General features: G+C 42.5%; 14 protein-coding genes and 1 long non-coding RNA gene across 25 annotated transcripts in view; 7 read left to right on the top strand and 8 right to left on the bottom strand.

Annotated features, from left to right (window-relative positions):
* Positions 1-16,584, bottom strand: part of dnr1 (defense repressor 1) — a 24,983-nt gene extending 8,399 nt beyond the window's left edge. The window contains exon 1 of the mRNA XM_002050035.4: positions 15,837-16,584. Coding sequence (XP_002050071.2) covers positions 15,837-15,923 — 87 coding nt within the window. The 5' untranslated portion in view covers positions 15,924-16,584. The remainder of the gene's footprint in view (positions 1-15,836) is intronic.
* A 4,736-nt stretch (positions 16,585-21,320) lies between these two features.
* On the bottom strand, positions 21,321-22,525 carry LOC6627042 (malate dehydrogenase, mitochondrial). Its single transcript, XM_002050036.4, has one exon. The coding sequence runs from the start codon at positions 22,460-22,462 to the stop codon at positions 21,422-21,424; it is 1,041 nt and encodes a 346-aa protein (XP_002050072.2). The 5' UTR covers positions 22,463-22,525; the 3' UTR covers positions 21,321-21,421.
* A 511-nt stretch (positions 22,526-23,036) lies between these two features.
* Positions 23,037-24,912, bottom strand: LOC6627043 (uncharacterized). The gene has a single exon (XM_002050037.4). It carries the CDS (start codon positions 24,807-24,809, stop codon positions 23,667-23,669), a length of 1,143 nt encoding a protein of 380 aa, XP_002050073.1. The 5' UTR covers positions 24,810-24,912; the 3' UTR covers positions 23,037-23,666.
* Positions 24,913-25,828: 916 nt separating this feature from the next.
* On the top strand, positions 25,829-27,201 carry LOC6627044 (uncharacterized). The gene is made up of 2 exons (XM_002050038.4): positions 25,829-25,980; positions 26,650-27,201. Exons 1-2 carry the CDS (start codon positions 25,969-25,971, stop codon positions 26,989-26,991), a joined length of 354 nt encoding a protein of 117 aa, XP_002050074.2. The 5' UTR covers positions 25,829-25,968; the 3' UTR covers positions 26,992-27,201.
* A 504-nt stretch (positions 27,202-27,705) lies between these two features.
* Positions 27,706-33,976, bottom strand: LOC6627045 (serine-rich adhesin for platelets). Its single transcript, XM_002050039.4, has 7 exons — positions 33,574-33,976; positions 30,858-33,325; positions 29,876-30,297; positions 29,536-29,814; positions 28,955-29,372; positions 28,680-28,828; positions 27,706-28,587 (listed from the first exon to the last, which is right to left on the bottom strand). Exons 1-7 carry the CDS (start codon positions 33,857-33,859, stop codon positions 28,458-28,460), a joined length of 4,152 nt encoding a protein of 1,383 aa, XP_002050075.2. The 5' UTR covers positions 33,860-33,976; the 3' UTR covers positions 27,706-28,457.
* Positions 33,977-34,433: 457 nt separating this feature from the next.
* Positions 34,434-35,966, top strand: RpS16 (ribosomal protein S16). Its single transcript, XM_002050040.4, has 5 exons — positions 34,434-34,555; positions 34,632-34,673; positions 34,853-34,984; positions 35,156-35,270; positions 35,711-35,966. Exons 1-5 carry the CDS (start codon positions 34,544-34,546, stop codon positions 35,854-35,856), a joined length of 447 nt encoding a protein of 148 aa, XP_002050076.1. The 5' UTR covers positions 34,434-34,543; the 3' UTR covers positions 35,857-35,966.
* Positions 35,967-36,507: 541 nt separating this feature from the next.
* Positions 36,508-40,717, top strand: SMC2 (structural maintenance of chromosomes 2). The gene is made up of 8 exons (XM_002050041.4): positions 36,508-36,793; positions 36,852-37,163; positions 37,227-37,956; positions 38,019-38,446; positions 38,499-38,645; positions 38,785-38,907; positions 38,966-39,159; positions 39,230-40,717. Exons 1-8 carry the CDS (start codon positions 36,626-36,628, stop codon positions 40,659-40,661), a joined length of 3,534 nt encoding a protein of 1,177 aa, XP_002050077.1. The 5' UTR covers positions 36,508-36,625; the 3' UTR covers positions 40,662-40,717.
* Positions 40,718-41,300: 583 nt separating this feature from the next.
* On the top strand, positions 41,301-44,157 carry LOC6626940 (putative uncharacterized protein DDB_G0291608). The gene is made up of 3 exons (XM_002050042.4): positions 41,301-41,513; positions 42,200-42,355; positions 42,411-44,157. Exons 1-3 carry the CDS (start codon positions 41,511-41,513, stop codon positions 43,719-43,721), a joined length of 1,470 nt encoding a protein of 489 aa, XP_002050078.3. The 5' UTR covers positions 41,301-41,510; the 3' UTR covers positions 43,722-44,157.
* Positions 44,158-45,087: 930 nt separating this feature from the next.
* On the top strand, positions 45,088-48,396 carry NaPi-T (Na[+]-dependent inorganic phosphate cotransporter). The gene is made up of 7 exons (XM_002050043.4): positions 45,088-45,324; positions 45,659-45,936; positions 46,436-46,681; positions 46,859-47,314; positions 47,377-47,509; positions 47,564-47,805; positions 47,873-48,396. The coding sequence occupies exons 1-7, from the start codon at positions 45,318-45,320 to the stop codon at positions 48,122-48,124; spliced, it is 1,614 nt and encodes a 537-aa protein (XP_002050079.1). The 5' UTR covers positions 45,088-45,317; the 3' UTR covers positions 48,125-48,396.
* Positions 48,397-59,863: 11,467 nt separating this feature from the next.
* LOC6626942 (uncharacterized) lies at positions 59,864-67,799 on the bottom strand. 3 transcript variants are annotated; one of them, XM_015173799.3, is made up of 4 exons: positions 67,647-67,797; positions 60,768-61,300; positions 60,415-60,700; positions 60,142-60,349 (listed from the first exon to the last, which is right to left on the bottom strand). In XM_015173799.3, exons 2-4 carry the CDS (start codon positions 61,197-61,199, stop codon positions 60,291-60,293), a joined length of 777 nt encoding a protein of 258 aa, XP_015029285.1. In that variant the 5' UTR covers positions 61,200-61,300; positions 67,647-67,797; the 3' UTR covers positions 60,142-60,290. The 3 variants fall into 3 exon arrangements, with proteins under 3 accessions (XP_032292172.1, XP_002050080.3, XP_015029285.1); XM_032436281.2 differs by having other exon boundaries at positions 59,864-60,700; positions 67,647-67,799; XM_002050044.4 differs by lacking the exon at positions 67,647-67,797 and having other exon boundaries at positions 59,864-60,700; positions 60,768-61,049.
* Positions 67,800-78,726: 10,927 nt separating this feature from the next.
* Positions 78,727-80,913, top strand: Pgm2b (Phosphoglucomutase 2b). Its single transcript, XM_002050046.4, has 2 exons — positions 78,727-79,712; positions 79,901-80,913. The coding sequence occupies exons 1-2, from the start codon at positions 78,794-78,796 to the stop codon at positions 80,845-80,847; spliced, it is 1,866 nt and encodes a 621-aa protein (XP_002050082.1). The 5' UTR covers positions 78,727-78,793; the 3' UTR covers positions 80,848-80,913.
* Positions 80,914-85,677: 4,764 nt separating this feature from the next.
* Positions 85,678-87,226, bottom strand: LOC138911387 (uncharacterized). The gene is made up of 2 exons (XR_011416953.1): positions 87,134-87,226; positions 85,678-87,060 (listed from the first exon to the last, which is right to left on the bottom strand). It is a non-coding gene; the product is annotated as an uncharacterized lncRNA (long non-coding RNA).
* A 1,195-nt stretch (positions 87,227-88,421) lies between these two features.
* On the bottom strand, positions 88,422-90,345 carry hui (hase und igel). Its single transcript, XM_015173797.3, has 4 exons — positions 90,202-90,345; positions 90,039-90,129; positions 88,831-89,074; positions 88,422-88,762 (listed from the first exon to the last, which is right to left on the bottom strand). The coding sequence occupies exons 2-4, from the start codon at positions 90,097-90,099 to the stop codon at positions 88,513-88,515; spliced, it is 555 nt and encodes a 184-aa protein (XP_015029283.1). The 5' UTR covers positions 90,100-90,129; positions 90,202-90,345; the 3' UTR covers positions 88,422-88,512.
* A 12,735-nt stretch (positions 90,346-103,080) lies between these two features.
* Positions 103,081-134,011, top strand: kn (EBF transcription factor knot). 8 transcript variants are annotated; one of them, XM_032436270.2, is made up of 12 exons: positions 103,081-103,983; positions 108,323-108,540; positions 108,601-108,656; positions 116,087-116,160; positions 118,368-118,436; positions 129,075-129,156; positions 129,300-129,417; positions 129,677-129,958; positions 130,034-130,181; positions 130,240-130,532; positions 131,075-131,608; positions 132,362-134,011. In XM_032436270.2, the coding sequence occupies exons 1-11, from the start codon at positions 103,808-103,810 to the stop codon at positions 131,209-131,211; spliced, it is 1,653 nt and encodes a 550-aa protein (XP_032292161.1). In that variant the 5' UTR covers positions 103,081-103,807; the 3' UTR covers positions 131,212-131,608; positions 132,362-134,011. The 8 variants fall into 8 exon arrangements, with proteins under 8 accessions (XP_032292161.1, XP_032292163.1, XP_032292160.1 ...); XM_032436272.2 differs by having other exon boundaries at positions 129,300-129,480; XM_032436267.2 differs by having other exon boundaries at positions 103,082-103,983; positions 129,300-129,480; positions 130,037-130,181; positions 132,362-134,010.
* Positions 134,012-134,796: 785 nt separating this feature from the next.
* Positions 134,797-137,035, bottom strand: BEAF-32 (Boundary element-associated factor of 32kD). Of its 2 annotated transcripts, none has more exons than XM_002050049.4 (2): positions 136,697-137,035; positions 134,797-135,703 (listed from the first exon to the last, which is right to left on the bottom strand). In XM_002050049.4, exons 1-2 carry the CDS (start codon positions 136,932-136,934, stop codon positions 135,150-135,152), a joined length of 792 nt encoding a protein of 263 aa, XP_002050085.2. In that variant the 5' UTR covers positions 136,935-137,035; the 3' UTR covers positions 134,797-135,149. The 2 variants fall into 2 exon arrangements, with proteins under 2 accessions (XP_002050085.2, XP_015029282.1); XM_015173796.3 differs by lacking the exon at positions 136,697-137,035 and adding an exon at positions 135,908-136,291.
* Between the last annotated feature and the right edge of the window lie 4,399 nt (positions 137,036-141,434).

Here is a 141,434-nt window from a genome sequence, read left to right as displayed (position 1 = left end):
TGCTTGACACGTTGGCGGTTCAACATTGTTCAACTCTCTCGGCGCCTTATAAAATGAAAATAAAATAAATAAATACACAGCAAAAAGGCAAAACGAGCGGCAGACACAGCCGCTGAAAAGACCCCCATAGATGGTTAGAATTGCTGTTGTTGTTGCTGCTGCTAACTGAGCACGCGCTCGTCGAGTGATCACCAAAGATGACGATGATTACGCCGCAAAGGGGGGTGTGGGGGGGGGGCGCAGCTTGCGCTAATAGAAAAGGGGAAGCCGCTTGACAGCGACTGCAACTTGGCAATGAGAGCGTAGGCCAAAGAGAGGGCGGCGAGCGCGGCTAGCAAACAGGTTCAATGCATTCAGTTTGATTAGCGGCAGGGAACGGGTTCGTGCGGCTGGGCGCTTGGGTACTTGGGGGCCCTGGCGCAAGAGTTCTGGCCAATAAATTGCACTTAATTGCGAATGTACCGATGCACGGTAAACTTACGTGTCTGGCCAAATCACGTGCTGAGCGTGTGCCCCCCCTCCCCTCCGCAAATGATAACCATTCTAATTGAGGCAATCATTAAGTGATCTACATATGTAGACAGACATCTAGAGTTGCATAAGCTCTTCGAAATTATCATAAACGAATGTCAGAGAAGGTTGCAAGCCTGTGAAACTAGATAGAATGAAGGCATGCCATATCCGAAAATATATATGTACATACATACAGACATATCAAGGTTGCATATGCCAATGGAAAATCATCTTTGAAGGAAATCAGTAGAGGTTTTTTATTCCCTGTAAAAATGTCATATGTATGTATGACACATGCACGTACATACATGTGTCATGTAAGTCTGATTAGACGCTTATTAATTGGAGTCTCTGACCCAAATGACTTTAGTTTATTTTAAGCAAACTCAGCGCATTTTGTTGTTAGGCATACATTTCAAATTAATCAGCATAAAATACTTAATAAATTGTTGCAAGCTCAATATACAGTGCATTTTATATGTATGTGCGTATGTACGATCTATGTACATATGTATGTACATAATATCTTCTCAGCAACAGAATCCAATTTCACTTTCGATTAGTTTAAAGTGCCCTGTTAATTCTCATATTCTGTTGTTGTATTTCAACATTTGCTTATCGCGCACTGTAACATGCCCTTTCTCACTCCTCCTTGCACATTTTGATTGCTGTCTAGCATTTGGATTTGTATTCGCCTTACTACTTCCCCTTACCCCCCCCCCCCCCCCCCCCCCCCCACCATTCTGCCATTCTGCTGGGCGTCTCTCTGCGTTTTCGTCACTGTTGAAAATAGCTCAAGTTTTGTTGCCATTGCTGCTGTCCGCGTGCGGCTTGTTCTCTTCTTGCATTTGCCTGCATTTTATTGACGTGTACGTGTGTGCGTAAGCATGCGTTCATATGCATGTGTGTGCACGACCGACTGACCATTGGACTTTGAACATTGCACATAAATTTTATTGCAAAATGAGACTGCAGAGCAGCAACAACAACTATAACAGCAATACAACAAATACAAATACAAATGCATGACTAAAAGGTAAAACTGTAGAAATACAGAACATTTCAAATTAAAACAAGCAAGAGGTTCTAGTCGGGAGCTCCCGACTAGGGAATACCCTGAACCCTCTTCCTCCAACATCAAATGCATATGTCAAGTTTGGAGACTCTAGCTCGGCTATTGATGCTGATCAATATCAATATATATATACTTTATGGGGTCGGAGATGCCTCCTTCTGCCTTATACCCATTTTGAATGGGTTCAGGGTATACAAAAAAATCCCGCCCAGCTGCGATTTATGGCATAATTGAGAAGCTGCCCGCGCTTGCATTGACATTGATGGATTTTAATGAACGGAACGGCAGCGGGCATCGGGTGGGTGAGTGTGACAAAGGGCACGCACAGGTGTGTCTGTCAGTTTTCGATGTCCTGTTGTAGACCATGTCCCTGGTCCAAGGTCTGCCTGCGCGTATTTGTTAACTTAATTGAGTTTCGGTGAAAGCTTCGTATTGGCAGCGGCTGCAGCGGCTGCAGCGCAGCTTTGATTTCACTCGCAAGCTCTGCCTCGGTTTATTGGAGCAGCAGGAGCGGCAGCAGAAGCTGTTAAGTGTCGTCAGCACCTTTTTCATTTTTTTTCTGTTTTGTGGGCAATTACGTACAAAAAGATACCGTTACACTATGGCTGCAGTTACCGTTGCTGTGGCCCCAATTCACAGCATGCGCCCAGCGGGCAGCTGCTTCACTCCTGACGCACCCGTGCGCCTCGCCTCGCCTCGCCTCGCCAAGCTGACTGCGCTGCACATTTTAAAGCAGGCGTAATGAACATGTAAAACTCGGCCCGGCTGGCTACGTGACTCTGTGCACAGCGGCGCAGGCGACTGTGGCAGCGGCACAGCAAAATGATGCTCGCCAAAACAACGGCCACAGCAACAGCAGGCGACAGAGTTTAAATACGCAAAATTCTTTGCCCATTGCAGGGCCCATAATTTTGTGTATGCGTCATTTTCTGTGGCGAAATTGCGGAAAAGCCAACTCCATAAAAGACAAGCAGAGGTCCTGAGCGTGCGAGAGCGACGTTGAGTGAGTAAGTGAGTGTAAGTGCGAGTGTAAATTTGAGTGCGTCGGCACGTGTGCGTGTGTGTGTGTGTGTGTGCAAAGCAAACAACTTTACAGCAACAAATTGCAGGCCTTACAAAAGAAGCAACAACAACAAGAAGAAGAGCAGAAACATGAAAGCGCATTAAATTATTACGCCCCACATAAGAGCCAATGAGTGGGAACGAGACAGCTGATAGAAATAAAGCGCTGACAGTGCATTTCGTAAGGAGCACTCACTAATTAGCATGTCGCATTCTCAATTGCCAGAACGTGACGCGAGATTGGCCAACTTTCGGTCATTTCATGTGAACTTTGTCAGCCGCTGAACTTTAGCTGAACTTTGGCCCAGCTGTATGCGAAGGAGGGAGCAATGAATCGGCATGCTTGTTAAATTTAAATGCGTCAATTCATTTTGCAAATACATTATACATTATAGCTGCTGATTATTATAATTAGCAAATATTTTTAATTATTAAAAATTTAAATTAATCAAATATTTACTAAACTGATACGAAACAAGGCAAACTTCTTTTTGAAAAATCATATTTCTTTAATGTGAACTAGTTCGCTCAAAACAAAAGTATATTGCCGTTAAATGAACTTGTTCTGCCGTTACAAATGTGAAGTCTTGCCAGAGTTTTTTGTTGCATAACTGTGGTAATGTTTGTTGCTGAAAATCACATCACATTTTGGCCATGATAAATTACATTTTGGTCTGCCTAAACGAAATGCGCAAAACTTTGCAAATGTACCAAACAAATACGTAAATACATATGTATGTGAGCATGTATTTCATCTGTGTGTGTGTGTGTGTGTGTGTGGAAAAACTTTGCCGCAAATGGAGGACTATTCAGTGCACACATATTCCAGTTCTACGGGCCTTACATTCTAAAATGCATGCACACATTTCGTACGGATGGATGATGTGTGCTGTGCACCGAGGCGGATGGATATAGTCAGTGTGACTTGTAAATCAGAGGTCAGGGTCTTGAGGCGGCGTCTCCAAGCCAAATGAAAACGAAATGCGACTTGCGCTCCTTGATGGGGCCAAGTGTAAAGATGCCCCAAAAGCGGCAAACGGCTTTTCTTCCTAGTTGCAATGGCTGCCAACGTTTTTAGTGCATTTTTGTCATAGCCAAGATGCATAATACGATTATATTAAGCTGCACTTTGCCAAAGCATGCAAAATGTACTAAAAACAGCTAAGAAACTAGCCCAGTGGGGCATAGTCGACAGTAAGATACCCAGCAATGCGAACTTCTTACGGAAGTGAACTCTAATTATCAACATTTAACATCTATGTTGCTTGAAAAACGTTTACGAATAAGACGCAAAAGGGAACATACAAATGCATGGGTAATAGTCGACCGTGGGATACCCAGCAATGTAAATTGCTCACGGGACTGAACTCTAGTTCTAGTTCTAGTTTGAAAAACGTTTACGAATGAGCCGCAAAGAGGAACTAAGAAATGCATTGGGTTCCTGTGAGCCACATTGATTTTTAGCTTTAGCTCACGAGGTATTTCGACACGAATGTAGGGGGAATATGTGAAGCCTTGGAGGCGGCTCTGCTTTTTGGCTGATGGCGCGCTTCCAAATTGTTGTCACACTCAAAATTGCAGATAAAATGCTGACGACAAATGCAAATCGTTTTAGCGCCAGCGACCAGGACTCATTTCCAATTTGGCAAAGTAGTACAAAGCACTTATGCCTGGTCGAGAGAGGCGAAGTGAACAGTAATACAAGCCCATAACCGAAAATATTGGCGTTAAAAAAAATAAACGCCCACAGCTGGCCAAGTGGGAGGCAACAATACATATGCATAGGAAATATTTATATGGGCATATCTGTTGTCCTGCAGCGCAGTAGCTGCTGATGATTTATCCTGCTGCCGCTGCTGCTGCTGCAGCCTCTTGACCATGGCCAGCGCACTTGTTTACCCATAAATTCAGTTGGCAGTGCGGCACACAAGACAATCTTTTTTGGCTCCACACCAGCAATACACTCGAATGTATTTCAATTAAGTTATCAAATACACACACGAGCACACGAGCACACAGATACACTTGTTGTCTTTGTATTTGTAGCTGTATCTGCAAGGTGAATTTGTATTTAGTATCTGCTGGATTTGGCCGCCTGTTGCCAGGTGCTTGGCCAGGTGCCTTGCCGTCTGCCTTCTATTGATTTTCTGCCGTTTTTTTTTTTTTTTTTTATAGTACCGCCAGCGTCTGTGTGGCACCTAAACCTAAAAGTCGCACAGCAATTCATGTTTGCACCTGATCATTTTGAGTTTGATATGCAAACAGCGCCAGGCTGTAATAATACATCGTTAAATCCAAATCCCTGCCCGATAGCACGAATTGGATGGGCCCAACTTGTGGCTCGGTCTTTTGCGTTTCGTGCACGGCCCTCATTATTCCAGTTGTAATTGTGCGCGACCTTGTTCCCCATTGGTTAACATTGACGACAAGCCGTATCGGAATCGCGCGTGTCACGCCTTCGCATGCCGTGACCTCCGAACCCACGGTCTGCCCCTGCCCAACAGTTTGGCCTGTCTATCCGTCACTCGCATGCTGCAGGCCATTCAAATGACTTGGTCATCGCAGTTAATGATGCCTGAACGCCAAAGTCAACACAATTTGCTCGACCAAGTGGGCGCTACCCCTCCACGAACACCGACCCCCCTGTCAAGCATATGCCAAATGGACATTTTCACTTCGATTAAAATGCGGAAATTTGCAATTTAGCAGTGAAACAAGAGGGGAAACAGGCGGGCAACCGACGATTAGACGTTAAAGAACAATTTGGCGCAGTTTTTAGGAAATCGTAAGCTTCATTTAAAATTTTGTTAAAAATCCTTTTTTTTTCACATTCTATCAATAAATTCAATTTGAATGGAATTCTAATAATGTTAGTATAGTTGCCATATATCTAACTGAAAGATTTTTCTAAATTATAAGATGGAAAAATGTATCTCAGTTTTCTGTCACTTTAAGTTCGTCTTATCCAAGCCCCAAAGGAGGTGCGTGTCATCAATTTAAATTCTCATATCGAAAATCTCTAAGCTTGTTACCATCTAGAAATGTGAGATCCATTTGCCTGCCCTACTCGTCGTGTATATCTTTGCTCCGACTTTGTTTACTCGACCTCATAAACTTTTTGTTTGCCAAAACTGAACACGACTCGTTTGTGGCTCATTGAGATTGTTCCCAACAAATGGATTTGTCTCGAATCGAAGCCAAGTTTGGCACAAGCTCTGAGCAATCTAACGTTCCAAAGTCCTCCAAATTGTACTTTGGCTGGTTGCGTTCGTAAATCAACAAAACGGAAATGTAAATATTTACAAGTTAATAAATAATGCACGGAGAGTATCAGGTTCGCACTTGAAACTATGTAGCTTATTATATGGATTTACAATAGTCAATTTGTTTTTTTTTCTTTTTATTATTCTTTGTTTTTTTTTGTAATTTGCATTCCCATATAATAAATAGCCTTTTGCTTGTTGCGATTATTTCCTTGAAATCTCGCTCAAAAGGTCACGTTTTTTGTTTTTTTTTTTTTGCTGAATGACACTTTTGTCCCTTTTGTGCGAGTCGCAAGGTTTTTAATTAATTATTTACAGCATTTAATTAATTTCGCTTGCAGGTCGACACAGATCCCTTAAAGAGGGCCAATTAAATGGGCATTAGCTGCATTTGTTGTTGTTGTTGTCGCATAGAAAACAATGCAAATATTTTCCAAATGCCGCAAGCGTTTTTCCTCTTCATTATTTTTCCTAGTGGGCTTAAGAAAATACAAATAATTGGATTCCAGTTTAATTAACATTTCTGTGTCGCCCAGCAAGGCGCTGGCCTGACCTTGAAAATCGAGAATTTGCTTTATTCTCCCCCCTCTCTCTCTCTCTCTATATATATATATAGTCTATTTGTATAATCCATTGGATGCTTTTACTTAAAGCCAGTTAGGAGCTGAGCCTTTTGTATTCAACGACCAACCCCGGCGGACTTCAGCTAAAATTGCTTTCTTATCGCGGGGGGCCCATCGGCATTTCCGCTGCCTTGTTTGTTTTTGTATTACCGATTTTCAGCAAAACTATATGTATATATGCATGCATACGGCGCAAGGAAAAGCTGAAAACCACATGAAAAACAATAAAAGCCACGGTATAAAGCGAAACAAAGGCGAAACGCTGCCATTAGAGACACATCAAAATGGCACTCACGGCGACAGGGTGGCAAGGGGAGCAGGGAATCTGGAGTGGAGCAGAGGATCTGGAGTGGTGCAGCAGGGTGTCAAGGTGCGGGATTGTGAAGTGTGTGTGTGGCACGGGCTGGCGGCATGCTGCAGGTGCTGGCTGTTGCTTTCGTTTCGGAATTCTGTATTCGACAACAATAACAAGGCATTGAATGCATTGCCATTGTTGTGGTTGTCGTTTGCGGTTTTTGGCTTCATTTTCACGCAATTTATTGTTTTCGACGGCCAAAGCGATTCCCAACCACCCAACCACCCAACCGCCCAGCTAAACCACCCAGTTAGCCGCCCAACCCACAAGCTAAGCCGCAGCACAATTTCTGTGCACATTTTTTTAAAGCAGGCGCCTTGTTTTTTTTTTTATTGTTTATTATTGTTCTAAGCGATGTTTGCCCGTTCAAAGGGTGTCCAAAGGATGTGGCGGGGAGGGGGAAGGGAGGGGAGGTCTGGCTGTGTTTCCGCTGCAGCTTTGTTGCTGGTGTTGCGCCCCGTCAGGTTTCTATGGCTTTGCCGTTTCCTCTTTGCCAGCTGCAGCGCCAGCAAAAGCAGTTCAAGGATATTACGAGCACGAGCCAGCCAGGAACAATGGCCACGGATATATATGGGCACAACTACGAATAATACTCGTAGCTCTCTCCTCACCTAGCCTAAATGTTATTATCATTTGCAGCAGCAGCAGCAGCTACATACATTGATTCCCCTATTGATGCCGGCTTGGTTCGTCCAGGTTCTGGTCATCATCATAAAAGTATTACAACCCAAGTGCCAGCCGCCAGCCAGTCGAGCTGGACAGTGGTACGAGAGTGTGTTAAGTCAGTATTTGATTTTGGCTTCAACTGTTTTCAAATGTGTTGCAACATTTCATTGGAGGCCTGTGGCTTGGCCCAGTGTGGCATAGTTGCACAGCGTGCGGTAATTGCATTAAGTGTCGGCTTAAAAGCCTGCACAGACCCCCGAGCAAGGCTCAGCCAGTACAAGCCAAAGCTGCCTTGGACTGCGGGAGGCCATCGTCATCGCATTGTCGTTGGATTAGCGGTGCTGTTAAGATCGCATTGTCGTTGTCCGTTGGCATTGTCGCCCGCACAGTCATGGCTAATTAGCCGGGGAATGGCCGCCAGCTTGACCAACCCAGCCGCACCCACTCATCCGACCCCTGCCTCTCACTTGGCTTCGTTGCTTGGCTTTAACAATTAATCGATACAAAGCGCGCTTTTGAGTCTCGCACGTCACGTGCGCCGACTTTATTACAGCGCGCAAAAAGCTGGCAGGCAACCTGCTAACCTCCCAACCACCCACAGCTGCGACTGCGGCACGCGAATATACTTAATTTCCTTTTGATTGGACGCAGCCGGCGGCGCCTACTCACGGCGATTCCGCCAGATACATTTGGCGGGCGCATCGCCAAAGCCAGCACCAGGCTGTAAACATAAATTGCGCAGCCTTGGCAAGGACACGCACTAAACATGGGTGCGGCAGGGCATTTGGCTACAGGGCAGGCAGGCGGGCAGGCGGGAAGGGGGACAGGTGCACGCACAAACCAGCTACTGTCGCCAGGCGCTGCCAGAGTTGCCGCTGCTTGCGAAATGGAGTCCAAGCATATTTGAATTTAATTTAATTTTTTTCTGAATATTGTCAGGCAGAGAATTTTGGCAATTGATTGCATTCGAACGAGTTCAGGAAATACTTGCAACTCATTTCCATATACAAATCGACCGAGTTACATGACAACCCTGGCCAACCCTATTTGAGGGTCCTTGTGAATATGCTAGATTAATCGAATTTAATTTAATTTTTGGCTGTATATTGGATATTTGGGCAATTGGTTGCATTCGAACCAAAGAACTTTGCATGTTCCGGAAATACTCAGAACTCATTTCCATATACAAATCGATTGAGCTACATGACAACCCTGGCGCCACAATGCGTCGCTCTGTCTGTCCCTCTGTCCGTCTGTCCGTCTGTCCGTCTGCCTGTCTGTCGCCCAGTTAAAGCCCAGTTGGTCGCTTTACATTTGGGGCTAGCAAATGGGAGTTTTGGGTCGCTCCGCATGACCCACAAAGCTGCAGTTGATAGACGACTCTGCTGCAATGAAAGCGACAGCTCTGTGCAAGTGCATGTTGATAGAGACGAAGGATGTAGGCGCTTGCGGCATGTTGGCCAGTTGTTGCAATTAATTTTGAAATTGGCCAACGTCAATGAGGAAGACAATAAATGCAGCTCCGCCCGTTGTTGCACTGCGCGTGCAGATTAAATTGTTTGGAAAATTCAATTCGATTCGGCAGGCAAATAATATAGCAAAAGGAAGCTAAATTATTGAAATATCTTGTCGAATATTTTTTTTTTTTTTTTTTGGGTCAGCCTGCTCGGAAATCTACATATCATATGCACATAAATAAAATGCATATCTGTGGGCATATTCGATTAGGCTTGGGCAAATGCAAAAATGGAATTTGTTGTGCTCTGATTGCAGCAATCAATGCAAATCTACTGGCCAATACTCGCAGTGCGTTAGCCAACTGGATTTCGAATGTTCGCATGCTAATTAAATCGCACAACACAATGTTTCAACACAAACAACAACAACAACAACAATTGAACAATCGCAAGAACAGCAACAACAACAAACAAATTGCCAGCAAATGAATTTAAGCATAACAAATTTTATGGCTGCTAAAACTTGAAGTGCAAATTGTTAAATAAAATGTATATATTGTTTAATTATATGTATATATATACAATATTTGTTTTTTTGGTTCCCCTACTATTGCGCAGTTCGAAGTTGGGTGCGGAAAAAATGGTAGCAAGCCGTACAAAATGTGTATCAAGTAAATACTCTATATTATACATGCACATGAATATATATATATATTTGGATATATATATATATTTGTATATGTGTGCGTGCGTACACATGGGAGCCGTCATCAGCGTGTGTTTAAAATTTATGGCAAAAACTTGTTGGGAATATTTCTTGTTCTTTTTATTTGTCTTATTTATTTGTTATTTTCGTTATGGAGCTTACCCGCAGAAAAACATAACAAATATCACAGCCTAAATAAAGTAAAACCGCTTGAAAATTTAAATAAATAATATAGTATGTTGATCTTATGATCCTGGAGGATGGCATACTTGAAATTCGCTTGGATATTATATCTATAAAGAGCTCATAAGCAACTATCTATGGAGTCGCAATTTAGAAAAGTATCTGACAGCTATCATGGGCAAGAATTTGACTGTGCAAATAGAATCTTATAAATATGATGTTTGCTTAAATTGTTAACAACACTCGACGGCAGTTCAACTGCAAGGCGAAATGTCAACAATAACACCAGAAAGCCAAAGAGACAGCCAGCCATAGATACATATAACTACACAGCCAGAAACAGATACAGATACAAATACGGAGACAGAGACAGAGACAGATACAGATACGAATGCATATGTGAGCACACAGTTTGTCAAAGATACATATGAATATACACACTTGTATAGGTAAATCTCGTTTGGCGTTTTTTGCGTTTTAGATTTTTTTGTGTCTGGAGCTTGGCACAATAACAATAACACCTACAGACCCGACAGCAAAAGAAGCAAAAAAAAAAACCAGCACTAAGAGAAGGCGGGCAAAAAGAAATGTGTGATAAAGGCCAGAACAGAGTGCTACAGTTGAGCGTGCGAGACTAGCAGATACTCCTTGAATAACTTCTGTGCCTCAATTCCAAGCTATAAGAAATATTCTTGGACTACGCGTTATGATTAAGGTAGCTTTTCTCAAAATGAGATCGATTTTTAATATTAGATATAGCATACGAGAAAGTTATAGTTAACGGGTTTATGCGCACGAGCATGGCTGGGGTCGAGGGTCAAGGCTCGGTCAAGGCACACAATCATCATACCCCTGCTGTACACCGTTTTAATGGGTATGGCATTTTGTATAAACTGCAAATATCGAGTCACAAATTGAGTCGCTGAACAAAGTTTTAAGCTCCTGCAATGAGCATTACGAAAAGTTGTTCAGGAATTGATCAAGCGTTTGGGGCCAAGGCCAATTGTCAGCTGTAAACTAACTAAGCCAGCAGAGCATTAAAATTAATTAACAAATAAGTAAGGCAAAAAAAAAAAAATAGAAAAAATAAAATAACAATAAATGGTGACATCTGCTGCACATTGTGCAAAAAGGCAGCCGAGCCGAATTGCGTCTCACAAAATTCATGCAAAGAAATTATTTACGATTATTTATCATTTACGCTTTGATTGCTTCGATATCTTTGCCTTTATCTGTTCTATTTCGTTGTATTCGTGATCGTCCCGGTTCGGTTCTGCTTCTGACATAAGACATTTCAGGTTTGCTTATCAGAGAGCGAGCGATAAATACGGAGGCCAACGATACTCAATGCTTGTTGTGCTAATGATTTATCAGCGTTTGCTTGTTTTGTTCTGGTTTTTATTTTTAATCATACATAAATAAATACACACGCACACACACACACACACCAGCTAGTTCATAGAACTTGTGTATCCATCAGATACAGATACAGATACGCTCTCCTTGGCAGCCATGTGCCAAGCAAAAAAAGTAGGCGTGATGGGCGCCTCCTTCTTTTGATGGCTGTCAAGCAAATTGGCCAGCGGCAGCTGCTGCACTTGACCCGCTTGCCGGGCCACTTGAGATGCCTCATCAGCTCTGGGATTTTGTCGTCGACGCCTTTGCCTTTCAATTGTTGCCACGCACTTGAGCCTGCCTCCTGCGCACATACCTCAGCCATATGCTCCTCGCATCCTTGATCTATGCAGCTGCAACCCGCCCACGGCTAACAGCGCCGGGCACAAATATAATTACACCCAACAAGTTCAATTTGGAGCACAGTGTGCGCTGTCAACTTGCTCTGGCAATCTGATATGGCCTCAGTCAATAGAATACCATGGATGCAATTGATGATTGATGTCAGCTAAATGAGTGCGAGTCTAGATACAATGGTATGAAAGGTGAATCAGTATTCCACCAGCTGTTATAATTCCCTTGGAATCAGCGTGAAATATAGGCACTCGTGTGTTTATTCCTGGAGAAGATCTAATTTAAATGCAGACTGTTTCACTCTCACATGGATGAATCATAGAAACTGTGTTTCGCGCCATTCGTTAACTTGATTTATGTGTGTTTAGGCCGTGAGTCGTGCAAGTCGATTGATTAATCATAATTCTCTCGAGGTACTCGAGTGACGGCAAATGTGCAGCGTCATGGCAATATTTGTGGACTTTGCGCCCTGCAGTCATGGATGCAGTTCGATTTCGATGGCAGTTGCAGCACATTTTACTCGGTACTCGGAATAAGTAGCCACTCGAAACCGCGAAATGTAATTGCCTGCAGTACAGTGGGCACACGCTAAGCCATCCGATACGTTTCTCAATCGAAGTGAGTAATTACAAGAACTGTGCTTATTGATTTGGCAAGCGCTCTTTCATATCTAATATCAATTGTTGACTTTGTGCTGGCGCCTTGCAGCAGGCTCCACTGTGGCAACAAGTAACAGGTAATTAGCAAACTCATTAACAAGCTGCGAAAACTGTTGCTGGATGTCGCCCATGGTGCAGGTCGAGCCAACACATCATCCACACCCGACCATCATGTTGCAGTTCGTCTGGCACGAAACGGAACTCTGCCCCTCCCCTACCGCCCCCGCCGGCTAACTTTGAATGCAGTTGAATTGAATCGCCGTAACGAACATTTTTGTAATTTGCCTTTGACATGCAAGCGGGACTACACAGAACTTTTGCCATTCTAAGGCAAGCTTACGTGTAATTCAAATGTGTGCCCGCCTTCCAAGCCCCGCCCGTCGCACTCGGGTTCAATACCCACCAGCGATAAGCGCAGCCGTTTTTTAAATTATGCAATTCAAAAGCCGATGCACAGTTAAGCCAACCAGCCAACCAGCCACCCCTGCCACCTTCCACACGTTGCCATGGGATTGCCGCTTATCTGGCCGGTGCACAGTTCATTTGCACCAGCTGCTCCTAATCTTGATCGGCTCAAGCCTCGTTTCGAGGACAGAAGGCTGATTGCCCGATAGCCAGACTGCCGCGCACGACGAGCTTGACAAATGCCCAAAACACCCGGCCAAATTCCAGTTAGCCAGCAAATTGCAATTGACATTGGCAGCGAGAAGCTAAAGAGAAGTTGGCAAGTGTAGCTACTTGCACTCTGGCCCTGGCCACGAATCTGCAGCAGGCGACGGAATCTGCACAGCATTTACAGCATAAACAATTTCAGTCAGAGTTCATGTTTAAAAATAATTAAAATATTATTGTGCTGTCTAGAAACACAACAACTGTTAAAGTGCCTGTCAAAATTTGACAGTCTTTCTTGCATTCATTAGGAAACGGAATATATCTGCACAATTTAGTTAAGTTTTAATCTAAATAAACTCTGTGATTTGTGATTTGATACAAATATTGTGACTGTCCATTTTGCGGGCAAAATGAACTTTGGGCCATGTTCAGGTGCAGTTGCAATTAGCACGGGAATCACACATGTCTGCAATTTTATTACGTCTTAATTGCTTATGGAATCACGTAGTGCACCACGCCCCCCGGCCGCCTCTGGTCTGACACAACACTTGAGAACGGAAGTTAATTGGCTGTGAAGTGCTTTGCAGATATATTTTAAATGCGCTTTAATTTCGCAATTGGCTGGAAATTAATTAAAAAACGACTTGCGTAATTCAATTAACTGGCTTTCATAGCCTGCACAGCCTGGGAAAGGGGGGGGGGGGCAGTTAATGACTTCATCGTTTGACATCGTCATAAATCTACGCCGGACACTCGCTGATTATCAGTATTACAAGAGCGTTGTCATAGCTGATAAGCCGTGACTAAAAGCCAAAAGCCAAAATCAAAGTCAAATTCGCTTTGATAAGAAGGCAAATCGAGTAAATCATAAGCGCTTCGATTAAATATTAACTGTTTTAATGCGGCAAATCGTCTTTGTGACAAAGACAAATTCACAGCAAGTGAATACTGAATAAGTTATAAATCAATCGCGTGAATAATCATCATGAATAAACCAGAACGCAACTCGACAGATTTCAATTTAAATTAACATTGAAGTATAAAAACTTTGCATCTGCTCGATTATCTGACGAAATGTTTGATGCAAAATTGCATCAGGCAGAAGATGCACAGATTTATATTTTTAGGGCTTTCTTTCGAAATTTAGCTTACACATGCAAAGACCTAAAAAGTTTTCTACTTGAAGCCAATTTAGTTTAGGGCAAAAAGAATTTTTGAAACTGATTCAAGTCCAATTTTTTAGCCTATGCATTTTAAGATAAGAAGATGAGTTAATAAATTTATTTATTTTCTTTGACTATCGGAATTATACCCTAAGTTTTTTTTCATTTTTTTTTTTGAATAAGTGTCCAACTGCGTTTTGTAAGCGCTTTTCGCGCTAGTTTTGGATGTTGATGGCTCAGATACGCGATAAGATATGGCAAGAGTGCCATTAGGTGGGCAAAAACAATACAAACTTAACGAAAATATTTACCATGGCTTTCAACCTGCTGGCGATAAGAAACTTGGCAACGCGATGGACGAGTCGGGCAAGCCGAAGGAGTCGAGCATTGGTAGTACACATATTTACACAGCCATTTGCTGATACGCACACAGCCATACGGGCCTATACATATGTGTGTACAAATGGAGTATGTATTATAGTCTTTTGATAAGTTGCGTCTCTGATTAGATTGCACACAAACGACGAAGAAACTGGCTGAACTGAAGCCTATTTGGGGCTGGGCCAACGCAAATACGGCAAAAGACTTAATTAGGCTAACAAACAACTCGAATTGCCGAATTGGGCCGTAATCTGAACCAAAGTCAAGCGGCTAAATGAGGCACAAGACGTTAGCCGAAGGGGTGTAGCCAGTGGTGCGGGTGGCTGTTGCTGGAGGAGGAGGGCGCGTTACCAACTGCAGGGCGTAACAGAAGCAGCGAATCTCAAGTGTTTGCTTGGGCTGTTTTCAAGTAGGCGCCGCGCACTTGGACATTGAACTGTCGTAAAAACCCATATGGCATATGAAACATATATATGTGCATATATCTGCCATATAATATACGCTTCGGTGTAAGTATGACCATATATGGTGTGCCCCCAGCTGGACTTGGCTCCCTGTACTACGTACTGCTGTGACCTTGTTTTTCCACGCATTTCAACTCATTTTTTTTTTCTACTCTTGGTTCTTGGGGCTCGGCTCTCGCTTCTCGCTTCTCGATTCTTGATTCTCGATTCTGCCGTGTCTTCTGCGCAGTGAAATAAATAGTCGGCACGCCCTCGAACCCAGGCAGCAGATGATAAGCAAACTTCGCAAGCGAACCGCTCAAGACCCCATACGACTCCATGCGGGGGGTACGAGGCCTCTCAAGGGCATCTCGCTCGGCATTTTGAAGCGAATATAACAAACACGTAAACAACAAATTAAGCTGAGCACTGATAAGTACAAAAAAAATGACACACTGATAAGAAACATTTGAAACATGAATAATCAAAATAGTTTCCACAATGCAAAATGTCAATTGCACTTGGCAGAAATAGAAAAGGCAAAACTTAATATTAAATAGTTTTCAAATAGTTATTGTAACTGAATGGGCAGAGCGGGAATAAACTATCGTAAAGCTACAACGAGGCACAAATAGGGGCATAGAAAATAATAAAAAAAATAAAAGGGGTTCTCCTTGGGTTAAGCATAAAATCGGGCATTTTCTCAAATATGGAAAAAATGTTATTTAAAAATACGCGTAAACAATCAATTAGCTATGCTTAATAGCACATTTGTTTTCAGCTGGGTTCAATGTCTGTGTTTTATTTTTGAGTTTTAGCTATTTTTCGATCTGCAATTCAAATTGTGCCACTTGCTTTTTGCCGTTTGCCGTTTGCCGTTTGCTGTTTACGCGTATTTCGCGCAAAGTCCAAAGACTTGTGCTCACCTTTTCGAGGCATTCTTGGCCGATGGCTTTGGGATCCAATTCGACCGCCTGTCGGATGCCGTTCGGCAGGTCCACAATGCACCACATGTTAAAGGCTGTTTCTGATTTGATTTCCTCGACTCCTTGGTTCAATCAAAACAAAGAAACCCAACAAACAGAAAGTAAAAGCTGTTTGTGGCTTTTCTTGTTGTTGTTGTATTTGTTGTTTTTTCTTTTATGTTTTTGTAATTCTTGCTTTTTTCTCTGCTTCTGCTGCTGCTGCTTTGCTTTTGAGCTGCTTCCGCGTTACGAAAACACGAAAACCAATTCCAAGTCCGTAAACGTACAAGGCGTCAGCTGCGCTGCTGGCGTTGGCGTCGCAGTTGCTGTCGCTGTCGCTGCCCGAGCTACAGGTTGCGTTTAGCCTGGCTTTAGTTTGGTTTTGCGTGGGCTTTCAGCTTCTGTTCTATTGCAGTTCTTTTTTTTTTATGGTGCGTACTTAATTTGCTTAAGTGATTTAAAACTTTGGTTATTTGTAGACATTTTAGCGGCACCGCACGCCGTTTTTTTTCTTTCACTTTTGTTACAGATATTCGCTTCCCTGTCGAAATATGTTTAAGTATATATATATATATATATTAGCTTTGTTTGTTGCTGCTATTTTTGTTAAACACGATTTTTGGCAGACGCCGTTGCCGTTGACGTCGATTTCAATGCAGAGCTAACTGCTGATTTCCGTCCGTTCAACGCAAAGTTCCCGATACAATTGAATTCTAGTTGGAGGCGAAGCCAAGGCAAAGAGCATTTAAGAGGCAAGCAGCGCTGTTAACTTAACAGACTGCTGTTGCTGTTATGCTCAAATGAAATGCCAACAGTCTGGCCACTGCTACGCTTCAATTCGCACCTTCTATCTCCTCTCTTTGCATGCTCTCAGCTGTTAGATGGGCTAACAGAGCTCTCGCAATTAACACTGCTGCGCTCTCGCGCTCTCTCTGCTGTTGTTGCGCTCAGCTGCGGGGGAGTGGCAGCTGTTGACTATGCCGTTCCATTCATTTGCCAGGCACAGCTGTTGCTGTTGTACACAGCTTCTCTTTTGTTATCAGATTTTCCACTCCATTGCATCTGCACCGACAGACTAAGCATGCAGGTAAACTGTTCAACAGTTGAATTAACAATCAGTTGTTGCGTTGTTTCTCTCCCAAATGAATGCAGGCCACGCATGTGCAACGCAGCTGCTTCTGTTCACAATGCCATTAAGGATTTTTGTTGAACGTATCTTTGTCTGCTTCCGACCTGCACAATGTAGAAAAAGATACGAACTTCGTCCTTCTCACAAAATGGTTCTAAATACTTTGCTTAGAAATGAAAGAAAACTGCATTCACAGAAAAATATTCAGTATTGGGCTTTAGCAATTTTTGTGCCCGGTTGAAACAAAATTTGGAAACTCTGAATAATTTGCAACTTTCAGATAATCACAGAAAATGTGATAAGGAAAGATCTTTGTTGATAGTTTTTCAAATAAAGTACAGAATAATATATACAATTCATGCAAAAGGTAAAAAACAATGATTCGCTTATAAATTGGACGATTAACAAGATCTGTTAGTCAAAACATATCGGAATTTTAATCTTATTTATTTTCGATTCAAATTCCAAATAATGTTTCAACCTAAAGAGCTTCGATTCAGCCTTAAGATTCCTTTGTCTGGAAATCGATTTTGTAATCTATTGAAATAATGAGCACAATTGTGCGTTGGCACACTTTCAGATGTCCATTAAATCAATACTCCAATTAATATTGATAGCGCTGTCTATTGAGCGGAATTGCTTTGGTTCCGATGAAACTGGCTTTACTTCAATATTCAAATGGATCCAGTTGATAAGTAGAGCAAGTATATAGAATTTATTGATTGGGGACTTAACAGGCGGTATAATGAACAGCTGTCGTAATCGTTGAGCGTGTTACACTTGTCGGTTGACATACTTCCAAGCTGTCAATTCTTTTCATATTGCTCTTTTTAAGACCTTCGATGCTTAAAACAATGTCCGAAGCGTGTGTGACAGGTGTCTTGCGGCGGGGGGGGACTGTAACATGTAAATATGGTAAATTTCGCCGTGGCACAGTTTATTACAATCTCGTCTTATCGTTGCATTCGCAAGAAATGACCTTGGGTACCGAGGAGGTGCATTCAACGGCTATTGGGGGTTTTCAAAATCAATGCAAATCAATTATTAACGGTGCCGAAGCCCGAGCCGAAGCTTTCGAAAAGCTTTTCTCAAATATCGCTGGTTTGTGCATAAATGAGTAAAAGCTCGAACCACTTAAGTTGGCTTTATGAAAACTTTATCAACTTTTAACTTTTAACAATATTAAAATAAAAAAAAATCTGTTTATAAGCTAAATTTTTGTGAATTCCTTCATATAAGACTTCTGCACTTTATTTTGTCGGTAAGGCCGATATAACAAGAATGTTATTAACAATAATATACAACAAATAATGATAATTATAAGATTAAGAATAAGACCCCAATTGAAAATATATATCTTTTATCGACTGATTCATCTGTCTGATATGACAAGCGGGCTTGGGCAGTTATCTTTAAGATATATCATACCTTATCATCTTAAAATATAGTTGGCCAATGTCGATGTCTAATTATTAGTGATATCTTTAGCAAGCCGGCTTTGCAGTCATCTGACAATACTGAAGGTTGTAAATTCGAGTTTAGATAAAACAAATCTTGTAAATCTCCGAGTCTTTCAACCGATTCTACCTATAATGTTACATAATTTATTAGTGCGATCTTGAAAAGATTTGCTTCATATATAAATAGCATAGCTTAACTAGTAAATGCCAATTTACGAACCTGTGCTAAGTTTCATGACATTGGCCTTAAGACTAAGAATATAGATAACCAAGAAGCAGGCAGATGGGTTGACAGATATGTCTTTTGGAGAGCGAAAAGCCAGACGGATGGAGCATTGTTTGAAGAGCGAAAAGCCAGGCTAGAAATTTTGCATCACATTCAAATGTTTGGGCGTGCTAATATTGTATTTGGCTATATCGACTCGGCTGTTGGTATTGATTATATATCTACCTTGTGGGATCGAAGACTTCTTTTTCTATGAAACAAAATAAACAATAATGTGAAAAATCTAAATTTTAATTCGTCAAAGTGTTGACAAAATTGTGCTAATTTATGTGTTGGGTGCAAAGAAGGCATCGGACTCTATCAAGTAAATAAAAAGAAATTCTTGATCTAAGTCAACTCTCCCGTCTGCTCACATGTCTGTCTGTGTGAAAGCATCGATAAGAGCAATTGCGCTCTGGTATATACATATACCTATATAGGTACATACTCGCTTGATTGTCAATATAAATTAAAGAGAGATGGGTATCTGCCTGTCATTGCCAAAAGTTTATTACCCAATTTCCCTAAACATCGAATAGTATTCAATGTTATTTGTTTTTCATCATATTGACCTCGGGCAATGCGGCTGTTGTGTTTGAAGAATCTGTTAGAAAAATCATGAACCTTAAGTGCAGACACATTAACACTTGATTATATGATTTATATTCTTCTTATCAACATACGTGGGCGAATTTCGAAACGCAAAAAGCATTTGCAGACATCGCCGTATCAAGTTTGCCGATCTGAATTGCGGATCTCAAGTGCCAGAACTTTGGACACGCAACCGAATACATTCTGTAAGTAAACGATTTGTGAATGGCTTTTGATATGCGGCAAATCCAGCGAAATGTCGCATCTATTGGATAAACTTTTGTAAGCAGCTGTTGTGGTTAGACTTTTGCAACGATTGGATCAGAAGACATTTCGTCTGATGAAATTACTCATGCGAGGTAGACAAACAACAGCATCGACCCTGTTCAACTCGGGCATGTGATAAGGAGAGCCGGAGTAAACATTATACATATAGACATATTTATAACCCCAGACGCGCCATAATAATAACACTCTAAAAATAATTAACTGTTTCCGTATCTCAAGCTAGGTTGGCAACAATCCGATCGAACATTAAGCATAGTGCGACCAAGACCCCCAACATCTGTTCCAGCTGCCGGATCGGTAACCAATCACGACTGCGACTGGGCTCTCCTGACCCAACCCAATCAGTATTTGGAAAAATATGGGCAAAGATGACGTGTCCGTGGAGACCTAAACGCGTGTATCTGAGTGTTAATCGGCCGCTCAAGGTTCATTGTCAAGGGGGGCCAATGCATTGTTATTTTTATTGATACGGCCATAAATGTTATTTTTTTTTTTTGTTTATTCATCGACTTAATCAGCAATTGGGCATATGCCGTCCCTCAAAGGGCTGCTTCTTATGATTTCTCAATTTGATATACTTAACAGCCAGTCTCCGATCAAAACAACTCTGTGTACTCATAAAGTCTAGCATGATATGATTCAAAGGTTGCGACGCTTCAGGTGGTACACCTGCTAGCCTATGAGGCATACAAGGCCTTATCATCTGGTTTGTATTTTCGAGAATTCCGACAGGCTCAAGCCATATCGACTAGGCCAAGCAGCTGCTTGTGCTACAGATAAACTATGACAAAATGATTATTTATAACGCTGCTTCTTGAGACTCATTTTCAACGAGCTCTAATTAAATCTCGGAAATATCTATATGGAAAATATCTTCATAAAAGGTAAAGTGGGCTATCAAATTAATAGGCAAACCAGTTCTCCAGTTCTCAAACTCCCAGCACATGGATACATTTTTATAAGAATACTTGAACTGTTTTTAAGCCAAACGCTTAATTATCCTATAACAGAACAGCTTTGATTAAATTAGAGTTTTCAATTAGCAATTGCTTAATAAATATGCTTCTATTTTTAGATAACTAGAAATAATTATAGCTGAATATTATATATGGCAACTGTTCGATATGTTTCTGATCCAAGCACAACTCAAGCAATATCTTACAAATCAGGATACGAATGTCAAACAAGCTTGCATAAAACAGACGAATTACAGGGTATGTCAACAGTGATGTCATAAGACATTTAAAACAACTCTTAAAATAAATGTTATTAGTTTTATCAAATCAAGCTTACGTTTTAGATAATAGTAAGATATACGAAACTAAAACATTGCGATTTGAAAATGTTGTCAAGGCATTTCTTAATCTACAAACTTAAAATAATCTTGAATTATATTTATTATTACTATCTATTAACCAGTTCATCAAGAGAACGAATCACTCATTCTAGCCCGCGTGCATATTCAGTTGAGCTTAAGCTCGCATATATACTTGGAATGAAGTATGGGTGATTCCAGCTCGATGATTAACTTATCAGTAATAGGTAGTGCACACAATACTTTGTTTGTTTGTCCTAGGCAGTATTGAAAGTGGGTCTTCAAATATAGACATGGGTACATATATATATATAAATATATATATAGCATATATTAATATATGAAATATGTGTGTGTGTGTGTGTGTGTGTGTGCAACTATATAAATAAATGCGAAAGACCTTAAACGGCCGAAGCCGTAGATAATAATAATCTGGCTTTGGTTTATTCAAGCTTTATCAACATACTTTCTGTGTAATTTGGAGTTGATTAGCAGAACTTAGCACTCAGCATACTTGATACCATCTTCTATATCCTTAATAAGTTGTTTGATCAGCAATTTTAGAGCGTCTTCCTCACACCCATCCAACTCTGGAACGCCCAGATTCTCTTTGATGCCCTTCGGACCCAGCAGCAGGGGCGAGGCAAAGTACTCGGCCTCGGAGACATCCGATGCCACATAGGCACACTCGATGACATTCTCCTCATTGTTCATGGCACGCAGAATCGAGTTAACGAAATTCGCTGCCGCATAGGCCATCGAGAGGGTGGCAGAACCCTTGCCCGCCTTGGCCTTGACCACCTCGGTGCCGGCCTCCTGAATGCGGGTCAACATTTTCGTCCGCTGCTCGCTATTGACTTTGTATTCCGGTTGGCACTGCGAGAAGACGGGCAGTATGGTTATGCCAGCATGGCCGCCGATTACTGGAATTTTGACCTCCTGCGGATTAACGCCCAACGCTTCGCCAATGAAGGTCTGGGCACGCACCACGTCCAGCGAAGTGACGCCGAACAAGCGATTCGGATCGAAGGCGTCCTCCTGCTTGAGCACCTCGGCGGCAATGGGTATAACGGTGTTCAACGGATTCGTAATGAAGGCCATCATTGCGGCCGGACAAGCTTTGCTGACTGCTTTTGCCACATCCACTGCAACGCTGCCGTTGGCGCTCAGGAGATCACTGCGATTCATCCCTGGCTTGCGAGGCAGTCCGGCAGGCACAACGACAATTGCCGCATTCTCCAGAGCGCAAGCCAGCTCTTCCTTTCCCGTAAAGGACTTTACAGTGGTCGATGTGGATATGTGCGACAGATCGGCAGCTATGCCCTTTGTGTCGACAAGATCTTGTATCGCCAGCTCCGAAATCTGTGGATTCTGCTTTAGCAGCAAGCTAAGTGGCTGTCCAATGCCGCCGGCAGCTCCCACAACGGCCACCTTTATGCCTCGCGAGAAGCAATGGTTCCAGGAATTACATTTCGATTGGGCCCATCGGCTGATGTACGTTAACTGAGGAATTTGTTTGATCATTTTATTTGAAAGCATAGCAAATTATATATTTTGCTAAAATGTCGACTGCATAAAACTATTTCCAAAATACTACTGACTTCGACTTTCTATATAACAACTGAGGAAACTGTTTAAAATGCAAGGCTTACTATTTAAACAAAACAAAAAAAAGAAGACTGCGTGATTGACTGATTGACAAGCTAAGAATGAACTGAAAAGGTATAAGCTTGGCCGTACAAGGCCGGGTAATACGCACTCTTAACATATCTGCTCTTAGACATACTGAAATTTGAAAACTATTTGAGCAGAGTTGCAGATGAAATCGTTGAAGCACGTTTTCATTGTGGTTTTATGGAAGAAGTCTAAAACTTTGTCCAAAAAAGTTGCTTTCATAATCATACAGATTCTTAATACCTATCCTAAAATATAGATTTAAAATCAATTCAACATTAGGCCAGTTCACGTTGTAATTCTCAACTGGTTCGGGTGAAGATTGCGAATATTGCTGAAAAGAATAGTTTAGCTTCAACCGTGAACCATTTATTTAAACTATTTTATATATATCACTAATTAATCAATTTGGCTGCCAATTGGTGTTGTGACCGAAGCATTTGCTTTGCAACAATGAAATTACATTTATTCGAATCATTTTACATGGAAAATTATTATTTGAATCTATTACGTGATTGAGTTCGTCTTGTGACGCATTTTTCTTCGGGGAATTTGCCATTTCGCTGATTATTAAAAAAGAAAAACATGTTAAATTAAAAGTTTTTAAATGAACTGAATTAATTGAGTTGTGCAATAAATTGCGGGGATTCCCACGTTGAAATCATTTAACCAAAGCGTGCATCCTACAGCAAAATTTTCCAAATCGATATTCAAAATAATTATTTTGAGCAGTTGCCGCAAAATACGCATAGCAGAATAAATGAATGGTTGGTTCGGTTGGAGCGGTTGGCATTGCATCGTGGAGGCCGACGGGCACGGATTCCCCCAGATGATGATGCCAGCATTGTAATCAGTTGGCGCCTATGCAATCACTTATCAGCAGCGGCAGCATGATGTTTCACCAATTGACTGCGACGACCCCAGACACAGCATACTGTTTGACTAGTTGCACATATGTATATGTATGTGCGTGCGTGTGTGTGTGTGTGTGTGTGTGTGTGTGTGTTTTACATTTAATGAATGAGGAACTGCGTCAAGATGTCGTTTGTAGATTAGCGTAAATTGTTTCCTAGTTGCTCTGAGCATATTTCGCCGAGTCTTCGACTTTGCAATCGGGCTCCTTGATCGGCTCCTGGTCAGGCTTGGCGGCATCGATTATCTTTGCTGCGTAGCTTATGCCCCGTTCAATGTTCTGACGCAGCTCGGGCAGCAACTTTTGGAGGGCCGCCTCCTCGTCGGCATTCAGGCTGGGCAGACCCAGATTCTTTTTGATGCCGTTGGGGCCCAGCTCCAGCGGCGTGGCCAAGAATGCCAGTTCCGTGGCATCGGATGCCACGTAGGCGCATTCGATTACACCCGGCTCGTCGTTCAGGCCACGCAGCAAGGCGTTGACGAAGTAGGCGGCGGCATAGGCCATCGAGAGAGTGGCGGAGCCCTTGCCTGCCTTGGCATTAAGCACCTCGGTGCCGGCCTCCTGTATGCGCTCCGTCAGCCGCTTTACGTCCTCATCCTCGCCGGTGAATTTGGGCGAGCACTGCGAGAAGATCGGCAGTATGGTTTTGCCTGCATGGCCGCCGATGACCGGAATTTCAACCGTGGCCGGATCAATGTTCATGTAGTCCGCAATGAAGGTTTTGGCACGCACCACGTCCAGGCTTGTGACGCCGAACAGGCGGTTCGGATCAAAGACACCTTTGGCCTTAAGAAATTCCGCGGCAATGGGCACTATGGTGTTTATCGGGTTCGTGATGAAGGCCAGCAGCGCCTCGGGGCAAGCCATGCCCACGGCACAGGACACAGCCATTGCCACGCCGGAGTTGGCGTCCTCCAGCTGATCCCGCGTCATGCCCGGCTGGCGTGGCAGCCCGGCTGGCACCACGACCACATGCGAATCGTGCAGCGAATCGATCAGCTCCTGCTGTTTGACACCATCGAAAAAGTCCACCTGCGTCGAGGTGCAGATGTGCGACAGATCAGCGGCCACGCCCTTTATGTCGCCCACATCATGCAGCGTGAGTTCATCAATCAGCGGATTTTGCTTGAGCAGCATGGACAGCGGCTGCCCAATGCCGCCACCCGCGCCCACCACCGTCACCTTGTAGTTGCGCACGCCAAGCCCATTCCAGGACCAGTTGCCTTTCCTCTGGACGACTGCAGAGCTGTTCTGTGCCTTGAGCATCACCTTTAAGCACGTGCAGGCGCATCCCAGCATCTTGTATTTATTTTGGCTATTAGAATTTTACCTTTTACCTCTAAGAAATTTTATGATTATGGAACAATTAACAATTTCTTTTAGCTAAAAAATGAAAACTCCTGCCAAATCTGTCATGTGTAATTAAGTATGAAGCACCCAATGGAAACTCTGTCAACTAACTGAAGTCAACTCTAATTGAAATACCCTGTAAATACCCTTGCTAAACGATGAATATACTACAATATTTAATCTAGTAATATAATTGCCCTGTTCAGCTCACAAGAATTCTTAGAAATATCTATTTTCATTTAAAAGGAAACTTCAACAATATTAAAAGTATTTATTTTCTAAAATAGAATTTCATTCATTATACCCCAAATCATTTATAATTGGGTAAAAAGGGGTATAATGATTTTTCCCCAATATTTGTAACAGGCAAATACCTTGAAGCAGGATTACGAATTCATTTTCAATAATTATCGAAAGTTATAAAAACTAAAGTGTAGGCTATCGCATATTAAAAATATCTACTTTTTGGATACCGCTTCCATTCTTCCAAATTGAAACAAATTAGTTTTAAAAGTAGAGCCTGAAAATTCTTGAGGATCGGAGCATAAGATCCGATGCTATGCAATAGTACATAACTTTGTGTGTAGGAGAAATAAAGAATGTTTGTAAAGGTTGAGCTATTTTTTTACTTTTAAGTTAAAGCTTACTCATTTATATATAAATCTAAATAATAATGTAAATCATTGGAATATTGAAGCAGAGGGTGTGTCGTAGTCGAACAACTGCTCGATTTGGGTAAATCAGAATTTTTGGTCATTCGCTTTGACTGTAATCGAGAGAGTCAACAGTCGTACCTTAATCGCAACATGAAAACGCGATCTATGGAACCGACCAATGCTCGATGTCGATGCTCCCGATCGAAGCCGAGACCGTAGCCGAAGCACTGCGTCAAGGCGTCGTGGGTGCGATCGATGTTTGGTGGTATAAAACGTTCGGCGCTGTCAATGGCAACTTCCAGTTGCGGCCGGCTCTGCCATCAATTCGCATAGTAATTATATTACAAAAAAAAAAAAAAAACAAAAATTAATAAGCACAGATCAACAGTCAACGTCCTGCTACACGTTCACTAATCACGCATTAGAGCATTTAGTTTTAACACGCCAACAGAATGTTTCCAGAAGTGAGTATATATAACGAGTCGAAACGGATGCCAACGACTGCGCCATACTCTATCGCGTGTTCACAGTGTAATCACAGTCGGAAATCAGATTCTTGCTAAGACTCTAAGACCCCAAGACTGTGACCTTTGAACATATCGCTCAGAACAAAGACTCTTAAACTGCCGTAGACAGAGATTGTGGCCAGCGGCTAATATTCGAAATATAAACAAACAATATACCCCATTTTGCTAGCAATAAAGGAAAAATATGGAAGTTCCAAAAATGTCTATAAACAATCAAAGATCGGTTCTACAAGCTGATAAACATATATAAACTATATTAAAAAACTAAAATAAACATAAATACATTAAATTTAACCTAACCCTAAAAAGTGTTAAAGCGAAATCCAATCAGAGATTCCAGATCCAAGTCTTAAATAATAAATTATGTGAGCTTGGTTGGGTTTTGATGTTAATGGAGATGTTTGATATTAATTGTCGAACTAACCAGAACCGGACAGAAGCGCCTGACCCCATGTACATTTCATTAATCCCACCCGCAAATCGTAAATAGCGTCATGCACAGAATTTCTAACCGTGTCACATGATCGGTCGCCGCGTTCAGCTGACTTTTCCCTTAATTTTATTTGCCGGCTAATGGATAATCAAGTGGTTGTCTCTGATTTTCAGAAATTCAACCATAAGTGGCAGCTTCTGCTGCTGACGACGCTGTTGCTGGTCGCGTGCCTCTCGATCTGCGTCGAGGGGCGACCGTCGCCGGACGCTGACGTTGGGCAGGGAGCTGCGGCACAGCTGCTGGTGGACCCCAGCGAATATCCCGGCAATCTGCCGCCGGAGACCATTCTGAAGGTGCAGCAGTGCGAAAAGGACCAGACAACCATGGAGCTGTGCATGCGCTGCGCCAAGGTAACCAAATCGGAGATCATCTATCCGATGTGCTGCAACAACGACGATAGCGTCAAGGACTGGTGCCACGACTATGTGTATTATGGCGACGACGAGGGCTACTAGCTGCTGGCGAGGATGGCCCCAAACGAGGTCGTTGTCTCTTAGGATACTTACTTGCTGAAATCCAATAAAATTCCTTGTATCCTGCAAACACTGCGGGTCTATTGGCTGTGATATTTAAGGCAATATTAATGTTTATACTTACACAAACCTACTTATAACTAGAAATAAATAACATTTGCGCTTTGAGCTGCATAAGAATACGAAAAATAATCCACTGCATTCTAGTCATCAGCTGAGCAACGAAGGCCAAAGTTCAATCTTCCTATTGTATCTTAAAGATACACAAAACAACTCGGGCTAATATTTCCTTACACACATGAGGAACATAGTATTTGCTGAGCCTGCTGAAAATATCTTGGAAAACAGAAAGAGTTTCCCTCACACAAACCAAATCCTTACTATAGCATCTATGTGATATAGCGGCCCGATCCGGATTTATACAGTTTCATGACAATGTAGAGAAAGAAACATGTTTGAAAAGCTGACACGATACTGATCGAGAATATATATACTTTATGGGATCGACAATGTCTACTTCGGTAGGTTACACATTTCATGGTAAGCCTAAAATACCCTTTAATTGATTGGCACAGGTTTTGTCTCGTGCTAGCTCTTGCGTGCTCTGACTTGAGTGAATCCAACTCGTAATAAAATACACTTGAGAAAATTTTGTTTTTGTTTTTTAAATTTATTTTTGTAAACTTCTTTTGTGTTTAATATATATTTTTCGAAAACTTTATAATAATTACAAATGTAAGTATTCTTTAAATGAATATTCAATTCGAATTGAATCGGTTTAAGTTGATTGAGTTGCCTTTTAAAATAATTGTAGAAAACGCATAAATAAAAACTATTATATATGTATATCGATTGGGCAAAACATATAGAAACCCGTTTTAGCTTAACGACAACTACTATATTACAGTTCATGCTGTTGCGGATTTAATATGGCAATCAATTTTTGGAGCAAATGAAATATGCACAATCCGTTCGAACGGCTTTTTAAACGGCCGGCCCGACTTGATCGAACTTGCACTAGTTTACAACACCACGTGATTTGTAACTGTACGATATAAATGTATGTAACAAAAACAATGTTTCAACAAGAAACTATATACATATTTTTTTTTTAGTCACTCGATCGATCGAACTGACGCTCGATCTGCGAACTCGAACTCGAACTCGAACTCGATCTTCTAGCTTCTTTGTTCATTTCAATCAAACAATTATTCAGTCTTTTTTGTTTGATACTTTTTTGTTGTTGTTGTTGTTAGTTGTTGTTTTTGTTTTGTTGTTGTTGTTGTAGTAGTTGTTGTGGTAGTTGTTGTTGTTGTTGTTGTTGTTGTCTCTCGTTGACTGAAAGCAACATTTAAATATAAAGTCGCGTGAAGAGTTCAACTTACCAGAATTCAAGCACGCTATTTTAGAATGTTATTGGGTTATTTAGTTTTTATACAAAAATGTTATCACTGCCTTAACGCGCTGGCAGCGACGGCAGACTTGGCTGCACGATTTAAATGCAGATAGGAACAGTCGGAGTCTTCGCAGCGACCCATCAGCTCAAAGGGGCACACGGTGGCATTGACATTCGGCTGGCTGCAATTAGTACAACAGGCAAACAAATGCATTTGGATGGCGGCAACTGCACGTAGATTCATACACACACACACACACACACACACACACACCTGTTGTAGTTGCGGGACAACGGGGTGCGGTACGCGCCAAGCAGCGACTTCTTAACGGGCGGATCGCACAGCTGCCGCATAAAGCTGACGGTGTAGGGCGGCGCCTTTTGGACTTCAGTGGCATCCGGTGCTAGATTCCGTGGCGTGATCTGCAAGTAAACTCAACCAGTTTGTTAGTACGGGTTAGCACAGTTAGCGGGGTACAATCAGCGGTAGATGAGACATGTTCTTAGAATTAGTTGGTAGCTATTGGAGAATATCATAAATCCACGCACATCAAATTCCAGCTGTGTCTTTACAGTCCCTGCCTCTTCTCCTGCAACTGCTACAGATACCGCTTCTTCTGCTGCTGCTGCTGCTGAGGTATTGCATTCACTTGGCTGTTCCTGTGGCTGTTGCTCTGTCTCCAACTCCGGCTCGATGCTCTGTCTTCCATCAGCAGACGGTTGGCTATTACCGTTGCTAGAGGAAATGGACTGCTCGCTCGGCTCCCGACTAGTTTCATGCTTCGGTTCAGGTACTGACTGTGGCTCTGGGTCTGCTTTTGACTTGGACTGCATTAGTTCCTTACGTGCAGACACATCGGCCTGCACCAAAACATCCTCATATTTGAGAATCGAATTATAGGAACGTATCTCTTTGGTTAGCTCCGTGGACTTGCGCGATATTTCCGCCTTAGCCGGATCCAGCAACCTGCAAAAAACACCAGCTATAGTATAACTGCAATGTATGTGAATGCCGCGTCCATTTTGGCACATTCCGGCGCTTCCACGATAATTGTTGGCCCCTTTGCGTTGTGGTCCACAGCAACCTGCTACCGCTGTTGCTGCTATAGTTGTTGTTGTTGTTGTAGTACCTGTAGTCAGCGCCCTGAAGGCCATTGCCCAGATCCAGAGCAGCGTTTTGAAGTTTGTTGCGCTTCTGCTTGAGCGATATGATAATCTCATGGCTGGCCTGTATCTCAGACTGTATGCGCGCCAGCTTCGACTCCTCCAACTTGACCGCCTGCTTAACGGCCTGCATCTCGGCATAGAGGTCCTTCAAGCGGTGCGAGTAACGTAGCCGTGCGATCTTTGACTTTTTTGCCTCCTCCACCATATGCAGCGACTTGTCCAGATTGGCTATCATGCTGCCCCTGTCATGAGGCACAGAATATTAGAAATTTTACAGTGTCCCGTCTGTATATGCATAAATACCCGATTTTGAGAAATGAACTCTCGAATGCTTTGAGTCGACTCTCCTTCGATGGCTGCGTCGACTTGACTGCTGCCGTTGACGTGCTTGGAATATCGCTAGCAGTGTTTGTGTCCGTAGCAGTAGCAACTGGATCATTAGGAGCTGCTGCTTGCTTTGCACCTTTGGGCCCTGCCCTGACTGTCACTTTCTTGAGAGCTTTGCTGCCTGCTGTGGTCGTTTTTGTCTTGGCTGCCAAAGCGGCACCTACCGAAATCTCTTGTTTGCCGACTGTGGCTGCGGCTGGAGCCTCTTTTGCAGCAGCTGTCGTTTGTATGTTGATCGTCCTCACTCCAACGCCCACTTTCTTCTTCTCCAGCAGCTGCATGCGCTCGATCAGACGCAGGTATTCCCTTTGCGATGCTACCGGCAAGTGTCGCACAGCCTGGCCAGATGTTAAAGTGTAATTAGTCTACCATCGAATTCTAATTTGTATTACTATAAATAAGCTCCACACTCATGGCTACTTAACCAATTCAAACTACTTCAAACCTAGCCTGCAATTCCAACAATCAGTCGACTCTTTAGTTATTAGGCAACATGATTGTGGGAAAACCAGGTGCGGGGAAAGATCTAGTCGGAAGTTATTTCAGCTTTTTGATGGTGTCAAAAATGTGATAAGAAAGTTCGGGAAGAGTATTTGATTTACCGAATCGAATCAATTACAAAATTAAAAATAATACAGACATCCTTTGCATAGGAAAAAACTAGACTAATTTTATATATTAAATAGCTAGGTGAAGGGTTCAGGGTATCTCCCAGTCGAGAGCACTTTTCTTTTGCTCCCAAAAAAGTTTCTAAAATATATGATAATGGCCATAGAATTCTACCCCCTGCCAAGTTATGGGAATATAGGATTTCAAAGTTCGAATCTAATCTGCGTTTAAATAGACAAGTTGTTCTCCAAGGAGTCAAGCGCAAACAGAGGAGAATTCGATTACATACCACTGGCGTTGGCTTGGCCTTTTGTGGAGTCACAGCAGGTTTTTCAGCGGCCTTGGGCGGTTGGTCGGAAGACTTTTCCATCTTTGGCGCTGGTTTCGTGCTGTCCGCTGGTAAAACTGTGGGCACCTTGGAGCGCGCCTGCTTCAGGAAATCGTCCAGTTTCTTCTCAAAATACTCGTTTATGACCGTGCGCCGCAAATTGGGATTGCTGGACGATGCTGAATCCAGGATCTCGGAGTTGGGCGTATTGGAGCGAGTCGTCGAATTGCTGGCACTGTCCATTGCCTGGCTAAAGGGACTTGCGTTGTCGGCATAGCTTGCGTAGCTGTTGTAGGCGTAACAGCTTCTCAGCTCCAGCTCATCGTCGCTGCCAGCCGAGGACTCGGCCAGGGCGATGACCAGCTTGTTCACTTTGATGCTAGACGGATCGAGTGTGGTTATCAGTCTTGTTGAGCTGTTGCCGTTCTGGCTGTGAAGCGGAGCCACTGACTCCTTGACCAGGAGCGTCGTTGGACGCTTTGCAGCCGTTGCTAGTTCCGCCAGCTTTGAAATCTTGCGCTTGGGCGCTGTCTTCTTGTTGATTACCTTGTTGGGCTTGACGATTTTGATGATGTTCGTCGAGGTCGACGCGACGTTGGGTGTCGGCGCAGCTGAAACTTCCACTGGTATTTGTGGCGGAGGGACAGGCAGAGGCACGGGCGAGGGCACGGGCAAGGACAAGGGCACGGTCACTGTCACAGGCAGAGGCAAAGGCACGGGCACCATCACAGGCAGGGACAAGGGCAACGGCACAGGCACAGATTCCGACATAGACAGAGGCGCAGATGGTGGTTGAGGCAACGCTGCTACATGCTGCAGATTGACTTCCGTTTGTTGAGCTGGCTCCAATGGCACATCATGTTGTGTTTCATTCGACGGAACGACTTCATTGGACTGCAATGAAGACGCCTGAAAGCGACGCACTGCATTTTTAAGGATCTCTGGACTTTCGTGCATCATTTTTTCGGGACTGTTCTTTTTCCTGGACGCGATGCTGGACAGCAACAACTGGCGCAACTCCTCCGGATCATCAGAGTCATGAGCAACTTTTTCGTTCTCAACAGAAGGTGGTAACGGCACCTTGGCAACCTTAGAATCCTTAGCATCCGCTGCTGGTTTAAGTTTGGACAGCAGCATGGCACGCAACGCGCCCGCCTCGTCGTCGCTGGACTCAGGTTGGAAGGGGCGCGAAGTCTGTGTCTGCGTTTGTGAGTTATCCATGGAAATGGACTGAATGTCGCTGAGGGAGCCCTGTTGGGAGTGCCGCTCACTCAAGTGCAGCGCGTCCCTGGCATCATCATCATCCAGCTGCACGTGTGGAATGTGAAATGAAGGCGGCGGCGGCGGAGCCTCGTCATCTTCGTCGTCTAAGACATCCTCCTTACGCTGATCCTGCTGCAGCTCCTCGTCGTCGTCGTCAATTACAATGGGCATCGAAACCGGCGGCAGGGAGTTGGGCATAAAGCAGCGCCAGCTGCCGCCGCTGTTAACCGTCGACTGCCAGGGATGTGGCCACTGTTGTATGTCCTCGTCACTGTCAGTCTGGGCCAGTTCCATGTCGACGGGCTCCTCGATACGCGTCGGCGGCGGACTGTATGCAGTGCGCTCCGGCGATGCAGCTGGACTAATCTCCATAAGGTCATCGATATCGTCGCACTCATTGCTGACCGTAGGCTGATGCACACGGCTTATCATATCTGTCGGAGAATAGGCGCGCTCCGCGTCTCGCTTCTTGCGCGCTATATGTTTTTTTAATATTGCCGATTTAAGGGCAATGAGACGCAGCTTTAGCTCCGGTAGATCTTCAGCCTGCCCAAGCTGCTGCTGCTGCTGCTGTTGTTGCTGTTCCTCAACCTCTTCCCTCACGGTGCGATGCTGACTGTAGCCCTCAAACGAGTGCGGCGGCAGCTGATCCTGCGTTTTAATCGGATTATCTGCTTGGTTTCGACCTGGACTGGGTGACTTGCGCATGCGGTACTGAAGTCGCTCCCTGAGACTGTACTTGGGCTTGATATCGTAGTTGCTATCACGTGCCAGCGCCATGCGCAGCTTGTTGCGGCTCAGCTTCAGCTCTTCATCGTTCTCGTTCTCCACATTCATATCGTACTCGCAGACTTCATCGTCCGTCACGCTGTCCAGTGAATCCAGCAAAATGGTAGCCTGCTGATGGTGATGGTGATTGCTGTGGTGCTCGTGACGTCGCTTTTTGCGAGCGTGTGCCTGCTGTGCGTGTGCGCGGTTCGCGAAAGGATTGCGCCTATACAACGGACCATGTCTGCGATTTTCGTTTCTTTTCATCCTATGCTTGCGATATTTCTTTGGCGGGTCATACTCCTCCTCCGACAGGCTGGACACATCCGAGAGTACACTGGTTGGCGAGAAGTACTGATATGGCGCCAATCTCTCTATACCCTGCGGCCTTTGATAACCTGAAACGAATGCAGAAGGGCATTCAGCCCAATGAGTTTACCCTTTACAAATTGTGAGCAATGCGAAATAAGGAAGACGAAGCCTTCTCCTGGTGCACATCCGCATATATAATATACACATAAGAAAACTTCCACACACATGCAGAACACTTCTCTTGCTATTCATTAGACAAGGTCACATTACACAAACACACACAGCAATAGAACGTGTTGCTTCACTTTTGAGTTCAATATTGGAGAGTGCTTACTGTATTGATTGGCCAGATTGGCGGAGAGCATGTCCATTTTTTCGATATCCTTGCTCTTGTCCTCCAGCTGCTGTATGCGGGCACGTAATTTGAACTCCTCATCCTCCGATGATATGATCATTTCGAACTCATCGACTATTTCGCCCTCCTCGCGGTCTTCCTCGGCGCCATTTCCATTATCGACCATTTCGGGCTCTGGCACTTGCGAGGTCTGCGCGGACTTCATTGCGCTGCAGCCATTTAATTGTTGATCTGTTGTAAAGCTCTGCATTGTGCAGACGACCATTTTTAAAAGTCTAACAAATGTTTCTTATTTGTGCAAATTCAACACTTTTAATGAAAAAAAAAAAAAAAGAACAAAGTACGTGTGTATGTACTTTCCGTAGTGAAGAGGAAGAGCGAAATGCCAAAACAGAGATGTTATTTAATTCAGCTGTTAGTTAACATTCAGTTAACACTTTGTTTACAGAGATAAGATAAAACATCTTGTAAAAATTATGTTGATAATGTTGTGAATTAAAACATAAGCTTAAAGGCAGTATTAAAGTTACGCAATGTTGGTAAAAGAATTTGCGAGTAACTAACACATTGAATTTAAATGGGTCAGCAGTAATTTTAATCTGGAGAAATATCGATGGGTATTACATATCGTTAAAGTTTGAACCGATACGCCCGATATTATTGCTTAATCAGCAAAATATGATGTTAGAAACATCATATCCACTTCTTTTTATTAATAAAATCAATTTCAAATGCACGAAGAGATCAATTCTGTTTCTAAAAAATGTTAACCTTGTTGAATTAAAAATAAAATATCGATATTAAATTAATATAGCTTAGAGCTGTCTCCGTTTGACAGTGTTGCACAAGTAAGAAACGCCCTCTAGATGTCATAATCTGAACTAAAAAAAATTCAGTTCAGTGTCGAATACCGCACTTCCGCTCTTTTCTACCCAACTCGCGGAGCAAAATGCAGCAAAAGGTATTTGTGGTTGTGAAAATTGTGCGAAATGTGCCCAACTAACGACAAAAATGTTGCAATCATTTACTTTTTTTAGCGCAGAGAACCCGTGCAGGCCGTTCAAGTCTTCGGACGCAAGGTGTGTGTAAAAATGCCAATTTAAAACATTAAATTCATTGCACGTGTGCCAAAAAAGCAGAGACCAACAGAAGCCGACGCTCGTCCGCGCGACGTTGCTGAGGTTATGTTTGTGTGATGATTATTTTCAAAATATGTATGTAAATTGAGATACTAACAAATTGTGGCATTCTGTTGCAGAAAACCGCCACTGCTGTCGCTTACTGCAAGCGTGGCAGCGGCCTCCTCAAGGTGAACGGACGCCCCCTGGACCAGATTGAGCCCAAAGTGCTGCAGTACAAACTGCAGGAGCCGCTCCTGTTGCTCGGCAAGGTTGGTTCCGGTTGCTTGATGTGTTTTTTGATATGATTCACAATGATGATACAAATTATCCCGAACTTGAAGACCAATGAGAATACACTTTTGCCTGATTGCTTTAATAGCCAATGCCTTCTTTGGACGCTTAAGCAAATCCAAATAATTCGAATATTGTCTATCTTGCAGGAAAAGTTCGCCGGTGTTGACATCCGCGTGCGCGTCAGCGGTGGTGGTCATGTCGCCCAGATCTACGCCATCCGCCAGGCAATTTCCAAGGCCCTAGTTGCCTTCTACCAGAAATGTGAGTATTCCAAGCCGTTGAACAGGGCATGGGAATGGCAGTACCAATGTGTATGCCCCTCAATAGGTTTTTGCTTAAAAGAATTGCCTCTTTCATGCAAATAATTCAATGAGGGCTAGAGAAACCACCATTATGAGCATATACCAACCAAGCTGGAAGCGCTTTACAAGCACAGATTGGGTGATGCGGCAAAAACATTAGATAAACTTATTAGCAGCACCTTCTACCAGATATTCGCTGGATCCTCTACCATGTCCAGTGAAAGACAAGTGCAAGGGAGAGCAAGTGCATGTGGCAATCAAAGCGAGTGATTTGTGCAATTAAAGTTGCCATTGCTATTTGAGGCTACATCGACATTCCCCGTAGATGAATCCGTTTTGCATTTATGTTTAAAATCAACCCACTAATTATGTTGTTTTCGTTGTATGTATTCATTGCAGACGTCGATGAGGCCTCCAAGAAGGAGATCAAAGACATTCTGGTCCAGTACGACAGAACCCTCCTGGTTGGCGATCCACGTCGCTGCGAGCCCAAGAAGTTTGGTGGTCCCGGTGCCCGTGCTCGTTACCAGAAGTCGTACCGTTAAGCTTTCTGCTGATTTTCAATTTGGATTAGATATTTTGTACAACTTGAAAATATTTGCGCGTTTTCTCTTCAATTCGAGGAGCATGTGAATAAACGGAATAATTAACTTAATGTGCCACAAACGAGTAATTATTTGGGCCTGAATTAAATAAAAACATGTTCATAGGTTTGATAAAACAAAATAAGAGCAAACCAATCTAAAGATAAAATAGATGGGCAAAGTCGAAAAGTCGGTTACTTTACGGTTTGATTTTATTTACAGAAAAATGGTAAATGTAAATAATTAGTTAATAATTCATTTCAAATAGTCAAACGTATTTGTATGTCTCATAATTTTGGATCCTTATGGATTTATCAACCCAATTTTCAAGGAGTATCGTTGCTGCACAACTCCCGAAAATTTAGCTGCCACCGTTTAATCGGTAACTTTTAATTTATATTTTTTAATAAAATACACAAGAAAGATGCGTTTCTTTACCGGAAATGGATTCCTGCGAAAAGAAAACTACATTTACTTTACGAAAATAATGTTTTGTGATCAAAGCGAAGAATTGCCCCAATATGAACGTTAATCGAAATAAAAATCAGAGTGTTATCGATAACACGCCAGTAACGACAATTCGTACATATTATATCGATAGCATTTGTGCATTTGTCATCTCTAGCGTCGGCAGCGCAATTCAGAAAAAGCGGCGGCACAAGCGCCCTTTAATTTTGTATGTGAATCAGAGAGTTAGAAAAAAGCCAACTTATATTGTAGAATCTGCAAAATGTATGTAAAAAAGTTGGTGCTTGATGGATTCAAGTCCTATGGAAGGCGCACTGAAATCGAAGGCTTCGATCGAGAGTTTACGGCCATCACAGGTCTAAACGGTTCGGGCAAATCAAACATTCTAGACTCGATATGTTTTGTGCTTGGCATCAGTAATTTGCAAAATGTAAGTCAGTTCGGGCTATTAATAGTTAATTTTAAAATGCAATATTTCTGTGTTACAGGTGCGTGCGTCTGCGCTGCAGGATTTGGTGTACAAAAACGGGCAGGCCGGCATAACAAAGGCAACGGTCACAATTGTATTCGACAATACGAATGCGCAGCAGTGCCCGCCAGGATATGAAAAGTGTCGCGAGATCTCCGTGACGCGTCAAGTTGTTGTCGGTGGCAAGAACAAGTTCCTCATCAATGGAAAGCTGGTGCAGAACAAGAAAGTTCAGGACTTTTTCTGCTCGATGCAGTTGAACGTCAACAATCCGAATTTTCTAATTATGCAGGGCAAAATTCAGCAAGTGCTAAACATGAAGCCCAAGGAGGTAAATAAATATACCAATTAAACATTAATAAGGTTCGTTAACACACACTTTTGGTATTTGAAGGTGTTGTCAATGGTTGAGGAAGCGGCCGGCACAAGCTTGTACAAGACGAAACGCGACGCGACCAAGACGTTGATTGAAAAGAAGGAGGGCAAGGTGCGGGAAACCTCTGCCCTACTGGAGGAGGAAGTGCTGCCGAAACTGGACAAGCTGCGTAAGGAGCGCACCGCGTACCAGGAGTACCAGAAAACATGTCGCGACATTGAGTTCCTCACGCACATACACATTTCGGCCAGATATCTGAAACTACGTGACGCTCTGCAGTCAGTAGAGGCCAGCGAGCAAAAGATAGAGAGCCGCATTGCCAATTGCCGCGAAACTCACGCCAATAACCTGGAGGAAGTTGAGCGCATTGAAGTTACGGTCAAGGAAATACAACATAAGATAGACGCTGAAATGGGTGGCAGTCTTAAGTCCCTTGAGGCCGAACTTGCTGCCAAGCGTGCCGCCGAGGCCACGGCGTCAGGCAGTCTAAAGGCTGCACAGGGCACAATTGAGCAGGATGAAAAGAAAATACGTATGGCCAGTAAAAATATCTTGGACGATGAACGCGCGCTGCTCAAGAAACAGGAAGCCATGTCAAAGGTTCAGGGCGCGTTTCAGAGCCTGAAAGACGCCGACGCAACGGACGCTAAAGCCTATGAGGATGCACAGCGGAAGTTTGAGGCCGTATCGCAGGGTCTGTCTACCAACGAGGATGGACAAGCCTGCACACTGCAGGAGCAGCTAATCGGTGAGTTGCCAAGCAATCCAATTTGGTAAGATTAGTTGGTTTATTTTCGGCTTTATTCACAGCTGCCAAGCAGCAACTGAGCGAGGCACAGACTACGATTAAAACCTCGGAAATGGAACTGCGCCACACGCGCAGCTTGCTTAATCAAAAGCAGGGCGAGACGCAGACCAACGATGCAGCCTACATCAAGGACAAGCGGCTGCACGACCAGCTCGAGGCTGAAATCAAGAACTTGGAGCATCAGCTGCAGGGCCTCAACTACGAGGGCGGACAGTTCGAGCAGCTAAAGGAACGCAGGCAACAATTGCACAACCAGGTGCGCGAACATAAGCGCGAACTTGACCGGCGCAGCGGTTCCCGCTTCGAGCTTCAGTACCATGATCCAGAGCCGAATTTTGAGCGGCACAAAGTGCGCGGAATGGTGGGAAAGCTGTTCAAGGTGTCTGATATGCAAAACTCAATGGCCCTCATGATGGCAGCTGGCGGTCACGTAAGTGCCCAATTACTTGGCTTAATACTTTTATGCTAACCCATATTTACAGTTGTACAGCTTTGTAACGGACGATGATGTGACGAGCAAGAAGATCCTTCAGAAAGGAAATTTGCAGCGACGTGTCACAATGATACCCATCAACAAGATCAAATCCTACCCTCTGAGTCAAAAAGTTGTCGACTACGCCAAGTCTACCGTAAGCTCATCTTAAGATAACTGATTGCATTAGATAGTCAGCCTTACTTATCGTACTTTTTTATTGTACTAAATATTTAATGGACCATGTTTCAATCAATTTTAGTACACATTTAACTAATCATGTAATCTACTTGTAGTACGGCGCGGACAATGTGGAATCTGCCTTGTCGCTGATTGAATACGACCGATACTTTGACCCGGTTATGAAGTTTGTGTTTGGCGGAACGCTGATCTGCAAAGATTTGGATGTTGCCAAAGGGGTAAGCACAATCGAATGCCACGTAGTAAACATTAACTGATTATTCTTCCTTCCACTAGCTAAGCGCAGATAGAAACATTGGAGGCCGCTGTGTAACGCTAGAAGGCGACGTGGTAGATTCAAATGGTACCTTGTCCGGTGGCTCAGCACCCAAAGGCGCGAATATACTTGAAGAACTGAACTGCATTAGGAGTTTGGAGAAGGAAGTAAAGCAAAAGATGAATGAGCTAACCCAGGTGGAGCAAGAATTAACGTTAGTATTGGGTGTTCAAAGAAAATTAAACTGTGATTATTAAGTCAACTCTTGTTTCTCCTATATATAGTGCTATCGAGAATGTAGCGCACAGCCACAATAAGCTAAAGGAGGCACTTGACCTGCGCCAGCATGAGCTGTCCATGTGCAAGAGCCGTTTGGCGCATACAACTTTCCAGCAGAACCAGGAGGAAATCGAAGAAATGAAGCAGAAGGTGCAAAGCTTAGAACAGCAAAACGCAGAGGCGCGTGAAAAACAAAAGAGCTCACAGGCCAAAGTAAAGGACGTTGAGGCAAAGTTATCCGATGCGAAGGGCTATCGAGAGCGCGAGCTTAAGGCGGTCAGCAACGAAATGAAGGTAGCCAAGCAGAGAGCTGAAAAGTCTCGCGCTAACTGGAAAAAGCGTGAGCAGGAGTTTGAGACGCTTCAGCTGGAAATCACAGAGCTGCAGAAGAGCATTGACACCGCCAAGCAACAGCACCAAGAGATGGTGGACAATCTTGAAAGGTACAAGGCTGAGCTTGATGCTCTGCAAAAAAATAGCTCGACTGCGGCCACGGATGTCGCCGAGCTAGAGAGAGAAATTAAGAGGCAAAAGGAAAATCTAAACACGCAAAATAAGGAAATGCGTACGCTTTTGGGCAAAAAGGATAAACTGCTGAAGCAAAATCAGGAGCTTGAACTGGAGGTGAAGAAGAAGGAAAACGAAAAGAACAAAATAAGTGGAGAGGCAAAAGATGCTAAGAAACGCATGGATGCCCTGGAGATTAAATACCCCTGGATACCAGAGGAGAAAAACTGCTTTGGCATGAAGAACACGCGCTATGACTACAGCAAAGAGGATCCCGTTGAGGCCGGCAACAAACTGGTGAAAATGCAGGAAAAGAAGGAGAAAATGGAACGCACGCTCAATATGAATGCAATGCAGACACTGGAACGCGAGGAGGAGAACTATAATGAGACGGTGCGCCGACGTCAAATTGTTGCATTGGACAAGGAGAAAATCAAGAAGATTATTGTTAAAATGGACGAGGAGGAGCAGGACCAGGTAAAACGTGCCTGGGAGGCGGTAACTGAAAACTTTAGCAGCATATTCAGCACACTGCTGCCAGGCGCCCAAGCTCTACTCAATCCTGTCAAGACAAACGGCATACTTAGTGGCCTCGAGATTAAGGTCGGCTTCAATGGTGTCTTCAAGGAAAGTCTGGGAGAGTTGTCTGGCGGTCAAAAGTCACTGGTAGCTCTATCCCTGGTGCTAGCCATGCTGAAGTTCTCGCCGGCTCCGCTCTATATCCTCGACGAGGTGGACGCTGCGTTGGATATGTCTCACACTCAAAATATTGGCAGCATGCTGAAGCAGCACTTCAGAGACTCACAGTTTCTGATCGTCTCCCTTAAAGATGGCCTCTTCAATCACGCCAATGTGCTGTTCCGTACGCAATTCTTGGAAGGCGTCTCCACCATTACGCGAACTGTTGGCCGATCAGTTGCGAAGCGTTAAATATGTCCACATAGTTATTAGGCTTTTCGAATAAAATCATTTACACAAATCTTTAAGACTTCAAACTATTTTATTGTAAACCGTTTTTCGCACAAAATAGCATTTCATTTTATCCATGTTCTCTAATTAGAGGAAAAGAGTTGAAAAGTTCATATTTCGTCATTTGTATAAAATAAATGTAGGTATAGAATATTTTACTGTGAGTTTTTATTTAAATTTATAAAAAGTGGTGGAAGTTTAACACAAGTTTAACAGAATAAAATATGTTTATTTTTAATTTTAACATTGTATTTTAAGTATCTATGGTTATTTATTAATACAAATGTTGCGTACAGGGTAAACATTTTTTTTTTTTGTATTTTTTAACATTTCTCTACACTTGTGATATATTGAATGTTAGGTTATGTGAAACTGTGTCCGCTCTTAAGCTGATCTTAACAGAACAGTTATGTTATCTGTATCTTAACAGAGAAGCAGTAAATTTCCAATAGGGCTGGTTGGCTGGCCCAAACGTCAAACTGACGTTTGGTCACAGCGACAAAGAGAACGACACTGACAGTCGCTGGCTGTAGGTTGCATGCGCACTGGAGAGACAGAGACAGAACGTTGGTGAGACCGTCGACGAGACGAACGCACCGCGCAAACCCACACAGGCACACACACAGATAGCAACAATACGCACACACACTCAGGCAAGCGAGCAGAGCAGCGACTACGACAATGTTGGAGGAGTGCAGCTGTGAAAAATTAAACAAAAGTGCTAAATTTGATTATTAAATACTCAGCGGCAGCGGAAACAAAACATTCAACATTTCCAACCAACGCAGATTCTTGAAAAAGCTCGTCAACATGGTAAGAAGACACCGAGCAATACTTGCGCTGGATTCACAATCAAAATCTCAATCAAATCGCTTGTCTCTGTGCACAGTATCCAGTGTTTGTGTGCGCGTGTGTGCGTGTGTGTGTGTGTGTCAGTGTGCGTCTGTGGTACAAAATTCTATAAATTGTATATGTTGCCAGACAGGTGGGGGTCACCGTCGGGACCCTCGTAACGATTCCCTTGCTAAGTCTTTTATATTTTATTTGTTTAATATCAATTATTCTACGGAACAAGCACAACTGATTATTGCCAGTAACCAGCTTTAATTTGGTTGTTCCCACCATGGCAAAAGCCTGGTGCCGGCTCTAATGACCTTATCTCGCCCAAGCGGAGGGCATCCACAACCAGGAACTGCAACAAATGCAATTTATTGTTTTTGTAATTTAAACTTTAATAATTGACAATAACTTGACTTGATTACTAGGGCCATATTTGCATATTGTTTCAAATTAGTTTCAATCAAGAATTGCATTTTAGAAGTTATCGTTACTGCTGTCATTTGCCAGAGTTGCCATATAGCACCAAATAACAACCGTTTTTTTTTTGTTATAATATGAATGTTCCTGTAAAATCTATCAGAATATGTGGAGTTACTTTCTCAATGGAGTAGTGCTCTATTTCGTTCCGAATCTCATGAGGGTCTACATTTTTCTTTAAGGATCGAGTCACAAAACCGCAGAAGAAAATGCTAATAACATTGCTGCGCGAGACGAAATACATGGAAGGCAAGAAGGAAAAGGAATGGTATTGGGAGAAGATTCAAGCGGCGCTTAACACTATCGGGCCCAAAAAGACCATCATTCAGTGGAAAAAGGTGCGTATCTCTGGTGGGAAAAGTTAGAACGTTTCACTATTCAAATCTCTTGCAGTGCTGGCGCGACATGCGCCTGACGACGAGAAAGAAACTGGCCGAGCTGAAGCGCTGTCAACTGTCTGGCGGGTCGCCACCACCAGGCATTGAGTTGAACCAGGAGGATAACGATATCATTGACATTGTGGGCACTGAGTACTTTTACGAGGAAATGAACGGCGAGCTTAAGCCGGAAAACTTTATGACCGGCTTTGACTACGTGCCGGAGCACTTTTGCGATGCCATACTGACGGCTGCTGCGGGCCAGCAGCAGCAGCACATGCAACACCCAAAGGATCCACAATCCCACAGTGGCCAGCAGCCGCAGGATCATCACACCAATGATGGGGAGACAAACGATGCGCCAGGCTCCTCGAACGGTGGATCGTACCAGGGTCAGAACGTGAGTCAGCTGCAGTCGCACAACGGTGGCGGCGGAGAGCATGGTAATGGCAATAGCACGCAGCCGCATCCCGGCATGCCGCAGCATCCTGCCTTTCATGGTGGTCTGCATCCGCATCTGCTACGACGTCAACATACAAACGCGGCGCTGCAGCGGGAGACGCCGTTCGAGGAGAAGCTTTTGCAGTTCATGCAGGATGCGTTTCCTAAAAAGAGCAAAAAGCGCAAGCAGCGCGATCCGGACAAGCTTTTTCTGCTATCGCTCTATGAGGAGATCAAACGGGTGCCGGAGGAAATACGCCTGGACGTGAAATCGGAGCTGATGCAAATCTTAAAGAAATACCAGAAGAAGTCACCAGTTAAGGCGGAGAAATCCTCAGCTTCGACGTCCTCAGCCGCCAAACAGAGCAGCAACAGCAGCAGCAGCTCCGCCTCGGCTCATCTCTCGCATAGCATGTATCAGCTGCAGAAGAAATATGAGAAGGGCGAAAAGGAGGCGTCGCCGCAATCACAGGGGGATCCGGTGCCACTGCATGCACCGCAACAGCTACCACTGTTCCAGCTGCACAAAAAGTACGAAGAGACCGCCGAAAAGGTGCATCAACAGCAAAGCGAACAGCGCAAGCTTGAGGCTGCCCACCAGCAGCAGCATGCCGCCCATCAGCAGCCGCCACCGCCGCCCAATGAGCAGCATTTGCATCATCCGCAAATGGCGCATAATATAATGTTTCCGCTGGCGCAGCTGCGCAACGAGCAGCCGCCGGGGCAGCATCATTCGCACAATCCACATCAGCAGCAACAGCAGCATCCCCACCAGCAACAGCAGCAGGCACAACAGCATCATCCGCCAACGATCTTTGGCACCGCTGCTAGTGCAGCCGCCATGAGCGCTGACCGCCCAGCGATGTCGTACGAGAACGTTGGGTGAATGTTGAGCCGTCTGTGGGAAGCCACTTGTGGAGCGCGCCCTTCGACGGTGTCCCCCACGACGGCAGACGCGCACAACTGTTAGCAACAACAAGCAACTAGCAACTGTTAGCCAACCGGCCCAGCTCGACGACAGGGTCTGGTCGGGGTCTCTCTTACGCCCGCCACATAAATGCCGGAACTGTGTGCAAAATTGTTTCAAACACTAGGTTTTACTCGTACTTCTAATCCTTACGCTAGCTTACTATGTAGCCATGAAATGATCTTCATGTAAATGCCATTGGGCTCGATCCCAATGGCTTATCATCAATAATTGTGTATATACATAAGAATATATACATACATATTAGAATTACATATTGAAATTGTGACTTTATTTTCAATTACAACAAATGAATTTAATATATGTATACAAAATGCGAATTCACCAACTTAAATTGTGTATTAACCACTTAATTTTAATTACTTATATGGAATTACTCAATTATACAATTTTAATACCTTGTAGCTTATAAAACTGTTCATCGAGTCCGATCTGTTGGTGATTAACCTGTAAGAGCTAGATAGCCGCATTTTCCACATCTGTTAGTTTTCCAATCCCCCAAGCTTATTTTATTAAAGTTCGACAAACAAGTTAATATTTCCCAATCCAAACGATCTTTAAGATCGTGAAAGTTCGGAAAACTCTTTTGTTTTCAACCCGTCTGCTTGCAGTTCATTTTCGAAACTGTTTGTGAACATTCATTAGAGAACTTCTATAACTAATTGTCTTTATAAAATCTAAAGTCGAGTGATGATATATTTTAGAGTATATATATTAAGTGGTATAATATGATATGATATTTCATCTGTTATCATTTAGAAATATTCGATTCGATGAGAATGATAAAACTATAAGATCTTAGGAGTAGGAGTAGTTGGAAATGAGCCAAATCTAGAAAGGCAAAACGATTTATTTTTAGGCGTACGTAATATAATTTAGAAGTAGACTTCTACTATTGAGGCTGTTTTTTAAAATGTTTCCTCATTTGTTGCAGTCATACTCTGTTCTTGTGATTTTGTTAACACTTCTTCGGCCTGAAAGTACTTCAAAAATACTAACTGATTGTTTACTTTCCATCGAACCACACACAACTTCTGTCTAAAGATAAGATTATGTTTGGATATGTGAATAAGCCGAGCTATAAAAGATTTGTCAAAAAGACACCCAGAATTGTTAGTCCGAGAATTTATCTGCGCTCTTCGGCACACGAGCGCACGATTATGGCATCGCGTATCTCTGGCTCATGCAATAAACGAGATTACGATCGTGATTAGCAGAGCTCGGAGCTGTGGCATATGGCAGCGAGATGTGCACTTATCAGTTGCGTGGGATGTGTGGATGGATGTGCGGGTGGCCGTCTCTTCGAGCTATCTATGAGGCGACAACTGTTGGCAGTTTAGTCCGATCGCGGGCCACAGTGAGAGTCAACGTGAGGACACCTGGGCGAACGGATGTCCGACAGAAAATTCACTTGACGCGTTTATCAAGCGATCTCGGCAGGACCTCGAAAGTTATTTTTGTTGAGTGAAATTATCAATAAATATAGCTAACAAAATGGCAGGTACGACAAATCTTAAAGCCAAGTGTAAAGGTTTCCTTGATCAAGTTCAGCGTTAAACCAAAGACAAAGCATGTGCATGGGTTTTGGGATCTGGTTCAAGATCCAACTGCCTCTAACCACAAATTGCCTTCGCCGATTGCAAATGCAGGTTTCGGTTCACATTTCATGTGTTGTCGAAACAACTTGCGGCAGTCTAGAGTATAAAGTTATGTCAAGGGGCTAATCCAAAAGCATGAGCATAGGCATTAATCAGCCACATTTTCTTGGCCCTATGAAAGGCGCCTCTTTGTCCTCATCCCAATTGATAAATGATAATCTGTTTGATTACTTTCAGTCGAGGCGCGCACTGTGCTCTGGTATATGACTTTCATAGGATTCATTGTCAACTATATGCTACGAATCAATCTGAACATCACCATTGTGGACATGATTGCCGGCGTCGATGGACCAACCCCTGCGCTGACCTCCAACCTAAACAACATGTCGACGACGCTGCTCGGCAATGCCAGCAAGTCGGACCTGGCTTCCGCCTCAGTTGTGGAATCCATTCAGAACACCAGCGCACGCACTCAGCGATATTCGTGGGAGCGTCAGTTTCTTGATTGGGCAAATGTGAGTACGAGCCGAGCAGCTGTGGGTGAATGGGGCTGGTTGCATGATGCATAAGTGACTCATGCGGCACATGCATGATTTATTTGGGGGATTGATATGATTAACTTGGGTTTTTATGGGATTCATGCTATTATATAATTTCAAATTGTAAAAGAAGAGCTATCTGCTTCACGTTGGAGCATTTACATATTATAGAAGTTTAGAGCTCGTAATTGCTCAATTTTGACAAACTATCCCGAAGAGAATTTAATTATTTTTTCTCGTGATTTAAATTTAAATTAAGCTCGCTTAAAGAATTTAGATTTGGAACGATCAGCTATATGATTAATCATGACGATAGCCTTAAAACCAAAAGACAAATCTACTAGGAAGCAGACTTAGCTAAACATACTCGGTTTTAGACTCTGATTAATTTGACTACTTGACTTTATGATTAGACGGGTCTCTCCTCTTGAATAATTCTATCTACAAAAGTTGTAACAGACTCACCTACTGGTAGATTGAATACGAAAAGGATGGATTCCACTGGAACGAAAAAGAGCAAAGCAACCTGTTGGGCTCGTTCTTCTGGGTGCATTGGGTTCTACAACTGCCCGGCGGCATTTTGGCACGTAAATATGGAACGAAGCTGGTCTTTGGACTGTCGAATGGCATTGGGGTATTCTTGTGCTTTCTGATACCGATTGTCTCCTACTGGAGTTACGGCGCACTACTTTGGCTGCGAGTGTTCCAGGGATTCGTAACTGTGAGTATTCGCCTTATTTGAATTGTGCTTGGTAAAATGGGAATTTGAATAATTGAATTTGAATAATAAATAATAATAAAATCAATACAATTATTATATGGATGCAAAGTAGTTTGCTTTATATTTTGATGATCGAATTTGAGACTAATTCAATTAATTTTTTATGCACTCTTCCAGGGTTTGGCTTGGCCCTCCATGCATGTGATGACCGCCAAGTGGATTCCGCCAAATGAGCGCAGCAAATTCGTGAGCGCCTATTTGGGTAGCTCTGTGGGCGTGGCGCTTTTCTATCCGATATTTGGCTATATCATCGCTTGGACCTCCTGGGAATGGGTGTACTATATTTGCGGCGTTTTCGGAATGCTGTGGTTCATTGCATGGCAATTCCTGGTCTATGACAGTCCCGCCCAGCATCCACGAATCGCGCAATCCGAGCAGCGCTACATTGAGAAGTCGCTGGGTGCTTCGGTGCAGAGCAGCTCGCCGGGACCGACGCCCTGGCGGCAGATTGCCACCTCGAGACCGGTCTGGATGAATGTGGTGGCCCAATGGGGTGGCATCTGGGGTCTGTTCACGCTGATGACACATGGACCGACCTATTTCCGGCTGATCCATCACTGGAACATACGCGCAGTAGGCAGCCTGGCCAAATTGGGATTTCGCTTTTGGTAATCTATTTTATGATTATTTTGCAGACCGGCTTCCTGTCTGGTATGCCACATCTGATGCGCATGATATTTGCCTACGTATTCTCCATGTTTGCCGACTACTTGCTGCGCACGGATCGTCTGAGTCGCACCAATGTTCGCAAGCTGGCGACGGGAGTTTGTAAGTAAGTCGATGCAATTTGTGGCCTAAGCTGAATGTTTCTTTTGCTTGCAGGCTGCGGCGTGAAGGGTCTCGTGGTGCTGGCGCTAGCCTACTTTGGCTATAATGCAACAGCTGCCATTGTCCTGGTGGCCGTGGCCACAATGTTTCACGGCGCAGTCTCCTCCGGCCCGCTGGCCTCGATGGTGGATTTGTCGCCCAACTACGCGGGCATAGTGCTCGGCGTCAGTGGCATGATCGGCGGCATGCCGGGCTTTATATCGCCCTTCATCGTGGGCATATTAACCCAGGGCAATGTAAGTGACGCCTCATTATGCTCTCCATTAGACACATATATGAATCCTTTTGTTCTGTGTGTTGCAGCAAACAATTGACGCCTGGAAGAATGTGTTCATGCTGACTGCGGCCATGCTGATCGGCAGCGGCGTCGTATACGTCCTGTTCTCGGAGTCCACGCTGCAGCCCTGGAACAGTGGCTGCCATGCGCTGCCCGATGCCGGGCTCAAGGAACTGCAGACGTTCGAGGAGCAGCTGCCCTTGCAGGCCACTGCAGAAGACGATGCCAATGCGAAGGCTGCGCTCGCAGTCAAGACCAGCAAGGCGCCTGATAAATGATAAGCGCCTGCGTGTCACTTTTATTGGCATAAGTCCATTTTAGTTATAGCCCCCATTGTGTGACAAACGGCCAAAGGCAAAGCAAAGTTATCAGAACTCATTTCTATTTGCACACATATCTTCTGACGGTTAGTGCTAAATTTAAATCAAATATAAATAACATGCATACAGTCTGCTGTCTGCAGCACTCCATAAATTTATTCGCAAACAGCCGCACAACCATTCCATAAACCGGCGAGTGTGTTTTTGGCAAATAAAATGTGGGAACTGAATATACACAAAAGGCTTTAACCGCAACATAGTTTATCTTCGCATATAAAGAGCCGTGCACGCAATATTGGGGAAGCTGCGAATTTGTTTGGCGAATTCGTATACTTGACATCACAGGTGCAAAGATAAGCTAAAATAAATATTTTGATGTGGCCGCTCAGACAGATAAGCGCCCCTATTTACCTTATATGATATATGCATACCATATTGTTATGTTAAAATGAGCCAATCGACAATTGAGAAACAAGTATGTTTTAATTGCCAAAAGAAATTTTCTTTTGAGACAACAAAACAGTAAGAGAGCTCTGATGGGAAGTTACCAAAAGATAGATATCACTTACTATTCGCTGCCTATTTTCCGATCTCTTTTAAATCTTAAGCACATAAATCTGGCATTCAAAATGAATCCCCGAAAACTGGTTTGCCCGGACTAATTGACTTCAATTCTAATACTAATAAGTAGTTTATATTCCACTTAAAAATCTTATAAGTCTATCACATTACATTTAGATATTTTAACAAAGACAACCTGGTCCCTGTTTTTCGATGTTTGGCATAATAATTTATTGCTTGATTGCATAAGGCTGTGCTTGGCGGATTCGAAAGGAGGATGCCTCCGTCTGTGCTGCTGCTGCTTTGTACAATAGGGATAGCCTTGGGTCTGGAGAACCCAATGAACTGTCAAGCTCCAGTTAATAATTGTAATTTAAATCAAAGCTGATTGAAGCGTAAAATCGTTTTGGCCCTTACAGGATGCACAGACGCATACACATTACGATACTCAGTGGCCGCACTCATTACTCATACCACAAGGTGTACAATTGGATGCGGATGCCGGGCCTGGCCGACGGTGGTGGCGGAGAGTCGTCCTTTTGACATTGGCAGTTGGTTGTTTGGTGATTCGAAGTCATCTTAGTTTTTTCTCGCATTCATTTCATTGGCGTCCATTTCGGATTGCACTCCAGGGAGTCGTAGACGCCGCTTCGCCCAGTCAGTGGGCCATTTCACGCAATGCCCTTCACGTTTTGGCACTCTCCTAATCCAGTCAATGTCTTGTCACTTGATCCGCCAGCCTCTGCCCGGGCAGCTCTAAGTCAAAAAACTGATAGAGATTAATTGGTTTCCCGTTACACGATTCGTTTGCAGCATTCGTAATGGGCTGAAAAACGAAGGTGCCATCCGACGACAGACGAATGCCGGCTCCAATAATGCGATTATTTCAACATCATCAAGTGGCTCGGCTAGAGGGAGAAATCCGAACTGGAAATTGAAAAAAAGAAAATCTAAATGTAACTGTAAATGTGCGTGTAACTGTAACTGTAACACTCGCCTAATCTGATCGCCTTTAAATTTCCATTCCGTTATTTATTCATATAGGAAATTATCGCCTATTTAATCGCATATTCGAATGCCAGCGAGCTCGCGCCAAATCCTCATTGAATGTGAAGTGTACTTAGCGTATTTTCCCCCGCTCGCCATTTTCCATTGTACTTACTCGCATTTGCTTTGCCATTTTGTTTATCAGCCGACGTGTTTGCCAAGCCAATTCTTAAGAGACACCGTTGTGCCCCCGCCTTTCCCCTGCGATTGCTGTAAACAACGGTTATCTGCGGGGCCTTCAAACAAAGAGCCAAACAAAGAGCCCGCTAAACCACTAAGCGCGACTTCAGAAGAGCCTGACAACAACAATAGCACGCAGCTACATTAAATAAAAAAAAAAAGAAAAAGAAAACAACAAAATATTGCGTTCGTATAATAAATGTGGCACGGATTTGCGAAATTCCGCTGGAAGAGCAAAAAATTCCCTGGCAGGCAGGAAGTAAATTCAATCGTAAACAACGCAATCAAAAATTCATTCAAACGAAGCATTAACGCTTATTCCGTTTAGCCAGGCCCTCTGAAGTCCTTGCTGGTGTGTGTGGGTGTAAGTGGGTGTGAGAGGGTGTAAGGGGGTGTGGTGCGGGTTTGGGCTCGTTTGTCTCGCGCTGTCTCATTGTCAAAATGCAACAGGGCGGGTGCTCGAAAAGCCAAAAAGCGTGCAGTTGGTCGGGCGGGGTTTATACCCTTACCAATTTGACACAAGAAAACGGGTATACACAACTTAATAAAGACAAAGGTTTTCATCAAAAAATGTAGGCATTTGTTTTGCTCAAAACAATATTCATAAGGGTTTAAAAATAGTAAACAAAAAATATTCATTTAATGTTTAAAAATATTAATAAAATAATTTTGGCATTTGTTTTGCTTAAAACAATATTCTTTAAAGGTTTAAGAAGATTATATAAATAATATTGGCTTTTGTTTTGTTTAAAAGAATATTATTTTAAGGTTTAAATATATTAATAAAATAATTTAGGCATTTGTTTTGGTCAAAACAATATTCTTGTTAAGGTATCGGATCTAGTTTTTGTTATTATTTCAATATGTTTGGTTCGGGTATCTTGCAGTCGGTAAGCCCCAAAATATCTAACATGCATATATATATATTTTTTTTTAATTTTCAATGTTTTTTTTTGCGCCACTTAGGCAGGTACATTTGTTATGTGGGCACGAGCGAGTCCCGGTGCCTGGTTGCGAGTATTTTTTTGTAGTTCCGGGCGGGCACGTCGGTTCATAATTTTCCATTTCCATTCAAACGCCACGTTAAATGAAACCACGCAGAGCAGCGAATAAATTGTGCACTGTGCGCCCCGCGAGTGCGGGAATGGGTGGGGCTGGGCTGGGCGCACAGGTTTGTTTGTATTGCATACCTGTTTGCATGGGAAATTCAGGGGCACGTGTGCCCACACACACACACACACACACACACATGTGACCGGCGGCATTCTCTAACAATGAGCGTAGCATATAAGTATCTGTGGCAATAAATTTAATTTGCCCAGCAAAAACATCGCAAATCCATTTTTTATGCCATAAATTCCTTAGCTCCCATGTGCATTGGGCTTGCAACGGATTAATGGATGTGCGAACATGCATATAAAGTCGAAGGTACGCAAATAAGGTACAGCAGGAATACCCAAATACCTCTTTACTAGTCTCCATTTTGGAGATCCTTTTATACTAGTTCACATAGACGAATCTGAACTTTTACTCGCGTGATATCAGTTAAAAATTAATAAATCCCAATATTTTTGTTTCGCATGATTATATGATAAATAGAGAATTATATTATAAAATTATTATTATTATTATTATTATTATTATTATTATTATAAAATTCCTTTGCCCAATTTTGGGTTTGTTTTTAAATAGAAGTGGAGTTCAATTTTCCATGAGCGGAAACTGGCGAAAAATAATATCTTTTATTTTCAGCACAAAACTAGCTATTTTTATTATAAGGATTATATTTAAGGTTCTTATAATGAAGGCATAAACACTTGCAGAGGACACTATTGTTTAAATAAAGTCAAAGTCAGAAGAAGGGGGAAGAGGAGTTTTTGGTTTGTTTTTCGCATCATTGACTGCTCAGAAATGCTGACTTTTGAAATGTGGATTTGTTCATTATGTATCATCAAATATTCTGGTATGGGCAGCATATATAATCTTTAATTTGGCCAGCGTACTTAAGGTACACATCTATCTTGACGCCCTTACGGAGCAGGACTCGGCTCGGCCCCATTTAATGAAAGTGCCCACTCCAAAAGCCAAACGCCCACTCAATCATAAATATTATTAATAATGTGTGCGGTTGCGGCTTCTGAGTTTTGTGGGTTTTCTACGTTTTGTGTGTGTTTTGCTCTGTGCACTGCGAGTGCCTTCGGGCTAACTTATTTAGTTTAGTTTGCGGCGAGAACTAAAACTTTAGTACCCAAAACTTGCTCCACGGCGAACTTTGTGGGGTCTGTTTGAATTGGCGAAACTGAAGTTCGCTCGCATCTGCAACGGACAAGTTTTTTGGTGAATTTGTGAACCAATATTTGATATGTGAGTGTATGCTCTACGCAACCTAATAGATACACACACTTGCTGTCATCTTTATGCCATATCTGACTGGCTCATATTCGAGTCTTAAATATGAAAGCTACTTTGCACTTTGCTCCAGTCGAGGCCAAATTAAAGTTGTCACATTAGCCAAATGAATGAGAAGCCTGCAAATTCATCCACTCGCACACTCGTGGGATTGGGTGTGGGTGTGGCTGTGGGCTTGTGTGTGTGTGCCAGTTAAAAGCATCGCTGCTCGTTTTAATCTTGAAGAAATAACTTTGGAGCTGACGATGATAAATCATAAACAGCCCCAAACAGGCATAGAAGACGCCAAAAGCATGAGCTCTGGCTGGGCAGGACACGTCGCTGCTTGGCGCACGGACGTGGTCGCCAGGACTCAAGGAGCGAGAGCAACAATATGTGAATATGTTATTTGTTTTGGGAATTGTGAAAATCTCAACAGGTCCCCGCACTTTGCATATTATTTTTAATACGAGTTCAACAACAAGTCGTGCGCATTCAGACAACTCCGTGTTTCAACTCCGTCTTTGGTATTCGAGCTTAAATTTTGGGGTCCTGTCGGGTCAGCTTGGTAATTACCATTGCCCGCTTCTGTTGCGATTCTGGTTCTCGTGGCTTACCACTACACAAGCCCACAAAATTGGTTGGTTCTGTTTGCCTAGACATTCCTTGAGCGGGCCACATTCGCCCAGCTCAGAGATGGACGGGCGGGACCCTCATCATCTGTGCAAATATTTGTACACTCATATCCTTATGATGTTGGCTCATTGAAATTAAAAGAAAACGCCGAGAGACTGTGAAAACTCACAGCCTTTAATGCGTATTGCTATCCAGACACAATATGCATTCACTACCTTTTTTAATTCCCGTACTGGTTGCTTTGTCACTATCTCCTCAAACTTAGAGGTGCTCACAGGTGAAGGTAAAGAAGTACAAAAGTTGCCAGAGTCTAATTTGTATCATTGTTCTGGTAAATTCGACTTTTTAGTAAACTTGTCAATTCAGCCGAAAGACAAGCTTAGGCTAATCATTTGTAGTTCGCATTATTTTAAATGATCAAATGTAAGCTTTTTCTTCTAAATTAAGATTAATAGTTATTATTATTTATAATTATTATGTAGAATAAGCAGAAAGAATATGCAATCTCATCTAATAAATTTAAAACTTTATCCAACCTTTATTTTTAACAAACAGCTGCATCGATTCTTTATCCTGACTGTTTCTATCCAATCTCGTCTCACAGTTTTAAGGCTCTCGTTGCGGTTAAATGCACATAAACTGGTATTTACACACGTTTGGGTGCTGCTGCAAAATACCATAAAGATCGGACTCTAAGCACCGATGCTATTCAAGAATGCATTTCCCATGCGGAGTAAACGGAGCATAAAGCGACGTGTGTGTGTGTGTGGATATGTATGTGTGTGAGTATATATGTGTCTGTAGCCGAAAGCTAGGAGGTGCAAGAGTACCACGTCGCTGGGTTTGGTGCATCTTAGTTGGCCACTCTCGAATACAGAACTTTTACTTGTTCTGGTTCTATTTCAGAACACACTCAAGCTATGAGAAAAATCAGACTTGTGCTCCTATAGGAAATAGATTTGGAGTTTTGCCAAGATAGCTTAATTAATTAAATCTTATCAATATTGGGGGCTATCCCTGATTATTTCCATAAATGGAAAATATCAAAATTTCTTGGTTTGATCTAAATTTTGTAGATATAAATTATTTAGTCAGTCTCCATTAGAATAACTGACTATGATGCTGATAAATTTCGAAGCTGGGCAGCTGGCGTTGCATCGAGATTGCCTTTTATGCGTCCGGTGCATTATTCATGAGTGCATGCAAATTGAATAGCAAGTGGAACACGTAAATTCACACACACACACATACTGTTAGAGCTGTGGGCGTGGGGGAAACATGTTGTGCTCCATTGTCTTGTTGGGCTGTCAATGCGAATTACTCGACCGGAGACAGGGCAACACATTCCACGGCCTCTCCGTGAGTTTACCTTTAGGATAGCATATGCACAAGTTCAATTCCCCCGATGAACATTCATTCTGATTATGCACACCACACATGGACACACATATGTGTGTCTTTTTCCCGTACACACATATGCAGATATGAAAAGTGTATTCTCCGTAGTCAAAGAACCAAGTAGTTCTGGTTTCTGGGGCAGCATCTTCAGCCGTATCCGGGCGCAACAAAAACAAGAGCCAAACTGCGAAGATTCAATTAAGCGTCGCACAAAACCCACAATTCAAATGTTGACGGCACATTTCGGCTTTATTAAATTATCATTCGATTATGCCATTATGTTTTCGATTGCACTGGGATTCGTATTGGTATTGGTATTGGACCAGGACACATGCAATTGCCATTGGATTGGGCTGGAGCATGCCGTCGCTGCTTTTACTTAATGGCACATCCGGCGGAAGTTTAATGATACTTTGCCTCCGGCTAGGGTTGTTGCCAACTTGGCGAAAACTCAAGAAACCCCTTTTCCGCACACATTTCCGACCCTTTCTTTAAACTGAGTAGATACATGTGTGCCTGGTTTTTATGCTGCGAAAATTGCTTTGTGATGAAAGTATCTGGCGCATTCTCCATATGAAATATGTACACCCATATCCATTAAATGTAACTGTTATTATCTCACGTACTGCCATTTTGGGAATTTTAAATATGAAAACTGCTTAAATTGTCCTCAAAATGGGCATTCACAACGAGCAAAGAGTGCAATAGACATCTCGAGCACTAGAACAGGTGTGGATAGGAATGAAAATGTATTTGTATCTGAAAGATGTTGCTCTTGTCAGCATTTTTTAAAGCATAATTTTACAGATTTCCTTATAAGGCTAACTAGTTTTTGAGTAAACATTTACCCATACTACCAATATATAACTTAAGCGTTTGCGTAAATCTAATGTACGATTTTATTTTGGCTAAAGATGATTTGATAGATGATAGATAGATTAGATACAGGACTTGGCTGTCGATCAAGAATATAATTAACTTTCTTTTTCTTCTCAATGCAATTTGTTGCAAAACTGCAAATTCTTGTTTCCCTATACAGTTTCCAATTGTCACTTTTTTTTTTTTTGGTTTATTTCATGTTGTGGGCTGGCAATTTAGCCCCAGCTTCAATTGCACCAATTTGCCAATGAATGGCCACTTCTAACTTCCCTTTCCGGACTCAAACTTCATCCGCAACCCTTTTCAGGGCTGTGTCCAGCATCGGAGTCGGAGTTGTAGTCGGCTTCGGCTACGTCGTCGGCGTCGACGCTGACGTCCATCACTTTGTATACCTTTGGGTGTTGGCCAACGCCAATCAAGCGCAAAACCATTTTTGACATGGTTCGACATGCGAACGGGTGGACAATAGGACCAGCTGAATGCCAGGCGAGCTGCCAACTGGTTGGCCAACCAAAACCAGCCAGGCATAGCATAGCAGGAGCAACAAGGACCTGCCAGCTGGCTGCCTGGACAATGACAATTCAATTACAGAAATGAAAATAGCGCCAGGCATAAAAATCAAATAAAAGGAGCATAAAGTCCGGATAAGCAAATAAAATCAGTGGGCAATGTGCCGGCCGGGCCGGGCCGGGCCGTGGGCAAAAATGGTTGACCACTTTTCGGTCGACGTTTTGTTTTTGATTAAGTTCCCTTTCCTGCTGATTGGGTGAACCTGACGCTTGGTTTTGCGGTCAATTGGCAATTGGCGCCATACGCACGTAGCGCATGTTGCTCCCCTTTCTAACCTGGCCGTCAGGGTCGCGCATAAAGTTCCCACGCACAGCCCCCGAGTGGGGGGCGAACGGAAGTGTATATCGACAGGAAAGCAAATTAATTTGGCCAAAAGTGCATGCAATGGTCATTTTACAGATCCTTTGGCTATGGCCCTGGCACTGTCTCTATGGCTGTTTGCGGTTGACACCTAATACAAGCTCATCTGGCTAAAAACTGCCGACTTGTGGCTTAAAGTCACGACAAAATTACAGCAAACCAAACTGGGTGGGCGTTTGATATTGAAAATTCATAGCCAAAAATTTATTCATGGCCTGTCCCTGGCTCTGGGGGCATTAATATTTAAGCAGCCCCGTCCGACTGTGACTCCTGTCCGGGTCACCTTTGCGGAGCCGTCACAAACTTTCTGCGGCCACCGGGCTGTCAGTAACAACGTCTCGAGGACATGAGGGCGCACTTTTTACGGCTTTAAGTTTTTCGCTGCCTATTTCATCTGTTACAGTGGTTTTCATACTCCAAAGTGGATATATGCGTTCATTTTTACATATCTGTAATTCTTTTTATTTGATAGTCTTTCACTCTTTTTGGAAATTCCATTCTCCCTTCGTGGAAATGGCGAGTAAAGAATATATTTTCGCTTTTCTCAAAAGCCACGCAAATGGAACTTAAAATGCTTATCAACTATTGCATGAGGGTTTATCATTCGGCTTCGCTTCACAAGACTTGGTAAGGCCGGAAAATGGCAGCTTGTAATTTGTATGTGGGGATTGGAAAGTTGTCTTAGATGTTCCAGATGTTCCACTCTACAAAACTGTTATAATTTTCTCAATATCGTATTTAAATAGATTGGTTGTAGGGTGAGTTAAATGCCATGGAGGAATTGTATACGTTTTCAATTGAATCAATACGAACCTTGTCCCACTGTGCAGTCCGACCCTTCCTTCTGCCATTATGGTTGGGGTCGCCTTTTAACCCGTCTGACGCTCGCATAATGTCGCAAAATGTTCAAACTACACATTAATTTTTGATAAAATGGCTTTCGACTCACTGGAAATTGTCTCAGTGCCATTGCCAGTTGGGTCAACTGCAGTATGTCTGGTTATTTTTGGGGGTTTCCACTTAAAGGCGGAATAAAACGATATTGAAAAAGGGTCTCAGCACGGCGGAGGACACATATTTTCACATTCAACATTTAATTTCAACTGTCTTATAAATTTCGTGCTTGGTTAAGGCTCGATCTCTCGACAATATTCTATTGAATCAAATTTGGCTGTATTATGTGTTTATTAATGCAATTTTTAGAGTTTTTCATGGCATTTGAAGGTATTTGGCCCAGGTTTTTAGCCTGAAGCTGTGGCTGTGCTTGTGCTTGTGGTTGCGGCAGGTGGCCATTCGGCTAACAAAAATTCATTTATTTTCATTTATTGTTTCACATTTCCCACAGGACGACGGGAGTTGCAATTACCGCAGTGCTGGAAAAACAGCAAAGAGCACAAGAAATCCACCCAAAATCAAAATGGGGGCGAAAAAAAAACAAAAAAAATGTGTCCGCGATGCGTTGCGTCGCGTCGCGTCGCACAGAGAAAAGTTTCCGTTTTTTTGTTTCTCGGTCGTTTTTCTCGAGAGTGAATTTTATTTACTTTTTACTGCCCAGGAGTGTTCATAATTTTGTTGACTTGTCGTGTAGATTGTAATTTTTACTGCAGGACAAGCGCAAGTACATAATTGAATAACAGCAGCCACGGTCCAAGCAAACCCCAAGCTAAATTTCTTTACGGGTTTCGTCATGTTCGTCCGCAAAGAAAGGGTGCAGAGACAGGGCTTGGAGCATTGCCAGTGTTGGCAGTCGCCGCAAAAGTTTTAATTCAATTTTTTCTGCGTTGTTAACTTGAGACGCAGTCGCTGAAGTTGATTAATTTCGCATTTTTACGCTTGATTATAAGCATAGCCGGGACCTTCGTGAAGGAACTTTCCACAATTTGCCTCCTTTACGCACTTGCTGCCAAGTCTTGTGCTTAACTTTCCAGCACGCGAATCTTTTTTCGTGACTAAAATATGGCGTTGAATCCTTTGGGAAATTTCGATATCACACTTTGTTCGTCATGCCTGCCCATGTGTGTGTGTGCGTGTGTTCGTGCTACCAGAGTTCATTACACATTCGCCCACACACACACACACACACCCACAAAGCTAACATACACACACACATACATTAAATGAAACAGAATGAAATGTCGAAATGAGCAAAGTAATGAGAAATGCTCGGGGACGAGCGAAAAAAGGCCCAAGACATGATTAACCCAAACAGGGAGCAGCCAGACAGAGACGGAGACAGTTACAAAGTAAATTACACAGAGCCAAGCACGGCTCCCATACTCCCTCACCCCCTCTCTTTCTCACTCACACCAGCTTTTCTGTGCGGTTTCCACACCCACAAAATCATAATTATTACGAGAGCATCAATTTTTAGTAGATGGGGTTGTGATTTCCTGGTCCTTAGCTTTCGAGCCTGGCTTCTTGTGGGCGGCACGCCGCAATTAATAATTGCCGTGGGTTGAAGTGTGTCGATAAAATTGCACGTGTGATTTCCAATTAAAGCAAATTACTAGCTCTTCTTCGTGTGACTTTGACAGAAAATCTACCAATGCGCAAAGTCATTTATAATATGTAGAGAAAAACAAGGCAAGTATTAGAAAAGAGTGTCCTGGCCTAATCAATTTTTAATGCTACTTGAGCTAAGTTTCCATCGGTAAGAGTATAAATTCAATATTGTATATTGTCTTTCTGTATCTAGTCGAAAGTATCTTTAACAGCCTTACTGTCATGTATCTGGTTCGGTAAATAATTAATTATAATATTTTAAGTAATTATAGAAGTGAATGTCTATAGAAACATATAGAATTTTCCGTACTATATAGAACCCAATTTCTAAGATTATATCTGTGAGCCAAGTCTCAAATAAATTTGAACAAAGCTCTTGGATATTGAGATTAAATGGTAATAAGGTTTGGACTGTACAGTTATAGCTAACACTAAATTATAAATATCAGATAAAGTAAACATTTTTAATGGATTTTGTTATATTCCGCGCTTTGAGATAAAGACGATAGATTTTATTCGTTTTCTTTTTCTGGACATGCACATATTACTAAGTTCTCTATTCTTTCGCGTTGGAATTGTGTTTAAATGGATACAATCTTAACACGAACATTTTTTACGTCAAAAAAAAAAAAAGAATGAAAAAAAAGGTTCTAATTCTGAGCATTTGGAGAAAGTTGGCGAACCGTAACAGAACTGCCAAATCGGTGAAGATTCGTAATACCTGAGAAAGCAGAACATTAATTTGCGTTGCAGAAGAGCAGAAGACGCGAAGAATGTGGCACCAAAGATTTGACGATGAAACGCAAAAGAGGCTGACAATAAATCAAATTGTATCCATTGTTGTGGAAGCCAGCTACATGGTCAAAGGTATGTAAATGTGAGCATACTTATGTATATACTCGAATATGTCTGTTAATTATTCAACATATTCGATATGATGCCAAATTTGCATATGACAAACAACAAATCAACAACAATAGTGTTCTATGTAATTACGACAGCAAATGAAGAATCGTCGACAATTAAAAGATTTTGATGATGAATCAGCAGGCAGGGGGGCTAAAACGGATTTTTCTTTATGGCCTGGCTGTCAACAGTTGCCAGAAACGAAGGCCATAAGCACCTACAGTCAACCCAAAGCTCGGATGGAGGGGGATCAGAGATCAGTCGAGATGGTTGCGATATAAAGCAGTTTCGGTTTATTTGGCAAGCAAGATACTTGGGCTGGGCACTTTAGAGATACGTACATAATAGGTTTGGGTAATTGTAGTTATTGTGGTAATTAGCAATTATAATTACGGTGAATAATTTAATTTAACTTAGCATACAAAGCGCGCGTGCAAATCACAAAAGCAGTAAAGCTACCGACTACCGTCTGGCGACCGACCCCTCCTCGGTCGTCGGTTGAGGCCTGCCCTCGAAACGCTGGGTCCGGGGAATGGGCTCCGCCTTGCTTTTGATCAAGTACTTGGCGAACTCGGCGGGCGAGCGGAAGGACTTGATGGGAAACTTGCCGAAGCGACCGTTCGTCTTGGACACCACATAGTAGATGGGATAGGGACCGGGCGTCATCTGGACGGGCAGCGCTTCCATGGGACTCGCGCTAGACTCGAGCGGGAAGTGCAGCTGCTTTTGCTGCTTCTGTTGCTTCATTTTCAGCTTCTGCTTGGGAAAGGCTTTTAGTTCGGGCGTGTACGAGAATTTCAAGGCGGGCTGCGATGCTTCACCAGTGGCGATCCTCGAGGGACGCATGCGCTTCGAGTCCACATACAGACGCTGTCGTGGTCGTTGCGCGCCCGGACGCAGTGTTTGGATCTGGAAGAGCTCCGAGTTCATTTGGCTGCCCGTGCGGTCCTGTTTCAGGGGTAGCTCCAGCGGACTGACGCGTATAACCTTTTGCGTTTTGTTCTCAATCTCAATCACATCCTCCTTGATGACCTCCTCGGGCTGCTCGGGCTGCTCAGCTGCCCAGCTGATGCCTAGCAGCAGCACGCTCAACGTCATAACCAGCAACTAAAAGAGAATTCCCAATTTAGACACTCACCAGCTAACCAGCCCAAATGAGCATCAATCAAATTACCAAATGTCGTCGAGTGCCAAACATCTTGTAAGCCACAAATAGAATAATACGTAGATAGCGCTCAGCTAAGCGTTTGCCGCTTCTTGTTCCGTGCCTGGTTCTGGTTATGCTTCCAGCTGCGATCTGCTCCCACTCCGGGCTTGCGACTTTAGTTAAATGCTGCCGTTTGACGACTGAGCTCCGATCGCTGCTGCCAGCGGCGCTGTAAGCTTTTGAGCGGTTCCTTCCCCTGTCTCTCTGTTGGCCCCTTTCCCGCTGATATACATATTCTCCTAATGAAGTGGCCTTTTGTTGTTCGCGCTTCGCTTTTAGAGATTTGTTATGTGGCAGCAGCCAGCACAAATTATGAGCCAAATTCATGTAGAGGCAAAGATTATAAGTTTTCGCATTCACCTGTTCAACGCGTTCTCGCGAGTCTAGCAACTTGCTCATTAAATTTGCTACATATCGATAACAGACATGACGTATTTGGTTTATTTGTAGCAAAGTACTTCCTCAATTCCCCATTCACACTAAACGCACAGGTGCTTCCACTAAAATAACACAATAACCTGTCACATGGGCTCATATGTAAGTAATAGATTTATAGCTCCAACCTCCATGGTACAGAAGGCAGATAGATGGATATCTCATAATACAGAAAAGTTTTCAATTCAAAATAACATACAAGTACATTTTAAAAGCAAAAAAATAATAATATTTTGATCTGAAAAGCAATATAACATCAAACATACATTAAATATACATTAAAGAGTATACAATATTCGGTATATTGCCAACCATTTTTGTACTATTTGTTTTTTTTTGTTTTTTTTTGCTTTTTGTCATCCCAAAGGCAACGATCGCTCGCACAGTGGGTCACAGAGTAAGACAAAGAAAAGCCAAAGCCATCTTCAACAACAACAAAAACAACAACAACAAAAACATCAACAACAACAACAACTGTTGGCAGAGCAGAACTAACAGTTGGCAGATACATAACTTGATCATTTTGTAGAATAAATTGTGATTACCTCATTGATTAATTTGTTTGTTTCGCGGCGACCTCAGTCGGAGACTTTGTCTCCGTCATGCCCCTGTTCCTCCGTCTGCCCCTCACCGTGGTTCTGTGGCTTCGCCGTGCTTTTTGTTAGATTTTTTAGATACTTAGTCGATTATTTGATTTCAAGCACCATTAAGTATGCATTACTAATTATTGTAATGGAATTATTTATGATTATTGGCGAAGTCAACTGCGATTTGGCATGCACATTGTTGGCCAACAGCTCGTGAACACAACACAGAAAAAAAAGTATATAGAAATAAAATAATAATAAAAAAATACTTCCCCATGGGCTGTTCACAATTCCAACGAAAATCACCTTTAAGATAATTCAATTGTATTTATATTTGTTTATTGTTGCTCATAGTCTATTTGCACCTACGGAAATGGCAATTAAAGTGTTTGCCTCGTAGAGATTATCTTAAGCCAAGCTTAGCCGAGCTTAAACATCTTTAATAACTACTCAGACATGGATTATAATTATACCCTAACCCCTTAAAAACGGGAAGCATCTCCGACCCCATAAAGTATATATATTCTTGATCAGCTTCAATAGTCGAGTCGATCTAGCCATGTCCGTCTGTCTGTCAATTTTGGTAAATAATAAGAGCTAGTGTCACGAAACATGATATGTTGCTTATAAAAAATTATATATTTGTCAAGTATCTTTCATTTTATACCTATCGCCACCTCTCCGCTACCACCCCAGAAAATTCCATGAAGATCGGTTAAAAAAAAACCAAAGTTATATGCAACTGCGCAATTGAATAGAGCAGCATCTTTAAGAAGATGCTTCGCATTTTAACAGCATGGTTATTGCGACTTTTTTCTGTAATGCTATTTAAGTTCCTTTTTTATCATATGTGCTTAATTCAAAATTTTGATCCAAATCGACAAAATGGCAAGGGGTTACATCACGTTTTTTTCAAAATCGAGGTCGGTGCGAAAATCAAAACTTTTTCGATGATTTTTTGAATATCTCGCGTAATAGCTCCGCGCGGAGATATGACGTTCCAAAACGACATAACTCCGCGCGGAATGACTTGACTTTTTTCTAAAAGTAAGTATTAGTATTTCATTGTTAGATGCTTAGAATTCATATTACCTCTTGCAAATACGAAGTTTGCTTAAAATTAGTAAATGCATTTATTAAGTTCTATTAACCTATTAGTTTGTTTAGTATACTTCAAAATCTATACTCTTTATTTAAAGAGTTCAACAATAGTCAAAAGCGCAGCTATCAGTTCACGGAAATTATATAGTAGTATTATCTGACAGCACAATAATTATACGCTTATTGCAGTTCGGTTTCTTTTAACTTATTAATACCCCAAATTCACAAAATAGTAGCTAAGTTATGCTCCTGATAAGAACTTGGTTATAATTTGTTGTTTGTTTAAGCAACAAATATATTTTTTTTTTGGCATAATTGTATATAGATTATTGGATTTAAATAGACCTAATATGATATTGATGATAGTCGCTGGCGAATAAATAGCTTCATTAATCACTCTCAGTTTAATGAAACGAGTCTTAAGCTCATAAAAAAATTCGAAGCTCATTAAGCATTAAGCAAGTATTTTAATTTGAATGGTGGGAAAAAATATATAAATATTTATATTGAATGGATATCTGTCTCGAATGCTTTTTGCTCGCTGCCAAAGAAAGAAATTCACTTTGTCCCTGCGTCGATGACAAAAACAATTTATTGCCCATGAAGGATATGGACACAAAAAAATAGGAATCAGTTTGCCAAATAGGAAAAATGTAAGTTAAGTAACCGAAGCATTGCATCTGCCGCTGGCTGTTCCAGACAGTAATAAAATGTCAAGACAATACGGATGTGAAGAGAAAGGGCGGGCAGAAGCAGCCACTTCCATTTGCATTGCCATCTCCATCATCGGCAGCTCCATTGTCGCACCATCGATTGTTATTCAAAGCAGCCATAATCTGTGCCAAGGAGATGGCTGTAAGATGCTTGGCAGCGAGGCTGGCGGGATGGGCCAAAGGGTTGGGCTGGGCGGTGATGCTTGGTGAGTTTGCCTTGGCTTTGGCTTTAGTTTGGCAAGTGTTCGGGGAATTGAGAAACGACTCAACAGGTTTTAGCTTTTAAGCCCTTTTGTCGAGCTGCGCCCGGTTCTAGTCAATGTCAATTCTGTAATCGCTAATGGATTATTTAAAGTGCACCAAGCTGCGACTTTAAAGTGAGCCACATTTTTGGGCAGCACCTTAGCCGGGGGCCACTGTAATTAGATTGTAAAAAAGGTTACGTGGGCATTGATGTGGGTTTTCGTGCCTCCCCCCTGCCCCTGCACGACCAAAGGTCAACACACGTGCGCACCACTAAATGGCTGGCAATGTTGACCACAAAATAAGTCTCCGGCTTTGGTCCTTTCCTGCGGCTAATGTACGCCAAATCCGCCGCATTTGTTTTACGTGTGTGTAAAATGTTACTGCCATGTAGCGGGTTTTTTTTTTTGTTTGCAGCTAGGCCATAAATTACATATTAGCCATAAGGATCTCTATAATTTACGAGCGGGTTGAACATGACACTGGGTCCAATAATTACACACAGACCCCGCCGACGGAATAAACTCTACGAAGGCTAACTTCTAATGTGTCTACTCTTAAAACTGAGATAAAGCTGCCGATACTTGGCTGACTCAGTTATTTTTTTCCCATCTGCTGGCTTACGGCACATTCTTGGGGTGGAAAGTTCAACTGCTCAAGTGGCGTTGGCTTATTGTCTCATCAGATGTCAGCAAGGTTCTCTGGCTTTTATTACATGACAATTACCACAATCACAGACATATGCGAACCACATTCACACTGGCAATGTAATCGTAAAAAAGAATGAAACAGCACTTTAGGTGGCAAATAACCGTTATGTGGAAACCCCAACAACTATCAAGATAGGGTCGAAATAGTGGTCTATCTATTGTAAAGAATAAAACGAGTTACTTTTCTAATCCAATCGAAATTCAGTTTTTATGCTCTTCGTTAGTTTCGTTCAGCTCTTACCTTTACCTTTACCTTACTTCAAACGCATTTTCAAACTGTAATTCGAATATATTTTTCTGTCTGAATAGAACGTTAAATCAAATCAGCTCTCGATATTTTTTGGAATTAATCAAAAAATGAAATGTCTTAGTCAAAAGTCTAAAATCAAACATTTTTTGGCTGAGATATTTCATAAAATCATCAAAACAAATCGTTTTCTAGTCAAGAACTTTTTCTAAGCCATCGATTTTTAAATTGTTTGAATGGCAATTGATAGTAGGGATCCGTACGAATTGAAAAAGGTATAAAATTTCAAAATCTAACACTGTTTACCCGAGATATTCAAAAAGAGCATAAAAAAGTGTTGATTTTCGAACCGACCCCGATTTTGACAAAAAACATGATGTAACCCCTTGACTTTTGGTCAATTTGGGTCAAAATTTAGATTTTCTATTTTTTGATGCCAATCGAAAGTACAGATTCTTACGGGTTGAAAATAATATAGAATTCCAAAATCGGACATTTTTTGGCCGAGATATCCCATAAAATCATCAAAACAGGTTGACTTTACAAACGATTCGCTTTCTAGTCAAGAACTTTTTCCAAGCCATCGATTTTTAAATTGTTTGAATGCCAATTGATAGAAGGGATCCGTACGAATTGAAAAAGGTATAACATTTCAAAATCTGACAGTGTTTACCCGCGATATTTAAAAAGAGCATAAAAAAAAGTGTTGATTTTCGAACCGACCCCGATTTTGACAAAAAACATGATGTAACCCCTTGAATTTTGGTCAATTTGGGTCAAAATTTAGATTTTCTATTTTTTGATGCCAATCGAAAGTACAGATTCTTACGGGTTGAAAATGGTATAGAATTCCAAAATCTGACATTTTTTGGCCGAGATATCCCATAAAATCATCAAAACAGGTTGACTTTACAAACGATTCGCTTTCTAGTCAAGAACTTTTTCCAAGCCATCGATTTTTAAATTGTTTGAATGCCAATTGATAGAAGGGATCCGTACGAATTGAAAAAGGTATAACATTTCAAAATCTGACAGTGTTTACCCGCGATATTTAAAAAGAGCATAAAAAAAAGTGTTGATTTTCGAACCGACCCCGATTTTGACAAAAAACATGATGTAACCCCTTGAATTTTGGTCAATTTGGGTCAAAATTTAGATTTTCTATTTTTTGATGCCAATCGAAAGTACAGATTCTTACGGGTTGAAAATGGTATAGAATTCCAAAATCGGACATTTTTTGGCCGAGATATCCCATAAAATCATCAAAACAGGTTGACTTTACAAACGATTCGTTTTCTAGTCAAGAACTTTTTCCAAGCCATGGATTTTTAAATTGTTTGAATGCCAATTGATAGTAGGGATCCGTACGAATTGAAAAAGGTATAACATTTCAAAATCTGACAGTGTTTACCCGCGATATTTAAAAAGAGCATAAAAAAAGTGTTGATTTTCGAACCGACCCCGATTTTGACAAAAAACATGATGTAACCCCTTGAATTTTGGTCAATTTGGGTCAAAATTTAGATTTTCTATTTTTTGATGCCAATCGAAAGTACAGATTCTTACGGGTTGAAAATGGTATAGAATTCCAAAATCTGACATTTTTTGGCCGAGATATCCCATAAAATCATCAAAACAGGTTGACTTTACAAACGATTCGCTTTCTAGTCAAGAACTTTTTCCAAGCCATCGATTTTTAAATTGTTTGAATGCCAATTGATAGAAGGGATCCGTACGAATTGAAAAAGGTATAACATTTCAAAATCTGACAGTGTTTACCCGCGATATTTAAAAAGAGCATGAAAAAAAGTGTTGATTTTTGAACCGACCCCGATTTTGACAAAAAACATGATGTAACCCCTTGAATTTTGGTCAATTTGGGTCAAAATTTAGATTTTCTATTTTTTGATGCCAATCGAAAGTACAGATTATTACGGGTTGAAAATGGTATAGAATTCCAAAATCTGACATTTTTTGGCCGAGATATCCCATAAAATCATCAAAACAGGTTGACTTTACAAACGATTCGTTTTCTAGTCAAGAACTTTTTCCAAGCCATGGATTTTTAAATTGTTTGAATGCCAATTGATAGTAGGGATCCGTACGAATTGAAAAAGGTATAACATTTCAAAATCCGACAGTGTTTACCCGCGATATTTAAAAAGAGCATAAAAAAAGTGTTGATTTTCGAACCGACCCCGATTTTGACAAAAAACATGATGTAACCCCTTGAATTTTGGTCAATTTGGGTCAAAATTTAGATTTTCTATTTTTTGATGCCATTCGAAAGTACAGATTCTTACGGGTTGAAAATGGTATAGAATTCCAAAATCGTACATTTTTTGGCCGAGATATCCCATAAAATCATCAAAACAGGTTGACTTTACAAACGATTCGTTTTCTAGTCAAGAACTTTTTCCAAGCCATCGATTTTTAAATTGTTTGAATGCCAATTGATAGTAGGGATCCGTACGAATTGAAAAAGGTATAACATTTCAAAATCTGACAGTGTTTACCCGCGATATTTAAAAAGAGCATAAAAAAAGTGTTGATTTTTGAACCGACCCCGATTTTGACAAAAGACATGATGTAACCCCTTGAATTTTGGTCAATTTGGGTCAAAATTTAGATTTTCTATTTTTTGATGCCAATCGAAAGTACAGATTCTTACGGGTCGAATATGGTATAGAATTCTAAAATCGGACAGTTTTTGGCCGAGATATCCCATAAAATCATCAAAACAGGTTGGCTTTACAAACGATTCGTTTTCTAGTCAAGAACTTTTTTAACGCATCGATTTTGATACTTACTGATCCTTACGAGCCCAAAATGGTTTTGAAAACAATGTTTTTGCATGATAGTTTCTATTCCGACAAGTAACGGCTAGCAACAAAAAAGTAGGATCCATCCATATACTATTTGCAAAACTCTTTTGTACATGTTTCACTAAATATGCAACAATATATGTGGGCACACATTTAATATTTTCGATGAAACGCTAAAGTTATTTATATACAAATAATGAAATCTTTTGTGTTATGAGTTTGTCAAAAGTTCCTGTGACAATAGACAGATTTTGTTAAGTTAACGAAGTTTTCTTTAAAATTGAAAAATCTCCCAACAACGCACCAAAAGTATAAATATTGTAAATAATTATTGGTAAAAAGGGAATTTAATTCATAAGTCGTTTATAAAACTAACTAAATGATATTTAAAGAGATACTGATGTTTTATAAAAAAACTTTGGTATAAAGGATTATGAGCAAAAGCAAACTTATGAAATTTGCTTATGGATCCAATTTAAACAAGTTTTATAGACTTATGCGTGTATTATAATGTGAAAATGTGCAGCCAGAGTACCTAGCGGAAAATAAATATTTGGCTGGGAGCATAATAAATTCCATGCAAAAATGCTTTTGTTAGCCATTAAAATATTTAAAGGCACATGGAGTGGGCGCCACTTGAGCCTCCTGTGCGGCTGCTGGGCTGGCTCAAGCTGAGCACCTAATGTCTACATCGGCAGAGGCCGCCGCAGTCGCCTCTGCGAAATGCCACCAATGCGGCGTTGGCTCCGCCCCGAAATGTGTGTGGCGCTCACTTGGAAGTTAGACGGCGGCGCCAACTGCGCAGCTGCAGAACTTTGGTCTCGTCCAGTTGGCGCACTGTGGTCGAGGGGGGGCGCTGCCGATGCCAATGCGGACCGAGCATGGCTCTGGCAGACCAGCTCCAAAGTCGTTCAAGACTGTTTCGTTCCCAAACTGTTCCAGACACGTTGTGAAAGTCAGTTTGGAGCAGCTAGGAGACGCAAGCTGAAGCGCAGAGAGGGGTGACACGACTAGAGTTAAAGGGGGGGTCATGTGGATGCTTATGTAATATACAAATGTTATGGCAGGGAAGTACAAATAAATGGACAGTATTATATGGAATTCAGCTAGCTGATTTTAAACAGAGATTCATACCTGGGGCATCGAGCTACTGACATTTTCGTTAACTTCAGAGCCAAAACAACCTGCTCCTATTTATAAAATTTGAACCTTTAGCCAAATGCTATATTAGGCAGGCAGTTAGTCAGGCTGATATGGATTTAAACAAGCTTGTTTCTCGAGGATACATGACTGGAAAGATCGGGGTCCCCAGAAAGCTAGTCTATTCCCTCGTAAAGCAGTCACACACGAGTTGTTGGATGTTTTGAGATTTCCTCTTTTTCAGTCAGGATAGAGATTATCGATTATAGATACTCAAGCCAAAAGGTATATTGTACTTGTATCCCATTTGCCTTGTTTCATGCACAGAACTGCAGTCTGTCGCTCATTTGCATCCACAGCACGTGGAGCCAATTAGCACTAATGCAAGGCTCATAATTTCACACCTTACGGCAGTAAAAGCGTTCGCCCGCCTCCCACGACGGGTCTAGCCAGAAATGAGGGGTCGCGATGCGGTTGCTAGTCAGCCAGAAGTATGGAGACAAGCAAATGAGGTGCCTGGAAAACCAGTTCCTGTCTGGTGGAGTCGGTGAGTCGGGCTCGGGGTAGAGGATTGGGTCAACGTCACATGTACGCATGCAAATGAGAAGCTTATGGAGCTCTGGCAAATGGAGCACGTCAATGCTGCAATGCGGTCTTTGCCGGTCTGCCAGTCTGTCGGTATGTCCCGTGGTCCAGAAACAGGGTTTTTATGGACTCACCTTGCGCATGGACATGTGCGAGTGTGTGTTCTGTGGCTTTCGGACTCTGCCACATTGTGTTTGGCTGTTTGCAAGGTGTTGATTATGCCTTTGATATGCAAATGAACCGGTTTTACAGGCAGGCGAATCGTCGAACTCGTCCCGACCCGTCCCGCAGTTGAGCCCGCAGCGACCTGGAACGCCCCGCTCTCGGGCTAATGATGGCTGAGCAGCCCAAGATGACGATGACACCGCTCTGGCATCATGATAGTCGTCCACGCACTCATATGACCTCCTAAGGACTTGTAAGCTGCACCGAAAAAGGGTTTTAAGCACTTGCCGATTACGTGACGGTAATCCAACTCCAGCTCCAATTTCATTTTCATCCCCAATTAGACTCATTAGGCAAACAAGCCTTACATTGGCCAGCAGGTCACCGAAGGTGCGAAGCGTGGGCCGCACCAGGAGCTGACTCTTCGGAGTGATTTACGACACAAATTACGGGCTTAAATGGACAAACATGCGTAGTTTTAATCATGGACGTCCATTAACGCCCTCTGAAACTATGATAATGCACGACCCGCTCCCAAGTGCACATAACGAATGTGACATAAATTAATTAACTTTTTCTCACGTTGCGTTCACGGCTTGTTGGCCAGCCTATTTATGCAAAACTATTTCCAGGACACACTCCACTGCCCCCCCCATCACCCCAGTTATTGCTCAACGGGGTGAAGTTTGAGAACATAATTGTAAAGTATTATAAAACACCCATCTTCATATGCTCATCTAATGAAGAAATCGTGTATTTAGTTAGTCCAAATAATTATTATTAATAACATGTATACACACATGCGTGTAATAGATCTGATACCTCGTATATAAATGGAGAATTATTTTACTCGAATCCTGCCAGCGTATATCCTATACGGATATTAATAATAATGATAATTATAATTGTAAATTTATTTTACGAATTAGGTCATCTCAAAAGAAAAAAAAAACATTATAGTGTTTGCCAATGGTTGTTGCAAGTTTCTATTACTTTTCTTTTCAGTTACTTTTGAGATTTGGGTCAGGCATCTTTGTCTTTTCTTTCTTGCAGACACTTGAAATGCAAATAAAAATTTGTCAAATAACAAACAAGTGGGGGACCTGGGGCCGGTAAATCGCCCTCCCGGGAAATTATAAATATTTGCCCTAAAAAATGTTGCACGCAAAATATTTAAAAAGTTGCGCCTAATTGTAAACGGCCGCTGCCACCGATGGATGACACTTTATGAGTATTCGGGGGCGAGAACTTGGCCCAGGTTGGGTGCGCATATTAAACACCGAAAAGAGCGTAAATTTTACACTACAATTGTGAAAGCATGAAATTGAATTAAAACAGGCACAATAGTACGAGGAGGGATGGAGCTGTGCGGCAGTGTGGTCTGTGGCATGTGGACTTCGAAATGTGGCCGCGCCTGGGGCGACGGAACACGGGACTTAACTGGCATTAATTATGACAGAGGGCGCCGGACGAGAGCCGGTGCCAGCAATGGGACACAGACGGTCCGCACGGCACCTGCATATGTCCACATCCGGCTACGCGTAGGAGGCGGGGTGTACTGCGCACGGGCAGTGCAATGTCAAGGCAGGTGCGTGCTTCGGCAGAATTTAATTGACCAGCAACAGTGCAAACCTACAAAGCCAAGGACTTGCCACAACTGACACACTGGCGATCCTTGCTGCAGTGGCAGCCGTAGTCGGCGTCATAGTAGGAATTGCACGCATTACGTTAAGGTTAATTCCATTTGTTGTTCTCGTTGTTGTTATTCGGTGCTGCTGGCTGACAACCTTTACGTTTTGGGGCCCCACCTGGGAGAGCACATTAAATAATTACCGCAAATGGGCTTGGCGATAATTTTTGCACCAAGCAACCAACCAAAACCCGCGACCAGGGCGCAAAAAATTTTAATTGTAATTGCGAAAACAATAAACAAATGTGCCACGCACAGTCCCCTGTCCCCAACTGGACACAACTCTTGTGCGCAGTGCATCCATAAATACACGCGGGAAATGCCCTTTGGCATCATATGTACTGTATAACTGCAGGAGCGGCAACAGACTGCTCGACCAAGGGATACCCTAGCTTATCAAAAATAATTGAGTCATTCAATATATATTTTAGATATGATTTATTATTAATAGCAACAAATATCAACATCCAATGTTCAAATCTGGAAGAGTTTAAGCTTAAGAACATATTTAAAGTTTATATATTTCATTGAATGAATAAAACTGTTCAAGGATTTACTTATCGACCCATAAGAAAGTGCTGTTAAACTATTTGAGATGAGGTGAGGGTCAGCATGCCCTATTGGCATTTATAAAGTATTGGGTGCATGGTACAACTCGCATTTTATTTAATTATTGCCGAGGGCTGCGCTTTATTCGATATTCGTCTGTAAAAATGCAGCCAGAGTGCATTTAATTTGCATAAACCATTGCATACCTTTGGGCGCACTCGCCGAGTTTTAAATGAACCGATTTAAAGTCAATTCCTGGCTCAATTCACATCAATGCCAATGAGGTGTCAACGCTAGATGCTACTCTCTGTTCCCAGGTGCTCGCTGCTTCTTCCTCTCGTCTCAAAGAGCGCTCCCAGGACGGTCATTTTGAGCGGACTATTTAAAAATGCATGTTCAAGTCGATTCTCCGACATTCAACCCGTTGCCGTTCCATCATTTGGCAATTAGTTAATTTTTGGGGCGGCATTGAAAAATCTTCCAAATTAAAACAAACAGTTGTCGCTGTCAAATCGAGAACGGCCCAGCGCGGTTACTTTGTGTACTAGCTCATTGGACAAGTATCTTTTAATTTCTTATTAGCGGCATATTATCCCCGCGGACATTTCGGCCATTAATATGCAGAGCCGTGTTGGCGTCAGTCTTGCCATTAATTTTAATGAGTCAACAAGAACACAGACGGGTGCTTGGGGCGAAAGGATTAGGCTGTGTCTTGGCTCTCGGTTAATTACTTAATAATTTGGGCAGGTGTTATTTTTGGAAAGCCAATTTACAGAGTCGCCTTCTGCCTTACAATCTGAGCGCAAGACTTGGCCAAGTAATTACAAGGGGCACAAGTTGGCAAAGTACGCCAAAATAAAAGTTTATCACGTAACAAAAAGGAGAACATTTTAAGCTGACTGCGAATATTAAGCTGTTTTTTTTTATGAAAGATAGCTGCTTAGTTGTAAAAATTTATTTATATTCTATACAAAAGCTGAAAGCTTTTTAGGTTTGCTTTGGAGTCTGCAATTTCACATTCGTGAATCTAAACTTTAAAATACAAAATGTACCTTTTTTGAATAAGGTATTTATATAAATGTAAACTTATTAATTTAACACTCTATGTACTGCAAATATTTGTGGCATCACAAGTTTTTTGCATTTGCATTTTATAATGATTTGATTCAAGCTAGCAGTGTTTAAGTTCATTTAAATTTCAATTGACTTAGATGCAGAAGATGTATACAAAAATACTTTACAGAAAAAAACAGAGACACAGACTATTAAATATGGTTAAAACAATTATCGACTATAAGGTTGTAAATTTGCCTTATCTGATAGGTAATATGGCTTTGTCTCTTCAAAAATTGGACAATTGTCTAAGTTAAGCGTCAATTGTGTGACTCAAAACGAGATGCCAACGTGGTAACTCATTGCATGGTACTCCATTTGCTTGCTGGACACGCATCACGGCCAGCAAAATGGCCAGCGGATCGACGGGTGTAAGCCAATTGCACATTAATTCGTAATTTGCTCTTTGACGGCGGAGCGGCTAATAATTTTTAATAGGATTCGAATGCCGTATATGGTCATACTTGCCACTTGTTTTTAGGCTGATTGCTGGGGCTCAGCAACAGGCTCCAGGCCCCAGGCTGTGCGGACCCTCGCTGATCCCGCCAAGCCACAAGTCGAGCCTAAGGCTGATTTTGGCCGCGTCATTGGAATGCCATTCGAAAATGCACAGCACGTGCAGCGAAAAGCGACTTTGGCAGCATGTGAATGTGTCCGGATCCATAGAGAAGCGTTTAGCAGCAGCTAGTTGCAGTCTGTAATGTCTTGGTAATTTATTGGCTTTAATTGCGTGCACTTAGCTGCCAGTAATTAACAGTTAGTTCGCGACACTTTTAATTGAGTTTCAGCCCTTTTTAATTTATGAACTGCCCGGCCATATTCGGCTTATGTTGAAACATTTAATCAATGTTCGAATATCTCAAATCTGCGCGCTAACCAAAGTTGTTCTGTTCAGTTCTCTTATAAATATTTATGAATGTTCAGCGGGGCAGACCTAATGACAAAGTGATAAGGACAATTAAGGAGAAAGCAGCTGAGCCGTAGAGAAGGGGCTGCTCCTTCTGCTGCTGCTGCTGCTGCTGCTGCTGCTGCTGTTGACGATCTGCAGACCACAAATAAAATGTGTCAACGCGTTTTGTGGGCATTCCTCATGCGATCAGAGTTGTAAACACAAACAAACTTCTGTAAAATATTACTGCATCTTTGATCACTTGTCATCCGCGATGATGATGGACGATCTCTGCGAACAGCCGACTCTGTTCGCAGCCTATGAGTGCGCCCAGCTCAGGCTGCGTCCGGCCAATGTCTACAACATCTACAACTCGTCCTCGTCGTTGCATTCCGCGAAACCTGTTGACAACACTTGCGACAAGCGAAACGATCTCGCTTTTTGTGTGCCCTCCAAGAAAAATAAAAAACGTGCTGACCAAGGTGTCGATATCGCACAATGGTTTTAATGATGGGATCTTGGCCGTCTGCACCAAGAGAACAGCATCCCGAACGGAAACGGGAACGGGAACGGGAACGGGACAGAAACGAGCACCGACCGACCGAACCGATTCTAGCAAAAAAGTGAAACGTGGCTTGTAGCAGCAAATCGCTGAGATGCCATCGCTGATAATCAATAATTTTATATTTTTGCCACATCGCTGCCAGTCAGCGTCGTCCCCGTCCTCGTCTGCGTCGGCATTGTTTTTACTCAAAGAAGTCAGACGCTGATCAAGTGGAACAGCCACCCTTCTCTAACTCAACTTGGCTAAAAACAGACCGTGAAATCAAAAACACTATTCCACACTTTTAAGGCAAACTTTGATATCAGTGCAATAATTACGCGCACCCACAATTATTAAACTTGTCGCCATATAAGGCGAACTCTTCTGCTAAAACATTTGGGCTTTGCTTGCTTTAAATGTCACATAGGTATTTGAATGAGAATGAGATTGGAGAAGTTTTTCAGCTATTCCTATTGATATATCTGGATTTATTTCGCATGCAAAGTGAGCTGACAGCCAAGCTGAATGGCTGCCAAAAGCCATTTAAGAATTGGTGCAATCACGTGGCTGTAGTTGCCAGTTGTAGCTCGGTCTCCTGTGGCTCCGCACACTTAACCCTAACTTCGGTGGTTCCCCCCCAATCCCCTCAATGATTGCGCTGCTGAAGGGTTACGCCAAAGTGCAAATTCGTGCACGCGCGACAGCCACATTTCCAATTGGCATCCGAACCCACTTTGAGCTGCTGACACGTTTCTGATTTGTATTTTATTTTTTATTAATGCGCAGAAATCCGAAAATTTTGCGTACAAAAATGCCAACAATTCTATCAAACTTCGTATTGGGGCTGTGGCCTTACCCTTTGATGCGGAGGGTTTTTGCATCGTCTGCGGGTAGCGTGTGTCCATGTCATTTTCCACTTTCTACATGTCACATCACGCTGCTTCCATCCGTTCGAACATGGAAATCACATTGGCAAACTCCAGCTGATTAGATACACATCTGAGAGGTAGGCCTCAAAATGGAGTACATTGGCAGTTTTGCTCGACCCATTCCCAGTGCCAATTAGAAGGCAGCCCGGTCTGAGCCCACTTCTAATGGTGATTGCCAAACCGCTTATGAGCTGCTATAATCTTCGTATGGTCCTGTTTCCTGGCTGCAGTCGCAATCAAAGCTCGCCCGTTTCCAATTAAACAGAAGAGTGGATGCAGAGGAAGACCTAGTCCGAGAGTGATTCGGGCCCAAGCCAAGTGTCTGTCGCTGTTGCGGAATGAAATCAAAAGTGTTTCCCGTTCCGTGGGCCACCGCTTGATTGCGTAGGTTGTTTTTCTGCAAGGGGCGGGGCTGGGAGCTGCTGTACAGGCGACTGAGCCGCAGACGAGGAGGAAATTTGATGTGCAATAAAATTGTTGGTTCTTTAAATTTGCCATATAAGATTTTTCCGAATGTGTAGCACAATGCAAAACAATAAATCAACTAAAAGATACTCTACATTTAAAGCTTACAGTAAATATTATTGTCATCAAATATTCAATTTATCAATTTTTAACATTTAATAGAATAATAACAATAATGAGCCGTTTATGCAAAAGTAACTTCTGAAATATTTGTTAATTATGTACAAACATTTTATTTAAGCGAAAACGAAGCAAGTGCAGCATACTCTTTGTACTTGTATTCTAGGGTATAAAATGGGAAAACCTTTATGAAAATTTCTCAAATTGGATTTCTGACCCTTTGGCCAGCGATGTGTGAAGGTCCTTGGGCAATGCGACTGGGCATTTGTATTTGCATCTAATACATAAACATAATGCGTTAATTTAAAAGTATATTCCAGTTGCCAGCAAGACGGTCAAAGATGGCATAGATGAAAAAAAAAAAACAACAAGGGAAAGAGACAGAGAGAGAGAGAGATCACAAAAAATATGCAAACATTTTGTTGGGCGGTAATCAAATTTGCGATGTGCTTTCTTCCTCTTGCTCGTCTACACAGTCGGCTTTCGCTTTGGTAAAATAAAAATGTAAAAAAAAAAAAAATGAATTGCTGCGACTGCTGCTCAGGTTTCCCCAAGGACATGTTTTGGCAAGACCACAGGACATGAGCGATACAAATAAACAAATGATGTAAATTTCATTTTCACATTTTGGCATTCTGAGTGGCACGGTGGGCGGGGACACCAGAGAAAATAAACCCCCTACCCCGCACTCCGTCTGCACTCAAATTGAAAATATGAAAAGCCACATAAACAAATTACAGAAATTTATTTTGCGGACCAAGGTGATTTCTTAGCCACAGAACCCAAAGCAGAACCAGACTCAGCAGACTCAAGCAAATAAAACTATCCCCTAAAACTGAAATACTGACAGCTGAGAACGGCGCAGAAAACTTTTGATTAATACCCTATCGAATTAGATTTAGCAAAGTTCAGGTCTGGCCATTTGCATGTATTTCGCATTTGTCAACTGCCTTGTGAGACTCTGCTTAAATGTTCTCGGTCTAGACATTAAAAACCACTTTTCAGCTGAGAGCATTTTGTGGGCTGTCTTTGTAAAAAAGTCCCAAAATATTTTCAAATGTCAATGTCAATTTGAGAGGCAACCCACGCCTCCTCTGGCAGATGAAATGAATGATTTGGTTTTCATTTAATGGCATCTAGCAGGCAGGTGCTTTTCAAATTGACAGACGGCCAGATCTGAATGACAGAGAGATTTTTGAAAATAAAAAAATTATTGAATGAGCATTTCTTAAAGACGCAACTTCAAGTCGACTCGACTATTTAGAAATTAGCATTTTAATAGGTTTGATAGCATTAGCCATTTAAATTGACAGCCACACTAGATACCCTGTCCTGACCTCCCCTACCCTCGCCTCCCCGCCCACACATGCGCTAGTTGACTGACGCCGAGGGCACTCGGGGGTGCCATAAAAAATTCACACAACGGCAATTTTGCAGTTGGCCTGGTCCAAAACAATACGAATCCCTGTAATCTGGAGTCGTCTCCATTTCAGGCACAGATCACAACGATTAAAATTATGCAAACACATTATGGCACAAGTGCAAGGTTGCGCAAAGCCGGAGAACATGGGCCGTAAACACCCAATATTTGTTGCCGCAAGAAAAGATTTTATGGCACAGGAAAACAAATTTCCAAGCTATTTTCTATGCAAATTGGAAAATTACGCAAGGCACTAACAATAGATAAGCCCATAAAGCAGTTAAGTTAAAAGTAACCTAAGAACTGCTGCGAATTTTTTCTCGGCGAGTAGATACCCTGCTCGCACATATAACTATCCTTGCATAACTATCCGATGCTTATATGAATTATAATTAAATGGAAATGTTTTATGCCGTCTACATTTTTACAGAATTTCCAGCATAATACGATTTTCAGTCTCAGCTTAAAGTCATATTCAAGGTTTTGGCAAGACGAGTCATTTTTGTGGTGAGAAAATAGGAATGAGAGGTAGATTGGAATGCTTCAAATGCAAATGCGTGTGGGTGTACCTACACACACCTGTGCGGGTGTGAGTGTGTCTATCTGACTGCCTATTCGAGTGTCCATTTTTAATTAACACTTTGACAATTTGACGCGAAATGCATTTTGTGTGCTCCAACTAATTCCGTGCAAGCGGTCTATGACTCCGACTGCGACTGTGACTGCGACTGTGACTGCATTCCGATGAGTTGCGGGTCTGCTGCAGTCAGAGGCCCGTGCGTTGAGTGTTTAGAATGCAATGGACGTGTTTGTGTGCGTGCCCCATGGAGTGAGTGGGAGGCAGTGCAACAGGATCAGGGCTAGGGGTTCGTCTAATGCCTCGTCAAGGGGTCGAGCTGCCTGATAAATGTTGCATGCGGCTGTGTAACCCAATTACCGTTGCAAATTACTCACACTTTGACATTTGATGGGGAATTCCAAGTTTGTAGCACGTAACATGGCCAGTTAATAGGCTGGGCTGGGGGCTCTAGACTCGTTTTGCATAATTGATGACAAATTGAAATCATGTTAATGTTTCTCCGTTTCCATTCGCATATAGATAAATTTCCGTAAAGAAAAAATGTAGAAATTTATTGCGTACACCCTGCAACAAACAAATCCTTCGATTTGCCCATTTATCTAGCTGCAACTGCAGTGGCTCGATTGCTTTTGCCAATTGTCGTGGCTGGCCATAAATTCATCAAGCAGCCGAAATCAAATTGCCAATGGATCAATTTGTGGTTGTCAGTGTTTAGCCCAACGACGGTGTCTCCCAAGGGCCGTATTTGGTGGTCGTAAATCGAAATGAGCTCCACATAAATTTTCAATTGGTCAACTCGGACGTGGAGGATGCAAATGTGGCTGTGGCTTTGAGCAAATAAAAGCTAAGTTTGGGGAGTTGCCCTTGTGCTCAGTTGAGTCAGTCAGAGCTCTCAGATTTTCAATTTGTCAATTTTCAAGTTTTTATTTATCAAAATTGTACAATGCTAGCACCTCAACTTCCAACCACGGGAGCAGAACTGCTCGCCACCCTAGAGCTGTCGGGCGAAGAAGATCTTGATGAGCAGATCACCAACTGGATCATGTGGGACAGAAATGCGGCCACGACGCAGCAGGTGGTCGAAGCCATCAAGGACAAGGACTGGCAGGCACTGCGCATCCGTCTCTGTCATCACAACTACTTCAGCACTGGCGGTCTCAGATCCGGTATGCGCGCTGGCTTTGATTCCATCAACGATCTTGTCACCATCCAGGTGGCCCAGGGCCTAAGCAACTATCTCCAGGAAGTGTATCCCAGTGTACAAAAACGCGAGGCTCAGGGCGTGGTCATCGGGTATGATGCTCGCTACAACGGTAAACGCTTTGCCCAGCTCATCGCAGCTGTGCTTCTGAACAGTAACTTTCGGGTTTACCTGTTCGGTCGAATGGTGCCTAGTCCATTTGTATCTTTCGCCGTGGTGCACTTGCACTGTCTAGCCGGAGTTGTTGTGACAGCATCGCACAATCCGAAGACCGACAATGGCTTTAAGATCTACTGGTTCAATGGGGCTCCCTTTTTGACGCCGCATGATAAAAACCTACAAGCTGCAGTACTTAACAGCTTGGAGCCTCTTGCATCGTCTTGGGATCTCTCCGTGCTTGACGACCATCCGCTCTTGGAAGATCCTTACCGGGAGATATACCAAGCTTATTATGAGCAAATGAAGAGCCTGCTGCCATATACATATCTTGAGACCAATGAGTGCAGTCAATTGCGCTTTGTCTACACGCCGCTGCATGGCGTGGGCTTCCACTTTATCCGCGAGGCCTTCTACCAGGCGCGACTTAAGCCGGTTATTCCTGTGCAACAGCAGAAGGATCCAGATCCGGAGTTTCCTACTGTCGTCTTCCCAGATCCCATAGGTAAGAAATACACAACATTTCCATCAATGACAATATGCACGTAACTAGACAATCTGCGTAAAGTATTCTTCCAGTTGGAAAATATTTCCAAAAAGAGATTCGAGTTCTTTGGTCGGAAGAATTGTCAGTTCATTGTCCATACATTTATTAATTAAGTTTAATTAATTTATTGTTTATTTTTCCTAAAGAGGGCAAGGATTGTCTAAATTTAGCTATTAAAAAAGCGGAAGAAGAGCACTGCACTATTATTCTGGCTAACGATCCGGATGTGGACCGCCTGGCAGTAGTTGAATTAGATCCAAAGGGCAGGTGGAAGAAATTTACTGGGGATGAGCTGGGCGCATTGCTTGGCTGGTGGGCGTTGGAAAGCTATAAAACTCGATCCCCCAAGCCCAACGTGTCCAACTGTGTTATGATATCAAGCGTGGGAAGCTCAAAGATACTTGCTGCGATGGCCAGAGTTGAGGGCTTTGTATATGTCGAGACTCTGGTGGGTTACAAATGGATGGCCAACAAGGCCTTGGAGCTCGAGGCACTTGGCAAAACTGTACTCTTTGCCTTCGAGCAGCCCATTGGCTTTATGTTCTCTCTATATGTGCCGGATAAGGATGGAATTAATGCGGCCTGCCAAGTGGCCACGATGGCCTGCTATTTGCGCAGCACCCGCAATGTGACGCTTATCGAGAAGTTGCGCGAAATCTATGATACCTACGGCTACCACGCGACCATCGTCAGTTCTCTAACCTACCAAAATCCGGAACAGATCAATCAGATCTGTGATAGGCTGCGTCGTTTTGAGGATGATCTGCTGGGCACCTATCCCAAGTGCATAATAAATGGTGAGTTTGAGGTAACCAACGTGAGGGACCTGACTTTAGGCTTGGACACTTCGTATCCCGATCACAAGCCGCGTCTGCCGGTCAGCCCGAACAAGCAGGTGCTAACATTTACATTCCAAAATGGAATGACAATCACATTCCGAGCCAGCGGCAACGAGCCCAAGCTGCGATACAGCGCGGAAATCTTTGGCCTGCCCGAGGAAAAGGAGTGGGACGAGCTGAACGATACTCTGCATCGCATGACCGAAGCGGTTGTAACTGAGTTCATTCGTCCGGCTGATTATGGCTTGGTATAGTCAGCATCCTCATGGTGCTTTTTATTTGGCCTTACGCAATTTAATAAAGTTTCCCTATTTTCTTAATTGATCGTGAAGTTAGTTACAACAGCGTTGTTTTTTTTGTTTTTAACAAATTATGCACTGTTCCAAATGAAAATAGAAAGGAAGTTCATCCGGAGTGTGCCCAGAGATAAATAGCCGAATTCTTCAACATATTTTATCTACTTAATAGACAGCTGAAAAAATTTCTTCGCTTCAAGGTTAAAAAGCTGCTAATTAATAAAAACGTATTTATGATTTACGCTTTTCTATGCAATTCTCATGGATTCAATTAACACCTAAGGGTTTTCATAATTTGTCCTATTGACTTCACACTTTTCCCCCCGCTATCCCTCTCTATTTTCTTAATTTTGTTGTTTTTTTATTCGCTGTCTCTTCTTAAGTGATGTGTGTGTATCAAGGTCTGCATTCCTCCTACCAAGTGTATCTAAACCTACGGGCAAGTATTAATTTACCTATTTATAAATGTATAACGATATTATGTAATACATGGCTATATATACGTACAAAGTATGTTTGACGTTAAGAAGGCTTAGCATATTGCTCACATGATAAACTATTCTGTCCTGTGTATAACCGTAAAGTCGTATCAAGATGCCGTTGGTTAAAGGAACAAATGTCGACAGCTCATTAAAGTGTCAGAATAGCGAACTGGGGCCACAGAAGGCCAATTATGCGTACGGGGCAATTGCCCTGTGTGGTATTGTGCGAGTGAAGAGAGAGAGAGACGGGCAGGGTGTGCAGTGGGGCAGGGTCGCGACGGGGGTGTCGCTCACGTGTGTGTTTGCCTTTGAGCAAACATATCTGTGCGAAAGTATCTGCCAAGACAAATACTGAAATTTTATAGTTCGTTTCCTAATTGCACTCTGGGGGAGTTTAAGTTTCTCTTTTATTTTTTGTGGTCCTGCCGCAGTCCTTGTCCAACGCTCGTTGTAATCGCTGGCAATTGTACGGAATCAGCAAGTCGGCAAAAATAATGAAAGCAGTGATTAAGACCCGGAGCAGGGCGAGAGACTTCCAGATCCAAGAAGTGATGTTTATATGCAACTCCCTTCAAATTTATCGTCGAACAGGCGGACAGGCGGAGTTCAGCGGCAGTTCGGAGGCAAAAAGGATTTCGACTTGTTTGATTTTCAGGTCAAACGGAATATTTCAATAGCTCAAAATGGGGAAGGCATGTGTGGCTAACAGGTGAAGGTAAACATGCTGGGCTCCCAAAGGCCACCGCCAAATTTCCAGTTCCAAGTCAAATTTTAGGCAGAGCAAAGGTGAACCAAATGTGAGACAACCACGCGGCTATGCCATAAAGTAAACAGAACCTGGCAACCGAGCTGGGCGCTGAGCAGAGCCAGAAGCGGATCCCTTCGTCTCCTTTCAGCCATTCTGTCTTCTGTCAGCCATTAAATTTCCCCAAAATACAAAGTGGAAAAATATCCAACGCACACGAATTAAATATTAATCATTGTCGACGAGGCGGTCTTATCCCATGCCCACTACCATTCCCACTCCCAGGCGCATGTCGGGAACCACTCCCATTTCAAATGTTTGTTTGTTTGCATGTGTGTAGCAGTATTTGTGGGCGGGTTGCAGGTTTATTTGGTTAGTAAAGATACGCGGAGGTTAGTGCATTATTAAGCACTGTTTATGCGACATTAGGAACATAAAAGGCGGCATAAATAACAAACGAGCTCACAATATTCCAAATGAAATGAATGCCCCAGCATCTCAGCTACGGACATTTTAAAATTTCAGCATCGAAAATTGAATGCGTATCTTGTCTAACAATTTCTTGATCCTCGTTCAAGTTGCATTACACTCCAATTGGAATCGAGCTGGTCCTTGGCTGCGCATATGTTGTCCATATTTACGAGCATTCTGTAACAGTTGGGCCGAAAGCAAAAAACACTTCAACAATCAAGCCGATTGGACAACTCACCCCCGACTGCAGCACTGCTCGGGGGAGGGGTTGCGAGGGCCGGCGACTGCAACAATGGCATCTTAAATTCGCATTTGAAATGAGGCGCTGCTAAATTGATTACGTGGCACTTGCTCACATCATCAATTTCAGTCCATATGCGCGAAATGCCAACTAGATCCGGTTAAGGGCTGGTCTGGCCTGGCCTGACCCGGCCCTGACCACAGAGCACCAGCATAACCCTGCCCCTGCCCTACCTCCATTAAATCCGGCTCAAGTTGTGAATGACATTTGAAAATTTGTGCGCAGCGTTAATTGCGAGCATTTGTTGACTTTGGTTTGCGGTTGCAGTTTTTCAGTTGATTTCCTCTAATTGGGATAAGCATCGGTTAAGCATTTGGATGTGTTGCGACCTCAGAGGGATGTTATTGTGGCTCAAGCCTCCGAGGCAGCTACAACACAAGTTTATTTAAAAGTTGGGGCACCTCAAATGTATATAAGGTTGTATTCCCATTCATCTACACACATGGAGGTTATTTCAAATCTCCACTAGCTCAGCAGTTCGATGAGACATCTTTATATACAAAGCTTCTCCCGTTGTCCTCCTTCATTGCATTAACCTAATACACAGGCAAGTGCACGCTTGGAGATTCGGTTTCAAAGAACTTGTTGTTGTTAAACTATTTTTCTGTATCTAATCTAAATATATCTATATCTATGTCTATATCTAACATTTACATAGTCTTATGGATATCGTATAAAATAACATGGCTCAATTAACTTGGCTGACCTTATAGGTCACTTTATATTTATACTTTGATATCAGTTCACAAAATTATAACGAGTTAGTTTAATTAGATAAGCAACATTTTGTTGGGCAGATCTTTCGACCTTCATTACGCGTTTCTATTGCATTTTATTGGATTCGTGGCAGCTGCGAAGTTCTTTCTATGCAACGATTTGTTTTTGTTGTTGTTGTTGTTTTTATTGGGCTATGCATTTATTATTGTTTTCACTTTTGTCGCATAAAAATGACAACAAATTAGTTTGACTGCCGCGTGGTTTCCCGCTGTGTTTTTTCACAGTTCTTTTATTTATTTATTTTTTCATTTTTTTTTTTCTGTTTTATGAGTGCGCGTCCTTGAGTACCCGCCAATAAATTATGTGGATGATGCTGTTGTTGTTGCAGAGTCGGAACTACCGATTCGGAAAGTATCATAGAACAACCCTCACTCCCCTCACACTCGGCACCGTCAGGAGGTGGCCAGGGGAGTGGACCGCGAGAACGCTTCAGTCGACGTGTTTGATTAGCTTTATTAAATATGCAAACAATGAAATTTTGTTTTGTTTTTGTTAAAAAAAGTGGAAATTTTTTGACGTTGAATTGCGAGCACAATTCAATTAAATGAGCGCAGAGGAAGGAGCAATTTATTTTTAATACCATTCCTGTTGCCTTCAGGACTATCTACCTTTGTCTCACAGCAGCCCAGCCCCACAGATTTGAAAGGGCGAAACAAACGATGAAAAAAAAATGGAATGCATTTGAATTTATTAATATTTTTTCCTTTGCCTAAAAGTTACCGTAATAAATAAAAATGTTGCCGACAAGTTTTTATGAGGACTCGCGCCCAGAATCCAATAGGGGAAATCGGAACTATGTAGACCTTTGATTATTTCCGATTTTAAACAAATACAAGGGTATAATGAATTCGTGCGCTTGACAAGAAACTAATTGTTATTATTCAAAAGTTATTTAACAGCTGTAAAAATTGGAGGCAGAAAAAAAATGTGATTTAAAATGTAAATTATTGATTTTTTAGATCATAATAATAATTTTCGCCTGAATCGAAGTAAATTCTTGTCCGAGACTCTGACAGATACTTATTTATTTTATTCAAAGGCTATTTATAAGCTGCAGAACATTATCTTATTTATAAAAGAATTTATTTAAATATCAAAACTCAATAATAAACTCGAATACCTAATCTGCACTTAAGTCTGAACAATCTGTGCAGACAATCAAAAATGGGTTGTGGCCATTAGTTTAGTTAAAGCTCCAAAGCACCAATAAGAACAAACTAAGGCAGCTACTAAGAGCGCATTTCATGCGTTAAGAGAACTGGCAGCAGCAAGAGAACATTTGCTTGTCTCGCACTGCTTTATCGACGCGCGCTCAGCTGGCGCTGGTTTGAAAGACGTAGAACTAGTCAAATTTAAAGCAGAAACAGATTCCAGCAACGTTTCTTATAGATAATAAAGCACAGCTTAGGGGATCAGTACCTAAATCTAAACATAATTAATAAATGCATTTTAGCATTTTAGCTACGAATTTAACTAAAAATAATACCTGGCCGGCTATTTATTTTTAATTAATCACCATGATTTTGGCAATGCTGCAACATGTTGTCAAATGGGGCAAAGTCTCCAAAATGTGTCCAGAGTCATGAACTTGAAATTTGGTTTAATATTTCAAATGTACTCGAATGTTTTTTCTTACTATTCCGCATTGTCAACCATTTCGCTTGCCACGGAGCCACACGCACGAGTAGGTGGATGAATGCCAATTCCCAGGGGCTGTCAAGGAAAATCCAAATACATACTGGTACGTACGTAGGTAGGTAGTATGTGCATATGTAGATATGGCTGCTGGATGTTGTTTATGATGCTGTACTTTGGGTCGGATTCCACCCTTTTAGGCAATTCGAAGGGCTGCACTTACCGATCCTTTCACTGCCAAAAATAACAAATAACTAAATGTCAGAAAGTGCACATATTGTATAAAATGGTTCATTAACAACGTCAATTAAAGTTGGCAACCCAAAATAAGTATTTTGTACGAAATTGAGCAGGAAAAAAACGACAAACGCAAAACATTAAGAACTATTTTTGATATTTTAATTTCGCCTGAACACTTAGTTATATTAAATTGTTGCAAACAGTTTCAGTAAAAGCTTAAAGCATCTAGTCAGTATATTTTCCGCAGCTATCTGATGACTCCTTTACTCCCACCTTAGCTCTCATCAATTATTCGTCCATCAGCAGGACTTCATCACAGTCCCAGGATTTATTTCACTTTCAACTCGCCTGCCAGAGCATTGTTTAACAATTAAGCGAACAAGTTGTTTAACTTTACCTAAACGATTTAAGTCAACAGTAAACGAAATGCATTTCCATTCCCCGTAGTTGGCACGGCCGGCGGACGCCACTTGGACGCCCATCCGCATCCTTGTGCTTGTGATGAGCTCACAGCGGAGGCAGAATCTGAATCTGCCTGTGCTTCCGCTTCCGATGATGACAACGCCAGAGTTTTTTTTTTGCTCTCTTCTTTTTTGTGTTTTTTCTTGTGTTCAGATCCAGGCAAACGGCTACTGCTTGTGCCTCCGCATCTGCATCTGCATCATCATCCCGGACAGCTCCGCTGAAATGGCAAAAATTTGTCAAGCGATTTTCGTTTGGGTTGTTGTCAACAGTTTGTTGATTTGCTTTGTTTTTGTCGCTACTTCTCCTTTGGGCAGGTTGTTTGCTTTACTAGCTCGTAGATTGCTATGAATTTAGTTTGATGGGCAGCCCCGCCCCTCACATGGAGGGAGTCTTAAGAGTGAGACTACATTTGCAGGCCCCATTCCAGGCTGCCTTGCCGCCCACCCAGACTCATCGACATCGCGATCAGCGAGCCAATAATTAAATTTGCGGGCATATCGGCGTCTGCTCAATGGAATTAACTGTTGTCAATTATCCATGTGAGGACCCGCCGCTGCTTTCATGCCTCTAAATAGCAAAAAGTGGCCGTCTTGCTCTCGGACGCCAATAAAATGTCACTTGGCCAGCGTCGGCAGCGGCAGCGGCACCGGCATCGGCATCGGCATCAGCATTGGAATCGGCGCTCGTGTCCGGCGGCAGTCGGCGCTGGGTTTTGTTCACTGAATTTGGCATCGCCTGAGATGGCTATGGTCGCGGTGGACTGATCGGACCGTGGCCATTCTCTGGCCAGGTGGCGTCTTCTGCGGTGGCCGGACCACACAAGTTGCTTAATTTGTTGCGCTCCATGCCCCAGCTACAAGTTGTCTCCGCTTGACTCCCCATCAATCAGAGAGTGGCCCGCTTTTTGTACCACCGCCAATCTCGTTTCATAAAAATTCAGAACACGACTGCAGCTATGTGCTTTTTGCGTATGCCCCATCGCTTGAGTATTCGATGGGTTTTCTCCCCAGCCACAGTGCTCATGACAGTTCCATCAAATTGCGATCATTTGCTGCCTAGCGAGAAGCAAGCAGCGAGAAGCCGCCAAATACAACTTACAAAAACAACAATTTATTCATATTTACATACGAACAGTGCATATTCCAACTAAATCGAAAACAATCTTCAATTTGTAATGGAGCTTATCAAATATTATAAGCCAGGAAATATAGCTGACTTGAATTGAATAATTTCTATATATATTTATTTAATGTTCTTGGCCTTCTTTGAATATTTCTACATTAATTAAGACTTCGATTAATAGGATTTGTTGGTATAAGATGAAGTCGACTGAAACTTAAAGTAAGTGCGCAAAGGTTAGACAAAAATGTCATTCTTGTTGTAAAGTATGAAACCGCGTACACGAGCCATACACTAGGCTTGATTTAAGGCATACGCTAGTAAATTCATTACACTCTCACAAATACGTGGAATAAATTATAATAAAAGTCGACGCACACATGAGTACTTGGAACCAGAAGGCAGAACTCGTCTAAACGAATTACCCGCAAACCCCAACATAATCAAGTAAATTAATAGCTGCGCCAACAGGCAAGAGCTGTGCCCCAAAAAACAATTGCGGCAGCAGAGATCAAAGTAATTAATTATAATAATTAAAAACTTTTGAAAAGCCGTGCAGCAAGTCGACAGCCAGCGAAGTTGGCAAAAGTTTTCAGCCTTTGCCAGGTCGAGCAACAAATGTGGAAGGAGCCAGAAAATCAGTTGAGGTTGCGCGATGCCCTCCATGCTTGCCGAAAAGGGTATACTTCCCTGAGCAAAAAGAAGGGAAGGGAGACAAGGTACATTTGAAACCAAATTTGTGCAGGGTATTGTGTAGTCAATGCGACTTTGGCCGTTATAGCTGCTAATACGCAAGCTGCTCCAGCCGGTGCCAAAGTGCGTGTACCTGTTGAGATTTGGGCAATTCCCCAAGCAAATAACATATTCATATCTTGTCGTGGCTGCTGCATCTTTTGATTTACACGCGTGACCCCTAACCCATTGCCAACCCCAACCCTAAGCCCGAACCCGAACCCATTAGGCAGCCTGACATCATAGTTTGCCATTTGTCATCGCGGCACTACTCGTTCTTTTAATCACCACCTTGGAGGTAGTTGCTCGGCAAGAGTTCCACTTGGCTGAGCAAATTCACTGAAAGCATTTACCAACACTGCTCGTACTGCACGCCCACACGCCCACTTGGCATTGTTTGTGCCCAGTGGAGCAGGCTGTGCACTTTTTGCGAGATTAAACCGGGATGCAATCATCTAAAGTGTCTGCCAGGCTAGAGGCCTGGCGCAAACGCAGAGGCAGTGGGCGTGCCATAACGCCCACTTGAAACCAATTGAATGACCTTTGAACAAAACAACTGTGTGTGTACAACTGTGGCTGTGAATTTGAGTTCTTATTACACATCAATGGGCCACAGGCCATATTTCTAAATATAGGTGGGCTGGGAGCTGGGGCTCTTAATTACGGGGGTAGACGATGCTCGTCTGGTTGTATTTCCATTGGCCATCGTTGCCGATGGTGCCATGAGTTTCGTGGTATTTCTGGTTGCCAGCCGCATCCGTGGAGCCGGTGTAGCTAATGACAACTCCTTGAGGCGTGCCGTAGCTCTGGGTACCCGCAGTCTGTGCTCCAAAGCTGCTGGCTGCAGGCTTGGCATAGCTCGACGACGAATCCTCGCCGAAGCGTTGTCCAATTTCGACGATAGGTCTAAAATATAGAAAAATGCCAAAGTTGGTTATATTCATTCTTTTTTAGTTTGGACAACTTCTACGCACTGTGCAATGTGTTGAATGGTTCCTCCGCTGAAACTGGAGCCATCAGGATTTACCACCTGCTGGTTCGATGTGGTTATAACGTGACCATTGCCCGATGAAGACGAGGATGATGACGATGAAGACGATGAGCTGAACACCTGACGGCGCAGACGCTTCAGCAGGTGAGCATTAACTGGATGCACATTTGACTGATGGCCCTCGGAGTCCAGGGTGAAGAACGCCCTGGGTACAAACTGACCAGCTTCTGCAAAATGTGAATAGATTTAGTCTCAAGTATAGCAGCCGGGTTTTTTCATTATATATCATTTTATATATTATTATTATCTGCTTATGAATTCGCACGGGCCGCTTCGAACTTTGACATTAAATACGAAAAGGACGCTCGCTCTTTCAGGTCGACAGAACAGACAGTTCATTACTACACCTTCCAATCAAATCATGAATTTAAAATCTGTTCTGGTTCATTAAAACTGATCGATAGAGGATAAATCCCACTGCTTTAATCGCCAATATTTTTGGAACATAAACAACTCGTCTATATTGACGTCATGAGTGAGAGTAACAGACAAAAGGTTGCCGGTTCAAGTCTAGTAGCAGTAGTAGCCAAATGAATGGGTGTTAACCAAAAATGATTAAATTTTGTATTGGGTCTATTCGAAGACAATGCTTTCATAACTTTGTATTCTGCCATGCTCCAAACAGTTGCTTACGTAGCTTGCGAGGCTATGATAAGGCTCATTGGGCAAAAAGCTTAGATTTCGAACTACCGACACGACGGAAGTCAGCTTGTTTTCATAAGATTCCTTGTGGCTTTGTTCATTTAATATATTTTCTTAATATTTAAGAGTATTTTTAAACAACGCGTACTAAGTTTCTACAGTGTTCTGTCCACTTGTAGGCACAATTATGTATATACGTACATTTATATATCTAATAATCGATTGTATATATTGTGTTGGGCGTAACTTGAATTTCGTTTATCACATGCACATACTTATTAGCATACACGTCTTCAAAGGCGCAAATAATGAATAAAATAAAGACGAAGACGATAATAACAATCGTTAAGTTGGTTTTCTAATAACCAAAACGCGTTAACGTTAATAGACGATGATGTAATTGCGGCATTGAATCTTCAACTTTAGTATAATGTCTTCCACAGTTCCAAGCTCTGATGACGCATGAGCTGTTCGCAGCGTCGTACTTACCGGAAGCTGCGTGAGCTACGGCGAAAAGGGCGAGAGCGAGGGCGATGACAGCGTATTTCATGACTCTCAGCTTAATCCAACACGGAGATATCTACGAATTCACAAGCACAGTCACAGATTAGTCAGCACAGATGATCGGCGTTGGTGGCGAGCGGCTACTCACAGAACGAAAGACTTAGGCGACGAACACGGAACGTTAGGCAACAGTTAAAACTCCAAAACGACTAAACTTACGATGCCGATGCTGTCGGCTTTTATATGGAAATTTTAGCGAGAATAGCAAGAAGAAGAAAAAACCCAGACCCAGACCCAGCAGCACCAGCCCAAGTTTAAGCCCCGAAGCTTAAGCAAAAACAAAAGAACTCAAGTGATAAAATCAAGAAATCTTATGCGCCGCGAGCGGCTCACCCGAAAAACTGGAAAGCGTTTGATTTCTTAGCGAGAGAAAAGCATTAAGCTAAATTTACTATCGCTGATTCAGCGTAATTAAAATTTGGCAGCATTTGAAAACATATTTTCAAAACAAACAAAAACAACATTTTTGAAGGCAGACTCAAATCATAGACGCACATTCGCATGCTAATAAAGAAAACTTGCGGAACGAGATCAGGAATAGGTGCCCGTTAATTTGGAATATTGGGGGATTTTGTCAAACCCGATTTGTTTGTTTTTTTTTGGCTCTACTTTTTTTTGATACTTATTTTTTGTTTGTTTTCTTATTATTATTCACCAAGCTGGCTCAGGGCTACCTTCAGCTGTTCATCCACGTGAGGCTCTCTCCGCGTACTGAGCATTGGGTTCGCGTTGAAAGCTTTTTTTTTTTGTATTTTGGCCAAGTGTGGACTCTTGTGGTTTGAGTGTTGAATTTATTTTCGCTGACCTTATTTGTGGACTTAACTTATTTTGCTGTTTCGGGCAATAACCTTTATTTTTGTTGTTGTTAAAATACAAAGGAATTGTTTACTCTAAGATCTTATATTCTTTCAATGTTTTTGGAATTCTTCCGAGTGTTGTGCAGTGGTAGAGCTAGATACCTCATTTCAAATTCAATACTGTATTTAAACCAGCTCAATTCCAGTTGCTAATTTAATAAACTCGATAAACGCTGTTCGACGCACTAATTAACAAATCGATTTAAATGTTTGCGACATTAAACACCCAAATGATAATATTATGTGAATTTATAATTCGATTATTGAATATCAGTTTCTTATACAACATCAGAAATACAAGCTCGTGCAACGGTAAAGCTACTCCTCATGAAAACAAGTCAGAATGTGCTCGACTAGAAGTTACCCTATAACCATGACTCAAGCAATAGATTGCAATTCAAAGAACTTCACCCTGTACTAGAAAAGTATATACTAAATAATTAAAATGAGTTTTACTGTGGTACATCATATCTATGAATATTTGATTATTTTTAGTTCCTCATGAGCAAAAAAACAACAAGCCACATGCTTAAATAAATAAAATAATAATTGATGTAGCCATTAATCATTTGCAACGTAACAATTTTCACAGTAAGTATTATTAATTATTAATTAATTTGATTAAAATTTGCATAAATAATACCACCAGAAATTGTCTGGTATTGCAACAACGAAATCAAGAAAAAACGTATATATTTGTTTTATTCCGGCCAATATCTTCTATATCTATCCATGACGATTTCTTTGTTATTAAGAGAGTAGTAATTGATACTCATCAAGAATATATATATATATATATGTACTTAATGGGATGTTTCCTTGTATGCGTTACAATTTTCATGGGAAAATGTTAATGCGTCTACAAGGAGTATGTGTTAGTTGGGCATACCCAACTAGTGCAGTTTTACATCTCTTACACAAGCCAATAAAAATGTAAATTATTACAATATATTCCAACAACTTCTATCGTTAAATAGTTTTTATACAATATATTTTTCTGACGTGCAAAATATCAGAAACTTAGTTTTGCTTCTGCTTAAGGAAACTTTCCTCTAGCTTTATCGGAGTTGTCTTTCTTCCACTTTCGGACTGCAAACGTATATTATACATAATACATATTATAAATAATACATATTCTTTCTTTCTTGTTTACCCCTCTAGAAATGTGTAAGGCATAGAAGGAGATATCTCTATTTAGCCGGAATGGTAGGAGTCTGTCTCAAAATCAATTCTTTGCTTTTATACTCAATTTGTCTATTATCGATGAGCTTAGACGAAAGTCGGACTACTCGGCTGCTAGTTGTACAAAAACTAACAATTATTAAAATGTAATTGGGTAACAATTTGCATTACAAATGCAAGTTTCGATCAGAATTTGAGCACAAAACATGTTTTAGAATTTTGAACACGTTTTTGATAAAAGATTAAATAAAAGCGTTGCAGCAAATGGTGACAGGGCAGATTTCATGCTCCCCCGTTAAAATAAACCCCTGTCTGTGTTTTTTTTTTTATATAAAAAAGTGAGAAAAGCGCAAAAAACAATTTATTATTTGCCGTTGCGAACTGCCAACACATTAATCATTTGTGTCCGAGATGTGGACACTGGCGAAAATTTGGACAACATTTTGGGCTTGCCAAAAGTTTTCGACGTTTCGCAACAGCCCTCGGATGTTGCAACGTGTTGAAATTACAAAAATTCTCTACAATGTGTTAAAAACTGAACGGGCGGCCATAATAAAAACCAAAATAAAATATTTCATTCACACAGAGACAAACGGCATAAATTCCCTTTGAGAATAGATTCGTTTGCTCCGAGACAGACGCTACAAAAAAAAAAAAAAAAAAAAAAACTTGGACCCTGATGAGAGGGTGTCTGCTGTGCCCATCGTTTTCGGGGGCACTTGCGGCTCAAGGTGATTATGTTTGACAGCCGACCTGGGACAACTGCCTGGACATCTACGGGACATGGGTACTAAGTGCACAACTCGAACTCGAACTCAAACTCGAGCTCGACGTACCGAAAATTGGCCTAAGCATTGTGATTTATTGGCTTTGTTCCAATTTAACCACCACTCCAAGCTACCTTACAATAGACAGTTTAATTTAAGTAAAAACGCGTATCCTAGTAGTTATTTATCTTGAAGCATTTAAATGTTTCGTCTTACTTGACAACATTTTCAGAAAACTTCCCGTTAACTTAGTATATATTTATATTTAATTTATCAAATGATAAAAATGATGAATCATAAAATGAATGATAAAAATAAAAAAGTTTTAAGAAGATCGACTCGGCTATTGATGCTGATCCAGAATATATATACTTTATGGGGTCGGAGATGCTTCCTTCTGTCTGTTACATACATTTGGATTTTGCACAAATACAATATACCCTTATACTCATTTTTAATGGGTTCAGGGTATGAAAAAAAAGGCACTTCACTTTTAGCTAAGCAAGAGAAAGTGCAGCGCCTACTTGAATTCTTGAGAATCGAGGAGTAGAGCACTTGGCAAAAATTCGTTTTATTTAAATTTGCAGCACAGCGAAAAATAAACTTGGCCTGCATTTGGTATAGGAAAACAAACATGCATGCATACATGCATACATATATACATAAATGCATGCATGCATACACTAACATACTAAGTTTTGCCCGATATTATATAATTATATAACAAAACAAGCGTTTTTATTTTATGTTTGTCCCAAATCAAATACCTTAATATATAAGTGGGATAAGATAGGATGTATAAAGGGTCAGGCAGACAAACGGACGGACATGATTATACAGAGGCTAATACTGGCCACGAATATATTATATTTTAGGGCAACGCAGATGTTCGGTTTTATCATTTCTAATATTCATATCAAATAAAACAAATACCATCTGCAAGAGCATTAAAATTAGATTGGAAACGACTCACCCCTGCAGAAAGAGGGAGGGATTCCATTGTTACATTTTGACCAAATGCTTTGCATAACTGGCTGCCAAAAATATACTTAGAGTACAAATTGATTTTCAATGTTTTTCTAAAAACAGAACTGACTAAAACCGTGTCAAATTTTGTGATTGTCAGCGGCTAAATTGCCTTCAGTAGCTTTCAAGTAGGGTTGCGCTTGCAAATCAAAAAAAAAAGCTAACAACATTTCACTGGATTTTTCATGGGCTGGTTTTGGCTGGGCAACGTCCGGCGAATCGTCACGCACTTTGCTGATTTCTCCGGTGATTTTTGCAATCAGAAAATGTGCACAAAGTAACGGCATGGCAGCTGGGACATGATTAGTTTGTTGCCCACAATATGAATAGCAAGTGCCTGGACCAGCATTCTCTAAGAGACACAGCCGTCTGTCAACCCATGCATGCCAACTAACTGCGCAAGTAGCTCGACAGGAATCCAAGAAATCCGCCAAATGAAAGTGTAATGAATGCAGGACAATGCCGAGCTGTCTGCCAGCTACGTGCTGGTCAAACCGGAGTACAGTGAGGTAAGTGAAATACGCGAATCGCATCAAAATTAGAAAACCCTCCAAGCCTGAGCTCCATATCTGAGCTCAGCTGCTGCGAGTGTCTGCCCCGCCCTGCTCTGCCCTTCGCTTAGCTTGGAAAAGTTAAAAATGATTTCTTTATAGAATATGGTATGGATTATGGTATACTATAAATGGCATATGCCATATCTGTGCCCAACATTTCTGGCTATTATTTTATCTGCAAGTGCATTATTCTTTTGTTCCTGGGAAAAGCAAATAATGCCATTTTGCAGGCTGGCACACGACTAGACATGATTGCATCCGCCCAGGATGCTGTATCGGAGCATGTTGTCGGACAAGCATCCTTCCTTGTTGCCGTTCCGTCCGGTTTCATCCGCAATTTTCACGCCCACTTTGTTTGATGATGACAAATCTAGTTGCGTGTTTGCCGATTTGCGACGTTTATCAGATTGGCCCCGCCCCGCTCCCGGTGGCACTGCATCCCGTAGTTGCCATAATTATGTTTATTTTCAGATACTGCTCCCGGCCTCATTTAGGTCACGTGGCGCCGTCAGGTCGACGGCGGGGAGGTGCAGCTCGCACGAGCGGCACGTGCTAATCGGCGGTCGCATGTTCCTGTTGCAACCACCCCCGATACAAGCCCGATAATTGAAATCGCAAGCCCAACATCGATTCGGAATGGCTTCATTTAAGTGACCATTCCGGAGATGCTGCCTCATAATAAGCCATACGCCCTGGTTAAGGGGAACAATAATAAGCACTTAGCTGATTGTCTTGGCCAATTTTCATATATTAATTGACGGCAATTTGTATTACTCATCTTTCGGTTAGATTTACATTTAAGCTAGTCCAGCTCGCCCATCGGAAGCCAAAACAAGTTAATCCTTTAAACTTAATAAATTGCTTATTCTAATAAAATATTTGCAAAAGAAAGGATGCTTGTACATCTTTTGGGAAGCATTATTAAAATTTGGATACACACATTTTAGCCAAGTGTTGCGAATTTAAAGCAAAACTTTTCATTAGTTTAATTGCACATCTGTCACAATTTACTAAGAAACTCGAGGAAAATATCCGCGAGAAAAAAAATTAGAAGTAAAGTTGACAAATATATGTAATAATATTATGGATGAGTAGATAGAAAGTAGATCACCTTTAAGGCCCTTGTTAGTTGGCAGCTGGTTGAATTAAGGCTCATTAAAGATGAGGTGTGTTGTGTTTAAACACACACACACACGCGCACCTGCAAACATGTGGGCCACTGAGGGTTTTGGCTGTCGCCCTGCGGACTCATAAATATTGTATGAAAACCTCACACAGGCGGCCGGCTTTTTCCAAAGTTGGCAGTCAAGAAGTGTGCTAAATATTTTAATACGTGAAACCATAAACCTGAGTATTTATAAATTAACTTTGCCACAGACACACACACACACATGCGCTTACAAAATGGCTGACCCTTTGGCGAAGGACAAAGAACTTGCCAGGGGCCTCATCAGGAATTCGCACTAATGTGCCTGACTTAATAATAATCAAATTTATATGCATGGTTATGTGCTTAAAGTGATCCGTGTTGCCAACAAACAAACAACTAAACAAATAAAGGACATGCCGAAGGATTAAAAGTGAGGCCGAGACCCAGACTGAGACTGAGACTGAAAGAGGTTTGCAAAATGTAAAGTGTCAATATGCCCATTCGAATGAGTCCTTAGAAATGCTGGGCTGGGTCTTGAGATGCGGCCAGACGAGCTGCGGCAGGCAGCTGATGGCTTCTGCGAAGCCGGAGAACAGCGACCACGCCCACACCGTGTGCAGATACCGTTATGTGTGTTGTTAGTGCTGTTTTCTGTGTTGTGCTGGACGCACTAAATGGCCAAAAGGTTGCTCCCCAGGGAGTCGCCGTTGTATCCTGCACTTTGGTCCACTGCAGTGTAATGATGAGTCTTGAAATTTTCACAAAAATTAATTATGAGTACCGTAAGGATATGCCATAGAGATCCACACACAAACACACATACACTCGCACAAATGGAAGTTGTTTATGTTATTTTGACAAACATTTTTTATTTAATTATTTTTGGCTACCTCCTTGCTTCTGCAGCCAGCCTCAGCTGGGCAAGGAACAGGACCAGCAAGGACCAGCCAGAGACAATAAACTCAAATTACAGTTACAAATAACGCATATGACCAAATTTTTTCCACACTTGCACGTAAATTAACATTTTCACGAATTTCCTGCCATCTTCTCTCTGTCTCGCTCTCTCTTTCTGGCTTAAGGGCGCATTAACCCCTTAATGCCGGCAGGGGATGACAACGACAGGACGACCCGTGGTAATCTATCGTTGCGACTCTCGAGACGTGGCGGCAAAAAAATTGAAATAAATTACCAAAACTAAAGGCACAACTGTTCGCATAATGAAGTCAAATTATATTTGTTTGGCCTTGCCGTGCAAAGGGGAAGGCAAATGAGGAAGGCGTTAGCCAAGCCAAGTGATGGGTGCGGTGCTTCAAATTATGCAAATCGCGACGAGCAGCGACAATGCCAACAATCGAGGCTCGACTGCCACAGCCCGGCTCCGACAATGTGGCATCGATAGCGGCACCCCCGACTGTGCAACAGGCCGTAAATAGTGACATTAGCGTCAACAAGCATTTGGGCCATCATCCATTCCGTGGCCGAAAGTGTGACATGTCACTCGAGACGTAATGGAAATGGAGTGGGAGTGGGAGCAGGAGCTGGAGTTGGTTGCGGGGCTATCGACACTGTCCAGTCTGTTGGACGATGTTATCATTTAATTCGTTGAAATTAACACGAACATTGTTAACTCTAAATGAGCTAATTAATCTAGTAAATGTGTCGTGCGACCAAAGGCAATGTCTCCCCAGCCGTCGCCGTTGCCGTCGCCGCTTCCATCATCATCCAGTCCAACCCTGTGCCCCAAACACCATGCCACTGCTGCGTTGCATGATGCGAGCACTTCGCGTTTTTGTGGTTCTCCAGAGGATCCCCACACGGCACACGCATGTTTACAACGCCCGCGCCGCCCGCCATCCGCCCTTTCCTCTGCTTCTCCTCAGCTTTCGAATGCATTCGGCACTCCCAGCGGGAGCCACTAAACCCAAATGAGATGCATGAGGCACATCGTAAACTTGCCCCGAATGTGCTCTAAATAATTTACTAATCATTTTAAACACAATTTTACTCAATTTCAACTCTTCTCCCAGAGCCAAAGGCATGGAACTAAAATATTGCATGATAGCAACAGGCCTGACAAACTATATGCGATATAATCATATATGCGATATAGCATATAGTCCAGCTGATAATTCAATTTACCAGTAAAAAGTTTTGTTACACCCTGTAAAAGACATTTTAATCTTTTCGTGGAGTTGCACGAAAATGCAATGCAATTCAGATCAGCATGAATAGCCTTGACCTTCTGTCCCTTCCTCCGTATGCCCGTATATTTTCTCAGATATCATATTATCAAATCTCTTCTAGATGACCCCCTCCAAAGAATAATATCGATTCTTAAAAGTATCACAACTGTGTGCCTTATTTTATATACTTTTCGCATAGCCTGTTTTGAGCTATCTTGTCCGGAGATTGAAGCCGCCTGCAAGCTTCTAACTTATGCTTAATATTATATAACAATTTTAAAGTAGTTAATTTCTGTCTTTAATTACATTCGTGCTATTATTTATACGCATAATTTAAAATGCGTCTGTGAGTTATTTTTGGCTAACTTGAATCTTTTGAAACTCCGCAGGCCAAACGTATCAATCGCTGCCAATTTTGGGCACCTGTGCTCTGAAGCTAATGAACTTTGTCCCCAAATTTAAACCATTTTCAATAACGCATTTTTCATAAGATTTTTCATTTGATTTGGCTGCAGTCGCTTATTTGGTGTTTCGTATTTATGGCATGCTCCAAAGTTGTTTTCCCTTCTTCAACTTATCAGTCACCGAGATCGCACAGAGTCCGTCCAACTGGTAAATATTTATGAACTGGTCATTTTTGTTGCTTTTTGTATGTATTTTGGTTTTTGCTTTCCGCTGTCCAGGCTGTTGCCTTCGACTGGGAAACAGGTCTGCGCCGGCTGATAAGCTACCGGCTAGTGGCTCCATTGAGATGTGCGAAAAAGTTCAAACACCTTGACGGGCTGTGAGAATCTTTTAAAGAGCCCTGCGGCAAAGCTATTGCACAGCAGCCAGCATAATAAATCTCAGAAAAATAAAAAACAAGAAAATATTTCTCTTATGTAAACGAAACCTTTTTTTTAGAGGCCGTTATCAAACCCCCCTGACGACGTTTAGCAAGCGCTTTGTAAATATTTAAACTGGTCTCGATTGTTTTGCAAAATCGTTGCATTTGGTCAAACACGTGTTCGAGATAATTTAATTAAATTTACTTGGCTTTTGTGTTTTTTAGCCGAGCTGTCTAAACTACCGCCCCGCCAAAGCCGGCCACGTGCCGCGCCGTTCGATCGGCCACCCCCTCGACCGGGGCACACAACAAGTTGCACTCGAAACCGAACTTGACTCAAGTGGCAAACACTTCAGCACTTGTGCCCGATGCGGTCCGGGTGGGGGTAATTTTTCGATTGTGGCAAGTGCAATTTGCCAACAACTTAAGGGCTGTTACTCGGGAGGGGCATACAACTCTCTCTCTATACCTCTCGGATAGGATGAGTATCTGTTACGGTGTCTATCGCCTTTTTCCATCGGAAACTTTGGTGGTCTTTCGCGCTCCTCTGTTTGGATCACAGACAAAGCAACTGTCATATGTTGTCATTTCCAAAGATACTTTTATTGTTAAACAAACCGACGGCATCTGCCGTTTTGACAATACCACATCTCAAATCCACAGAGAGCACAGAGCGTCTTAAGCAAATTCCATGAATAGATGATGATGACTTGAAGAACTTGGACTGCGCTGCGCCTCGGCTGTCCCTCTCTAGAATCTTCGCCTGAGACAAAATCTCAATAGAATCAGAGAGACTGAAACTTAAAATGATTTATGCTTACGGTGTGCGTCTCATTCGACTGCTGCTGTTGCTGCTTCCCTCGACATTACTCCGAGCTAATTTGCATATTGGTCTGCAGCCCGGCCCAGAAACAGCAGGAGGAACGGCTACGGCCAGGATCCCAATAGGACCAGGACTTGCGGCACACTTGAGAAAATGCATAAAAGGAAACTAATTAAAATGTTCGCGCCTCAAATTTCCTTACTATCCCCCAACCCCGCCTTTCCCACTCGACACCGGCTTATTTATGGCTCGCCTCTGTGAATGTCTTGCATATGGCAAAGTCAAAAATATTGCTTTGTTTTTCCTTCCTTTCCTTTATGGTTGACAAATGGGGCATTTACATGCGCGTCTTGTTCGGGCATTATGTACATTTAATTTATTCATGGCTACGATTCGAAAATGGCGTCGGGCCAAATCATGTGGAACCTCATCAAATACTCACTTTCCTAAAAAGCGTACGAAGTAATAAAGTATTAGAAGGATTTACATTTTAAAAAATATTTCTTGATTTGCCATCCAAGAACTTTAGTAATACTTATAAATAGTAATATCGATTTTACTAATCGAAACGCTTGGGAAAGCTAATGAAGTCTAAATAATTAGTTCTTCATTTCGTACTTACATTTTAGCCACACTTTTTGCAGAGTGTCAAGCTGCTGATCATGAGCTCGGAGATGCCTTTGCTTTATTTTGTCTGTTTATCTATCTTAAAAGTGTACTATTAATGATTCATGTGAGTTCCCTTAATCACAATCAAGGTTGTCGTTAAGATCTTAATTATGAGCAGTTGACTTTTGGCCAACTTTCAAAACCACCAATTTCCCAGCTCAGCCGAAGCTGTCATCGGTGTCATTTGGCTGAACATCTCTTCGGCTTATTGTCTTTTTGTTTGTTTTGGTTAAAAGTCAATCCGCACATTTAATGGCAGCGTTTGTGATAATGAGGACAACTTTGCTAATCCCTTAAGTCGCACGCAGTTGCAGTCACAGCGAGAATTTAATTGTCAGTCACGCGGACCTGAAACCGTGGCAGAGGCCCAGGCTGAGGCCGAGGCTGTGGCTGAGGGGCACGGGATTAAGTTGCCAGAAAATTATTTAGCAATTGGTTAGTGAGCCTGCCATGTAATCCAATTGAAAACAATTCAAATTTGAGTCACCAATGATTTTGAATGGTCGCCGGCAGTCGTAAATGCGACACACAGACGACAAAAACAAACAACTGCCAGGGGTGGGAGGCAGTACGAGGCAAGGCGCGCCGGAGTGAGGTGAGGTGAGGTGTTCTATGACAGCTGCCAGGCGGCAAACAAAATTCGGTCCCGGTCCCGGCCCCTGGGCCAGTGCCCGTGGAGAATAGCGCGTGATAAAAGGGGTTAATCGAACGTCCGCTGGAGTTGGACCAGCGACCAACCGACAGCCAGACGGACTATTCGCCCGGGAGCATCGAAGTCGCAGACCCTGGCACAGATTTTGTGGTCGCCGCGGCGCTAATGAGTGCCGCATACTTTCGCTTCTGTTCGGTTGGCCCGGTAAAATTCAAATTTTTCTTGGATTTTGCGGAAAAACAAATCATTTCGTTTTGCTTCGGGTTCGGCTTCGTTGAAAAACTTTGCTCCAGCAATTGGTTAATTAGCGACGCCTGGGGACATCTTTTGTTGCCCTTTTGATTCGAGCATTAAATATGGATGTACTTGGAAATTCCGCTGCTCATTGACTCTTTCTATTCTATTGGGAAACATTTCGACTGTCACTAGGTTTCCGAAATAGACGCCAACTGCAACAAAATAGTTGGGGGGATACAAATATTGAGATCCATGTTCGGGCATACTTTTCTCGCTCTCCATTTGCTGCACTTTTTAGCTTGAAATAACATATGCAAGCATGACAACCCGTACGGAGATTAAAACACCCCCCACATTAGTTCACAGAAGCATGTCGGCGTCTCTCTGAATGGAATCGACCCTACGACCGCATAGTGAGAAACCGCAAATGCGGAAAATGCAAATAGTTTGACTGACTGACTGCCCGTTGTTTTTCCTAACGAGGCGTGAAAATGTGAGGGCGGTTTCGCTTATGTTTGTAATTTTAACATGACACGACCCAATGCTAATCCAGGAGGTGGCACCAGTTGTTGTACGAGTAGGTACTCGAAATTGTTTGACAACTTGCTTAGAGAATAGGAAAATCCAAGTGCAGTTCATTATTTGTTTGACTTTTTAGTCAAAGTGAAGTAAACATAATAAATGAATAAATAAAATATAATATTAGAAAATTAATAAATTAAAAAATAAGTATTTAAAATTTAATAAAATTGATGAACAGTTGAAGACAATGTCAAAATGTCTAAGAAGATATGAAAGAGGTGCTTACTGCATTTGCTAATTCACATTTTTAAACAATACACAATATTTAACATATATTGAAATAATTTAAATAAATTTTTATCAGTTCATTTTGGCAAAAATTTGTTTTATTTTTTATATTTTACGCGCATTAAAACTATTTTTCAGTTTTTTATTTTTTCAGTTTCATTTTTCCGTTCGTTTCGCTGCGCACTGCTTGCCGCGTTGCACTGCTTTGCCGACATGCGGCTAAGAGCAGCAGTCTCGCTCTCGCTCTCAGCAAAGTGCTCTCTTTGGCTGATGGATTAAATCCCGCTGAAACCAGATTGGCCAATCAGCGGCGGGCACACAATGACATTTTGTTTCGATTCCCAAATGGCTTGCTGTGTGCTGCGTTGGGATGGGGCGTTGACACTTTGGCTACGGTAGCTGCAGCTGGCACGGCTCTTAGGGCCTAAAATGTTGGCAGCAGTTGCCTGGGAATAGCCATAGATAAGCCACCGAGCCACCGAGGGGGACCTGGCGGACTTGGGCCAAACAATGGCACAACGCGGCTGTCTGGCAGCACGCCTCTCGACCAGGGGCTAACCGGGCACCCAGTTGGACTGTGCAGAAGACGGAGGCACCGTCGTTGCCTCTGTGCCAATTCACAGCGTTCCGGAGCCCCACAGCAGGTCAGCGTCGGCGTCCTAGTCCCACACATAAACGCACACACACACACACACACACACACACACACACACACACCCACACAAATACAATTATTCTCTGAAGTTGTTTCTCTCCCGCTCTCTCACACTCTCTTCTGCAGCGGCGTCTCGCTTTGTCGCTTGGCTCTCTGTCTGGCCCACGTCCTCGCCTGCTGCCGTCGCGTCGTCATCGTCATCGTTGGTGGATGGTTGCTGACAGTTCGGCTCTCGGCGGACGGGCACAGGTTTCCCTTTGGCCTGTGCGCTGCTCTGTGCCCGGCCTGAAAAACCACCACTCCCAGCGATAGGTTAGATTTCCATTCGTTCATGCCTCACGCTTAGTCGCAGTCATGTCTTATTGTTGCAATGCACCCTCTCCGGACCCCGGCCGTGCTCTGCGCCGACAACCGCCCGCTGTGCTCCTGCGGCGCACGCTCGTTTCGTTTCCACCGCGACTTCAACTCTCGTTGGTCGTTGCGGCTTCAATTGCGCTGCCTTCGCTGCTGTTGGCGTCGCAGCTCGCAGCTCGAAGCTGCGCAGTTGCCTTTCGGTTGCAGCAGCATCGCAGCAGACTCGGATTCAGTTGGGGTTTAACAGCCACTCGGGACGGTAGCGCGCGCCGCTTAAACTTGTTGCGAGACCAATTTTCCGAAAATCCCAAATTCTCCGCGGTGCATTGGCACTTACACACACACACACACACAGAGGTACACCCGCACGCAATACCAACACCAATACCTACACAACCTTCACATAATACCAATACTGGGTTAAAATCAAAACGGGCCCAAAACCCCCAATTACAATTGCCTTCAGTGTCGATTTGTGCGCCGGTATCAGATTAAGAGCTCAGCGTCCGCACTTCTAACTGGATCTGTATCTGTATCTGCAACTATATTCGTATTTGTATTTGTAACCGTGGCTGTGGCCGTTTCCGTGTCCGTGAACCGTATCCGTGTCGCGCTTTATTGATTGCCGTGCCTCTCTAGAGAGAGAGACAGAGATCGAGTGACCCAGAGAAACAGAAACAGAATCTGTGCTTAGTGTCAAATCGTGGCAATAATTGCAACAGCAGCGCCGGCAACAACAACATTCACCACGGCTGCCACAATTGCAACAACGCCCGCCGCGAGCAACTACAGTAAAGTGAGCGACTACCCGTACGCTGATCTCCACCAGCACCATCACTTCGCTAGCACAGCGCCCCTGACCAGCGCCGAGAGCTTCAAGCTGCGCTCCGAGGAGCCGGTGCCGGGCTTTAGCTCGGCCTCCCCGTGGCCCACGCTGGAGCTAGGCATGGAGTGGGGACGCAAGCTCTATCCGAGTGCGGGCCCCAGATCCGCGGGCAGCTTGATGTTCAGCCTGCCACCCACGGCGGCGGACATGAATCAGCCGCGAGGACCGATGACATCCCTCAAGGAGGAGCCCCTCGGCGGGCGGTGGGCCATGCAGCCAGTCGTCGATCAGACCAAGTAAGTTCAGTGCACAAGGGCAAGACATGAATATAATACTTATTAAGCTAAACAATTTAAAAATATGCCTAGCTAAAACTAATTGAGGATTTTTGTATGTGCAAACAAAGCTGATTAGTAGCTAGGCAAACACTGTGCCCGAGATTCTATTCTCTCCACGAATAGGAACAATTACTCAATTGTAATAATATCAGTATGATATTTGGAAAGCTTAACAATGTTATTAATGGAAATGTGTTCCCAATTCCAGTCTGTACAATTTCACCTGTGCCCGGAAGCATTTGAATTCCTGTAAAATATGTATATTAGCTCCTAATTTTTTTCCACGTAATGCTCCCTGAAATGATTTAAAAGTAACAATCCCTATATCCATATGCAATTACCAAGCTCTGCAAATCTTCTAACAATTGTGTGCCTAGCAATAAATCGTCAACATTTTGGAATGCCCTCAGCAACATGTCGCATGTTGCGGCAACAAAAAGTTTGGACAAACAAAAAGTCTCCAAAAAAGCGTTTGTTTACCTTTGCTAAAGCCGGCATGACCGATACGAATGCCCCGGGGGGAGCAATTCCCAATACCGTACTCAGTTAGTCAGTCAAACAAGGGGCTTTTTATGAGCGGACATCCGAGTGCCCCCGCTGCCCACGCAACCGGCCACAGACTTAACCAAATTCCACTCAAAGTTCCACTCGAAAGCAAAACCGGCTCGACTAGACGTCTTCTTTTGAAGGGGGGCCGCACGCACTTTCCGGGGGTTGACTTCTGATGCCGGGATGCTCCGACGGGACGCACGGAGTGCGTGAGCTGCTTTGCCTTTGAGCTGGCGTGCTTTTTGGTAGCCCGTGCGCTCAAAGGGATGTTTTTGTTGGCGCTTCACTTTCGCTTTTACTTTCGCCTTGGCGTTCATTTCAATTGAATTAGAAGCAGAGCGCCCCCGGCTGCGGGGTTGCGGCAATTCTTTGCTTTCAACTTCTCGCGAAAGCTTCTCCTCTTTGCGGCGCGTTTGTTTAGTTGCGTCTGAGATGTTTTTTGCGTGAGATGTTCGCGCCCAGAAGAAGTGCGCGCGTGGCCGAAACCGAAACCGAAAGTGCGAATGTGAATGCGAGTGCGAAGATGACAGCGGGCTTTCATTCCGTGCATTCAGCGACGGCAAATCAACAGCAGCAGCAACAACACGCACAACACACACACTCCCACACACACCTGAGCACTAACGGTCACAATCACACCTGCAGTGCCAGCAGCAATAGCAGCAGCAGTTGCAGTAGCAGTCACTGCAGTAGACAAGGCCAGCATCAGCTGCATTTGCAGCACGAAGACAATCTAAATCAGGATCATAATCACAATCAGACACTGAACAATACTAACAATAAGATAATGCGCTGTGATCTCAGGTAAATCCGAGAGATATGAGTATACTATAAAATATAAATATCGCAGCTCTTAAAAAGAAATAGTTTATTGTTCAATTGGAATATTTTTATTGTGCAAAAAAAATAAAATATTTAGAAAGAAAAACTTATTTTAATCATTTCGTTTAGAATTTATTTCGTACATGTTGTAGTTTGAAAATAAGAAGAAAATGTACTTTATACTTTTTCATATTTTTGTAACTCAAAAATATTTTAATTTTTATCACTATTTTTTGTAAACTCATTTAAGTCGACTTGCGAGTTAAAAGCTCTTAAAATCTCACGAGTTTTACATTACAATTAAGGGAGAACACAATTTGATATATTCTGGGAAATGAAAATAGTTATGCGAAATGGAATCAAATAATGTTTTTGCTGGCTAGTGTAACTTACAGTTGAACTCGAGTTTAGCTGCTTTCGTTATTAAACGTGATTAAAGTTAAGAAAGTTTTTAACAATGCATCGCAAAACTTTGGCCAGGGAATAAATTGCACAATTATCGGGCAAGTCAATGCGAGCTACACTTTGGCCATTTATTTATTTATCTATTGTCACATATTGTGTACTAAGTACTTGTTCAGACAGGCAACAAAAAGCTGGGCAGCAACAAATTCGATCATAAATCAGAAATATTTGAAATTTATTTCAACAAAGATTGCTGTGAACTGCAATCGAGGCGGCAGCCTCTGGAAACAATGCAACAATGGCTATAAAATGTGTTCCACGACCATTTTCGGAAATAAAGTGTCCTTTTTAAAGGACATTCGATGTGAATTTAGTGCAGTTCAAGCAACAACAACAACAACAACAAAAAACAAAGGAGCATGTGGAAATTCACGTGCGCGGAATAGGCAAAACGTGACCACGAATCGCCCTTCCTCCCCCAATGCTCACTCGCGTTTCCCCTGCCCCGCACCTGCCCGGCCTGGTCACCTGGGCATCGATTTCCGACAATTAAATGTTGGCATAATAAAATCAACAGCAAAGCGGCCACAAAACGTTTTTCGCAAATTGGCGGCAAGTGCAAACAAGCCATAGAACGAAAGAGTCCACAATGCGACCAAGTCGGAAAAGTCAACAATCGAGTGCTTAGCTCCCAGACCCAATCTCCAGCCCGCATTCGGAGTGGGCGTGGAGAGGGAGGAACAGGACGTTGTACAGTCGCAGTTCCTTTTTTTTTTTTTTTTTATTTGCCAGCTCTCAGTCGTTGGGTTATTTTGCTGTTCACTTTTGGAACCGTTTGGCGCCATAACAATAACCTTTCGCCCAGAATGTAACATGTCTGGCATTTATGTGTCGTATTTCCCCAGACCGAACATCATGCGGAACTTTGTGTGGGCCGCCAGTTGCCAACCCAGCCCATTGATGATTCGCCTCTGTGCATTGGCCCTGTTCCTGTTTTGCTGGCCTATTCCTGTTGCAGTGGCCGATTTGAACACTCGGCCATCCAGCCACAAATTGTCTAATTTCATTTGTTTTCGCAAATTGCTAAATTGAAATTGCATGTAAGTCCAATGAGAGTTCCCAATTGCATAAAGTCGAAAACTGCAGGCAATAGAGATAAATTAAAAGTGAATCGTAGAAAGATCTCGGGATTCTTTGAACTCTTTAAATTGAGTCCAGTTCTGAAAATTCTGATCACAGTTCTCCTCACGATCGTTCCAGAAGAAAGCTCTTTCTAGCCCACCAATCAGTGTCAGTCGGACAAGCGCTTGTATTCTCAAATGTATTTGAACAAAATAAATAAAAGTCTTACATTCAAAAGGCATTATAACCCATATATATCATACTCAATCTAATCAATATGTGTCGCAGTCGAAATAATTTCAGGGAATACCTCTGGGATTGAATCCATGCTGTTCAAACAAAAAGTATAATTATTTGCTGAAAATCAAAACAGTAAAAAAAAAAAATATAGAAAAGTACAACAAATAGTTGAAACAAAGTAACATTTTCTGATTACACAACTAAAACTGAGTCGCAGTCCGCGTATTATTCGGGCTTTTTTTTTTTGGGTGTGGAGTGGATAATTTTCAAACGATTTATCATTGCGACTATCATTAGCTGCAGCCCCAGTTTGAGCAAGTCCACTGGCATTATTCTTTGGCAAATGTGTATATAATTGCAGGCGGAAAGAGGCGGGCGGTGGGGCTGAGGGGCGGAGGAGCACGCGCGATACTTCTTGACATTTGCTGAATAAATAATAGAAATCTGATAAAATCAGCATTTTCTAAATTAAATTGTTCGTTATGCATATGAAACGAAAGCGCTGCAGGACCTAACTACTCGGCCGTGTCCGAGGGTCGCAGCTCCTGCGCCAGCCAGGTAGTTAGCATTGTCCGGTAATTGCGCTGACAGCCCCAGACACAGACACAGACAGAGACACGAGTCTGCCATAAGGTGAGCAGCAGGAGTCGCAGGAGTCGCAGGAGTTGCACTGTTGACATTTGGCATATGGAGTGGACAAGCCTTTGGCCCATGTCCACGGCCATGTTAAGGTCCTGTCCTGTCCCGTCCCGTCCTGTTCTGTCCTTATAATTACAGTGTTTGCTTGGCCCACATAACATAAATATTTGTTGTTGTTTGCGGTCTGACGAGTCACTCTTTGCTGTCCCGGTCTCTGGCCAAGTCCCCGCCCCCCTGAAGCTGTTGTGTGTTAATTCCTTTATTCATCAGGATTATTGTGTCACGTTGAAGTTGCTTATGCGCTTTTAATGATAGCTGTCACTGGCCACTGGCCACCGGCTGCTGGTTAAATGTCACCGTCAAGTAATTGAGTTCTTCCAAACAATGAGGCATATTAGTTGGGACAGAGCACAGCTAATTGCCTGCGCAGGGCCCTCCGTTTACTGGGCTAATAGCATAATTAGATGGCGCGTTTGTTTAGGCCCGTTTTAAAGAGACATTTTTCGCCTTCTAATTGCAGTCTTGGCATTGGCCGCGCCCACTTTGAAAAGCAGCCGCCCAGCAATTTGCGCAAATCGAATTTCTTTCACTTTGTGATTGCGCTCTACGATCGCGCCGGGCAGCCCATCGAGATCGAGCGCACCGCCTTCATTGGCTTCATCGAGAAGGACTCGGAATCGGATTCGACAAAGACCAACAACGGCATCCAGTATCGCCTGCAGCTGCTCTACGCGAATGGTAAGAGCGTCAAAATCCAGGATTGTTGGGCCAACTCTTAAATGAATATTTTTATTGCAGGCGCACGACAGGAGCAGGACATTTTTGTGAGACTCATCGATTCAGTAACCAAAGCGGTAAGTTCTTAAAAAAATCCTCTTCACAACTGGACATTCAAATTTTACCCATATAAATATTATGTTAAACAAAACGTGATAAGTGTAAGGTTCTCCAAAACAAAGAACTTAGATGCGATTGCTTCTGCGCCAATAAATTCATAATTGGGACAGAATTTCAAACTCATTTTATGGTAAAGTTTGATTTTTCAAACATTTGTCGGACTTGGCAAATCGTTGAGAATGATTTGAACTTTGACCGCAACAGAAATAGTTGAAAAGCTTGATATTCCCTTACAGATGTTCAACCTAATTTGATTGCTTAGCTAAGTTTAATAGAGATTAATTTCAATAGACTTAAAGTTCATTTTCTTCATCCCCATTCAGTCCGAAAACGAGCTGCTGCTGCTGCTCATTTTTTAGTCGAGTGTTTTTTTTTTTTGTTTTTTTATTTGTGCCACGCAATCGAAAACTAATTCCTTCCACTTGGTTGCCGATGCTTCTGTTGCCCGTGCACTCGCTTTGGGTTTTGCTGATTCGAGCATAAGTTGCATTTGAAATTGATTGTCACGGCTAATTAAGTGTGTCCTCTGTGCAAGTTCTCGGCGCGCACTGCCAATAAATTGAGTCGTCAAACGGTACTGGCCTGGAGCTGGAGCTGCCTTTTGGCCAGCCAAACGAGCAATTCATTCAAACGACGCGTCGCCGTCAGGTCGCGCCTCCGAAAGGGGTGTGACTGAGACTGAGCTCGCGTCCAGGGCCAGGGGCCGGGGGCGTCCAATCCAATCGAACATGGCTAATGCGCTTTGTTGTGGGTGCCCGTTGGATGTGCGTATTCCTTGCTGCAGTGCACCATATGTCAGCTTTGTGTGCGCCTAATGCGTGTGCGTTGCCTGCCGCCTGCTGCCTCTAGTCCCCTTTTTTCAAGGGCAATTAATTTCTCGAGTGACAAATTTTTATAGACGTTTGTCGTTTGTTCGGCTCTCGTTTGCTTTCGTTTCGTGCTTTCTTGGCATTCCATTATTTTGTCGCCCACTGTGGGCGTTGCTTTCACCCGATCGCAATAAATCCATCCACAAATTATCGATACCTCCCCCGAACCGGAGCCGGTCACCAGTGTCAGGAATCCATTATGTGTGCACATTCGGTGCGAATGAAATTTAATCGCAAAATATTTAGCGATAGCATAAGCCTAACAAGCTTCTCAGCAATTTCATTAAGGTCAACAATTTGTATTTGATTACCAAATAATATTGTGAATATCGAACGATTCGGGTGGCATTTAGTTTCTTTGCTTATTTTGAGCATGTTTCATAAGAATTTCAAGGCAATAAAAAATTATCGCATAACTAATAATAGGAATCAGAAAATTACCCAACACATAATCATGAGAAACCCATTTAATGTTAACATTTTTGCATATTTTCCAACGATAAAAACCTAAGCTCGACGAAGATGAAATACTCTATACAATACAATTTATATGATAACAATACGCGATAAAGGTATAAAAGTGGATTAATTAGTTTTTAATTAATCAGAAGTGTCCGACCAGAAAATACCCTGGAACTAGCTCCAAGAAGACCATAAAAACATTCTAGTTTTCTTCTTTAAATGCGCTCTTAATAACTTCGGAGCTTATAGTCCGATAACTTTCCACTTATTAAAGGTGTTAGCAAGCTAATGGAAAATGGAGGAAGTTATCAGAACAGTAAAATATGTCTGACTTATATATACGAGAACCTAAATACCAATTTAAGCCATTATAATCTTCGAGGTATGCTTAAGAGACTAATTCTAAAATGCTCAAGATAAAAGACTAGAACTAAAAGGAAAAAGGTTCTTACAAAAAATATCTAAATGCATTTACGACTGTTTTTTAAATGGACTTGAAAACTTTGCCAAGTATTTGTCGTATGTTAGCTACCCCGAGTCCGAGCAACATTTAACTGACTGTCTGTCAGTTGTCAGACGGGTTTAAAATGAGTTGCAATTGCCAGAGTCAACAGGAATGAGGGCTAACAAAAAGAACAATCATTTGATCGGATTAGTTGGATTTTAGCATTCAACTGAGGCTGACGGAGTTGCTCTCCATAGGTTGTATACTATAAATAGAGCTCGAGTTGGTCAGATGTCATCCCCTTTGTGCTCATTTTTTTTTGCATACACGTGGCAGGCGGTGGGCACAGTGTTTTATCTGAAGCACAAACTGTGCGTAACAGGTAAATAAGGAGGCAGACGTGAGCCGGGGATAACCTTGCTTATCAGGGGCGGCTGGCGGGAAAGTGAAATTCGAAACTGTAGCAGCAATGCGATTAAACAACAGCCAAGTGTGCTGTGAGACATTGTCTTAGGCATTGATGTGAAAGCAATGAAAAAGCAGGACAATTGTCACGTGCCGCAGCCGAGAGGGTAGCCGAAAAACCCTTGCCTCTAGCCCGCGATTTTTATCGGCATGCCCTCAGTTCGCTGGCTGTTTCGTCCTTGTCAGAAGGCTGGCAATGTTGCAAATCATCGTCATAATCATAATTACATTCGATCAGATAACTGGCAATACAACGCGACCAAACGCCAGGCCCGTACCGCCACGAAGGCGGCGCAATTGCAATTTGAGCTAACGACCAGCGGCAGCAGGAGCATGGGGAGAGGGAGGACCAGGACGCCCTGGATGCGTACGACTCAATTGGTGCGGCAGTCGCTTCATTTGCGCTCATATTTCACAGCGTGTTCGCGTTCACATCCCGGCCCGTTCCTGATCCTGGTCCTGGTCCTGGCTGTGGGCCCGGCATAAACATAAAACAATAGCGAGTGCCAACTGCGACAACTGCCCAAAATCCTTTGGTTTGGCAGGCCCGCTGCCAAAATCGCGCTTATCGCGATTTACACGCATTATGCGGCCGGCCAAAAAAGCGCATCGAAATTCTAAACCCAAAAACAGTAAAGGGAGATTCCCGATGGCCGATATGCGGCGATTAATGCACCCAGATAACCGTGTGCTGTGGACACTGTGCAGCAGAAACAGCCCAAAATTGTGCAGGCTATTCGCAGCGCGAGCTAATGAGTCGCTTAAAAAAGCCGTTGCTGCAGCTGAGCTGCCCAATTGCAGCACCGGATAAATATTAGAGATGCGCCACACTCAAATGCCAGCTACTGTGACAAGTGACTGCGATTTGCCTCTATAAGCTCTACTCATAAATGCAGTCACTTAACAACACTTGTCTCACTGCGACTGCAGCCAAAATTGCAATAGTGCTCATCACTAATGAATATGCACGCATACAACACATAGATCATACGCCATTACGAGGGCAGACATGCTATATCTCGCTCTTTTCAATGCGCACGCATCAGCATGCGTTTCTCTCTGTCGCGCTCTCTCTCTCTCTCTCTCTCTCTCGCATGCGAAGCTCCTTTGTGCGTGTTAATTAAGCGATAATATTAATTTGTATGTCAACACTTAAAAATAAAAGCGTGAAAATTTTCGATTAATAACACATTTCACATTTCATTTTTGCCATTTTATCCAGTGAACAATTGCTTTTGTTTTTATTGCTGTTGGCAATTCAGTAAATTTAACAGATTGCACAGAAACTCTCCAAACAGTCGCCATTTGCGTTGCTGATTTGCTTGCACATATGCATGCGTGTGTGTGAGTGTCTGCATGCATACATGTGTATGCATACATGCACTTGTCTCTGCTGGTGGTGTTCGTGTGTGTGTGGCAATACGATTAAAAATGCTTTCACGGCAAGTGCATTTCCATTTCTGCGGTTGGCGCCGCACCGTGGGGCAACAAAGCAAAAAACTGCCCTTTATATCGCGTTCATTATGCAAATGTTGTCGCCTGCAGCACACACTTACATGCATGTGTAGCTACATGCGCATGTGTATATTCTTGTCTACCTCAACTATTACGCTGTGTATCTTTGTATCTTTGCCCCATTCTCAATCCCTTTAAAATTATAGAAATATTACTTTTATATTATTTTAAACAAAATAGGTTGAAAAATGTTTAAATATAGTCCTGCCAAGCTCAGAGAGAACTCATGAAGATAGCTCCTCACGCGAGTCCTGATGTGCCTTTCGGGTCTCCGGGTTCTGGGTCCTGCGCTCTGAAATTTATGCGTTACCCTGGACCGGGGCTGCGCTGATAAATGGCGCTTTAATAAATTAAGAGTAACCCTCAATTCGTTTTTTTTTTGTTTTTTTTATAAACAAAGGTTTTTTATTTTGTTTTTACGCTGGTTTTTACTGTACTCGTATGTTGCTGCCTGCGATAATTTATCTTGTTTGGCGAGATTTTTATTTCCACGTTAAATATGCAGCATGCAAGCGCGTAAATAATGCAAAAGCCGCTGCGCTTTTTATTTAAAAAGCGATAATAACAATTTGCAAAAAAAAAAAAAAAACAAAACAAAGCATTTAAGGGCGCAATGTTGAACAATTTTATGCGCAGCGTTTAAATTTTAACAGCCACGTCAATCGACAACTCTTCAGCCGCCAATTCCACATCCAGCTCCAGCTCCAGCTCCGGCTTCAGCTTTCATTACCATCTCCTGGCCATGTCCGCCCGTCCATGTTGGGCCCATCACATCAACACTCGGTTTTTTTTGTTGCTGTCTGTTGATTTTTTGTCGCTTGCCGTATGTTTTTTTTTCTGATATCCTGCCGTTCCTGCTGCTCCTGCTCTGGACGGATGCCAGCCAGGTCTGTGTGATAAATCGTAGTTTAAACGCTTTTACTCCAGTTTTAGTGCTGGCTGCCGTTTAGTTTTTTATTAGATGCGCCATTTAGGGGCACTTTGCCAGTCAGATTTGCTCCAGATTTCCAGTTGCACTAATTGTTTCATCTCTGGCCGCCACTATGATTGATGGCCTGATCCTGTCCAAATCCCAAGCCCAGCATTGTTGGTGGCCAAACATTTCGGAATTTCTCAATGGAATTTTCTACTAGCGCGACATGCGGGTGTTACATATATAAAAGGCAGACATGGCCCTTTTGGGGTTTTCCACAAAAACAAATTAATCTGGCATAGTTTGATTGAACTACTCTGAGATAATTCAGATAATAGTTAAATAATATTTTCAGATAATTTGCACTATTTGGGATTACAAATTTCTTATATATTAAGGGTGTGCGATAAATATTTATACTGCCTGACAAACTAACTTTTAACTTCAAAAATATTCCATTTTAGTAATAGTTTACAGGGTACTTTACAGGGTTTTCACTGTACTTTTGTACACTTGTTCCTTTAGTCAATATCCTATAACATAATTAAAAATAATAGAAAAACACGTATAAAAAATGTATTGACCAAACATAGAAAGTCCATTAGAAGGCAAACATGTGCCCAAAATCCTTGACGAAGGATGTTGTCCCGAGCTGAATCTAGGTACGTGTCCGGACACGAGCTTGGGCTATAATTAGCTGCACTTGTCCCACAAAAAGCAGACTCACACTCAATGCGATCCCAACTGTTGGCTGGTAACTAGTTGACATTGAGCCAAGGCATTGACTGTATCCTTTGCGGATAGTTGTTGTTATCCCTGGACTTAGGGAGCTTCAGTTGGGCGGAAGGGCAAGGCTGTTAATGTTTTTTCGACGTTGTTTTCTTGTTCTGTACAAGGGGAAGGGCAGGGCAGGGAAGTTATTAACCCAACAAACGGGATAATAAGGGATGATCATAATTTTACATGTGGCATTGATGCTGCTGCCGCGTTACCTATGCTCAGCAGGGGGGCAGCGGGAAAACCCAGGACTGCCAGGACTGGTTGCAGTGAAATTAATTTCTGATTATCTGTTTGGCTTGCCCTGGCTTCCGGCTGGGCTGGATGCGACTGAGGCGGGAGACAAGCAGAAACAGAAACAATGCACATATGCTGATGACGTCAGAGGCACTCGTCCTTGACGCTGTGGCAAGTGGCAGCATTCGCTGGTGGATGAAATGATTGCCGGTTCCTCTCCGTGCAAGTTATCCTAGGTAGTTATTGTTATTACTTTTGCGTGTACACGGCATGGCAAGGCAAGGCACGGCAAGGCACGGCAAGGCACGGGTACATGCATTTTTACAGCTCTCGTCCTGCAAGGACGCTGATAGTGATGAATGAGTCCACAGTCCGTTGGCCACCCCCCGCTCGCTTCTGGGCTGTTGCTGTCGCATATGCCGTGTTTTTGCCAACTAATTCATTGGATGAGTGTTGGATTACAGGGAGGCAGAGACGAGCCGGCGACCCGCTTTAATCATTTTTAAATTAGAGAACTATGCGCCTTTTTTTCCTGCGCCCCTTGCAGTGGTTGTTCGCCTCGTTTGTTTATCTATTTGTTATTGTTCCACCACACACTCGAGAGTTTCTCCCTTTCGCATCTTCATCTCTTGAAATTGCAGCAGATTGTCTGACGAGAGTTGCACTTGCGGTTAACATTTCCCTGCCACTTGGAGTGCACAATCAAGTGCGTGTGCCTCGCACATGCCACGATTTTCTGTAGTCACTGACACTAAAATGTTTTTGCCCCCCCTCCAATCCCTCTCTTCGTAAACACCCCCCCCCCTCTCCCCTCTGGCAAACAGCGAGTACGAAGTTTTCTTTTTTACCGCCCAAACAAATACAAATACCAAGTGCGCCCCCTCAGTTATTATTAGCCGAATTTTGGCCGCCTGCCGCGGCGTTTAGCTCCCGCTTCGAGTGTGTAAATATTTGCATGGTGTGTGTGTCCCATATGTCACGACCTTCTGACCAGCTCAGCTCACAATTCTCGAGTAGTTGCACCGTAATTAGCATTTATGTCTGTTTATATTTGCCTAATGGTTGGGGATGATAACAGGTTCCCATTGAGCTATAGGGCTGATGTGCTCTATATATGCGATAATCGCCAGAGGTGAGTACACAGTCCGACTAATCAATGGAATGGATCGAGAATGTTTCACCTGGCTACCCTTAAATATCCTTCAATATCGTATATAGACAGACATAGGGTAAAATTTTCCACTTCCATAACGCGGTCAAATATTGTCCGATTTTCACAAGGTTTGGCTCTTTGTTCATGGTTTGACCTCTAGATCAAGGTGGCATCTAACTCTGCGTACATTATTTGTTTAATTTTCAAATCGAGTCGCTTATTAAAAGAGGTAACTTTTTGAGACTACGATCTATGATATAGTATATTATAAATAATAGTTACTTAGGTCCATTAAGTTGTCTTAGTTGTCTTTTGAGTCTTTGCGAAGTATCTATTTTGATTAAGCTTAGACTCTTGCTCTCTGAAAAAAAGCTTTGTATAAATTGTGAGTTGGCTACCGCGCAAACGGCCTAAGCCTAGTTGAGCTGTGGTGTATATTTGCCTTTGATCCTTTTAGCCTAAGCACACTCCTAAGTACGTAAAATATGGCCAGAGCTGGGGCCAGCTAGTAAACAATTATTTACAATTTGTGTATGCTTTCTTCATTGCAGGCCATCATCTACGAGGGCCAGGACAAGAATCCCGAGATGTGCCGTGTCCTGTTGACGCACGAGGTGATGTGCAGGTGAGTTCGTTTTGCCGCGTTGGATTCCTTTAATAATCTGCAAATGATTTGGATGCATTGAGTTCGACTTTGAGTAATCCACACCTTTGATTCCCTTGTCTCGAGGGTGTCCAGCTGCCGCTTTGGCTCCCCAGAGCTTTGTCCAAGTATTTATATTTGGCTTGTGAGCTTTGCTCTTCCTTTCCCCTTCCCCTCGCACCTTGGCAGCTACGCTCATTTGTTTTAAGCGTTTTCCGCGTGATTTTTCCACTACGCAGCTTTTGTTTTCTTTCTGTTTTTTTCTTTTATTTTTTTATATTTTTAGGTTGCTACTCTTGGAGCTTTTTTGTTGCCTGCTATAATAATGTTGATTTTTTAGTTTGCCTCTCAACCCTCCGCCGTGTCGCGCCCTTCTATGCCATTCTATTCTGGCCCGTCTGTCCGTCCGCCGTGTTCTGTCCTGTCCTGTCCTGTCAGTCGGCCGATGCGTCCTTCGTTTTATTTTTACGCTCAAACGCACGAGAGCTGAAACGTATAAATGGCAGCCACTCGCAAGCCCCCAAGGCCCCCTCCCCTCCACGCATATCTTTTCTCTCGGGTTTTTTTTTTCCACTCTTCCCATCGACATCTAGCATCATCATATCTCTGGGCAGTTCACCCTTCTAGCGCCCAACGGAGGCTGACAGTTGAAGGTTGCCTCAAAATAACACAAATGAAAAACCACCAAAACGTGACCGACTACGGCATACCCTTGAATTTAATATGACAATTTAGGTGGAAGTACAAAAATATGCCGTGAACTTTCCCATTCAATTGAACTGAAGCGTTCTTCTCTGTCAGGCATTCCAAAAACCTTTGAGCTAGGCAAAGATAAGTTGAAGATAAAGATAAGTTGGATAAGTTACGGTAGATTTCGATTTTTAGCTTCCGGAGACGTGCAGCATACCCAAAGTACCCCAACAACAGGCATACACAATACGGCACAGCAAAAACACAAGCAAAGAACAACAAAAAAATTACACAGATTCGTCCCCTTTAGCCGGCCACGCCCTCCGCCGCCCCCCTGCCGTGGCTTTCGGTACAGCTTCAGGGTGCGCTGGCCGGCCATCTTTTATTATTTCGGATTGGCACCCAGTTTTTATGTTTGCGTAGCATTATCAAAACAAGGGGACAACGCACAGGGGTTGACTCTCCCCCGGCTTCAGCTCCAGCCTTGGCTTGGCCAAGAAAGCAGCAAAAATCAACAGCTTCGCGTAACACAAAGCAAATACAAACACAATGGCGCCGGCGTCGCAGTCGACTTCGCTGCCGTGGCGAGCAGCGGCAATGGCTTCTTCTTTATCGTTTGGCATTTCGCCCATTTTAGTCATCCATGTTTATGTTCTGCCCAGCACGATGCCAAAGCTCAAGCTTTAGCTGAAGCCGCCCAGTTAGTGTGCCACCCCCAAACGACCCAGTCCTCTACCCCTTCCCCCTTCGGCGGCCCACATCTCATCGCTGCCCAGAGGCTGTGCGGCCAAAAATTACGCAGCCATTGAACTTAATCCGAGTGCGTATATTTTTTTTTTTTTTTTTTTTTTTGCTAAAAGAATCGGAAAATGCATAGCAAAAAATGTAGAAAACATTTTGCCTAACTTCAAATTATTTCTCTGTATCAAAGAATTAATTATGATTCGTGAGTAAATATTAAATGTAAACTTTTTTTAAGCGTGTGTATTCTTAATTTGTCCCGAAATGTTTTTTACCCAAAAAGATAGTCCCACAAAGCTTTAACTAATACAATTATGTCCCATTGTTCATTTGTTTTTCGACCCGATCGAACCAATATATCAAATAGTTGTCATAGGAACGATCAAGTTAAAATATCTAGACCAAATTGGCATTTTTATGTTTCACAATTGAGCAGAACCTTGTCAAAATCTGCCCATGAATGAACATTCTAAAAATTACGTATGTTTTCTTGTCAATTCCTTTTTTTTTTCTCACTGTGTATATATATTATATAAGGATATCTTTTTCTTTAAGTGCTTCTTGTTATTATTTTTTAGGTATTTTAAAAGTATAATTAAAAATGTTGGTTTATTCTCTTTCTGCTTCAATTTAAGTTAAGTTAAGCTAAACAAATAATTGGGCGAGTAATTGCTGCAATGTTTCCATGTAGCTTTACATTGTATTAAACTCTTCTTTAAGACTTTTAACCAATCGATTTCATTCTATTTTACCTGCAGCCGCTGCTGTGATAAGAAGAGCTGTGGTAACCGCAACGAGACGCCATCGGACCCCGTCATTATTGATCGGTAAGTAGATGTGTAATGTCCTAGCAGAGACACCGACCCCGACTCCAGCTCCAGCTCCAGCTCCGAGCTGCTGCGCCATACAAAAGATGACATTTTAAGCTGCTTTTCATCATCGGCGCTGAGCGCTTTTTATTTTGCCTGCCTGTTTGCGGCTTGTATGCGTATCGTTGATTTATTGGCATTATTATCAACTGCAATATAAAACATGATGCGGCAGCTCGCCCCAAGATGGGGCGGGGCAGTTGTCGCATGCGGCGGGGGCAACTGGCGAGACAGCAAGCGGAGCTCGGTGAGCTCCGGAAGCTCCAAGTCTGAGCTGGCCAAAATGAAAGTTCATCAACATGCCAAAGCAAATTCTATTTTCATAAATTGTGAATTGTGAATTGTAAATTGTAAATTGAGACGAGTGCAGCACTCGCAATGGCAATCCGACACCCCCCGTCTGCCCACTGCCGCATCCCTTCTCTGTCTCCCGGACCCGCCCCTCGTGCGCCTGTCACGTGTCAGGCGAATTATGTTAATTGTATGCACATCCTTGCGGCTGCCATTCAGCCCGTCGATCCCAATGCCGCAGCCACTTCCCAGTCGAGGTCGAGCCGGAGCCTGAGGCCGCCAGCCGGGAGTGCGTCGCCTCTAATTGGCTTCGGAAATATTATTAGAGAAATACAAATTGTTTGCACAAAAATATAAGTAGCCACAGTAGGTGGGCAGGCGGGCGGGCGCTGGTCGGAAATCGAGGCTGAGAATATTAATTTCATACAAATAATATGCTGCATGTGCGAGTAGAAAGGGAATTCTTGAAAAAACTATAATATTTGAAAGGGGCACATTAAAAAGAAGGGCTTATTGAATAGCTAAGTTAACAGCTTCCAAGTTCAAATTATAATATATGCCTTTTAATGCGTATTTAATAACTTAAAATTACCCATAAGGATATAATTATATTATGTCCCAAAGGGCATATCGAACCTCCCAAGATGAACATACTCCTGTTCATATTCTGTTCGTTTGTTATTTCGGCTCAATCTGATTAAATATGGGAACCAGAGAATTGAAATTTCAAACGTAGCTTCTGAAAAGTACATCATGAGAATTATATGACTTTTCGGATACTTCTCCCCCTTACATTTTCATAATAAACACCAAAGAAAAAGCACAGCCGGATGTGTCTAGAGAAGGAAAGCAGAATGTTGGCAAAAACAGTCCGGCGCGCGATTCATAGTATCTCCTTGTCGGGCTCGGGATCTGGACATGCTTCTTCGCCTTTTTTTTTTTTTTGCATAAGTCAGCTACTCCTGAATGATTCGATGGCCTTGTTGGTTGGGGCTCCTTGCGTGCGACAGACTTGTTGAAGAATTTGAGCTGGTCAATTGAATCGCACCTTATGCAGATAACAATCCCCAAACGACCGATGGACTCCAACAACATCATTATCATTGTGGCTAACATTGCCAGCTGCGGTGGTCCCTTCAACTGGGGCAACGGGTGTTCAAAACTATTTGCCTATCTGTAAAAGTGCAGCTGCCAAATGGCATCTATATAGATTGTCCACCATGGTGGGATTCCGCGAAAACTGGCCTCCAGCCAGCAGCAACAACGAGAGACTTAATGATTCTATTACAAAAGCATGGAGGGACTTAGACCAAGTCGGAGTTGGAGATGGAGACTCATTTATGCGCTGGCTGGTTGCTGGCAATCAGGCCATAATTGGTGTGATAATTAAATTTAATTGATTGCCTGTTCATGTTGTTGCTGTTGCCTGTAAAAAGAGACCCTGTTTGCAAATTAGGAAATCTATGGAAGCAACAGACTGGGCCTGGGCCAAGCTATGGTTCGGCAAGATCAGAGCCCCCAGCATTTATGATCTTGTTAAAATTGCTGAGCGTGTTTTCGTACGCGTTACGTGCTCCACAATGGAGCGAAATCCGTTGCAAGAACAGTTATTGGCTGCTGTCCATCCAGCCGGACAGGTAACTGGAGTGCGGATCCACGTGCGCAGGCGCGATATTTACGATTATTAATTCATTTTTCGCCTGTTTATTTGCGCAATGCGATCGCCTTGTTAGCCGCAGCTGGCATTGACCAAATTGGTTAATCCCGTCGCATTCCCAGCTTTCAGCCGTTGGCATTTCTGCCTCGGCACATGTCGCATTTGTCAGCCGGCCTGTAAATCTTGTCGAGAGTGAAAGAGAGTAGGAGACAGAGTCACAACCAGAACCAGAACCAGAGCCATTGCCAGATCAAACTGAAGAGGCGCATATCAATCACCGCTGCACACACTCCAATCAGAGCCGCGGCGGCGGCATGGATCAGTCGGAGACAGCAACTGCTCCTGCTCATTGATATGCCAGTAGATCATGCCGCCAAGTCTCTGGCCAGCTCGTTCTGCCTGGATAATCTATGTGTTCGCAACTAAATTTTGCAAGGCCCACACGCTAAAGCGCTAACTTGGCCGGGGGTCCAGCACATTTCGCCACTCGGCTGCTGATCGCTGAAAACTTGTCACTGAGCGCGCAACAATTGGAACTGATTGAAAATTCCGACTCTGAGCAGGCCGCCAGCATCTCAAAGTGGTTGTGGCTAAGCCAAAAACTGATACATATGACAACAACCAGCAGACAAGACAACAGTTGCGGCGATTGCTGCTGCTGTTGCTGTTCCTGCCACTTGCATGACGCTCGAACGTGTGCCGTGAGAGCTGCAACAGCAACAGCACCAGCTGCAACAACAACATCAAGGAGACACTGCTTTGGTTTCCACATGTTTTATTGATGAATTTCTGTTATTCATGCAACGATCTGCAGTCGCCGGCAGCGGCTTTACAGATGCCGAAAATGTGCACACAATGCGGCACATACGCACAGTGGGGCAAAATGCGCCTTCTATATACGAAATCAATTCAAAAAACAAACTTTCACGAAATCGAATGGACAACAATTTTAAAGAACAGCTTGAGATAAGTAAAGAATATCCTCGAGTCTTGTGTGGGAAATATATATATTTTTAATCTTTGCCCATCAATTAGATTAAGTCAATGTCGATTCTACGATTCAATTGTAAAGTCAAGTATTTAAACCTTTTGTCACAGTACCTATAGATAACTGAGGATTTGCAATTACCAGCGCAGGTGAGGACTGAGCAAGCGCAAGCGCAGTCGCCATCGCCAACTCCATTTGGGTCTACGTTTTCGGGCTCAGCTTCAGCTTCAACTGGAAGCCCAGTTTCAGCACAGTCCCAACTTGTGAGCAGCCGTCTCGGGCCTCCTTTTATTTATGATTTGCGAGGACACTCGAAGCATTGTGTGCGGATCGATTGCTACGTTTGCTACGCATCTTTTGGTATGCGCTTCGTGTGTGTTCCATAATTAAGTGAATTTAAAGCGCACTTCGGCGGTGGTCGCATTGTCGCCACCGTGGTTGATTCTGGCCCAGCTCTGGCTGTGCTCTGCGGTCAGCCAACTGTGGCATCTATGTGGTTGTTGTACTCATTTTTGTGTGTGGTTGTTTTGTGTTTCGCGTTTTTTTCACACATTTTCGGTGATCTTGAGCTTTGTTTATCGAATTTTCGTATTTATTTTCAATTTTTTTAATCTCATTCCATGTACCCATTTAATGTTTATGATGGGCACATCTGGCGTATGCGTAATAACGCAAATTATACCGTGGCTGCATTGACAGCACACATACACACACGCACACGCACACGCACACACACACGCTCACACACACTAACACGGCAGTTAACGATTATCGCGTGTCGAATGACCGCTTCGACTTTTTAATTTGAGTAAATTGTGCTGTGCACTTTAAGGAAAATGGAAAAAAAACAAACACAGCAAACATCGCCCATCTGTTGGAACTAGCTGAATATTGCCATTTGGAAGAGTGGCCAACAAAAAGGAGCAAAAAGCCAAGCGCACAATCCGAAATTTGCCGCATTTGCATTTATCTACGTCATTGGCAGTTTCTTCGCTTTATTTCAATTTTCTATATTTTGCCGGCGCGACAAATAAACTAAGTGCAAACTCACGGGCAAATGTGGGCAACTGTGCAGCCCGCCCCCTAACTCCTCTCACCCACTAAACCCCCAAGGCCCACCACGACGGCGACAAATAGAATTGACGTTTAATGGTGTCCAATATGCAAGCCGCGCGTGCTGAATACAGTGGCGGTCAAAAAGAAGGGTTTGTGAGACTTCTCGAAAGGCATTTTGCAAATTACTGAAAAAGCCAAAGCATACAATATTTTTATATGACTTTCAGTTTAATTGTTAATTGATCATTATTTAAACATATTGAATACGGCCACGATTTTTGATCTGCTGCACACTATACACACTATGTAACGCCACGAGTGTAAACAGGGTATTGGCTGCGTGCGGCTAGCAAATGTTTTTGGCCATTGCATGCCTTGATAATCGCGCTAAAATGATGACAAAACTGCTGCTAGTTGTGGCTACAATTTTTAATTTTCTAAATGCATTCAGGCACACCATTCGCCAGCTCCTGTTCAGGTGATGGTGCGGGTGTAACAAATGGAACCGAAGCCAAAACTGAAACAGAAAATGAAGTGGACGAAGGCCGAGGGCTGAGGGCTGAAGGCTGCTGCATACACGAATGTGGTGAATGGATGGTTACGAGTGCCAGGGCCAGGGCTGCTCAAATATTCAAAGCGACGCAGGAAAAGAAAACAGCAAAAAATGAAACGCAGACACAAATATAACGGCACTTGTGGTCGACAATCGACAGGCCCACGCAGGCATATGAAATATTGGGCAGACAGACGGAGAGACAGACAGAGACAGAGTCCATAACAGTTAATTATCGATAAAGATATTTCCGCTCGTACATTTGACTTTTTATCGCTGCCCAACCAATGCCAGACAGTGGCGTCCCAATCGATGCACACACACAGACACACATTATTTCTTTGCTGGTGGATTTCTTTGAAGTGGCCCGTTCTCAGGCTCTGGCAGCAGACACTTTGCCTAACCGCGTGCGACTGCACTTGATTCGCACCTCATAAATCAACGGATACAAAATTCGAATTGAATTTTGCATTTCAAAGAGCGCACAATTTGCATATTTGTTGCCTGTCTATTGAAATTGAATTATTAATGCAAATTTCTGCTCCTACTCTTTCTCTCCATTTTAAATGGCAAAATGGCATTCGTTGCGAATCGTTAGCTCCTGGGAAAAGTAGTTTATTAAATCATAAATATCTATTTTCAAATTGCAGATTAACATTTTTTTTATATTTTTTTATACAGTCCTCGCTTTAAAAACATTTGCTGGAATTTACACAAATTCAACAGCAAGATACAGATAGATAAACTGTAGAATTACCTGAATGCTTCCAATTAAAACAAATCAGTTAAATTAAATATAATATAATATAATTGACAAAAACTCATGTCAGATACTTGTCAAACCTTTTAGATTGATATGGATAGCTTGGGCATATGTACATTTTATATAAGGAATACTTCGACAAAGAAGTTTTAGGCTTTAATGTATGCTTTGTTTCAGCATAGTTCAAATTGTTCATCTGCTCAGCTGAAGAACCCGATGAATTATCAATAATGTGTGCTTCAAACTATCTGATGTGCATAATTGAAATGACCGCGATGTTATTTAAAATTTACAGATGCCCGCCAAATGGCTTCTGATTAGGCAGCTTCTAAAGGAGCTCAGCTCATGTTTCTCATGGGTTGTGATTCGTTTAGCTATTTCCTTCGCCATTTACACATGCTGCATAATTAATTATATTAAAAGCGTTAACTGGCAGTCAACATAGGCATCCACACACTCACACACACTCACACTCACTCGCACACGCTCAGAAGTATCGCTACAAAATAGTTAGCATAATTTACGCATTTCAATAAGGTCGATAATTTGATGGCTCAGTAGTTCGCCAAAGGTTAGAACCGGATGCAAAGGGATAAGCCAAAGAGTAGCAAAAGTTAAAGACATTGATGTTGGGACCAAAACCCAAACACACGGACACAGATACAGATACAGCTACAGCTACAGATACGCAGATACTTTCAGCAGCACGCATGCAAAGATACTTTTGTATTTGTACTCCTTGTGGCTGTATCTTTGTCTGTCTGTAGCTTTTATCGATGTCTGATATTTAACCTCGATATGGTATTTTTATGGTCACACACACGCACACACATGCTCACAGATGCGTGTGTGCTTACAGAAATAATCAGTTTAAAGATGAAGAAATCGCAAACAAAAAAAGCTGCCAAAGTTGTTTTTGTTGTTGCTGCTGCTGCTGCTGTTGCTGCTGCTTCTCCCGGTAAAAACAAAAACAACAACATCGACTAGAACAGTTACGAGGTATTTCCCTGGTCCCAGCGGCATGACATTGAATCCCAAAGCAACCCCCAGCACACACATACGCACACACGCACACGCACGCCCAAAACAAACAAAACTCTGCCAAAAAAGCATCAGCCCCCCCAACCTTACTCTCATACCATACTTGGGAAGATTCATTCACGAAATGAACGCAGGCAAAGCTCCACTCAAAAGATACGGAAATTCACTCAGAACTCACTCGAAATGCTGCTCACTTTTGCATTAGCTCTCACGCTCGCTCTCGCTCTCGCTCTCTTGGCGAGGATTCTGATGGATAAGCGAAAGTGTTTTCAACAAGTTCCATACTAAGGTTTTCTCTTCCTGCCAAAAGGATGAGCCACAACGAAAACGAAAGCGTAACAAAACACACAAAAACACAAACAACAAAAGAAACAGAGCATGGAAAACCGCCCTCAAAGTCTATTACAAAGACCCAAAAGCTATGAACTCTCAACAAAGACGGCCAAAGACGTTCAAGTCCAAGTCCAAGTCCAAGTGCGATTTTGATAAGGATTGTGCCGACGCGACATCGAGACGGGTGGCGGGAAATCTTTACAGCACGCTTGGGGTGCTCCATGGGGTTGTGGTTGCGGGGTGTTGCGGGTGTCTGTGCGTGCGCCGCGAAGCGTGCAGCGCTAAGCCGAGAAAGAGCATAAATAAATAAAAGTTCCAACAACAATAGAAAACAGCAGTCGCAGCAGCAGCCCTGAACCTGAACATCAACAAAATGGTGACGTCGGCCGCCATCTTTTGCCTTGGTGTGTGTCTGTGTGAAAAGTGTATGTGCGTGTGCGTGTGCGTGAAAATGCCATGGAAATGGCGCCAAAGTAAGTTTTTCGCAGTGTCTTTGTACGTTTTGGACAGTGATGCCAATTGTATCGCTACTAAAAGTATCTAAGTCGAATGCTAAAAACTGCTAAAACGAAAAAAAAGAAGCTAATTAGCAAATCAATACAATTTTGTTAAGATATATATTTTTTTGCCTTGAATGACCAGAGTCCATATTGCTTTCCTTTTAAGCGAAGTGCATTTCTCTGAAGATTTCTGTTTAATCTGACGTACAGTCACACCAGAGCGCTCTGACAGTGCTGTTAAGCGGCTTAAGTCCCTCGCCTTTTACAATACTGGCCAGTTAAATCGAAACAAATATCTATGCACGCATTGCACATTTCAGCTATTAACTGCTGACAATCTCCGAAGACGGCCGCATTTAGCTCGAAAACTGCTAAACTGGCAGCATTGGGCTCTGCGTGTGTTCGTGTCTGGCATAGCCATTGACTTTATGCGGCAATAAAGTTGAAAATTTTGAATATTATCGTTAGTGAAAAATTAGCGCCAAGTTGCCCGCAGCGGCTACAAGGCAGAAGGCAGGTGGCAGGAGGTGCCACTCACCTGTGCCGTGGCGCTGCTTGGCGTGCGCCACAAAACGCTTTCGGCTACATTCTGTTGACGCCTCCTACTACTGCCACAGGCTGCCAGATAACATCACCGACAGCTCCAAGCCAGGGCCAGAACCCAAAGCGATTTATGCACGTTCGTATTCATCATTAAATGTTGTGCGAGCGATGCAAAGATAAAGCTCAATTCTCTTGTTTCTGTTGTTGTTGTTGTTGTTGTTGATTCACAAATTCGCAGTTAATCGTTGGAGCATTCATGAAACTCCAACTTGGATATTCCCGGCGGCTCGAAAGTTTACAACCTGTTCGTATTTATTTCAATTTTAATTCAGCCTAGTGCAGAAGTCTGTTTATTTCGAATTAATATTGTTTTTTTAAAGGGAGATATTGTTCAAATATTCATGATTTTTTTATATTATATATAAAATTTACAAAATGAACTCTATATTTTCTTTTCTTTAACTTCAACTGGCTTCAATCGAGTTGAGCTGAAATTTAAAGCTGCTTGGCAATGTTAAGTAGCCCGAAACAAGCAGCTATTGGCAGCTCCTGGCCAGGCCAAATATGAATGACCAATTATGCACTTCGTTGGCTCTACGTGCTCCAGATGCCAATGGGTCTGTGGACGCCATTTTTGCCCATTTAAGCTGGCCATTTTGCTGGCCAGGCGAATGTCATGTGCGCGCGTTTGATGATGCGTAGCTTTTCATTAAATGAAAATTTCGCGTGGCCAGCAGCCAGAGGCAGGAAAAAGTCGAAGAAACTTTGTTGCCCCACAGCCAGGACGAAGATGGAGACACTTTGATTTATTGGCAGGACGCGCGTTGAATTTTTAATTGCCCAGCCGGAGTTGGGCCACAAAACGGTCAAACAGCAAAGCAAAGATGCGCTTCAGGATCCGAGTAACAAAAATCCCAAGAAATCCAGTCCAGATTGAATTGAATCAGCAAGGATTCTCACAGTCCTTGGCATATGCAAATGGGGAAGCCTGCATGGGCCGCGCATCGCTCTGGCAATTTATGCGTCCTGTCAGCATATTTGAAAACATTGTAATTCAAGCGTGCGAGTTTGAGAACAAGTCGCTGCCCCTACTCTACTTCCGAGAAAGTCAATTAGCTGCCCATATAGAGGCTGGGCTAGGGCCGCGTCGGGGGTGGCTGCTAGAACAAAAAAATTAGTACCGTGAATGAGCCGTAAATGAGTTAACCTATTCCCAAACAAAGCAGCTCTCAATATCCACTCGATACGTATTCAAATTTCAATGCCGACAACTGCAGTTGCATCTGTGAGGGTCTCTGTGTAACTCGATATTGTATCTGACAGATACACGGCGCTGCGTCCCTCAGGGAACGCCGATGGCCGTGTTAATGATGCTGCTCATGTTGATGCTGTTTGTTGTTGTTGTTGTTGCTGTTGCTGGCACAGTGGATAAAAACAAAATACAACACGCACATCTGTTTCCATTCCCGGATCCAACTACGGCTTCAACAAGTTCACAATCAGCTCGCGCGTGGCCCAATATGCACACACACACACATATATATATATATATCTGTATATATATATATATACATTATTCATAGTCCGAAATGTATGAAGTTCGTTATTAATTGTGCCCAATGCCGCACTCAAATTCTCTGATAAGCCGAAATAGGTCTGGCATTTGTTACTCTCGTGTATTTTATCGAATCGAAATTGAAATTTCACATATTGAGTATGTCAAATTTGTGTTTTGCTATCGTCAAATATTGTTTTATATATGACCCATAAAAATGTTTTTAAACAGTCTCAAGAAATGCAAATATGCAAAGTCAAATGCCGAATATGCTAGATACAATATTTTCCTGGTGTTTGCCTGGTGTTTGGATGATTGCGAATTGGATTTTTCAGTTAACAATTTGTCTCTAGCTAAACTTCGAAAAATGAAGTATTTACTAGGTATCAAAATATATTGATAAATCTGCTTGTTTTAGTAAGGGTTTGCTAATACCTTTCGAATAGATATGCCTTGGGTCCTTCAATCCAAATTTGGCCAGATATATGCCATGTGATCCAGGCATATCATATGACATTTCAAGCTCAGGACATGCACACCTTTCAACACATCTCAGACTCGAGAGGATATCCTCTTGAACTACACTTCATCAGGACAACAATAAACAAATTTATGGCACACCAAACGTGTGCACATATGCACATGTGCCTGCGTGGATCCCCACAACTCCAGAAGGGAGACGAGAGAGAGAGAGAGAGAGAGAGAGTGGGCAAGAGTGACACGCCCCCTGCACTAATTTGTCCAATTTGTCGAGTGAAGAAACAACAAAAATGCCTGAAAAAAGTACTGAAAAAGTAGCTGCCAATTCGGCGGGGCGACCCCTGCAGCGACAAAATATTATTTCAGCAAATAAAATCAACAGGAGACGCATAGAGGGAAGGGGGATGGCTGCAGGCAGTTGGTGTTGTATATTTTACCATTTAAATGCGCGACACACGGGTGTCAATTTCGAATATCCTGCCTGCAGGACACACATAACTGTCACCCCGAGTCCAAGCCCGAACCGAGCGCTTATCGCACGCTGCGCCGCCCGCGGCAATTGCTGGCCCGAGCCATGTTGGGGGGGGGGGATGCAAGTGGATTGACTCAAGCCCAAGGCGAAACATCTGCTGCAAAACGTGGCAGCCGTGGCCAGTGGCAAGCGGCAAGTGGCAACTGCAAAAGGCGCAACCGATCATTAGCAACTAATAAAAGCCGCCGCAATCTGAATCCGGCCTTGCCCTGTCGAGCATTCGAATGTGCAGCGACAAATCATTTTCCTTTTTCATTATGATTAATAATTATTAACTAGTTTTCTTAATTGTTTGTGCTTGCAGCTTTTTTCTTAAATTCTTCTTGAAGTGCAATCAGAATTGCCTCAAAAATGCTGGCAATCCGCGAGACATGAGAAGATTTCAGGTACGTCTCAATTTAAGTTTAAGAAGAAAACAAGCCGTGTCTTCGAAGAGGAACAACGACTCAGCATATCTGGACTTTTATGATTTAGATTAAGAATTATTTAAATCGTTTTCTAATGTGGCCATTTTCCGTACTTTTGCCAGGTCGTCATCTCCACCCAGGTGGCCGTGGACGGACCACTGCTGGCCATCTCGGACAACATGTTCGTGCACAACAATTCGAAGCACGGACGCCGCGCCAAGCGACTGGACACAACGGAAGGTACAGGCAACACATCCCTGTCCATATCCGGTCACCCCCTAGCGCCCGACAGTACCTACGATGGTCTGTAACTAAATTCCAATTAACCGATCAGTTAGTTAGTTGTTAGCTCTTTTCTCCCCTAACGGAGCTTTCATTTTCGTTTTCATTTCGATTCTGTAGCAATTGGCAACTCGAACCCGTTTCTTGATTTTATTCTCCTGTTCCTCCTCACGTCCACAGCCAAACTAATCCTCGTTTATTTCCGCACCGTTTGCAGGCCTCTACCCGCCGCTGCCCGTGGCCACGCCCTGCATCAAGGCGATATCGCCCAGCGAGGGCTGGACCACAGGCGGCGCCACAGTCATCATTGTTGGCGACAATTTCTTTGACGGATTGCAGGTGGTCTTTGGCACAATGCTGGTGTGGAGCGAGCTGATCACATCGCACGCGATACGGGTCCAGACCCCGCCGCGACACATACCCGGCGTTGTCGAGGTGACGCTCTCCTACAAGAGCAAGCAGTTCTGCAAGGGCTCGCCCGGACGCTTTGTCTATGTCTGTAAGTAGAACCTGTTCTCCATGTCTGACTGTTAGCATGTCTAAGCTTTCCACCGGTTTGATTATGCCGTTCAAGCAGCACTCAACGAACCTACAATCGACTATGGCTTCCAGCGGCTGCAGAAACTCATACCCAGGCATCCTGGCGATCCGGAGAAGCTACAAAAGGAAATCATTCTCAAACGCGCAGCAGATCTTGTCGAGGCGCTCTACTCCATGCCCAGGTAAGCGACAGCCCTAACCGATCTTCGGCGGAAATCTCTAACGCCGCTCTTGCTGCAGCAGATCGCCCGGCGGTTCCACGAGCTTCAACTCGTACGCAGGTCAGCTGGCGGTCAGCGTCCAGGATGGCACCGGCCAGTGGACCGAGGACGACTACCAACGCGCCCAGTCGAGCAGCGTCAGTCCCCGCGGCGGCTACTGCAGCAGCGCCTCCACGCCCCACAGCTCGGGTGGCTCCTATGGCGCCACGGCAGCCACCGCCGCCGTCGCAGCGACTGCGAATGGATATGCGCCCGCACCGAATATGGGTACGCTGTCATCGTCGCCAGGCAGCGTATTCAACTCCACGTCAAGTAAGTGCCCCCACCCAGACTTGAGTCCTGCCAGCAGTATGCCCTTCCCTGCATTCTAAGAATCGGACTCCGAGCTTAATCTGTTTCCGTATTGGGTATCTGTAATCATTGATGAACATTTTATTGAGAAGAAGGTGAAGTGAAGCAATCCTGAACCCAAGTCGATGTCTAGGCTACGCAGATTCGCAGCCTTTTGCGTTCCTTTCTTGCTTTTACTTGTTGGGAATTATAAGCGTCAAGCAATGAACAAATTATAATCTACATGGTAAAAGATACTTTTACGAAATATATTGGGGTCCCATCCGAACTTTGGGATGTTCTTGAATCGTCCCGAAGTTTTACCCAGCATCCTTTGAACAACGCTAAGGAAAATGTTAGATTGATGATGGTTATTTCCAATTATTTTTTTCGCGCTTAGTTTAGTTTTATTTAAGCTCTGTTTTACCCTACCCATACAAACACCTACTCGAAAACTGACTTCCCACCACAAAGTGAAAGAAAATTTGCTCAGCAAGTGCCTTTTCGACATTAATCCCCAACAGTGTCCGTGTCGACGCCTTGGCATTCGGCCCTCGTGCAGCATCACCATGTCGCCGCCGCCCACCCGCATCATTATCCCCATCCGCACCAGCCCTGGCACAATCCCGCCGTCTCAGCAGCGACCGCGGCGGCCGTTTAAGCAACGCAGACAACGAGGACGAAGCAGAGCAACGGCAACGGCAACGGCAACAACAGCACGGAGCTTGGAGCAGCTAACAGGCCCTCACACACGCACACACACACACACACACACTCGCGCGCACACTTACATTCAAAGCACAACCTTATCGGCAGCCAAGCAGAGACGCCCCCAAAAACAATCATTGATTGGCGCCTCGCGTTGACAATGGGCAGCTCCGCTGATAACACTGCATCCAACTCCAGCGACGGCGACGGCGACGGCGACGACTCTGATGAGTGGGTGTAGCTGGTGATTGGGATTCCGCCGTTGTGTCTCTCATAAAACACATCCACCACAACAACAATAACTGCCACAACAGCAACAACATCAACACACAACCAACACTTGTTTAACGGTATTTATAATTTTTTCAACACTTTTCTCATATGCGTTGCACAGCTTCTTTTCGAATATTTCCAATATTAACGGTATTTATAATTTGGCGTTGCACAATTCCCTTTCGAGTATATCGAATATTACAAATATTTCGAATAATAACGGTATTTATAATTTTTTCTAAGAGTTTTGCATTTGCAACACAAAGTTACATTTTTTTCATTACAATTTTAAGCATAGCCAAGTTTTCAACCAACCAAATGTGCTTAAGGATAAGGTAGACAACCAGCTTCACGAACCAAATACTCTGAACCGCCGACGAGTATTTTGGGGTTGGCAGCCCTGGTTAATATCACTGTGAAACCGACATTTTAATTCGGAAATCCCTCTTAAGTATGCTACAACAAAAATTGCGATATCGAATCGAAATCGAAATTCGGAACATAGATAATCCAGTAAATGTTCGATAAGCTTAGCATACCATGAGGCGCACAATTTAATTTGAATTATTAGCTTATGTAATTTTCTTACATCAACTTAAGATATTTTCGGATAGTAAAGAAAACTTTTGTTAGGGCGACTAGATTAATTTTTTAAAACAATTTCAGATATGAATAAATAAAATATTATCATGGAAATATTTCAGATGCTTTAAGTTTTTTTTTAAATTAATTTTAAATTAGTTGTCGTGAGAAATGCTTTAATTTGATGACGCCACAGCGATTAAATTAAATTAAATTTTAAAAATATATCGTTTTTTTTTTACTTGCAGGAGTCAGCAGCTTGAGTTTCAACCCATTCGCCCTGCCCACCTGCAACACACAGGGCTATAGCACCAGTCAGCTGGTGACATCAACCAAATAATATTATTATTAAGGGAAGCTGTTGGCCCAGGCTCCGAGACCCGCTCCAAAACGAAATAAACAGAAAGACGCTCGACAGTGCAATAAGCGATGAAAATGTTTCCAAATTCAACAATATATAAAAATACACTAATATATTTATTGTATAAATATGCAAAAATGAAAACAAGTTGTTTATTTTTGATTGATTACTTTTTATAAATGTCCTTGTAAATTACGAAAAAAAAAAAATCTCATAAAATGTTTTAAGTCCATATCAAATAACAGAATACATATGAATAAAACAGCAACTCATATCATACGTGGACTGCGGCCCGCTCTATAAACTAAGATCTAAGATAGTCCGGTGTCAATAAACGGAACCGACCCGTTCTTTACGGATAAATTCTTGTTAAAGTCCTGGCCGGTTCAGCTTGTTGCACACCTAAGATTTGCTTGATTAATCGATATATGTACATATATATATATATATATATATATATATATATATATATATATATATATATATATATATCAAATATTTATTGGATGTAGTTATCGGAACTGTGAATAGAACAAAATATACCCATTTACATACACACCTATGATAAATACGATGATGATCTGAAAGTCATGCGAAAATAAAGTTAAATCAATTTTGGATATATCTAAATGCTTGTATACGAAAATTAAATACCAAAAACAAGATACACAAATTAATATATATATAAACATATATTATTTATTTGGAGATCGATGAATCAAATTATATTTCCAGCTCATATCTCTCATATCATTTTCCGAACAAATTTTGATAAACTCACTTAGAAACTGTGTCGAACTGGCAGAGTAGACGAACCATAATCAAAATGATATATACCTACAAATAACAATTTAAAAATGTAATAAACTATAAATAAATAAAATATGATTGGGCTGCTAACGAATAGCTAATTATACCCGAAAAAAAAAAAATAAATTAACTCACAAATACTTATCAAAGTTTTGGCATATGGTGCACTTAATCGATCCCATCAGAACACACAGCTAGTAGGTCTAGAGTCCCTACATAAGAATTAACACATCCGCTACTCAAAATCGAAGATTAATCAACTACCGAACATTTGTTGACTAGAGATTAAGATTAATAAACAGATACATATAACAAAATATAGATGATATTGGGGGTGCATATACTTAGTAAGTTTATTGTTTATTACTCGATCTGTAGGGTTTATTGTATTGATATTGTATTATATATGCGTATTTCTAGAGACACGTAAATCTATTGACAGCTAAATAGAAGCAAAATAAAATATAAATAATAATAATGCATTATTGATACAAATCATATTTCTAGTTGTAAGCATTGCGTAAGCCACACAAATTAGCTCCAGAAATCGATTTGTAAATTATACTTCTAGTAATGCTCTCTGTTTTGTAAATCTCAACAAGTTATTTAAATAAAATTTATTTAAAACATAAATTAACTAACGAAACCAAAACTTATTTCACTCATTATACTTCCCAGTCCCGCCTCCGCCGGACGTGTACTCATTTCCCGGAATGAATGCCTGAATCACTAAGAGCATCATCTAATACGATATTTGCATTGATCTATAGAATTGTAATACAAGAGTATATTAAATATCCTTGTAGACATATGCTAACAGTTTTGCAGAATTGTGAAGCCCGTTATTAAACGAGAAAGTACGGATATATTCGGCACGCCGAAGATTTCAAAAACTTATAAATATTGGTTTCTATCGAATCAACTTTATAGAGCTATACAATATTGTATTGCGGTCTTGATAAGATTGGTAAATATCGGATATCTTTTTCAGCACAGATCTTATAGTTAATATATTTAATATATCCGATGTAAATAGGATGTTGCATGTATGTGAGAAGAAAAGTGAACCTAATAAATGTCGAGCTAAATTGAACGACCGATCGCTTCCATCAAAGAGAGAGATATTCCAAAAAACAGACTGTTTTCTAAAAGATCTATGAGAACCAAACAGTCAAGGACAAACAGTTTAATATACAGAGATAGACACTGATCAAAAGCCGAAACGATTAGCTACTATAATATCCAAGACTACAAAAGCTACGAACTACATACTTCTTCTACCAGACAACTCTTACTCATGCTATAACATATTGCAGCTTCTGACTTAACACCGCTAAGGTATCCGTATCCAGATTTACATAATTAAACAAAGAATATATTGAATATGGTAAGTGTAGCATCCAGAAGAAAACCTACTATTCTTATTTCGAAATGTTACAGTAGATTTGAAAGAAATATGCAAGTTATTAGAGCTTAAGTAAAGTTATACCATAATAGTTATAAGGAGGAATCTACTTTGGAGGTCTTAGGTAAATTTATTAGCGTTTTGTAAGAGTTTTGCATTAAATATTTGAATACATACATACATGCTAAATTATCAATACGAATTCGTCTCAACATATGTGCTTATTAATTATATGTTCCAACTAAGAATTGCAAATGGTACGTTAACAAACGTACATATAAACATTTTAGCCTATATGAATAGTTGTTGATAAGATAAATGTTACAATTTTTGTGTTTGTTTTTTTTTTCTCTTTCTTTCTTTTGTTTTGTTTTTTTTTTTTGTAGTGATTTCTGCTTCTTCTTCAGCTTGGGTAAGTTTAAAATGATTTATGTATATCCGTAGTTTTTAGCTTGTTCTATTATTCAGTTTTAGTTCTAGTCTCCTCACTCTCTTTGTACAAAATTTCATGGATTTTCGAGCGGACGTAAAGCTTACGGCTGACCGACAGCTGTCGCATTATGGGTACCAGGCTTAACGCAAAATAATAGTCATCATCCTTGAGCTGCTGCTCCTCCTGTTGCTGCTGAATAACGTAGCTTAGCTGCTCGCTGACCGTGGTCAGCCGTTCAATGGATGTTTCCAAGTTGTTTTTCAATGTTTTTGCAGCGCTTGTGGGAGCTGAGACCACGGTAGCAACAACTGGATTGGTTGTTGTCCTGTTGCTGCTCACCACGGTGACTTTTTCGCCAGCATCTAGCATTTCATCCTCGACCACTTGTATGGGACTGTAGCAGAGCGGATCCTCACTGTATATAATGTCCTTGATGTCCTCGCTGACCTCGTCGTTTTGCTCGTACTCCTCCCACTTCTGGGGCAGCGCACCAGCTATGGATGCATGCACATCGACTTTTGGTTTCGCAACCCGAAGCGGCTCACGCACAACTTTAGCCTTGGCGATGCGTGAAGTTTTTTCTGAAAGGATGAAGTGTAAACACAATTACAGGTGCGCAATACGATATATATAAATCATATGTCAATAAATTGCCGGCTCCCAGCTGTAAAGCAGGGCTGGGCGTCATCGTTTTGCGATAGTTTCCAATTGGGGACAGTCGCGCGGGATCGATAGGTGCGTCAATAGGTCAATAAATGTTGTGATAAGCACTGCATTTGGCATACCTTTCTTTAAAGTAATAACTGCAGGTCGGCTAATTGGGCGTTGTTGTATGGGATTGACCAGCACCTCATCGGCGTGCTTGTGCCTCAAGTGTGTCCACAGATTGGTGGTGTTGTTACCCTTCAGGTTGCTGGCCATGCCACCACGCGATATATTATTGCCGCAATAGCGACAAACTGCAAAGTTTTCGCACTCCTCATTGATATCGTAATGCTGCCAAACACTGCTAACGCGACCTTTAGGCATTTTCAAATGTTTTTTTTTACAAAATAACTTTCTCAATTCTAATTTTTTCCCACAAAAACGCAATAGCGATGTTAGCGTTGTTGGCGCCGGTGTTGGAAAATTCAGGCGAGAAACAGTGTTGCGAAACGACACGTTTCAATCAAGCAAAACAAAGAAAATAAATAAATCTAAACAGCACAAAACTAAATCCTATAAATTATAACAAAACACTGAACGACACATTTCCACTTTTATAACCAATTAATAAAGCAACATCCTATGCTGGGTCACAATTATTCGACAACCTCTAACACTACTACTTATTCGCAGCTCGAATACCCTCAGCAGACACCATGGTGCTTTTAAATGAAAGAATCAATTCTAGTATCCAGAGTCGATTTGACCAATTCGACTGGATTGACACAATTATCTAACCAAAATGCAAATTGCAGAGCACATATCACAGCACTAGGACAAGCGGTGGCGATGACAACAACAGAGCTACCCGCTCTGAACACGCGTGGCAGTGTGAGGGGGCGTGCGTGAATATCAGATCCAAAACTTACCGTTAGTCGTGTGCAAGCATCTATGGCGCAATAGACTGCCAGTTCCTGTTTTCCCGCTGTACGACAAAAGATCGCCACAGGTTTTACAACAGGCATACGGCTCTATTCGATCATCACAAGACACCAGGTTAAAGAATCGCCAAACGCAGCTCTTAGCGTTTCGAGGTTCCACCAATTTACAGCGCTTGTCACCCGATTTCAGAAGACTTCTCAATTCCGATTTCTTTTCGACGTGCATTGTTGCTACTCCTATTCAAGCGGTATCAATAGAAAATATGTAAAAACCAAAACGTAAAATGTACTTTGCGACACGCATGTCACGATTTTTAGTCACGCACAAAACCGTGTTGCAAAGCACGACAGTTCAATTTACGCAGAATTGTTCAACACTGGCATAGAAGTGCACAAACATTGTGACGTCACAAACCATTATTTTACAACAAGTATTTACAGTTTTAAATAACAAACTAAACGGCACTAAAATTAATTCAAATTCAAAAAGGGACACAGAATAGAACTAATTTGTCATTGCTTATAAAAAATAAAATATATATATACATATAATAACAACATAACATATGTATGTATGCAAATAGACGTGATTTTATTAAGCAGCAAATAAACAAAGTAGCAATATATTCTAAGGGAACTTTGAGCTTAGAATGCTTAAATAAAAGGTCATCATCGCAGTCAGCTAAGCTCAGCTATAATTCAATCATAAGTTATTAATGAGAACTTTATTTCTATGATCTGGTTACGTATGATTCATGGGGAGCTCGCTCAGATAGTATTTTATATAAAATTACTATGAAAAAAAAGGTGTTGCATAGTCATTTTATGAATTTAAGGAAAAATGTTGAAGGAAAGATAATGTAAAAACAATTGGCCTCAAATCTTTCAATATAGTATGATTCACACGATTCATATTGACCATCTTCCCACCGCGAATTTGTGGCGGCCAGTCGATTGGCAACCGATAAACTTTAAACAAGCAGCTGATGCTTCCAAATATAAATAAACGCATCTTATTGGCTACGCGATGTGGTTGCATCGGATTAAAGTATATTAGTAGTAGCTTAAAATTGATTTTGGATATAACCTGCGACCAGCTTCAATTTATTTAAAGTCGGTTCTATATTTTCTAAGTGATTTCGTATAAGCCTTAAGTCTGCCGCCTTAGCGCCGATTGCTTATGGCGGTTGGCCGATAGACATTACATTTACAGCTATTGCAATTGGACTCAATTGTTTCTAACTGTTTCCTTTCAGTATTAAGTAACGAACAAATATATTAAACAGTTAAGGTAAGTGGCTAACCACAGATACACCCAGATGATTTATTTGATAAGTCATTTCACGTATTTAGAAATTCTGAAAATAATACTGTGCCGCAAACCAATCCACTCGATAAAAGGTAATGACTCATGAATCCACATAATCCATCTCAGCATTGTGTTTCATCTACAACATCTACTTATACAAAACAACTTATACATTGATCTGAGCGGATTCTACGGACCTACCCGAGTAGCCCCTCCCTTTTTGGCCGCTATCGGGCTTTATTTGGCCGAGATATGACCATTTCAAGTTTTCCAAAAAAGTTCGTGTAGTTGTGGACACGATATTCACGACATAATCTCGCCATGATCAACGGCGAAGTTATGTCGCTTCGAAACGTCATATCTCCGCCGCTCTAAAAAAATCTTGGAGATATGACGTTTCAAAGCGACATAACTTCGCCGTTGATCTTGGCGGATTCTATGGACCTTCCCGAGTTCCCCCCCCCCCCCCCCCCCCCCCCCCCCCCCCCCCCCCCCAATTACCCTCTATCGGGCTTTATTTGGCCGAGATATGACCATTTCAAGTTTTCCAAAAAAGTTCGTGTAGTTGTGGACACGATATTCACGACATAATCTCGCCATGATCAACGGCGAAGTTATGTCGCTTCGAAACGTCATATCTCCGCCGCTCTAAAAAAATCTTGGAGATATGACGTTTCAAAGCGACATAACTTCGCCGTTGATCTTGGCGGATTCTATGGACCTTCCCGAGTAGTCCCTCTCATTTTGGCCTCTATCGGGCTTTATTTGGCCGAGATATAGCCATTTTAAGTTTTCCAAAAAATTCGTGTGGTTGTGGACACGATATTCACGACATGATCTCGCCATGGTCAACGGCGGTTATGTCGTTTTGAAGCGACATAGCTCCGCCGCTCTAAAAAATCTTGGAGATATGACGTTTCAAAGCGACATAACTTCTCCGTTGATCTGGGCGGATTCTACGGACCTACCCGAGTAGCCCCTCCCTTTTTGGCCGCTATCGGGCTTTATTTGGCCGAGATATGACCATTTCAAGTTTTCCAAAAAAGTTCGTGTAGTTGTGGACACGATATTCACGACATAATCTCGCCATGATCAACGGCGAAGTTATGTCGCTTCGAAACGTCATATCTCCGCCGCTCTAAAAAAATCTTGGAGATATGACGTTTCAAAGCGACATAACTTCGCCGTTGATCTTGGCGGATTCTATGGACCTTCCCGAGTAGTCCCTCTCATTTTACCCTCTATCGGGCTTTATTTGGCCGAGATATAGCCATTTTAAGTTTTCCGAAAAATTCGTGTAGTTGTGGACACGATATTCACGACATGATCTCGCCATGGTCAACGGCGGTTATGTCGTTTTGAAGCGACATAGCTCCGCCGCTCTAAAAAATCTTGGAGATATGACGTTTCAAAGCGACATAACTTCTCCGTTGATCTGGGCGGATTCTACGGACCTTCCCGAGTAGTCCCTCTCATTTTAACCTCTATCGGGCTTTATTTGGCCGAGATATAGCCATTTTAAGTTTTCCGAAAAATTCGTGTAGTTGTGGACACGATATTCACGACATGATCTCGCCATGGTTAACGGCGGTTATGTCGTTTTGAAGCGACATAGCTCCGCCGCTCTAAAAAATCTTGGAGATATGACGTTTCAAAGCGACATAACTTCTCCGTTGATCTGGGCGGATTCTACGGACCTACCCTAGTAGCCCCTCCCTTTTTGGCCGCTATCGGGCTTTATTTGGCCGAGATATGACCATTTCAAGTTTTCCAAAAAAGTTCGTGTAGTTGTGGACACGATATTCACGGCATAATCTCGCCATGATCAACGGCGAAGTTATGTCGCTTCGAAACGTCATATCTCCGCCGCTCTAAAAAAATCTTGGAGACATATCTCATAACGTTTCAAAGCGACATAACTTCGCCGTTGATCTTGGCGGATTCTATGGACCTTCCCGAGTAGTCCCTCTCATTTTAACCTCTATCGGGCTTTATTTGGCCGAGTTATGACCATTTTAAGTTTTCCGAAAAATTCGTGTAGTTGTGGACACGATATTCACGACATGATCTCGCCATGGTCAACGGCGGTTATGTCCTTTTGAAGCGACATAGCTCCGCCGCTCTAAAAAATCTTGGAGATATGACGTTTCAAAGCGACATAACTTCTCCGTTGATCTGGGCGGATTCTACGGACCTACCCGAGTAGCCCCTCCCTTTTTGGCCGCTATCGGGCTTTATTTGGCCGAGATATGACCATTTCAAGTTTTCCAAAAAAGTTCGTGTAGTTGTGGACACGATATTCACGACATAATCTCGCCATGATCAACGGCGAAGTTATGTCGCTTCGAAACGTCATATCTCCGCCGCTCTAAAAAAATCTTGGAGATATGACGTTTCAAAGCGACATAACTTCGCCGTTGATCTTGGCGGATTCTATGGACCTTCCCGAGTAGTCCCTCTCATTTTACCCTCTATCGGGCTTTATTTGGCCGAGATATAGCCATTTTAAGTTTTCCGAAAAATTCGTGTAGTTGTGGACACGATATTCACGACATAATCTCGCCATGATCAACGGCGAAGTTATGTCGCTTCGAAACGTCATATCTCCGCCGCTCTAAAAAATCTTGGAGATATGACGTTTCAAAGCGACATAACTTCTCCGTTGATCTGGGCGGATTCTACGGACCTACCCGAGTAGCCCCTCCCTTTTTGGCCGCTATCGGGCTTTATTTGGCCGAGATATGACCATTTCAAGTTTTCCAAAAAAGTTCGTGTAGTTGTGGACACGATATTCACGACATAATCTCGCCATGATCAACGGCGAAGTTATGTCGCTTCGAAACGTCATATCTCCGCCGCTCTAAAAAAATCTTGGAGATATGACGTTTCAAAGCGACATAACTTCGCCGTTGATCTTGGCGGATTCTATGGACCTTCCCGAGTAGTCCCTCTCATTTTACCCTCTATCGTGCTTTATTTGGCCGAGATATAGCCATTTTAAGTTTTCCGAAAAATTCGTGTAGTTGTGGACACGATATTCACGACATAATCTCGCCATGATCAACGGCGAAGTTATGTCGCTTCGAAACGTCATATCTCCGCCGCTCTAAAAAAATCTTGGAGATATGACGTTTCAAAGCGACATAACTTCTCCGTTGATCTGGGCGGATTCTACGGACCTACCCGAGTAGCCCCTCCCATTTTGGCCTCTATCGGGCTTTATTTGGCCGAGATATAGCCATTTTAAGTTTTCCAAAAAATTCGTGTGGTTGTGGACACGATATTCACGACTTGATCTCGCCATGGTCAACGGCGGTTATGTCGTTTTGAAGCGACATAGCTCCGCCGCTCTAAAAAATCTTGGAGATTTGACGTTTCAAAGCGACATAACTTCGCCGTTGATCTTGGCGGATTCTA

This window comes from Drosophila virilis, chromosome 5 (genome assembly GCF_030788295.1).
Source record: "Drosophila virilis strain 15010-1051.87 chromosome 5, Dvir_AGI_RSII-ME, whole genome shotgun sequence".
Taxonomy (NCBI): domain Eukaryota; kingdom Metazoa; phylum Arthropoda; class Insecta; order Diptera; family Drosophilidae; genus Drosophila; species Drosophila virilis.
The sequence above is the reverse complement of the archived record's forward strand: the minus strand, read 5'-3'. Positions and strand labels throughout refer to the sequence as shown.

Bases quoted from the DNA above. Each gene is read 5' to 3' on its own strand.
- SMC2 (XM_002050041.4), top strand. From the start codon at position 36,626: ATGTATGTAAAAAAGTTGGTGCTTGATGGATTCAAGTCCTATGGAAGG. The intron at 37,957-38,018 runs GTGAGTTGCCAA...CTTTATTCACAG, and splicing joins ACTGCAGGAGCAGCTAATCG to CTGCCAAGCAGCAACTGAGC. The intron at 38,646-38,784 runs GTAAGCTCATCT...ATCTACTTGTAG, and splicing joins TCGACTACGCCAAGTCTACC to TACGGCGCGGACAATGTGGA.
- hui (XM_015173797.3), bottom strand. From the start codon at position 90,099: ATGAAATACGCTGTCATCGCCCTCGCTCTCGCCCTTTTCGCCGTAGCT. The intron at 89,075-90,038 runs GTAAGTACGACG...CACATTTTGCAG, and splicing joins CGTAGCTCACGCAGCTTCCG to AAGCTGGTCAGTTTGTACCC. The intron at 88,763-88,830 runs GTGCGTAGAAGT...TCTATATTTTAG, and splicing joins ACCATTCAACACATTGCACA to ACCTATCGTCGAAATTGGAC.
- RpS16 (XM_002050040.4), top strand. The intron at 34,674-34,852 runs GTGTGTGTAAAA...ATTCTGTTGCAG, and splicing joins TTCAAGTCTTCGGACGCAAG to AAAACCGCCACTGCTGTCGC. The intron at 35,271-35,710 runs GTGAGTATTCCA...TATTCATTGCAG, and splicing joins AGTTGCCTTCTACCAGAAAT to ACGTCGATGAGGCCTCCAAG.
- NaPi-T (XM_002050043.4), top strand. The intron at 46,682-46,858 runs GTGAGTATTCGC...GCACTCTTCCAG, and splicing joins TGTTCCAGGGATTCGTAACT to GGTTTGGCTTGGCCCTCCAT. The intron at 47,510-47,563 runs GTAAGTAAGTCG...TTTTGCTTGCAG, and splicing joins CAAGCTGGCGACGGGAGTTT to GCTGCGGCGTGAAGGGTCTC.
- LOC6627045 (XM_002050039.4), bottom strand. From the start codon at position 33,859: ATGGTCGTCTGCACAATGCAGAGCTTTACAACAGATCAACAATTAAAT. The intron at 29,815-29,875 runs GTATTTATGCAT...GCCTCATGACAG, and splicing joins AGTTCATTTCTCAAAATCGG to GGGCAGCATGATAGCCAATC. The intron at 29,373-29,535 runs GTACTACAACAA...TGTTTTTTGCAG, and splicing joins CTTCAGGGCGCTGACTACAG to GTTGCTGGATCCGGCTAAGG.
- LOC6626942 (XM_032436281.2), bottom strand. From the start codon at position 61,199: ATGAGCAAGTTGCTAGACTCGCGAGAACGCGTTGAACAGGTGAATGCG. The intron at 60,701-60,767 runs GTAATTTGATTG...ATTCTCTTTTAG, and splicing joins TTGGCACTCGACGACATTTG to TTGCTGGTTATGACGTTGAG.
- LOC6626940 (XM_002050042.4), top strand. The intron at 42,356-42,410 runs GTGCGTATCTCT...AATCTCTTGCAG, and splicing joins CCATCATTCAGTGGAAAAAG to TGCTGGCGCGACATGCGCCT.
- Pgm2b (XM_002050046.4), top strand. From the start codon at position 78,794: ATGCTAGCACCTCAACTTCCAACCACGGGAGCAGAACTGCTCGCCACC. The intron at 79,713-79,900 runs GTAAGAAATACA...TTTTTCCTAAAG, and splicing joins CGTCTTCCCAGATCCCATAG to AGGGCAAGGATTGTCTAAAT.
- LOC6627043 (XM_002050037.4), bottom strand. From the start codon at position 24,809: ATGCTGGGATGCGCCTGCACGTGCTTAAAGGTGATGCTCAAGGCACAG.
- LOC6627042 (XM_002050036.4), bottom strand. From the start codon at position 22,462: ATGCTTTCAAATAAAATGATCAAACAAATTCCTCAGTTAACGTACATC.
- kn (XM_032436272.2), top strand. From the start codon at position 103,808: ATGGAGTGGGGACGCAAGCTCTATCCGAGTGCGGGCCCCAGATCCGCG. The intron at 129,481-129,676 runs GTCTGTAACTAA...CACCGTTTGCAG, and splicing joins GCCCGACAGTACCTACGATG to GCCTCTACCCGCCGCTGCCC. The intron at 129,959-130,033 runs GTAAGTAGAACC...ATGCCGTTCAAG, and splicing joins CGGACGCTTTGTCTATGTCT to CAGCACTCAACGAACCTACA.
- BEAF-32 (XM_015173796.3), bottom strand. From the start codon at position 136,151: ATGCCTAAAGGTCGCGTTAGCAGTGTTTGGCAGCATTACGATATCAAT. The intron at 135,704-135,907 runs GTATGCCAAATG...TCATCCTTTCAG, and splicing joins AGTTATTACTTTAAAGAAAG to AAAAAACTTCACGCATCGCC.